At 43.2% G+C, this 144,179-nt stretch overlaps 5 protein-coding genes across 11 annotated transcripts in view; 3 read left to right on the top strand and 2 right to left on the bottom strand.

Annotated features, from left to right (window-relative positions):
• LOC119458168 (uncharacterized) overlaps positions 1-38,376 on the bottom strand; it is a 134,249-nt gene extending 95,873 nt beyond the window's left edge. The window contains exons 1-4 of one of the 2 annotated variants that reach the window (XM_037719997.2): positions 38,302-38,376; positions 37,241-37,382; positions 31,048-31,376; positions 29,012-29,105 (exon numbers count right to left, since the gene is read on the bottom strand). In XM_037719997.2, coding sequence (XP_037575925.2) covers positions 29,012-29,105; positions 31,048-31,376; positions 37,241-37,346 — 529 coding nt within the window. In that variant the 5' untranslated portion in view covers positions 37,347-37,382; positions 38,302-38,376. The remainder of the gene's footprint in view (positions 1-29,011; positions 29,106-31,047; positions 31,377-37,240; positions 37,383-38,301) is intronic. The other variant, XM_049670814.1, reaches the window with a different exon arrangement.
• Positions 5,655-9,743, top strand: LOC125946794 (sulfotransferase 2A8-like). The gene is made up of 3 exons (XM_049670811.1): positions 5,655-5,755; positions 7,323-7,799; positions 8,832-9,743. The coding sequence occupies exons 2-3, from the start codon at positions 7,344-7,346 to the stop codon at positions 9,312-9,314; spliced, it is 939 nt and encodes a 312-aa protein (XP_049526768.1). The 5' UTR covers positions 5,655-5,755; positions 7,323-7,343; the 3' UTR covers positions 9,315-9,743.
• Positions 38,377-51,755: 13,379 nt separating the features above from the next.
• Positions 51,756-111,218, bottom strand: LOC119458165 (uncharacterized). The gene is made up of 4 exons (XM_037719992.2): positions 111,147-111,218; positions 61,007-61,102; positions 58,693-58,895; positions 51,756-52,160 (listed from the first exon to the last, which is right to left on the bottom strand). The coding sequence occupies exons 2-4, from the start codon at positions 61,077-61,079 to the stop codon at positions 51,801-51,803; spliced, it is 636 nt and encodes a 211-aa protein (XP_037575920.1). The 5' UTR covers positions 61,080-61,102; positions 111,147-111,218; the 3' UTR covers positions 51,756-51,800.
• On the top strand, positions 79,759-131,105 carry LOC119458164 (uncharacterized). 6 transcript variants are annotated; one of them, XM_049670818.1, is made up of 3 exons: positions 79,759-79,909; positions 81,102-81,182; positions 85,242-85,922. In XM_049670818.1, the coding sequence occupies exons 2-3, from the start codon at positions 81,110-81,112 to the stop codon at positions 85,802-85,804; spliced, it is 636 nt and encodes a 211-aa protein (XP_049526775.1). In that variant the 5' UTR covers positions 79,759-79,909; positions 81,102-81,109; the 3' UTR covers positions 85,805-85,922. The 6 variants fall into 6 exon arrangements, with proteins under 6 accessions (XP_049526775.1, XP_037575922.1, XP_049526774.1 ...); XM_037719994.2 differs by having other exon boundaries at positions 85,245-85,921; XM_049670817.1 differs by lacking the exons at positions 81,102-81,182; positions 85,242-85,922 and adding exons at positions 125,994-126,074; positions 130,441-131,105 and having other exon boundaries at positions 79,843-79,909.
• A 6,194-nt stretch (positions 131,106-137,299) lies between these two features.
• On the top strand, positions 137,300-141,293 carry LOC119459562 (uncharacterized). Its single transcript, XM_037721273.2, has 3 exons — positions 137,300-137,455; positions 139,463-139,548; positions 140,606-141,293. Exons 2-3 carry the CDS (start codon positions 139,476-139,478, stop codon positions 141,148-141,150), a joined length of 618 nt encoding a protein of 205 aa, XP_037577201.1. The 5' UTR covers positions 137,300-137,455; positions 139,463-139,475; the 3' UTR covers positions 141,151-141,293.
• The last annotated feature ends 2,886 nt before the right edge of the window (positions 141,294-144,179 follow it).

Raw genomic sequence — 144,179 nt, 5'->3', positions numbered from 1 at the left:
CAATAAAGAGGCTACCTTTCGGAGTCTCAGCAGCACCATCCATTTTTCAGCGAGATGGAGACTCTCCTGCAGGGCCTACATCAGGTCGCGGTATACTTTGATGATGTCCTGGTGACTGGCACGGATGACAAAGATCACCTCAACAACCTTGGGAAGGTTTTCCAAAGAATGGAAGAAAGAGGACTCAACCCGAAATACAAGTGAAAGTCTATATATATGATGGATAGTGGGGATTACGTGAGTGATGTGACCGAGGTGCCGAGGTACACACGGCACCACATAAGGTTGAAGCAGTCATCAAGGCTCCTGTGCCAAGCAATGTAAAGGAGCTACAGAGTTTCCTAAGGTTGGTAAACTATTACGTTAGGTTTATGCCCAACCTTTCTGCTGTACTTCATCCATTACACCTACTGCTGTCAGCTGGCATCTCGTGATACTGGAAGAGAGAACAAGAGGCCGCATTTGCTGAATCCAACGACTTTTCACTTTAGCCGCAGTCCTAGCACATTGTGATCCCAAGCAAAAACTTGTACTCACATGCGATGCTTCCCCTTTTGCACTGCCTCAGCGTGATGCTCATGGTATAGGCCGTCCCATTGCGTTTGGATCCAGGAGCCTACAGCCAGCCGAAAAAAGCCTATTCTCAAATGGACAGAAAAGCACTGGCACTCATCTTTGGCGTCACATGGTTCCGGCAGTACCATTGTAGAAGACATTTTGAAGCTGTCACTGACCACAATCCCTTACTCGGACTGTTCGGCCATTACAAGGCCATTCCAGATCGCAGCTCCTCGAGAACTATACGGTGGGCTCTCATATTGTCTGCCTATGACAACACTCTGGTCTATCTCCCAGGACAGACCATAGGTCGTGCGGACGGACTGAGCTGCATGGTTGCATTTAGAAACTAAGAACTTTCCCGCGGAAGCTCTTGCGGATGTATTTATGTTGGAAGGCAAATAGCCACACATTTTGTCGTCCAGAGTCGTTGCCCAGGCATCAAGCAAAGATCCCGTTTTTCCAGGGATCCGTGAAAGTTTGTGGTATGGTGACCAGCTGCCGCATGAGCCGGAATTGAGACTTTACAAGACTCGTGAAAATGAGCTCAGCCTGTCGGATTGTTTCCTTCTTTGGGGAATGAGAGTGGTCATTCCCGCTTCACATAGACGAGATGTACTAGAACCACTTCATGAGGGTCTTCCTGGAATCAAAGAAGTGAAAGCTACTGCCCAGTGTCTTGTGTGGTGGCGTGGTGTCGACGATGACATCACACACAAAGTGAAATCCTGTGTGGTGCGCCAGGAAAATCAGCATGTGCGCCGACCAGTGCAGTTGACACCCTGGCCATTTCCTGCAAGCCCATGGTCACGTCCACATGTCTATTTCAGAGGCCCATTCAAGGGACTTCTTAGTCATTGTAAAAGCCTACTCAAAATGGCTTGAGGTAATTCCAGAGACATCACCATCTTCTGACGCCACAATCAGCTCTCTACGAGCACTTTTCACCACTAATGCATCCCTGACAGACAATGGCATCCCTGTGTCATGACACAGGGATAACATTGACATGACATTCCTCTGTCATACAATGGCACAGCGTTCACTAGTGTAAAATTCCATCAATTTTTCCAGAGAAACCAAATCAGAGGAATCAGAGTGCGATCTTACCATGCTGCATCAAACGGTGCAACCGAACATGTTCAATTGGTCAAGAACAAGCTGATGAAGTTGGAATCTGGCAACTTCGCGACCCAGATTCACCAAATGCTATTTCAGTAACGGCTACCTGATTTATGATGCAGTCAGATAAATTGTGACGACGTAGCCGGTTGGCTGTTACATCGCTTAAGGCTGATTCACACTACGTCGACATGAGAACGATTTTGGTCTGCCAACTGATGACGCGAGCAGTTTACAGGACGGAAAACGCTATGACGAATGGTTCAAACGAAGAAAAGCTCTGTCGCCAGCAGTCGGCAGACCAACGTCAGTGCCGTGTCGGCCTAGTGTGAATCAGTTTTAGCATTGCCATTATTTGGGCGTGTTGGTTAACTAAGTTGAAAGACCGCTCGTGCTAAACCTGCTATCAATGTTATAGCTACTTGCGGATGTTCTAACTTCATTAAAGATTTTTTAGGCAAACTATCTTCTATTTCTAACCCCAGTGCTCAAATTTCAAAGGGGGCTGTTCACTTCTGTGATCGATGTTGTTCACAAGCTTGTCCTAGGAACCACCATCTGGATGCCTGCCGACCTAGAAGACTCAGATGCACTCGATCAATTAAGATGAGTTAGATTACCACCCACAGAAACTGATATACTTTCCATTTTAGAAGATTTTATATGGATATTTGACGCTGCTTAAATGAAGAAAGGTATGAAGGCATGCACCTAGAAAAAAAAAGCACCGCCAACAGCTAAAAATGTAACAAGGTGAAACACTGTATATTGTGCTGCTTATTGTTTATATACTTATACATACTTATACATACATACATATTTATATTGATGCTTCGCCTTTCGGGTGAAACAGCGACATTTTAAGCAGACCTACTTTCCAGATTAGTCACAAACTGATGTGGCTGAGAATTCCCAACGCACTTAAATATGTGGTCGGCTCAGAGAGTAAGAGAATGCAAAAACAATTGAACAAACGTACTTGTGCTTGTCTGAATATAGCTAACAGTCGGCAATTGATTTGAGTAGCTGCATGAGTATATGCCCTCCACTTGCCATTAACCGATTTGTGAAGCCCAATCGCCTTGCATAATAGTCAGTTTCACAGCACGAAATAGCTTCTTGGTGGTCAACAGACCATCGACTGCCACGTCTCAACTCCTGTTTCGACTGCGCGATAGCTTGCCCTAAAGTACGCATAGTCTAGTAGACAGGCTGTGGTGGAGTTCAGTAACGTTGTTTTGACGACTTTCGATGCTTTAGTTGAATAGAAAGCGCTGAAAGCTACTGTTGTGCATTCTCTCCCATCGAAGTGGCACTCGCCGTCGCTTGGAATAGAACGCGTGACTAAGAGGACTGGCACAACGTTATAGCTACTCGTTCACCATGGTGGCTTGGTTTTCAGTGAACATCAACGAGAAGGAAGGCATGACGACCGAAAGAACGACATGTGAACAGTGACTGACTTAGTAGTGGCCATTGACAGGTGCGATAACACTACAGGCTTCACAAAGGTAAACCATGGGTAATTATAATGAACGCTACGATCCATACTGAAGATCTGCTTGTACAGGCAGGTTATGCGCTTGAGTGGACGCAAATATCCCTAGACATTAAAGTAACCAAACACACAAACAACAAAACTTTCGGAAATAACTTCTATGCTATCCCAATTATGTTTTATATTTTTATTTGAAGCATTCGGACAATTGCATTTAACGACAACTTCAGTTTGTTTCATTCTCCTGGAGCGGGTCTGCTCAAAAAATCTCATCCCAAAATTAGGCAGTCAGACAGCGAATTTCACATCAAGGAGTGCAGATCTCGACTAAGCATCATCCCCTTTTCTGACTTTGGTTACTGCCTGTGACCCCATGTTTGCAAGCCGGGCGAGGCTAATAACAGCTGCGCGCTTCCTCTCGGATGACGAAAAGAAGCAACGACTGACTTTTTTGCCTTTTGCTCACGCGCTTTGGAGTAATCGTCAGGATTCAATGTCGAAAAAAAGAGGGCTTTAGATTGAATTGGAATTGACGCTCCTGAATGCAAAATTAGCTGACATGAGTGTTAAATGTGATCATAAATATTACGGAACTGAAGAGCTCCAAGCGAATTCAACAACAATGTAGTTGTCTTCAAATATTATTCTATTAGCCGTCTAATATGTTAACATATACCACACATTGCGAAAGCGAAAGAAAAAAATGAATAGGAAGTTCTCATTATTGAAACGTTAGTGAGCATAAATTTACGCGAAAATTCTGTCCGCAAGTACGCATAACGCACCTGTGTAAGTAGATTTTACGTAGAATACATCGCGCATTCAATAGATTTGGTGTTAGTTTAGCTTTGAATAATATATATATATATATATATATATATATATATATATATATATATATGAGTGAATACACAAGGTTGCAGCGCATGATACCTCAAAGCAAACTGGTGGTAAGAGAAATTAACGCTTGAAGTTTACCTGAGGGTAAATGAGATGCCAAGCCGAGTGCGAATAGTCAAAGTTACAAGGGCTGTATTTTCTAAGCCTTCTTGCTTTCTTCGGGATGATTAAGTCCATAAGCACTTCCTGCAGAAAGTAAGTGTCATCATTTGAACAGACGTAGCATGACCAGGCCTCTGCAAACATGCCATTTGAGAAATGGCTAAGTCTTAAAACAGTGATTGGCAATTTCTGAAGTTTACTCTGAGTGCCGCGTCACCTATGATGAATAATAACCTTACACTGCCGTTTTCCCAACACCGCAACAAAATCAGCAAAAAAAAAAGCATGAAGTATAAATAGGTGTGAGCAATTTGCAGTCAGCATTTTTCTTTTTGCGTTGGGATTTCTTACTTTTAGCTCTTCAGCATGCTATAGATGACGGTTCATGAAAGCAAAGTCTCAATTTGTCACTCTACGTCGGTCAAATACCATTCACGTGACTCACCATACATGCGCTCATCTAAAAGTGCGGTTTCTGAACTGGTATACTAGAACTCTGTGTAAATCAAGAACTATCTCCAAATAAAACTGATCAAAGCGCGCAACATTGCGCTTAGGCTCTCTGCTGATCATAAGCTTAACGCTACAAATGATTAATTACTGTAGATAGCAGATACAAATGCCTTGGCCTAATTTTCACAGAAGCAGCGATGCACAAGTTCTGTGGTACAGCTACCTCACCAGTGGCTGCGTTAAAAGAACCTGCGCGCGTTATATTCTGTCTTTTATTCGGGTCTCAATATTCCATGCGCGGAAAACAAAAAACTGATTTATTACAGAAAGGAAAAAATGCGTCACACCTAAGGGACACGGCATTGATAGAATTTGCAATGTCAATGTTTATGACGTGTTCTTTTTTCAATGATGACGATGTTACTGTAGAAAAAGGCCAGAAAAATTGGTTGACCATGCGAGTATTTCCTGCAAATGGTTTGCTAGTCAATATTGGTGATGACCTTACAGTCAGCAATGCGCAAAATTTTAAATTGAATGATCGCATGGTTACAGCAACATAATTCCAAGATCCGCGTGTTTTCGCACGACGCCAAGCAATACACTAGCGCACAAAATTGGTGTCGCACCTCACCGACACTGGTTATGCTTGCAGTTATGAAGCCAGTTAATATTACGACACTTGTGTAACTGCTTCTTACTTCTATAAATAGTACATATGTAGTACTTCATACTGAATAAGGTTCTGAGTTTTTGAAGACAAAACAGCATTCTGCCACGTAATTGCAGGAAAAAAAAACTGGTCAACCAGACCGCAAGGCCTATTTTTAGAAAGAGGTGAATGAATAGTCTCGGCTTTCAGAAGCAGCACATGTTTTCCGATCCACCAATCCATATATGTGACTTCTCTGTCTCCACTACCATAGAAACAAACAAAATCCGCCGGATGCGAAATTCATGGTAGTGTCCTACACCTGTAAGCGTCGACCACGCCATCTGCGTAGCCATGAACGTACGCGAACGGATGTAGTTCCCCTGTTTTTGTCGACAACATCTACGAGAGCGTACGTTCAGTAAAGTTGGGTTTGCCCGAATTGCTGAGACTAATCTTTGTAGTGCAAGGTAGGTGCAAGCTCGTTATTCTGGAAAGAAAACTACGACCTGTTTTATTCGAATGCTTTCATTTTCGCCTAGATTTCGTAGTCCTCGCAGGCGGGATTTTATTTTTTTTTTCGCCGAGTTGTCTTTGGGTGTTTAGAATTAGGGACGAAATGAAGATTTCTACGTGAATTTTTGAGTAACAAAAACATTTTTGAAGAATTGTCCTAACGTTGCTGCAAAGCTGACTGCTTCTGATACTGCAGAAGTTCCAACAGCAGAATGGCAAATTCCGCATCACAGATAATGTGAACATGACAGGCTGCATAATGCTTTCATTTTAATATGCATGGTTTGGAACCTTGACGAAAGTCAACAAATTTCAAAAATATTTATTGGTAGACGTGCGATTCCTTTCCATTTTAAGTAATAAAGATGTAAAGAAGAATCACTACTAAGCACAGGAAAATATCGTATTCGGTAAAGCTTATTTCCTGAACCTTCCATATCTGTGGGCCACTACGTTTATTTATTTATTTATTTATTTGTCGCCGCCCGCCGGTTATCAAGGCCTAAAGCGAAGGTCGGCAATGCAGAATGCGATAAAATGAATAGGAATAACAAGAAACTGCGACATTAACACCAAATGTAATTCTAGGCAGTACAAACTGTTGAATGCGATTAACATGACAGGAACGGTGTACAATGTGAAGACACGATTGAAGAACTCATAAAAAGAAGTAGAAATAAAAATACGATACACTGAAAAGTGCTGGTAATGTACATGGGCTGTGGTTTGGCATGCCGTCTTTCTTTTGTTATCAGCTGCGATGACATTTCGACGGACATTCACATTTACCCGATTTATTTGAAGCCTTTAATTCGCCAGGTAGAACATAGGCGTATTGGAAAGGCCACGTTTTGCATTCCCGTTTCTGCAGTAGCTTGAGGACTACACTTAAAGTGCCGGCAGAAAGGCAGAACGTCATTGCTAGATGCGGCCTCATTCCTGCCCTTGAGGATTAGCGCTGATGCTTTCAACGAGACGGAGCTCGACTCGCGTTTGCCGAGGAACTTGGCTCTCTTTATTCAGCAATTTGCCTCGTGAGTTTTTGAGCAATTAAGTCACCGAACGATAATGCCAGCTTTGAGTAAGTCCAGAAGTCTCAAAATACATGCTATTTCTACTAAGGAATAAAACAGTTGTATAAATTGTATAAAAATATTCTTTTTTAAGCGGTCATATACGAAATAGAGCCCTTGTGACGAGGTCACTTGTTCGATTCTGGCATCTCGATTGAGGTGTCTGCTTTAGGATGGAGGTAGATAGTAAAGACACTCGAGTACTAAATGTTGGGAACAGGATAATGAACCATATACGATGCCAATTAGACAGCACCTTTGTACCGCTATTATCAATGGAAGAATATGCTCCAGGGCGTACGGCGCCACTTTTTGTATTTTAAAATTTCAGCTATTATACTCAATTAGAACTTTCTGTTTCACGTTGTTTTCGTGCTATCTATGCATCCTAACATTGTCTAGTGTTTACGGTTGCCTACACCTGTGATATTGCCATTTCTTTTATCAGAAACACGAGGGGCAAGCAGCAATGGACCCAGACTATTATATGGAGGTCGATGGCGTACGGATACCTAAGGTATTTGGAGAGGAAAACTTCCGTTCGGCAACAAAGTACGTGCCAAGAGACGGAGACCTGTTCGTCGTCAGCCATCCGAAATGCGGCACGTCGTGGGTGCAGTACATAGTCTGCAGCATTCTGACTAGAGGAAAGCCACCCACCAAGGTTAGCGATCTGAACGCCATGGCACCGTTTATTGACGTGAGTGGCGCAGCTGCAGCAGAAAATCCAAAAAGGACTGGACCCATTGTTACCCACATTCCACCAACACTCCTTCGCCCCAATGACAGGGCAAAGTATATTTACGTAGCACGAAATCCCTATGACACTGCCGTGTCCTGCTACTATTTTCTCAAGGGATTCACCCCCAAGACCGTCACTGATGTCTCTTTCAAGAGATTCCTTCCGATGTTCATCGAGGCAAAGGTAATATTTTTGTATGCAATAGATTTCATTCTGCGTCTTTTCCTTTCGCCTTTTTATAGCACTCCTCCTCTCTCTAAGGCCTCTTCTACACGCGATCATTGCCTTTAATATAGGTATTGTAACATTTACACCGAACCTATTCCATGACCTTGCGGACTATTTTTGAGTTCATGTTTTAAGCCCTAAATTGAAAAAAATAATGGCATGTATTATTCTTACACGGCGGGATGTGCAATGTGGATTATAATTTATATTTTAAATCGTCCTTTAATACACCCTAGACACGCAAAGCCGCAGATTGACACCTTACGTGCACCAAAAAAATTATCTTCAGCCAATTTTACGCCAGGAATGGACATGCTTTCACACGTATTCTATAAAACACATGCAGCTGAACTTGCGTCCTTCGGCAAAGTGATAGTTACTAAGAGCGACCATCTCGCATGAAATGCTCCCGCAATGGTGGAATTATCCTGTAACATCTACAAATTAAATTGGCACCTATTGTTTTGAGCTCTTGTACATTTGACTTTTTTGGGAACATGAGTAGCCTCTCAAAAAATCACTCCCACCAACCTCTCTGAAACCTAAACGTGCGGTCTAAGTAAACACTAAGTTCATTAAGAGCAGCTGGCTTGATGTACCTTTGAATTTTTTGCCATTCTTCAACTTTCCCGCATCTTAAAGAATTTATATTTCTATCAATATAATACAACCGCATTTTGTCATGCTAGACGCGCATGTCAACTGACAATAACTTTGACGTCCAGAATATGGTGATATATCGTCTAGTAAAGAAGGATCACGAAACATAAAGTGAGCTGACCTACACCCCTGTGTCGAAATTATTTAAAAACAACTTCTGAAGCACCACACTATGCCCTTATTCACATTTTGTGAAGCTTTTATATACCTTACCTTCTTCACCGTGGTCACTGTAACTTTTATTTTCCTCATTACAGTGGGTCTCTCGTATCACTGATAACTATTCTAACTTTATCAACAAAATCGTGTTTGTTTGCACAAAACTAGGTGGGCTACTGCGGCTACTTCGACCATCTGCTGCCGTGGTACGACGTTCGAGAGAAAGACAACGTCCTGTTTCTCACCTACGAGCAGCTTAAAGCGGACACAAAGGGGCAGATCCTCAGGATTGCAGACTTCATCGGGAGCGAGCACGGAGCCATTTTGAGAGATGACTCTGATACACTTAGAAAAATCCTAGATTCGTGCAGCGTGCAGAGTATGAGAATCCTTCACAATGATGATCCAGAGGAGAGAATGAAAATGTTCTCTGGTCAGTCTAAGAGCGCACCGACGACACGTGATGAACAATCCGAGGCCACTCCGTTGGACTCAAGGCATGCCGGATCGGGATACGTCCGAAAGGGAGCCGTGGGAGACTGGAGGAGCCACTTCACTGCCGCGCAGCTGGCCAGAACAAAGGCATGGATTGCAGATAAATGTAAAAACTCAACTGTCATGGAACTGTGGGCTGACCTAGATCTTCCATGACTAAACAATGACTGGTGTTGCAATAAGGAACAAAAAAAGAGCGTGTGATTTCAAATTTGAGGTTTATTCGCTCTTGATATATTGATACCAATAAATTATCATACGTAACCAATGTGCATTCCATTATGGGAAAGAAATAGTATTTATACGAATATTTCCAATATCTGTGCTTTAAGCATCTTCCAACTGCTTGAACTTTGAAGAAAAAAAAGTTAGGAAACTGTTCGGACAAAGCGTTTTTACACATTTTATGTCGCCATTTACCTCGAACGCTGCAAACATCTCTTCAATTTTCGTAGTGCATTGATGGCAGGGTTCTTACTTTCAACTGAATTCGTTTGTGCTATGCCTGCTTAAGTTTACCGGATGATAACGATAGCAGAACAAGCGGGCTGTTCTCGAGATGTTTGAGTTGGTATGTATTTTTTAAATAAAAAAGCTTTGGGACGACACATAAAGCACCAGAATCAAATGTTTATTTTAAATCAAAATGTAAAAAATGCCAACAAGAATAGCCATCATCATCACCTGCAGCCGCAGCAGCAGCAGCACATTTTTATGTACACTGCAGGACGAAGGGTCTCCCACCCATCTTCAATTACCCCTGCATAGCCCTAGCTATATCAATTGGCATCTGCAACTTAGGTAATTTCATCAATTTTCTGCCGTCCTCGATAGCGTTTCCCTTTTCTTGGTGCGCATTCTGTAAGCTTCTAGGTCCACCGGTTACCTATGCCTCACATGGCCTACCCAGCTCCATTTTTCTCCTAATGTCTACTAGAATGTCAGCTATCCCCGTTTGCTGTTTGATCCATATGGCTCTCTTACTGTATCGTCCGGCTACACCTAACATTTTTCGTTCCCTCACATTTTGCAGGGTCTTTAACTTGTTCTCGAGCTTGTTAGTTAACCTACAAATTTCTGCCCCATATGTTAGCACCGGCAGAAGGCAATGATTTGCGCCTTTTTCTTTCCAACGACAGTGGTACGCTCACAGTCAGGACTTTGGTAATGCCTACCGTGTGCACATTAACCGATTATTTTTTCTGTAAGTTTCCGCCGCTTGTTCAGTGTCCGCTGGGAATCATTGACCTAGACAAGTGTGTACTCCTGCACAAAGCCACAGTCTCTAGAGGCTGACTGGCGATGATTAAATCTTGTTTACTTTCTTGGTTAACGCCCTCAACCGATTGTTTCAATTGATCCCAGTGTTGCCGATGAAGACAATGTCATCTGCAAACTGAAGGTTGTTGAGATATTAGCTGTTGATCTTTACTCTCAAGCCTTTCCAGTCTAATAGCTTGAGTACTTAATCTAAGCATACGAGTATATTGAGCAAAATTAGAGAGATTGTGTCTCCTGGCGTGACCCTTGTCTTGATAGATAATATGCTACTTTTATTGTGTAGAAATAAGGCAGCTGTGGAATCTTTGCAGATATTTCCCAAGATTTTCAAGTATGTCTCATGTACTCCTTCATTACAAATGCCTCCATGATGGCTTGCCTCTCCACGAAATCATATGCATTTTCACAATCTAAAGCCTCATAGATTTATTGCACTCCGCGGATTTCTCAATTACTTGATCTATGATATCATCGTGATGCCTTGTGGAATATCGCTCCCTGGGGCGATCCTGTTCTCTTGTTTTTTTTAATCAAATGTTGCCTTAATTCAATGGACATTATCTTGCTGAACTCTACTGAAAGCAAGCTAATGTTTCTGTTCTTTAATCTCTACCATTTCATGAATTAGTAAAATGTTGACATTATTTCAGCTCGCTAGCACACTTGAATCGTAAGGAATTGCGTATAAAGAAATAGAAACTTTTTAAGCGTAACATCACCTCCATGTTTGAATTAGTCGACTGTTATTCAATCTTTTCCTGCTGCTTTTCCCCGGTACATATCTTTCAAGGTCCTTCTAACTTTATCGCTGCTTTATCGTGGCTGCTCTGAGTACTGGAAACAGAACCTGGCAACGCTAACACTCGAAACCTCTCGAGTCATGCTAGCTTATAGGAACTTTTTGAGGAACTTTAATCCATTGTCTGGGATATTATGGGCTTTGGTGTGGTCGGAAAAACTGATGCAGCTTATACGATGCTGACAAACAGTACACGTTCTCAGATAAAGAGGTCATCCAGATAAGAGAGAAGACGGGTTGGATTTCTGATCCATAACAATATAATGAGAGCATTGATGAATTATAAAGCATTACTGAGAGGGTAGAAGATATCGTAATATAGCTAAACATGAAATGTAGATTCAACGTTCAGTCATAATGATGAAGAAATTTATATCTAAATTATTATAACGACGTTGAATTAGAAGTAAGAAAGGTGCAAACTCAGTGTACAGTAGTCATGGGAGACTTCAATGCGAAATTTGGGAATAGGCATGCTCCAGAACAAACTATTGGTAATCGCGGTATCTATTAGGAGTACGAGAAGAAAGGTGTTGGTAGAAATCGCTGCTAGCGACAGACTTCGAGTGGTGATTACCTTCTTGAGGAAGCGCAATAACAGGAAGTGGCCGAGAAAGTCCTAATGAGGAAAAAAGAAATGAAACAGATGTCATACTTTTTGCCTATTATAGCATATTGAAGAATGCAGAAATGTTAGGTAAGAATAAAGCGCAGTGACCATAGGTTGGTGATGTGTAGAATTTCTGTGAAATTGAAAAGAGAAAGAGCAAAATTATTGAAGAAACCGGTCAACCTAGACGCAGTAAGGGTAAAAGCAGATGAAGTTAGGCTGGTGCTCGCAAATAAATGTACAGCTCTAGAACTTAATGATGAAAAGAACATACAAGTAATGAATAAAACCCTGAGTAGGCTGATTTGAGAAGCAGCCATTTAAGTAGGACGTAAGGCGCCTTGGCCATAAGTAGGTGCGCTCTCCCAAGTAACAAAGAACCTAATAAAGAAACGACAAAGCATGCAAAGTGCCCAATTCAAGCACTCAGACATAATAGTATGAACTGTCCAAACTGATAAACAAGAAGAAAGTAAGCGATATTCAAAATTATAACCTTGGGAGAATAGAGAAAACCGCAAATAATGGACGCAGCATGAAATGAGTCAGAAAGAAACTTTACTTAGGACAGGGCAAAATGTGTGCAGTGAAAGATAAGCAGGGTAATGTCATCAGCAATTTTTATGATATAGTAAAAGCAGCAGAAAATGTCTGCGCTGACCTCTACAGAATACGCGTAATGAATGAAAAAAAACTTCTCCTGCGGAAACTTTTTCGCACAAGACAGAAAACACCAGAACGAAAACTGGATAATGATATTTACCCCAAACCACCTATGACTCTCTTCTTATCACACGTCTTATCAAATTTAGATCATAGACGTACATTAGATATCCTTTACTTTTCGTGTTAGATACCGGTGCAACAGGAGATCTTGCATTGGTCTTTCGCCTGTGACCACGCTTAAAGCGAGTCGAGTGCCAAACTTAATTGTTGTCCTGTCTTGATGCTCTATTCCAAAAACAGTGGCCGCTACCTACAGGTAACGCTGGCCGACTGTCTTCTGCAAACACTGACACATTGTCCACAGAAGACAGTTGGCCAGAAATTCCTTACTCAATTCCAAAATTCAGCAAAAATAAAATTACTGTTGTGAACATGTAGGCAGCACTCTAGCTTGGATGGTTAAGAAAATTGCATTTTCTTTGGAATGTCTTGAACATAAGCCCAATCATATATTTCGACTCCATATCAGCAAACATTTGACCATCCTTCCTCCAACATCCCCTGACAAAATCACGTACAGAACCAGCAGGGCTCTTACTAAGCAGCCGCTATTTGCACATTTTTATTTATACCATACGTTATTTTTATTTATTTCACAACAGCGAAGAATTGTAGAAGTGTGTCGAGGGTGTTCGTAAACTTGGTATCTGTTTTTCTACCGAATAAGTGTGGTACTTATTTACTGTCAAAGTTGATCAATAGGAAAAGCATGAGAAAGTTTTGCACAATAGCAGGTGTAACCATTCGGAGAACTGTTTACGGGAGACTTTTAGCCTTGATTTTAACGAATTTCCCCTTTGAGAGTTGTCTTCTGCCAGAAGGCAAACCGCGCGAGATAATATGTTGGCAAGATGAATTAGCACATCCCCGCAATGTGCAAGACACGTGCTTATGACTCACATGTGAAAATGCGGAGAGGAAAATTATGGTCTGAATGCATTAACACGGTTTACACGAAACAGAAACTCTGTTATATTTCAGAGGCGACAATTAGTCTATTTGTGTTTTATAATCTGAATAATATTTTGGAAGGATGATGGGCCATGAAAAGGATTGCTTTGATTCATATATAGCTGTAATAAAATTAACAGCTGAATTCACAATCCTATGGTCTGGCGATCGACACACGATACCTCCGCGGCTGAACTGCCTCACTTCCGTGATGGCCTGGTATGAAGAGGTAGCAGCATACAGAGCTGTCTGGATCGCCTGGGGTTTGGTCAGACGTATAGAGCCTCCATTTGAAGAAACCAGAGCCACCGAGATGCTGCTCACACCACTGCGGATGAACAAATCTAGAGGTAATTCATCCGTATGAATAGAGGCCGTCCAAGGCGAAAAGCCCCTGCCGGGGGAGTTTTACAGCGTAAGCTATCTTGGGCTCATTCCAACAGCCGTTTCGGGTCACGATGATGCCGCCGTCGGCGCTGCCGCGTAACCGCTATCGCCAGAAATGCAAAAAAAAAAAAATACCCGCTCTCCGCCGGGATCGAGCTCAGACCCACTGCGTGGGAGTCGGATACTGTACCACTGAGCCACGCAAGCGCTTGCTATCAGGCAGCAGAAAAATGTCCTTTAAACGCGCCCTATATGCAAGGGCGCAGGCGCAGACGACGCGAGCCTCCACCAGTTTGGTGGCGCCATATAGCTAAGGTGCCTGCAACCGCTGCGTGCGACGAGATGAGACTCAGACGAGGCGCGCAATAAACCCTAACCCGATGTTAGATGTGCACCACGTATTCTGGGTACCTCTTCGGTACACGCTATTGCGTCTCCTCGCTAGGTACGAACCGCTGCTGAAGAAGCGAATCGTAGAGCTACGTGCGCGGCTACACCCAGGCTTCATCGGGCTCTGCAGACTGCTGTGCAGAGAGAATTACAAGCCGCAGCTCGCCGTCGACGCCGGGCGGACAGTTCAGATTGTTCTCGTCAAAATCGAGGCGAAGAGACTGCCGCGAAGACCTCGTTGTGGGTGGTGCGAAATTGGAGCTACTCTTGCGCCGCTCAACCAGCTTATGCTGTGACTGTGCTGCGTGTGCCGCGCAGGCCTGTGATTTTTTTGAACGTAAGCGTAGGAGGAAGCTGATGTTAGAGTAAGTGAGAGCTCAATAAATAAGATTAGTAAAGCCTAATATCAACTAAAACCGGGCCAAGCCACAAGAGCCGCAGCGAACGCTTCTCCTATTACAAGCTTCTTTCTCGCATACGAAACAAGGCGAGTCACATGCAAACTTCTTCTTCCTCCTGTGTTCGTGCTCTAAACCAACAATTGGTGCTTGCTGCCTCTCACTAAGTGTTGGCCCGCTGTATCTAGCCAGAAATTCTGCACTCAGTACCAAAACACAGCAAGAGAAGTTTTTGTATGTTGCCAGTATGTTGCTTGTCAGCAACACTCGTCAATAAAGGGTTAAAAGCAAAATTATATGGACAAAGTATTCTTAAAGTAAAAATAAGACTGCTATACCATCGCCACGTGGATGGAATCTCTTAGCCTGCTGCGGTATTTCGTCGCTGAACATGATAATTAAAAAAATAGGCTGTGAAAGGCTCCAAAAGAATATGGGTTTGGAGAGCAAACAAATAAATTGTTCAGCTATGTATGCATGGAGACCACAGGATACCAGAAACACAGCCATGTTCTTGTACAGCCTTCTGCAGAATTTATTGGAAAGGAAATTGGAGTTCCAAGAAAAGCATTCTATGCTACAAGTCATGAAAAAAGTAGGCTCGAAAAAAAAGCAGCTATAGTCTCCACAACTCCTCCTCCAGTGGTTAGAGTTTTTTAATGACGTCAGGATAAACAATATTCAGTTCGTAAAGCATATTTATCACGCACAGGAGCAATTCCACACCTACAAACTCGAAAAAGTTGTAATTGAATCAAAGACGTCTAACTTTTATTGCCTAGGCATTGTCCATAGAATTTCTGTTATTTTCACCGAATACAAACAAAGTGCCTTGTTTAGTTCCCTGAATAGACTGAGCGAACCTACTGCGTGCCTCTTAAAACGCATTGAAATAGTCAGAACATGAAGGCTCAGTAATACTTTGCAAAGCTCAAAATTAGGCCAGATATGCTAACGTAACGCCAGACACTACACTGACCTTTCACTATATTTTCAGCAAATGTCAGCTCGGCGTGACGTAGAACTCTCTCGTTACACTAGAAATATAGCTAATATTATAAGAAGCCAACATACAATGACACCAAGGACAACATAGGGGATATTACTTGTACTTACTAATTGATTTAAAGAAGTGAAAAATAATGGAAATGCGCACGGATGAAAAAACAACTGTCTGCAGGTGGGGAACGAACCCACGTCTTCGCATTACGCGTGCGATGCTCTCACCATTGAGCTACCGCCGAGCCGTTTTCCCATGCGCCACCATGTTTTACAACTAGAACTAACCCTGGGAGTGTTAGCCAGCGCCACCACTTCCAAACCTTGGGGCGGATATGGAACATCCTTTCTACCGCAGGCGTCAGGAGCACGTGATCTTTTTGGGTGATGGCAACAGTTCAATAAACCCACATATGCTACCTGAAGGCATCAGTGTTGCCGGATTCGAGCCCTCGTTATGTAATGAACGAGAAGAAAGGGAACCGAGGGGCCCGATTTTTATTAATAATATCATAAGAAGCCAACAAACAATGACACCAAAGACAACATAGGGGAGATTACTTGTACTTACTAACTGAAAAAAAGATATTATAAATTAATGGAAATGAAAACGGATGAAAAAACAACTGTCAGCAGGTGGGGAACGAACCCACGTCTTCGCATTACTTGTGCGATGTTCTCACCATTGAGCTACCGCGGAGCTGTATTCCCATCCACAAATATAGCTGATACATATGAAACTCTAATTAGGTTGCGCTTTTAAAGTAGCCCACGCATCAGGCATATTATGTAACCTTTTTGCTCAACATCTGACTTTTGTGTTATGTAGAATTCTTTCCTATTTCTGTGCAAACTTTCTATACAGTTTCTATATTATGCTTGGTAGGCTTGGGAGCACAAGGAAAAGTAATTTTTACAAATACTGTTATTACTTCACATAATAAAAACGTTTGCATGCATTACTCTTACTATGACCCTCACTAGATCTCCACAATTATTCAATTGCTTGATTGTTTTGTTTTCTACAAAAACAAACTAACTTTGTAAGCACTTCCTCTTCCACCTCTAAACACGCAAAAAATGAGGAATTAGAAGCTTCGATTGAGCCCTTGTTGACCACATCCCAATGCTTTTTTTCTGCACACCCAAACTAACGGGCCACACATTGCCTCTAAACGAAACTTTTATAAATATTATAGATCCTTCAGGAAGCACCAAAAAAAACGCATATAATGCTCTTCAAGATCCACGCTAATAGTTTCGCCATAAAAGGAATTTACTAGATGTCGCACTGATATTGTCTGTAAAATTTGTTCTTGTGGTTTTCGTATACACAAGGTTCCTCTGCTCAATATCTAACCACTGCTGCAACAAAATTCAAGCTTTTCACATCCTAATCGCTTAATTTGTCTCGTGCGGCTTCTCTTCTAGAACCTCTCTCTCACTGCCTTTTGTAATATTCGCGCTGCGTTTTTTTCTTTCAAAAACTCGCTCCATTCAACTACGCCAGATCGCACTTGCTCCTCAACAATGTCACCCATGCAATATACATCCTCACCCAAGCTAATTAACGTCTCATTGCTCCTTTGAGCAAAGAGATCATTCAGGCACGCGGCAAGGACAGAGTAGACTTGGTGGATTTTCGTCTTAAATCGGGAAGACCAGCGCTGAGACAAAATACTCAGAAAGGAACTAGCAACTGGTTTTGATTATGTTTTTGTATGGCCAGCCAAGTTTGTTGCGCTTTGGCGCGTGGCATTTACTGAACAATGTAAACGCTGCCTAGATGTGCGGCATCGGAGCCAGCAGTCGAAAAAGACAACGATGAATGCGCAAGCAGTAACACGTAGAGTTTCTCACTATAACACCTAGAGGGTAATCTGGCGCCACCATCTATGCGTGTTTCCTAAAGGGCGCCGTGTCCTCAGGGGAATGACGGAATATGTGTCTGCGAGGCTTGTGTTGGCTGGTGTTGAACGAGGCTTCGTCTAAAACGTGGATATGGCTGCACAAATAACCCGTTCTTAAAATAAAATCTACATAAAAGGCTTTCATTCACCTATATTACATCTCTCAATAAAGTTTACTCACCTACAATGCAGGATCAAGCGAAGAAAAGCAAGAAGAGACGACAAGTTGTTCCAATGCGAACGATAATCTCGTCTTCTGCCCTCCAACTTTAGCGGCCAGCTGTTACTTATTACGTTTCATATAATTGCGCTTCCAATAGTAAGTCATGAAAATTAAACAAAACATGTTTTTGTGTATTAATAAAGCGAAAGCAGTTTTGTACGTGCTTTTTTAGCAGGAAATCATTGTGACAGACGGAACGGTGCCAGCCAGGCGCGTCTTCAAGGCTTTCTTGGCCCTCCGAGAACGATGCCAATCCGAAGTCACAATGTACCGGCATTCTCATGGATGCCACAGCGCAGCAGCACCAGTCTTCCCTCTAGGTAATATAGTGAGAAACTATATGCAGTAACACGAGCGCATTCGCGTGGTTGCGCCGAGGGACGCCAACGCTAAACTCTGGAATAGGCGCCTAAGAGCTGCGCTCTAAAATATTGGCAGACTAAAAATGTAGCTGCAATCCTAGTAGTGCCAAGCATTGCGCGTCTCGTGAAATCGTGGCCACGCAGAGGCGCCTATAAGCATCGAGCTGGTGCACCCTGGTGGCCCAAGACGCACTCTGTCGTTTTCCAGCGGGGGGCGGCACCGAACCAGCTTAAACCAGCGTGACGCTTACTGGCGTCGTATCGGCCAAAAGAGGCGACGCGAGAGAGAAGGTCCCTAGAGACACTTGTATTGAGCGGTGAGAGACTCAGGCCCCTGGAGACACTTCGATTGATTATTTATCCCCGTCCCTTCAGTTGTTTTTATCCATGACTGCAGATTGCAGTAGTCGTCGGCGTGTTGACCCACAAAAACACCGGGACACACAACCACAAGAAACTCGCATGACTCCTAAAAAACGCTTCGCAATACAGTGATACTTCTTCCTTAGGGTTTCTAGAAATAATGCCGGAATTTGACCTGTAGCAGAGTATTCCTATTTAATCAAACTATATAACCGAAGAGATGGCCACTATTGCCTATGACGACGTTGGAGCTGTGTACGTGGCACGTAGAATAAAACAGGTCATGTTGTGAAAACAGGGAACTTAAAACAGTAATGTGCTTTGGCGAAGGGTCTTCCAGTTACCCTTTGGTACTTGCGCATGAATCTATAATGTGTTACCAAAATATTTATGACTAAAAATATAGTCCTTATGCAGCTGTAGCAATTCAAAGGTATACCAACAGGTTACTTGCAAGCCAAGTCATATTGACGCATCTTTGCCCGCAACGACACTAACAGCTGGAACGCCTTGAGGAAAAAGCAGACTGCAAAGGGTGTACAATAGGCAATCGTACACCTGTTTATTTCTACAAAAAAGAGAAAACGTTCACAACATAATGTATTATAAAACAATGTTAAAAGCATTTTTTACAAGCATCATTGATATTTCCAACTAGCACTTAATTTTATGCTTACCTCCAAGAAAATACTAATAAGTTCTTTTCAAAAGCTTTTCTGATATCGTATTTACGTCATACGGGTACAAATGTCTGCTTACCTAAGCCAAGCTGTCGTCTAATGCAAACAAGACGAAGATAACATTCTTACTTTCAAAGCACAATTTAGGTAACGGCAGTATTTATTTAGTTATCGTACAAGAAGATTTAAAATACACATATACATTATATATGTCATGCAAGGAACCGAAAAGAAACTGACTTTGCAGAGCAAGCCAATAAAAGGTTCAGCTACGCATAGTAACGGTGTTTATCCACAAAGGCAGCCACGTTCTCATTTACCCTTCTCCAGAATTTCAGTGAAGAGGACTTCAAGTTCCGAGAAAAGCATGCCATGCCACAAGTCCTGAAGAAAGCGTGGTTGAAGGGAAGCAGCGATCTTCTCCACTACTTCGTCGCTCTTCTCATCCAACCCTTTGATCCTGAAAGACAGCCCCGCCATTGACACCGGCATGTTGACTCTCGAATGCAGCTTGACGTCCTTTCCGGTTCCTTCGACTTCAAACTGCGCCGTGAATCTTACAAGAAATGCTTTGCTCTCGACTTCGTGCCGCTTGCCTTCTTCTCCAGGGAATGATCCAATCAGCACCAGGGGTTTATCGTTGACGAGATCGAACTGCACCACTCTGCTCCCGTTCGGGCAGAAAGTAAAAAACGGTCCGAAAGGTCGAAGGGAGTCCAGACCAACGAATTTAAACTGGCTCGAATTTAATTGAGCAGCAGGTTCCTCGTCCTTGTCCACAGTTTCAAGGCGCTCTGTGGGCAGCTTGGCGACAAAGTCGCGTATCGAGCTTTCCAGGTGCTTGTCATGGAAAGAGCAGTCCACTGGAAGTAGAACATGAATAATCAACATTAAGCATACAGTTGTTGCCAATGTTTGACTTGCTGAATTTTTTTACGGACAACAAAACGCGCATTGTCATAATTTAGGAAAAATTGCGATAATATTACACAATGTTCTTTGGGATATAAAACAAACTTATCGGGCGATAATTTATTTGCCGATTACACAGTTGAAGAGGGCATTATTGAAAGTTACGTGAGCTATTTCTGTGCGAATAATTTTATATTTGGGGTAAACCTTCAGAAAACAGAAAACTATAACCACTTCAGAAAACTATGACGTAAAATGGTTTGCAAACAACATTCCTAATATTCCTGACATAATTTTTTTCATTTTGGGACGTGAAGTATCCAACGCCCGAGATTATGCGTATAATATGTATTGTCTTGTGTTACCGGGTCGAAGCGTCTAGTATTCGATTGAGGACGAGTCACTTGGGCGGATATTTACTACACAAATCGCGCACCTCGTTATCATCGAATTGATAGCACGAATAAATTATTTGTCCTTCATGCCTATCCTTTTTGCTTCTTACATTTAGAAATTAGTGTGGTCTCTCGGGGCGGTTGTGAGTTTGTGCCGAAAACGCTACTATTGTTCATGACAAATGAAAACCAAAATGTCATTGAGATTTTCTTTATGTGTGTGCCATCACGGTAATAAATTTCAGCATCGGTACATTCATTACTGAATTTAGGCATACTGCACAATGTAAAGCGTTACCTGCTTTCCTTGATTCCGTGTCACTCTTACGCAAATAATTTGCTTCATGAGATTGTTGTTGAGAGGCTACAGACGCATTTGTTGTCTTAAAAGTCTTACTACCTTAGGCAATATCAAGCTGTTAAATAAGATATCAGCACGGAAGTCCAACGGATGGCGTTTGAGAGTCTATTTGTTCGTCTACATCACTGCAGAATGGTCAGTTCAGCACTTCCTGTAAACGTTCACTCCAACTTTCGGAGCTCCAACGTGAATCTAGTCTGCACATATTGGCCTGCACTGATTTCAGCCATTATAGAAATGTCTTTTTACTCAGTTTTCTCTACAGGAAGCGGATGCGATATTCTCTTAGTAGTTGTCAAAAAGAGTTAGAAATGATGTACAGGCTCGCAGTCATGCGTGGGGACAGAAGCTCGAAACTGTTCTTGCTCTATGCATGCCCACACCTACGTGCATAATTTGAAGAGGATTGCGCTGCGAGCAAAACGTCCATGTTGCCTTTTCAGTATTGATAATTTGTCTAAGCTCTGTAAATTCACTGATCGATGCCACAAAGTTACAGTATGCACTAGTAGGCAAAAAACCCTCGGCTTGCCTAAGCTCTCTAATTTCACAGACCTGAGCCGCAAGCAGTGTGCACAGTTAGCTACAAAAATACGCCTATTTTGTTTACCGTGAATGCTGCGCGCCACGTGCTGTCATCATGTATAAAACTGCATGTTGGTAAATGCCACAGGTGTTTGAATTCTACATAACCTGAGCACACATTCCGTGCAGAAAAGTATGAACAAGGCAGTTTGACTAACGTGCATGGTGGGGGTGAACTCCGGTGTTTTAAAGAGCCCGGTAGTTAAAAAATAGCTCTAGGACAGACGAAAAAAGAAATTACAGGAGAAAGTTTGATTGACATGCTTGGTTATCAATGTTCGAGCACCACTTTCTCCTTGACAAGGATGACATCTTTGCTCAGGGCATAAATTGTGCTTCATGTGTTGTTTCAACATTAAAGGTGCGCTAGTTACAGCACTGTTTATCTCTCTTCTAGGTTCATCTTTGCCTTACACGCTCGTTTTCGATCATAACGAATGACCAATGAGCGTGAATTTTTGCCTTAGTAGAGTTCTCATACTTCTTTGTTTTTGCAGTGACAAAAGATGCCTCGCGTGCATTTTATAATTGTTCTTTGCCACGCACTGAGTTTCTCACATAGCAAAGAGACGGTATTTTTTGAGTAAACATATTGCAAGTATAACTTGTGATTAAGAGAAAGGTAAAAGTACGAAAATTTCTGAAGAAGTATATACATTTTATAGTTTCCTGCCTAATGAATCATTTTATAACTCTCTTGCCTTCCTCCGACGAGACAGCACTTGACACCAACGTGTAAATGACGATAGAAAGTATGGCCGTCCTTAAATCCATTTTGTGATCTGTGAACGAAAGGAAAAGAAGTCCCAAAGTGAACATTTGTTTTGGGCAATCCTCTAGTCCAAATATGACACGTTGTTTAAGAACCTTTTTAGTATATACATAGAAGGCCTCAACAACTCAGGGTAATTTTATAACTTTGTTTCCTATCTATAAGCATAAAAAAACCTCTTCCGTACATTTTCTGGCTGAAATAGGCTTACAAGTGAGAATGGTAGCACGCAGCAAAAATTTGCATTTCTTTTGTCAGATTAAACGTTTTTTTTTCGAATATCACATAATTATCATGCCACTTTAACTTATATCCCAGAACACATCTTATGAGGACCTAAACAAGGTTGTTATTCCCGAATGGCTCACCGAGTGCGAAAGCTCACGTCAGGCGTACAACTTGCATATATAATCAAAATTTCGATGGACCACTGTGTGGTCAGGTAAAATCGTCATTAGAAAACAGATCCCCGAGCGATGCCAAAATCCAAATGTTACGTTTACAGGTTGAAAGATCAAGTTTTTATTTGTGGCATCAGACAGTGACCTGCTGTAATTATTGATTTTTTTTTGCCATGGGGATCAATTTTAATAAGTTGGAGCCTTCGCGGTATGCTATCGGGGAAGCAGGTTACCTGTTATCTCATATAGGTGCGGTGTTGAGCACTTGGCGCTTCATAAACTCTCATTGCTGTTTCTTTTAGGCGATATTTAGAAGAAATTAACCATATATGAGAAAGAAGCTGTCGGTGGAATCATATTTATATCCGTTCAGAGTGAAGCCTGCTAGCAGTGCTATAATAGAGGCCACAAATACGGAGAGAAAGGTATTCCCAAAAAGTCTGCTATGAACGGATTAGCGTCAGCCCTACTCACACTCCCCCTCGCAGGAGAACCGCCGCAAATACGCTCGTATATATATCTTGAACCCTCTACTCGCCGATACTTGCGGGAAATCTAGGTTAAGAACATTCGAAATATTTAGGTGAGCGTGAGAATGAATGTTGGAGTGTTACTTGAGCTGCAGCTGTAATACAAAATAGTGACTAAAGAAAGCAAAAATAAAAAAAGCTTTGGTTTGGGCTAGTTTATTCATTATTCTACTACGCGCTTGCGTCACTTCTTTGTCCGTGTTTTTTTTTTTTGTGATTCCTATCCTACGCCTATAGACGGCTGCGCGCATGACATTTACATATTCCTATTTATTTTTTTGCGGAGGGCGCGAGGAAAAGGGAAATGTATGATAGATTCACCACTATTTAATCAATAATTTTCTAAACTAAAGATGATTCTGAAAAGTATGGTGCTGTTTTTTTTATCACGGCTAAAGCCGATTTCCCGGCGGCTATCGGTACCGAACGTTTATAAAGAAGATAGGAATCAATTTTGCAAGCCTTAAAATTAGTAAAGATACACCGCGATTTCAGCACAGTCTATCCTACGGCATAAAGGTGGCGCTGAGCGTCACTGCTAATCAATACTGCATGCAAACTTTGAGGAACTGATCACATTTTCTCACCTTTCTTTATGAAGGGTTGCTCTCTTCGGCAGGCACAAGTCTCCAATAAAAAAGGGCGCTTACATTCAGTCCAACTGAGTAAGCCTGGAATGCGCAGCTTTTCTAGACTCAAAGATGCCCATAGCTGACTTCGGTTTTTATACGTGTTACCACGGTTTCCAATTATGTATGCCATCGTGACGCACAGTCACGACATGCTGGGTCGCAAAGGGCACCAAGACAAACACCATTATCCAAACGCCGCGATGCGTTTTCCTTTGATGATATTGAATTTGCTTTTGACACGGTATAGCAACTTTCCGTCTTTACACCTGCGGTTGCGTCAAGATTTGTTGGAGGTAGGTCTATCGTATTGCCTGTAATACAGTCCGCAGGTGTTGTACTTGACTGAAAATGAGGTATTTTCTTTAAGCTCTCTTTATTTGTTGTGTGGCGAAAATATTTCATTATGCCATGAAATAAAATTTAAACTCGTCAATTTATTCAGCCACAGATTTGAAATATTGATATATATCCAACCAATTCAGGTTGAGGTTTTAAAGCAGCATTTGTCCTCAGTGTTGTACAAGAAGAAGGCTGCAAAACATAAGAATGAGCACTACTCCTTCGTTTTAACATGCGGCTTAGATATTTACGCTTGTGTTGCAAATTTAATGCGCCACTAAAAGGAAGTCAATGCTCTTGAGGTGTTATTCCCGCGCTAGCGTGCTATTTCTTTTTTTTTTTGTTGCAAACGGCCAGATGGCCCAAGTAATTTTTGAACATCGCGCACGAATGCGCATAGAATTTAAAAGGCGTTGCATATGGTCATCTTTATTTATAAACCTTGCTTAATGTGTAACATTTTCTTTCACCTTCGATCGTTTGAATGCACTGAACAAAATATTGAGCTTTATGGTCACTAACCATTATGTATGACAATGATTTTTAATGTTTATCATGCACGTGTACTGGTATCGCTTCACGTTTGACAAAACTGCGTAGACAAGAATTTGTTTAAGCACATCTCACTGTGTATGACTAGTAAGGCTGCCTAAACAAGATGACCATTCACCGTTCAATAAGGTGACCGCCTTCATTTTGTGTATCGCCCATGCCGACAAGTACAGTTAGAGTTCAAAACGTGTGCAGCGTCTTGCAGTGCTTATATTCTTGTGATGAATTTAGAGATTTACCTGTGTTTCCAGGCAAAATATTTTTCATCTCTTAGCGTTTCTTTTTTCAATATTTGCACTTGCCTGCAACGGTATTTACTTCTTGCTTGTCTAGACTACCGCCTTCCTCCGCTACCCATCGATATGAACATATCAATCCTTCAGTTATTTGGTCCTTGTCATCACGTTGATGCTTTTTTAAAGCTACGTACAATTATTAATAAAATTTCCTTGGATGCTTTTTTCTTTCTGCGAGATTGTTTACGAGAGCGCATGTTTGCTTCAAACGTTCAGCGTATTCCAAACCACTTATCTCAGATGAACGAACAAAAAAGACCAGCAATCTTTCTTTTTCAAAATAACTTTGTTTAAGCGAAAGGCTGCGTACTATAAGACGCTCAGATACAGAGACATAGAACTATATGCCGCAGAACATGGGTGTTTCATTTAATGAAACCTTTCAATTTCTTGGCGCTCGGGCAGAAGAGTTCAGACAAGCTGATCTTGCGAGAGATAGACGGCCGAGACCTTCGACTCGGTCATTATTAGCCGACCTGAATTGGCACCTGGCCTTGGCCGAACGAAAGGCAAACAGTTGCGCGCCGCAGCCCAACCATGTAAGGATCTTGCTTCTTCGCAAGCCTTCTGTGGGTTCGATGGATGATGCCTGAAATGCAAATACTGAAAGCGAAGTCATAGCGAGTATAGTCTGTCAAGTGCTTCGAGTCTTCTTTTGCGCTTTTATATCGCAGCATGCGTTGACGGTTGTAGTATTTATATTCTCATGTTTAATTACGTCAGATCTTCTTTCTTCTGTAAAAGTGGTTTTGGTTGCTCTTGTCGCGGCGCCAATTTATTCGTTTCGTGTTGGTCGTGACCTTGACCTGCCTGAAGGTTTGTGTTTATCTGTGAAGGTTTGGTTTTGGGAGCAGGCCGAATGGTGGAAGCAAGAGATGCCTCCGAGAGCAAAACGAAAGAAACAGGGTTAAAAGCGGCACACAAACCTATATGCAAACATTAAAAAATGAAGCAGATCCAACGAGTTGGTTACTGTATACAGCAAAGCATTGTGTGAGTGCATAAAGGGATGAAGCCCGTACACACGAACGCGCGCACGCAAACACACACACACACACACACACACACACACACACACACACACTTTTTATTTTTTCTCCCGCATCGCCGGCCCCGCCGCTGTCGCGCATGGGTGGATGCGGTAAGCGTCCCCTTTAGAACGGAAGGAGGTGGTGGGTTGCGCCGTGAAGCTCTTGTTATTATATTGCATAATGTCTTACGTATATAAAACAAAACACCAAGAATTCTCACCACTTAACTTTCTGAACACCTATGGCACAATTGTTTTTGTACACCTCCGTTGTTTGTCATTTCCGTACTTTACTTCCACCAGTCTTCCAACCACCTCTTAGTAATCTCTATTGCGGACATGTTTACTTTCCCCCTGCTCTCACTGATTCCAAAGGCTTCACATTCTAATGAAACGTGCTTTATTGTTTTCCCCGCTTTACCGCAGGAAGCACATGCTTCTTCTTCCGTGTTGTATCGCTTTATTTGTGCTTGTTCAAGGCATCCTGATCTCGCTTCGTAAAGTAAAAAGCTTCCCTTTAAGTTACCATAAATTGTTTCTTTCCTGATTTCGTTTTTTTTCCCTCTTCAGTAGTTGCTGATAGCAGGTTTCTTTTCCATTGCCGCCACCGATGAGAATATCTCGGCCTCTTTGACTTTCCGTTTTACGTTCTTTGTTGCCATGTTGCTCACGATACCGGTCGCATACTTGGTGGTAAGCTTCCTTGTTCTGTTCCTCCACTGTGAATCGATGTTTTTCGGTACAAATATCATAACACTCTCCACGCCCATTTACATTGTTCCAGATTTCTGAGTCGTCCTTCATAATCAATCAGCTTCTCTGCGCAGATTCATTTGTAATATTGGCGTGACCGCCCTATGCGAGGCGTTCCATTGACCTTTGATTGCCATCGAGTCCTGATTGTACCCCTGATTCAAGCAAACAACCGCATTTACAAATGTAAGTCGTGGAACCATTACGCCTCTCCACATAACTCGGAGCACCTCGTATCTATTGTATCCCCATAACGCTCCGTGTTTAATTATGGCGGTGTTTTTCTTCCCCTTTGCTGTTATTAAGGCGAAAGCCTCATATGTGTCATCGTTCTGTCGACGTTCGACGTTCTTGGGCGAAATCCGCGTCGTCGAAGCCAAATCGTATACGACGACGAATAAGCATCGTCCCCGACCAGGCATCGTGTCTTACCTATATGCAAACGCTCACGGAACAATTCCGGTGGTACGCGGATCAAGCAAGCAACGCTCCCGCAATATGTAATGGTGCGCGGGTCACCGTCGTCATCGTGTTAAGATACAGTTCATTCAGGCAGTTGAACCCACGACTTTCGGGGGGAGTCGAACCGTCAAGCTTATGTTGGAGCCGAACCCACCATGCATGCTCAGTTGGTCAAAAGCCCACACGCCAGCGCTTTGTTTTCATATATGGTAGCGGTGGACGCCACGTGCCTTAGTGATGACGTCATCGGCGACCGGGTGACGGCGAATGCTACTGTGGCGCCACCTCATTGCGGGTTACCACCGTGAAGCAGTCTTATGCGGCAGTCTGCTTTCATTCTCACCCTTTCATCATACTTCCGTCCACCACTTTCCTCCTCGAGCTGTCATCGCTATAGCCGTCTTTCATCCTTTGGTTCGTTCGTTCGTTGTGCCAGTTACGCTGACGCCGAGGGTGACGCGCAACGCAGGAACTCGCACCTAAGAACTGCACTCTAAAATGGCATCGCATCCGTCATAGAGAGATGATTTACGAAGCAAATGCTCTCTTGTTACGAAGGAATCTCTCTTTTTACGGATGTGCAATTTGTGTGGATATGTTTTGTGCTATGATGAGTACTATGAACAGCGGCGCATGTTCAGTGACCAAAGTAGGTCTTCTTGAGGTTGATGATAGACCCTTATACACCTAATGACCCAAGTTTGCGTGAAGAGAAAACTGGTTAGATCTGGACTACCTAAAAGTGTGTGAACTATCCTAAGAATGCTAATCGCATTAGGAGAAACGCGAAAAAAAATGTAAGCTGAGGGAAGTCTTTAAACTAACTTTTTTCATACATTCACAGATATATGCATCCATGGCCTTAACACATATGTACATAATTCATGACCCGCACTGAAAGCTTTTCATGAAATAACAAGTCCAAATAAAACCCGCTACCATGTTGAATTTTTGGACAGTTGAGAGAGACATTTGCTACATCTGGTGCATTTTTGTGCAATGAATTGAGAGTGGCTGGGCACTTGGTGCATTTTTAAATTCAATATTACGCTTTTTTTAAACAAGAAGTGTAATTCAGTCTCGTGTCACAAGTGACAATACAAAACTATATCGCGACGCCTACCTTGGACCATTGCTTCGATTGGCCCCATGCCTTAGCTACACGGTATAGGTATTCATAAAACCCAAACTGTTGTTTCCGTAAGGCTGTATTATGTGCTTGTTTTATTGAGTCAGTTGTTGCCCTTATCTGATTGTGAATGTTGTTCTCGTGATTTATCAGACTCGCATTAAGGCGCAGAAACACTGCGACATTCATCTCTTCTATAGCATAGAGTAACGCAGGTTTGTTATACAACAACAAGTGATGCCCCATATCTGAAAACAAAAACAACTTTATTATAGTGTGCGAAGTAATTTGTGTTTACTGCCGCACGAGCAACAATAAAAGTTTTTCATTACGAGCGCTGGTTTACATTTAGAGTTGGGTAGATTCATAGTTTCTCAAACTCATGCTGTTGTCGAGAAATTGTTTCCTATCATGAACAATTTAAACGGCCGCGCGCCCATGTTGACAGCCCCACTGTCGAAGCCGGCAATTTTTTTTCCTTTCCAGGGTTGTTTTTACAAAGTAGTGGCGTTCTTGAAGACCTCTTGAAGCACCGGGGTGAGGTAGTGGAGCCAAGTTTCCTTAACCATGCCCGAAAACATTATTCCCAGTACTTTGAACGCAGTGTCCACAGAAGGTCCGGCACCCTCCAAGAATGCGTACACGCTGTCCACGTAGAGCGGTGAGGGTCCGCTGTGGAGAACCAAATTGAATCCATCGGATCCCGTTCCGTTCACCACCTGCGGGCCAATGTGAGGATACAAATGAGAGCACTGACGCGTCCTCATACATTGGTCAACGTTTTTGCTGAACGAAAGCAGCGGTTCTTTTTTCGCCTGTTGTCGAGGAAACCTCACAAAACAAAAAAACTGTGTTTATTTAAAATTTGTTGTTGAATCTCTTGCCCAAATATTCCGCGTTTTGTTTTCTTATAATGGCGCAAGTGAATTGCACACCGAAACATTTTAAAAGAGCATCGCCGGCAGAAACGTTTCACTATTCGTCGCAATATACTGGGAAGAAAGTGGTGACCTTGTTGACAATTGAAATCAATTTACCTATATTACTCAGGTTGCGGATTTGCTCCGAAACAAAAACTGAAAAAAAAAAACAATGCAAACTAAACAAATCGTGGGCCACCACAAATAGCAGACGCGCATTGCTAAAATATGTGGGCCCTGAACATAAATGTTTTCCGAAGAGCTGTGTAAGCTCTGAGGGGATAAAAATTTCCCTTTAAATATTTTATGTACTAAATTGCTCGCCGGCTGCACCAGGGGAACCGTTTCTCCAGCCTCACTCTGCCTACAAAAACTATTACATCATAAAGTTGCAACAGACAGTGGCTACAGCTAACGAAAATAAATGAACGTAATTTGGGAATGATTACAGAGTAATTGCGTTTTGTAATTGCTCAAATGGAGATACATGCCATGAAGGGATATAAAATAATAAGGAAAAGCCTGACAAAACTACTTTGCTAGTTAGTTGGCTAGAGACGTACGATCAACATTTACACGGCCGACATCGCACCAAGAGAAATATTTATTCCCAACTCCCTACGCTTTATCGGAAACCCACGCACCACCGGAATCGTTGTAAAGTGAAGGATGTTGTAGAGGCCTGGCTATCTAGCATCATTTGGGGTTCCGCAAAGCGATACCAGGGGAGCCGACGTGTTTGTGTAAATTGAGTAGTTGTGTGCGGGTCGCGAGCGTACGTATCTGTGGCTGACAGCAGCAAGAGGGCGGCCGCGTTGAAGACGAATCGTATGGCTGCAACGGCAGGATTTTTACGTCGGTTGTACGACGCGAGCTTACAATTTGGCCATTCTACGTAGCTAATGGATGAGCGAACACGAGAAAAACAGGTATTGTGACGTCATCAGCGACTAAACGTTAAGCAGTCGTACGTGTCTATGGCTACGTCATGTGGTGTAGGCAAAACTGACAATGGCATTTGCCGAAGCAACGATGAAGCATGATTACTGTGCGACAACCGTGAAGTCGGCACAACGTTACATAATTCCTGCGTAACTTGCTTCGAGGCAAGTACTGAGGAAAGTCGGCTGGGCCCAGACGTAGTGCAGTCTAGCGAACTCCGTCAGAGCGCGAGCTGGCACAGCTAAAGAAGACGAGGAAGATGTTTGGGGCTCACGCGCTGATCCTTGTTTATTGAAATAAAATAAAAAGAAAGAGATGTTAGTCACCCTATATTGGTCACGGCTACTGCTTTTCGCATAGAAGAACGCCGAGCTTTTCAATGAACTGGCTGGCATTAGAATGAAAGACATGCGTGACACAAAAAAGTGCGATAAATACATGAGCGATCGTTGCCTAATGTTGAATAAATTGGAATCAAACAAACAATAACGGTTAGAGAACGAGGGTTAAATGCTCGACGGCAGATGTTGAATTCCAGCATTGGTCACAGGTTATTTTATTTTTCTTAAAACGAGGCATGACTGGAACCTACCTAGCTGCCAACCTACCTACCGGCCGCAATGTTCCTAGAATAAAAGAGTAAGGCAAATAGTGCATCGCATAGAAAATACGCTAAACAACTCACCAACGACGATCTGCTTCGAAGTGTTGCTGTACGAAGGCATCGATTTCACTTGTGCAAATCACCAAAGAGACTTTTGTCTAACTGAACTAGACTTATAGACACCGCAGCAATCACCTGAAAAGTGACGGCGAACTTCCCCCGGGCAAAGGCGCCGACGGCGCCACGCGCATCCTCGCACGTGTGCCACGGCAGTGTAACCCTGATGTTGCCCCGGGTCACATCCAGGACAACATGGAGAAACCTCGAGTCACCCCGGCAGTACGCCAGCACTGGTCCAAAGGGCCGCAGATTACTCAGGCCGGAGTACACGGCGAACTTTCCAACCGTTACACCGGGAATAATTTCATGGGATTCTTCGTCGGGCACAGTGTGCTCTACGGGCAGTCGGTTCAAGACGACGTTTACCATGCTTTCCGCATCCACACCGTAGAAGTCACAAGTACCTTTGTGAGAAAGAAGAAAAAGAAAACGCACAGCGTATTGTCACCACCACAGCAAAGAAACATAGCCAATTTATGGTTTTTATATACGCGCCGTAACACACAGTACATCGGTAAAGTCCGACGTGCCCGCAAGCAATACTTTTTCAAACATCCTCCCCCCCTAGCCCACTAGCCTTTCTCTATGGAGCACGAGGTTGCCGGTGCGATGCGCGCCGCGGCGGCCGAATGTGAATAAGGAATGAATGCAAAAGCGCTCGTGCACTGTAGACGTCATAGAAACCTAGTTCCACTCTATGACCCAGTGTTCAGTTTTACGGCGTTAAAAAGGAAATTTGCCGTTTCTTGCACAGTACAATGTTCGGTTACTTGGTGCGTAGCTGTGAATATTTGCGGCTCAATGCGTTGAGCTGAATTGAATCGTGCCAAAACCACGATTTGATTATGTGGCACGATGTAGTAGGGACTACGGAATAATTTTGACCACCGGGGGATATTTAACAGGCCTCCAGTGCAGAGGACACGGGCGTTCTTGCATTTTGCCCTCATACAGATGCGGCTTCCACGACCGGGTTTTGATCCCGCGATCTGGAAGTTAGCAGCGCAGCACCACGGCCACTTAGCCACCACAGCGGGCGGAGCTCAACACGTTATTCCAACAAAAAAAGAAGACATGAAGTATCCTGCCCTGCCGCGGTAGCGCGGTACGAAATGCTCGCAAAGAATGCGCAAGTCTCACATCAAATATTATCAGCCAAAAACACAAATTTTCCCTTTTTCCAACATAATTTCGCCATGATCGCTAGCGTAAACAAAATCTCGTCGCCAGAAAAAAGTGGCTAAAGATTTAGCAGAATGTGCATGGTGTCCGATATGACGCTTTGTATGAGCTGTAACACCACTACGAAGAGTGCACTGCCCACTGTGCCCCCAGGGAACTTTAAAGAAAGACTAATTTTCAAGAAAATGTCACAGAGCAGTTAGAACAGCGGTCGACCGAGTCAGAATCCGGCTTTATTCAGATAGAGGCCTTCAACAACAGGGAAACACATTCTATGATGCTGTTATTAGACGGGAATCACCATCGAGAGAATGAAGCAAATGTAACGCCCTTTCGAGTGACGCCAGTCACACGTACCCATATGAATTCCTCATATACTTGTTTCACAAAGCACTGAAAACTGCGTCAGTGTTCCCTTCACAAGAAAGGCTGATACGACCAACCATAATATTCAGCTCAAATAACATAATTTGGCTCGTACTGATAAAAAGCCCTTCAGCAAAGCATCCTATAAATTAAAAACATAAAAAGACAAGCATTGGCATTGCACAGATGCCTTGTCATCCCTATTGAATAAGGCACATTGTTGTAGTAATGTTTCTTATATTTGGTGATCGGGGCTCGAAGAATCAGCTGTATTTACCAGCCGCCCAAGAACTACATAATCTTCGGGTTTTGTATTTTCCTATGACTTTCCCTCTGTCTTCCCTGTCTCCCCAGCGTAGGGTAGTAAACCGGACCTACCCTTTGGTTAGCCTCCCTGCCTTTTCCCTTTTTCTGTCTCTCTCTCTCTCTAGGGTTTTGTGATTACTGTATGCTTCAGTTAAGTGGATGTCGCTGGAAGCACATTTTCAACCTAATTTGTGCTCCCCGTCTACACGTACAGTGCATTTATTAGGCCCCTGAATTATTTGCAGGCTGTTATCACGGGCTACTAGCTTAGAAATGGAACTGGGATTACTGGTAACAATACTTTGCAGTCATTACTCGGCGAAAATTATCTCGAAAAGGGCGGCTGACTACACCAAATGTAATGTGCAAGTACATGTGTACTCGCGTAAGAAAAAAGGAAAAAAATGCAGATGCAAAACGACGATGGAAACATGTCTCAACCTAAATTCCAACTAACACAATCTCTGCCTTACTGCTGGAAGATGCTTCCCGATGCAAATCCCCACTGGGAGTAGAAACGATATGAGTTCCTGCATTTGTTGAAAACGGCATTGCAGCAGTAAAATACTTGTGTCTGAATATGGTGCCAGTGCCGTAATCCGCACGTCCTAAATGGTTAGTGCAGGAGACTTCACTACACTAAGCAAACAATATATATATATATATATATATATATATATATTGACTATGGCTGGATATGGCATTGTATGTAGTCATAAACAACGATAGTTTCAGCATATCTGTGCATCAGGTTTTAGATCACTATCTTGAGCACTTTTTCGATAAAACCAACTGGTGTTTAACAGATTCTACGCGGCAAGCCAGCTCTATACGAATTTTCAAAAGTGACCATTGGAAAATTTCTCTTCCGGCGCAAAAACACCTACTCTATTCACTACTCCGTCTGTACTTCAGATGTTTCGCATGAGAATAAACATCCCATTTTGCTCCCGAAAAGCACAGCAGATAGTTGCTGCGGAGTTGTTATTGTTTAAATTTGTTTAGCGATATGACCGGCCTCATTTTGCTACGAAGGGGATGAACAGAAAAATAGGTAAATTTTAAAGAAATCTATCGAACCCAAACAAGTGAACCTCATGAGCGCTATGGTCATCATCATCAGCCTATATTTATGTCCACTGCAGGATGAAGGCCTCTCCTTGTGATCTCCAATTGCCCCTGTCTTGCGCTAGTTAATTCCAAATTGCGCCTGCAAATTTCCTAACTTCATCACCCCACCTACTTTTGTGCCATCTCGACTGCGCTTGCCTTCTCTTGGTATCCATTCTGTAACTCTAATGGTCCACTGGTTATCCATCCTACGCATTACATAGCCTGCCCAGCTCCATTTCTTCCGCCTAATGTCAACTAGAATATCGGCTATCCCCGTTTGTTCTCTGATACACACTGCTCTCTTCCTGTCTCCTAATGTTAGGCCTAAAGGTTTTCGTAGGATCGCTCTTTGTGCGGTCCTTAATTTTTTGCGGTCCTTAACTTAACGGGCGCTATAGCGTAAATCTATTGCAAACTTTTATATTCCAATTCTGCAGTCAGCCATCCAAAATTGGTCCAAAATTATCGAGCCACACGCTATTTCGCCTGTCTGTCACGCGACGTCACGAAATTGGCGAAAACGCCCATCTGATATGTGCACACTGATTATGTGTGATTGGACAGAACGAAATAAAAATAGTTATTGCTGATTCGACGCCTTCTCAATGCAGAGCATTTCTTTAACTCACATGTAGCGTGCGCCGTCCGTCCGCAACAGCTCGAGCACAGCTGCGCCCTCTCCCCCACTCCTCCTCTCCCGCATCACGCTTGCAGCACATGTGCAGCGCGCGAAGCGTCGTAGTTGAGTCGCGCTCCGGCGCTGCAAGCACCGTAGCAACAGCAGGTGCTGGCGTGATAGCGCGCCCTCTCTCCACCCCCTCTCCCTCTAACGCGCGCGCTAGGAATATAAAGCGGGTTGGCGCGGGCTTCACTCGTCAACTTCTGCGCTCTCTTCTCTTGCGTTCGTCGGCGGTCGCAGTTGATAAGCGATGGAAGCAAGACCTTCAACTAGTACCTAGACACAATCCAACATCAGCGCCGAAGCACCAGTTCAAGACATCGTACCATCGTCTTCGTCGACGGCGGCAGTAGACAAGACGCCGAGGCGGCGCGCTGCCGACGCCGAACGCAAGCGTCGTAAGCGTGCTGCCGACGCCGAACTTCGTGAACGAGAAACCGCGGCCAGGCGTCAACGTCGACAAGCGGATCAATAAGAATCGCAGTGATGCCAATAAAATAATAACAACTTTATGTTACCTACATACGATTCTCTCATCTCTCTCAACCCAGACCACCCCCACCACACCATCACCACCACCACCACACCAACAACACCAACACCACGGAACCCCACTATGCTCTGCATTTACAGGTGTCCCTCTCGCGGGGGCATGCGACGGAGCTTTTTTCGCCATTAGCTGTGTGCTATTGGCCAATTGTTTTCGGGCTGTGTTTGCTTCGTCTGTCTGTCACGTAACATCACAAAACAACGAAATCTCACCACGTCAAAATGACGTGTACACGTTCTAGACGCATTAATATGCCGAACAAAACGCTTTTTTTTTCTGAATTGCCGGAGGCTGCACCGTTCCGAAAGGAATAGAAGATGGCTGCACGCTGATTGTTCTGACACCGGCGGCTCGGAGCTGCAGGGGAACGTGTATTTCTTACCGTATAATGTGCGTGGCATTATAACGTTATCGACCTTTCCGCACGCATGCGATCGCTTTGCAAACTCTTCGTTGCTGAGGCTCTGTTCTGGCAGAATTTATAACCTTGCGTTGCACGCCACTGTGATTTTCGACTAGCCACCGAAAGCTAAGTAAGAGAAAGTGGACCAATGGCACACGCCGGCACCACACTCCTCATCCGGTTATCTACTTTCACTTTGTTTTGACTCGGCCCCATCGAAACCCTATCCACTTGAGCGTGCTCCTCACCTCTTCTCAGCCAATTAGATAAGAACAACTCCTCAAATTAGGCAATGGTACTCGTTTTGAAAGCAACACAAGTGAGCTCGTACAAACGAGGAGCACGTTTGATTATGTTTTTTAGACAACGTTGCCGGTTACTACCATATGCTTGCGCCAGTGGTTACCTGAATTTGACGTCAGGAGTATGGAATAAAAACAGACTGGTATAGTTTTATTCTATAGGACCCCAGTCTAGAATAGCATGATGTGCAATGCAATCATCATCATCGTCATCATCATCATCATCACCCTATATTTGTGTCCACTTCAGGACGTAGGCCTCTCCCAATGATCTCCAATTACCCCTGCCTTGCGCTAGATGATTCCAACTTGCGCCTGCAAATTTCTTAACTTCTTCACCCCACCTAGTCTTCTGCCGTCTTCGACTGCGCTTCCCTTCTCTTGGTATTCATTCTGTAACTATAATATTCCTACGCATTGCATGGCCTACCCAGCTCCATTCTTTTCTCTTAATGTCAATTAGAATATTGGCTATCCCCGTTTGCTCTCTGATCCACACCGCTCTCTTCCTGTCCCGTAATGTCAGGCCTAACATTTTTCATTCCATCGCGCTTTTTGCGGTCCTTAACTTGTTCTCGAGTTTCTTTGTTAACCTCCAAGTTTTTCCCCATATGTTAGCACCGGTAGAACACCGGTAGAACACCTATCTTAACAATATAGAGAAAAAATTCCTTCATTAGAATGTTGCCCGAGGAAGGAAAGAATATTTAAACATGTTAGTTGATGCAGCACAATATTCATTATGGTGGGATGATGGGATAACTTTATTGTAGGGTCCTGCGTTATATCACAATACGGATATGATCTTAGCTTCGAATGATGACTCTCTTAACCACAAAAACGCCTTTTTATCAAGAAAAAGAGCCCTTTGTGTATGAATCTTACTCAGCGGACACATTATTGCTGGCTACATATTTAGACGTCTCGACTGAAAAAATAGTAGAAACAGATCTTCTGATAATTCTTGCGCGAGAAATTCAGGCACTTTTCTTACCGCGAGCACATGGACGACAAACAATAATGTAAATAAACATTAGAATGTGACAGACTGTGAGTCGTATTTGGCGTCTAGACAATCCCGTGAGAATACTGCACTGACAGCTATAATTCAATCAGTGCAACTATCTTACGCAAAAAATATCCACATTAACCAAATTTATAACTGTGTGATAGAAGACATAAAAATGAAAAAGATTAGCTGAATGTACTGCAGTTACTAACGTTAAATAGCGCAGCTATATTTTGTAGAAGTGGAACTCGTACAGATGGAAGTTTTTTTTCAGCCTTACTTCAGCTAATTATGAATACGCTCTAGGACATCTGCGCGATTTAACGTTAAAAATAGGCCCTTTCAGCCGGCGCAATACCATTTCCCGATGACACCTTGACAGGATGTGACATGTCCGATGGTGATGAACCGGACACATATCCGAGGCTCAGGAGAAACACAGCTGGGATCCAATCGACATTCATATCTGATTTTTATGTGCAAGGAACGCGATTTCGTGCCTGAAAAGAAAAGAAGATGCAAACAATTTGAAAATAAGTCAGCAAGTATCCAACAAAACGAAGTTATGCCTTTTCTACCTGACTGTTTTGTTTCGTTTTGAAGCCCATATAATGCTGCTTCCACAATTGCACGTAACAAATTGCATGCAATTATTTACTTGTAATTAAATGCGCTTTGTTCTTAATTACCACTCCTGGTAATTCAATTACATATGTCGCGAAACAATTACATGTTCTCAGTTACATTTCTCACGAAACTTCACTTCACATTTATTTCCTTAAAGACCACTCACTGCAAACAATGTATAACAGGGGACGCAGCTTAGAGCACTTAAATTTGGCAGATATTACAGTGATAAAAGTGATGAACACACGCACATGCCTACATCGGTTATGTCCTTCCTACACTCTTCGTCCTGCATCTACTCTTCCATTACCTGAACATGGCAGGCTTGCAGATTTGCAAACCTCTCCAGAAAGCCTGTTCTATTAAATTTATATATCTCTCTCTACAGGAAGTGATTTTAAGCGGCCTTCACAGGCGGTAAGAGCTGCTGCTATATTCTTTGCTGATTGCAGTCTACGTTTTCCCTGATATAGACCGAAGATTTGGTCTTTACACGTATGTTTATTTCTCTTGGTGTACCTGACTCACATACACCTCTTTTTGCGATTCTAATACCCGAACCGTATTTTTAGGGGTGAATAATATGTAGCTTTATAATAAAAACCTGTATATCAGAACTTTGGCCGTCTTCTCGTGGAACCTAAACGTCTGCGGGCGTCCATTACAATTACTCTTTAAAGTATAAATGGCCGTGGAGTCAGCCTGTTGAAGTCAGCTGCACTCAGCCTCTTCCGTCGACTCTGCTAAGAACCATGCTAAAACAGTAATTGACGTTCAACCGCGAGAATTTACCTTTCTCGTCACACGATAACACGTTCCACTTGCAAGAAACAGCGCCTTCGTTGCAGCTTTGGAAACAATAATGCCAGTGTGCGTACAGTTCTCTCTATTTATACATGAATCCAGGTGGGTGGGACGGCAATACACACCCTCCGTGTGGGCCTTCCACTTAGCAATCGCCGCAGGAAGTGAGACAACGACCCAGAAGCAGACGAGCATCTGTCGCAAGGGAAGCGCTTTTGACGACACATGTCGTGGGAACAGAACTGCTTTGGCGTTGCTAAATATTGCGCAACGACTCGTGCGGGCGCCTTCCGACTCGCCCACGCGTTGCGCTAGGTCTTTCCGAGGTACACTTTGTTTTTGCTTTCACTACGGCTGGCCGAAGAAATATAGAAGCAGCCGAATATGGCTTGCGGTGTTTATGCCATCTCGCGCGCTGATACAGTGAAAAAGGTTTAGGTTTTGTATTTGCACCGTAGTCAAGAAAGTAGCTTCAGCGACTCGAGTAACCTGTACATAATGCATGCAACGCAACTACAAATGAATATGTTTCCCTGTGGCAACGCCTCTTCATTGCGCGTGAGCCGATACGATACCTAAAGATGTTTGTGTTACCTCTGTGTTGTATGACGGCAGCCGCATATCGGAAGATATATTTCATCGACCGACACAATCCGAAACGCAGATGTTGTCAGCGAGAGAAAAACACGTGTTCTTTACGTGCCCGATTGCAGAAGCTGATCCCGCGGCAGCTAACTTTCCGCCTGAGAGAGCACTACATAACTCTAGCACCTATCGTAAACGATAGCTACTCGAAAATATAGCATGCTGTCAATAATTGCTACTCGCGTGTTACATGTAAACATCTACGGATACAAATGAACCAACAGCTAGTCCATCTTGTCAAAGATTTCGTTCACCCACAAGGAGTTTGCCGGTACGAAAAATGGGACATAGTTTACTGGGAAAAGCGGAAAACATTGGCCAACCAAATTGATCACACAGGCGTGCTTAAACTGTGCCTATTGAGCGCCTTATAACTTATTTTTAGCTTGATGCTATTATTTTAGAAAATTTTTAAACCAGAGTATTGTGGCCACTTTCCCATATTAAATAGCATTGATTCGCAATATGAACAACAACGTAAATGAGCCCAGCACACGTAGTTTCTCTTATCGCTACTATCACACCCTAACATGTGATCATATACTTTTGGTCTTCATTTGCTATAGTTATACAACTTTGCGCATTACGATTACGTGCTAGACGCTATTATTTATGAATAGTGAATGACGAAGGTAGCTGCTTCCATACAACGAGAAGGAAAATAAATATAGTATAGGTCATCAGGAACCATCACTAGCGTATCGCTTCCAGGCAGATTTCTCCTCGCAGCTAAACAAATGCCTGTTTGATTGCGGCTATTCAAACGTCAAGAATCTTAGCTTAGTGAAAAGGTTAAACTAGATCTTCAGCTTTCCAGTAAAACGTAGCTAGGGCAATGACAACAATATGAATGACGTGTACAGAATGAGATGCTCGCGGATTTGTAGCGAAAATCTCATGAGAACGAAGCAAAACAACCAAAACATTGTCCTACTGCTATGAGCTCCAACTTATAATCATGACAGTGGCATGGTGCTACGTTTTTACCGCCGGTAACTTCTGGGCACCAAACATGAAGCTAAGGCATCATTCCCATAAACATTATGTAGGCTTCCGGTATTTTGACTCAGGTGAATGCTATTATTAGATGCGTAATGGCACCGGTAACTTGCAGCGATGTGCTTTCATTGCTACAACTAATACAGAATATAAGTATTCACCACCACCGCGATTGTGTACTTAACCTTCGTTTGCAGTTCTGTTAATTTGCTCAAAAAGATCTCTTGCTGTTGTGGCTGAAAGTGAAATTACGTGATGTGTTAATTCATCTTTATTTTATAAGTATTCGGAGACTAATCAAATTCTTTTTCTCGTCCTTGAATTCGTTTCTTGGTCTAATGCAGTCATTGTTGTTATTACTGCTATCTGTGGTTTCTTGGCGTAGGATCCACTGATGCCTCATCGTGTCAGCGGTCTGCATTATTTCTGAAATAAATTATCCGAATGCGCTGCGGCTACCATACCTTTCAAGACCTTATTCTTATGTCTTGTGGTGAAGCTTATGATTATTTTACTATTCTTGGCCTCTATAATGAAATGGGCAGAGACTATAAGGTTAAATGGGACCACGTTTACTCTGCAGACGATATGGCCCTGCAACCAGTATGGCGGAACGTTAAGTTAGCTCCACTACGTCGTCTCTTTCGTCTTGTTGGTGATCGTCGTCTTTGTTCCTCTCGTGGCACTGTGACATAATGCCCGGCGGCGAAAGCGCCGACCCGGCGCTTTCTAGATGGCAGCCGCATGGTATGGTTTGAGACGACCGACGTGGACAATATCAGATGACGTGAACGACGGGCAAGCGTCCGCTGGAGCTACTTCATAAGTCACATCACTGAGCTGTCGGACGACGCGGTAAGGGCCAGCGTACCGGAAGAGCAGTTTTTCCGATAGGCCCCCACACCGTGAAGGAGACCAAAGGAGGACGTGGTCACCGGCAGAGAACTGGACATCGCGATGGCGGTTGTCATAAAGAGACTTCTGTCTTGCCTGCGACTCAGAAAGGCGACGGTGGACAATCTGGCGTGACTGGGCGGCTGTAGCTATAGGTCGCGGGCGTACTCAGACGGCGACTCAAGAGCAGTTGGCAGGAGCGTGTCGAAAGACAATGTCGGGTCATCACGACCAAAGAGGAGATAGAAGGGGGAGTAGAGAGCGGTGTCGTCACGTGACGAGTTTTACGCGGTACTCGTGGCACCGTGACAATATATTTCTATAAAAGTGGTAAATGCTAAATTCTATTTGTAGTTTTGAAGGGTTCTAGTATTCCATGATAAATCTCGGATGATAAAAGAGAGTTGTTTTCCTAAACCCATGCCGTTAAAATAAGCGTGGAAAAATTGCATGGGAACCGACTGATTTCCTTGGATCTACGCATTGCTGAAAAGAAAGTGAAGACGGCTGAGCCGGATGGGAACATTTCTTCTTCATAATCGACCTACACCTTGTTTTCCACTGGAGGACCAAGACCTCTCCTAGTGATCTCCAATCACGTCTGTCTTGTGCTAGCTGATTGCAAATGAAGCCTGCAAATTTGTTATTTCTTCATGTAGCCTAATTCTCGGCCGTCCTCAACTACGCTTCTATTGGCATCCGTTCTGTAACTCTAATGTGCCACCGGTTATCCGCCCAATGCATTACATGGCCTGGCCAGCTCCCGTTTCTATTAATATTGTCCACTAAGATATCAGCTACCCTGGTCTGCCTTATAAACCACGTCATTGTCTTTCTATTTCTGTTCCCATCAGGATGGGAGGAGACATTACGAATAGAACTGAACTGAGCTTAGGCAGAGCAGCAGTGACACTTCTTACTCTTTTTTGACTTTTGTTGCTGTGCATGATAATTGGAAATTGCTTAATTGCACCAAAACGTTTTTTCCACCTTGTCATTTTTCCATAGCTGTGACAGATCGAGATATAGGCTTTAACAAATTATGTATGCTGTTTGTCTAACAAAACTGGTACACTTCTCCTTAAACATAATGTGTATGATTCCCCGAGTCCTTCGGTGCATGAGCCATTGAGAGAAGTGGCTGTTGTTACTCACTTGTTTCTCAGTGAACTTTATTTGATAGGTCGGATTTTGCACGAGAAAACAGGTTCTGAAGAAACCGTTATTGCTGACAGGCAGTTGAAGACCAAAACTTGCTGCGGTTGAAGACCAAGTTTTAGTTACGATTTGTTTTCAGGCTGTACTAGTTCTGAGTCATTGATACTATGGTGCTGTCTACCAAATGCGATAAATTCAAAATTAGTCACTTTGCTAACTTTGTACAAAAGAAATTAGGCATGCTTAGTGCTTCATAAAATCGTTTAAATGCTTATAGGTTGATGTCATGCTTTGACGCCACCATAACCTCATAAAATATCTTCATGCATGCAAAAAGTTTATATTGCACAAGTCGTGTGCTGGCCTGTCGTGGAGAATAAACCTGGCCAAAGGTAGAGCACATGCTGTAACTGGTTGTAAACAAGACTCACATGATTGTACTTGCTTTGAAATTATCCCAGTATTTTCTTATATTTCCTTGCAGGAACATTTAAACACCTCAGCTGCAAAGGATGACTGCACATCAGTGGACACTGCCAAAAGAAAAAAAAATCACAAATTGTGTAGTACTTTATTACTGAAGGCATGCAACATTGTCTTCCACCAAATTACCAGGGGTGCTAGCTCTTATGAAAAAGGCTGATTTCAAGAAAATTGTGGGCTCCTAAATGTAGAAATGAAATGACTGTGCTTATAAGCAACAACAGATTTCCAGGATTACCTGGCTAGCTACACCAGCTGAATCAATAAGGCTCACTGAAGCATGTTTTTGTTTCTATATTCACTTTGTGTCTCTACAGAATGTAGTTACATTTCTACACAGCCAGAGGCGAAACCATAACATTTAAAAATACCGTAACAACGCTGAAAAGTTCACTAGGGGTTTTCTGCATTGCACAGATTGGAGATGTTGGTCATTAGAATTTTTGACCTAAACATAACTTGAAATCATGTAACCCGCAAGTTCAGGTGAAAACACACATGGCAAACTTATCTGAACTTCATACATCAAAGGCTTTTACAGCGCCTGGGTTAAAATAGGTAAACTTCTGGTAAGCATGATATATTCACTGTTTTCCAGTTAAAAGCATCAAAATAATCAGACGATCAACATTTTTGTTTGTAAGATATGTAGTGAAATCATCAGTAAGAAAATTACCACCTAGATTACGTGCTTGCTTGGTGTAGATGTAAAAATATTATGTCAGAACGTGTTGGCAGGACGGCTTTGCAGTATAGATGCCAAATAGTTATGACAAAGGGGTTGTTACCAGTCACTGTGTAGGTTAGAGACCAAGAACAAACTACAAGTAGTTTAATGATTCTCGGCATAAAGAGGACGACAGGGGAACCGACATAACAAACTAATGCTTTCAGCTAACATTTTTTATTATGTAACATTTTAAGGGAACCATGCTTGATAAGCATTTGCGGACTAACCTGCATGACCACCAATTGATCAAGAGCACATAAGTGAAATGAATTTAAAAACCTGCGATCACTACTACAGAAAGCAGCGAAAGCCCTATCTTCTCATACAGTTTGTGGTGCTTTTTGGACAGTAGTGCATCGGCTTCTTTTCGCTACGTTAGTTTCCCAGAAAACTGCACTTTACATACCCTTTCAAGCTGTGTTGAAGAAGTTTGGAGGCAGTTCTGTTCGACAATGAACCCAGATGGTCTTTTAGGCACTCAAATATGCATTGGCTAATCTGGGTGACATAAACCTTACCATATTAGCAACATTAGTGGAAAATGCTTCGGATAACATCAATTCCCACCGTGTGTGAAATTTGCACAATATCTAAAAAATATGAGCTTAGAACGTGGCAGTGTTATGTACTTTGCTTTGTGAAATAGTGAAATTTGGTTTGTGGATTCAGTTCCCTGAAATGCTCACTTTTATTGACAAAATGGTTGCTATGTGCATACTTTTCATGCATGGATTCTTATTGTGCATATGGGCTACTACCTAAAATTGTCATTTGAGTGTCGCATGTTCATTCTATTGCGTCAAACTGAGTGCAATACATTTTGTTCTAATGTTGGTGTTTAAGCAACTGTGCCTATCTTGTTCATCGTCCTGTTTGCCAATACGAGCGTATCACTAAACATTTCTTGAAAATTGAAAAACTTTATGCTGGATGAAGAAAGCTGCAGCCTACAAGTCAGGCTGTTTGTGAGTGGCACTATGGCACATTTCATTCATATTTCTCAAGTGCTCACAAAAACGTCACTGTAGACAGGACACACGCGTATAGCATCTACTTCAAAAAATCTTTTTTTTTTCAGCAACCGAGTGCATCGTGTGCTTTTATATATCACGTGGTAACAGTGATAGGGGCTGTCGTGGCTGTTACAGAAACAAAAAGACTATTTATTTTACCTACTTCCGGAAGACAATTTAGCGCATGAACAAGGGAACTTGTGCATGTACTTGTGCACAAGGGAACTTGAACATGCACAAGAGAGCTTTCAGAGAGTGTGGTCCATTTTTTGCTAACACATTGTTAGTTTATTCCCACTTTGCAGTCAGCCTCCTTTATAATGTGTCTTTGTTTTTTTTTCTGATAATGCTAAAGCTACTTAAATTACAGAAGCATATTTAGCGCCAGCGGACAAGTACAGGAGGGAGACTACAACGTATTGCGCTAAGTTCAACAACTTTATTTACAAGAAACAGCCGATTATCTGCAGCAGAGTTTCCGGAGTCTGTGCTGGTCTCGGTCGTAGAGAGGCTGCTAAAAGATGCCATTTAGACAGTAACGGTCGGAATGCGGAAAAACAACGGACGGAAAACAAGAGGAAGGTAGCGATAGTTCCCTATCTGCATAGAACGGCGCATAGCTATAAGAAAATGGCTAGCCGTATCGACACAAAATATGTCGCAGTTTCACCCGAAAGGTGAAGCATCAATTACGATAGCAAATTGGTAGAGAGCTATTCAGAGTAGGGATAGTAGTTTTATTGGCTGCATAAGCTTGGACACATTCGCTTTCTAACTGAATTGGCAAGCGTGGTGTCATCGCGCACAAGCAAACATGAATAGATCACACTGAATGACCGGAGACAACGACTGTCAAAACGCTGGCAGCAAGCGCAGGTACTGCAGCGGGCGAAGAATCGTGTGGTCTATCGCTACAACGGAAACTGAGCGGCGAATACACAGCGCATACAAAGGTCAGAGCCGTGTGGAGATAAGAGACGGTGCGGGCGACCGCCACCACAGCCAGTGCAAGCGTATTTGTTGGCACAGTAAAAGCTGCTCCCCCCTCCCTCCCTCCCGCGCTGCCTTCCTGCATTTTTGCTTTCGCGTGGGAGATTGCGTTGCCAGTTCCCCTTGCGCTTGGTTGCAAGATACGCATTTGGTGCCATAGCACAGCGTCGCCCCGCTTCCCTCCCCCCATACCCCCACGGCCTTTCGCGCGACGGTCGCGTTTGCTTTCCGCCGTGCGTAAGCTCCCCGTGATAGCGCGTTCTCCGTGCGCTTTCACTCGCGCATACGACGCGCGGCGACGATTTTATCGCCCTTGCAATCTATACGGAACCTCACGGCGATGGCGACGGCGACGGCCTGAAATGGTAATTTCAGCGCCAGAAAAACTCGGGAAAATACGCCGGTTCATGGACCCGTACCATAGGCCAGCGGTCGGATATTCTAAGAACCTTAATGAGGCTCCTGTGGGTTGCGTAGAAGTTGTGGTGCATGAGCTTCCGCTGTCACGTGGGAAAAAATACATCGGACAGACAAGCAGGTGTCTTAATGATCTGCTACGAGAACATAGTTTAAATCGAAGGAATAAGCACTATGGTATGTTGTCTTCTCATTACAGGAATGCGGCTGTGCACCGGTGCATGATTCCTGTTTTGTTCTTGCAAAGCAAAAAGATAAAGATGTGCGAGAGATTACTGAGGCTCAGGCTATCTGTCGGTATCGTGAAACGTGTGTTAGGTTCCCTTCGGGACGCTAACACACGGCCAAGTTATTGTCCCTTCGGGACACTATAACACACGTTACGATGTGGCGCCACTGTGCCTGGATTAAATAGGCGGCTATATTGTGGAAATAAAGTTGTAGAAGTTAGCGCACTGTGTTGTTGTTTCCCTCCAGTCCTTGTCCGCTAGCGCTAAATATGCTTTAATTTTACCAACACGCCCAACATACGGAAATCCTTAAATTATGCGTTTGCAGTCGCATTCCTTGCAATCATGTAAAGTACCCATCACCAGATATTTCCTATATCTTGTCTCCATTAGGACAGCATTTTACACAGTGTCCTATCTATTGCTTGTAGTATTTTCGAGAAAACAACAGCATACGACTGAGAATAGTACCAAACTGAGCGAGTTCACATGGGTTCATTTTAGATAATGCGCAAAGAACAAGCAACAAGGCGAAGCGCAGTATGACCTGTCATCCTGCTTCACTTTTGTCTCCTGTTATACACGCCTTTTCTATAATGAATAGCAGCACACAGTGACCTCCGGTTTTATCCTAACTCGAAAGCTTGCAGCTTACGACTTCTTTCACTGAAATTTTTAGCAAGACAAATATTTTCTTGGTCCCACACTCATCAGTACAACATTCGATTTCTTTGCTTGCATTGTTTGCCTGGCAAAAGTGAAGATCACCGTCATTGTGCACCTTGTTGTTAGACAAGCAAGCTCCTGCAAAATATAAATTAATTTCGATTCCTGTTGTAACCGAAAAAAATTCAGAGGAGGCAGACAAACAACAATGTCATGTGTTTTATTCATCGTTGTATAAAAGGTTGTTGTCCTGTCACGTACAATTCTAGAATTTGTTTTAGCTTCATGGACAGCACTTCTTGTGACATATTTGGCATTTAACGATTGCTTTTTTGGACAAGGCACTTATGTCAAGTACTTCTTGATGGATACCTCTCAATGCCTAGCGAAGCATATGGCTGCACATTATTTTAAATAAAACTTACTTGTAGGAAAAAGTTGCAATGAGGTGATGTGGCTTCTCGTTGTAACCTTATCGCTTAAGAAAGCATACTTTTATTTTGCTAAATTGTACTTTTGTGTCATAGGTTATACTAAGGGACACTGCTCCACGTCATTGCTGTAATATAATCATGTGGCGTGTCTCACCTATATTAGTGATGTGGCAGTATTAAATAGTTTATGGTTTCCGAATAACTTCTTGGATGTATAAGCACTATCTGTGCTTGTGTCTTCTCTACCCTTGTCTTCGTGGGAACTTGATATAATAAAGTGAATGATTCAGGGAAGCCCTACTTCTCATGTTTCAACTTTTTCTGGCATCAAACTGCAACACATCCTTTTGCTGGTGGAAAAGAAGCAAAGGGGTAGAGTGATCAGTGAAGAAATGGTTGCATCTATGATGGTTCGTCCTTAGACATTGAAATCAAGACAAATGCATCACCAGCCTCACCTGTGCCCTAAAACATAGTTTAGGAGACGACTGTTCTTCAACGTGCCATGGCGAGAAGATTCGTCACCACATACAAGGCTGAGTTCAAGATCTAATTATTCTACAGGAGGCTAGAATAAATGACCCTCGATTCAGTCAATCTTTCTGTATCTGCGATATATGTGACAATTTCAGCCAAAACGAACACATCGGATTACATGTTATTTCCCAAAGTTCTTATGCCCTGTATTTGGAAACACATGCCCTATTGAATACGCACCATACCTACCATTACTGTGCAGTATTCTGGCGGTAGACTTACGAAACATACAATGAAGTGCATATGAACCTGCTACAGCACATTTACTTGAACACCTTCCTGGCAAGGGTTATTATATGACTTGTCACACACTTGCTCCCAATAGGTTAAAGGGATCACACCCTTACACCCCAGGGGTCAAATCGTATTATATTATTCAAAACATCCTTGAGGGATAGGTTATTTCAAATTAGAACACCCGTCGTAAAGGTGTAATTCTTTACAATAACCAGCTTTTTGTAGGGTGCTATGGGGTTATAGACTAAAAAAAACTCTTAAGGGTGTAAATTATTTTATAGTGCCTGCATTTCTATTGGTCCCCACTGTCTTCATTTGGATGGTAAAATTGGCGAAGAGTGGAAAATAAACTTGACTTGTCAGCACGCATGCACCTGACCGCAATAAAGACCCAAATAAACACCCTGATAAAGACCCGTTTAGCGGCAGATATCTGCCTAGGTGAATACGCCAAAACACGTTATCTCATTCTGAAAACGCCTATTTTGGCCGCCTGTGGAAAGATCTTAGGAAACGGTAACCCACAATACATACAGCATTAAGCGCACCGTTTTTGTCTCAGAAAATTGGTTTGAAATGGCCGGCCCACTGAAATCGAATGCGAAATGAAAACCACGTTCTATGCGTTCACAACAGCCTACCGTTCGAGGTACCATAACGTCATCGCCATTTCAATTAAAGATCGCGACAGGGATGTCGACTCACCCATTCCAGGCATGTAATTACCAAAGCTCATTCAAAAGATAAGTTACATGCTAACCTATTGGCGGCATGTCGCGTCAAGTGTTTTTGGCATTCCGGCGGATTGCATGCGCCGCAGAGGGACCTGGACAAGTGCTTAGGCATGTGTCACCGCTCTCTTTGCTAACGTTGAGGAGTCGTTTGACAAATGCAGAATATCAAACGCATAATGGACCTTAGGGAGGACAGGATGTGACTCACAGACATCGATAGTTATGACGATGGACATTAGGCGCAAATAAATTTCTATTCTGTGAACATTAAGTTGACTGGTTTCATTTTTTCCTTATGGCCGGAATCACAGGCATGCTGCACATTCCTGCGTCTTAGATTTCTGGCGAGTTTAGGAGCTTTGATGAAATTTCTATGCTACTTTTCTACCTAAAACAAATAGAAAGTGGGTGCACTTTTAGTTCGGGGGCATGCATAGAACCGAGCACATGCTGAAAAATGAACCAGCAGTGTGTTTCGGCGTCTTTTACCGCCTCTTGTTTATTGCGGCCTCTTTCCCCAGTGTCATTATAACAATATATTAGGTGACAGGCAACCAAGAAGCAAATTGCACTCCGGGTGCCTCGAATTGTACTCCGTGCCGTATCCAGTAGATGGATATGACTCATGGAAACAGTGAATGATATTTTGTTTGTTATTTAAGCGTGGTGATGATGGTCAGACAAAGTTATTGCAAAATAATTGCTTTTGGGTAATATGTCTTGATGCCTCTACTCATGAAATATTAGGCTAATTGATGTGTTCATTTTTTAATAACAGAACTAATTCGTGCAATCTATCTCACAAAAATTGCTGACGCCTATTTTTCATTTAACCAGTCAAGCCACTGGCTGCTACAATGCCTTTTACTACCACAAATACGTTGCAAGAAAGCATTATTACTGAGTGCCGTGGGTGCTGTGTTCAAGTCACAACGGCTTGCTCCTTGGAGCTCTGTATACGGATGCCGGTTGACTAGTGTTTGCAACAATGTTTGTCTAATGGATTCTATATTAGTTAACACAAGTGTACCTATCATCCTATGTAAACAACTAAGACATTTTGTTGCACATATGTTTAACTATGAGCGCATCTTGCTTTTATATACTTAAGCAGGAGAGTCATTGTTGAAGCAGACATGGAGCACGCAAAATGTATCTTCTAGTCACCACATTGCAGAAACCTAGAAATGCCGACACCCTGTTTTCGATGGTTGGCAGAACTGAAAATGTAGTCAGTTGTGATTAATTAGCCATTAAATTCTGGTTAATAGGAACGAGGTGTAATGCTTAGCAACTGATATGTTATGGGTCATCATGGAACATATAACACAAGTTGGCAGCTCAATACTGCCTTGTATACTGCTCGCGACGGCTAATTACCACAATTACCGTTTGCTCCCACTTTTGTGTAGATGCTGTGGTAAATATATTTATTTGGTTCAGTAATTCCTCCTCTTTCTGAGAAGGGGTAATCTACGTATTGGTTTGGTGATTTTTGTTTTTTATTTGTCAACAATAGATAACCAATGACGAGCCCACAAAAATGACACATGGTCGAGTAGAATACATTCATGGAGAAACGGCGCTAGAAAAACACGGACGAGAGAAGAACACAAGGATGATCGCTCGTCCTTGTGTTCTTCTCTCGTCAGATTTTTCTAGCATTGTTTCATCATCAAGGTATCGTACAAACTAGCTCGGGCCCAGACTCTATCAAGTTATAAAGTGTAATGTTTCGTTTTTTTGTTTGTTTCGGATCTAGTTGCGCTTTTTTCTTTTTTTGCTATGATTGGTCAACAACTTGTCGAGCTGTTTCTTGTTCTTCGTAAATGCTTATCTCCTCTCCCTTAATTTCCACACCATCTCAAGCTATAGTTGGTCACCACAGTTCAGTGTACTGCATGACAGTGCTACAATGACATCTTATTTAACGTATCGCTTAGTTTACGTTAAAGGGGGGTTTGAAAACTTTTGTGAGTTGTCATAGAATGGCCTCGCTAATAAAGTACGTCGCCTCGCAAATCTCCTGCCTCAAAAATTTTTCTGAATGTTCAAGTACAAGCGATACGAGATGAACGTATCGCACCGATGCGCGGCTCTCTGTCTGCCTTCGTGTCCACTAGTGCGCTGGAAGCTACCGAGAGGGGATGGCAAGGGGGGCAAGGCCCCGCCCAAGAGTTCCTTTTATGTTCGTTGTTTTTTTTTTCTTTTTTTTCCAAAATCACTTCCGATTATTACGTGTGCGGTGCTCTGTCGAGGTGAGTTGGAAGCTCGCCCGCCTTGAGCTACGTCAGTTAGAGACCAATCACTGCTCGCGCTTGTCTGATTGTCTCGCCGACGAGATAGGCATCGACCTACCCTACGACGAGAGGGATTGTCGTAGAGCTACTGCAGCACACCGGTGCAATCTCGGAGGCAACGCTCACGCTCACTAGACGCTACTACATGCAACTGAGCTGTGTAGACCGCAAGTGCAAAGAGGTTATACATTTGTCGTCGTTTTGAGATCGGAGAAGGTGTATTATTAATTTATTTACATCAAAAGTAACAATTGTAGCACTACTAAACATTTTCTCACGATCACGAAGTTGGCTGCGAAGGAAGGAGCAAGCGATCTTTCACTGTTTTTCACACGAGATTACAAATTCTTTCCTGCATGCAGTACAAATATATTTGGCTTACATTTTCAAAAGAACCTCGTGTACAGAGCGACAACATTTTCTTATCGTGTTCAAAACATGGTTCAGAAACCCAGTATTGCGGCATTTCTCGTGTCATTGATGACACATTTCATTGCCGCTATCTTAAGCGTTCTTACAAATGGTCTTATGTCTCCAAGTGTTCTTCGCTCAACATGCCACTTTAATTAATTAACACTTTAATTCATCCAGGGCGTATAGCAGTGGTGACAATAATTGTTATATCACTCAAGATTAGGAATGCTTCAGGCTACTGAAATACTAGAATTCGTAAGTAGTGCGATATACGTATATCTCTGTAGAGAGAGCGAGAGAGAGAGAAGCTCTGTAACGGATAGCAAAAATTTGTTATCTGCGTGCACATAACCGCTTACGTTGTGTTCAGCGTAGGGGAGAGGTGGGAATGAATATTACGTAGCAAAGTAAGAAAATTTTTAAAAAGAGTGTTATATGCTTGAGTCAGACGATGGGGGTAGATTCAGGATTTTCTGTTCCTTGAAGTGTACCTTCGTTGAGCTTTACAAGAAGGCAAATTTCTGAGAGTTAAATCTAAGCAACGGCTATATAAAATCTGAGTTTCTACCTCAAAAGCTTTATTCTGCTAAAGGCGTCCGCGCTGTCTTAAGCTTCCTTGAGGGCATGCACAAGCCTCGGCACAAAGACGTCTTCCCAGGAATCTTTGATAGAAGCGAGTGCAAGATGTCGCAGAAAACCCGCCAACGTTTTCGTCCTATCTCCGCTTGGGTCATCAATGTGCAGAGTGATTCGGGCAGCACGCAGCGAAGTAGTCACCGGTTCTTCTTGCTCATCGATAATTCTCCTGGCAGTGACGCTGCCCTCAGGGGCAATTCCCTGGACAAACTTCAGGTGCGTCTTCACCCGCACGCCATAAGCTGCGAGGTGGAGGGAGCCGTTGCCACTCGCCGTCCAGTGGAACGAGCACAAAATGGGCTCTTCGGAAGCCAGGTCAAAGTTGACTACCTGCGTGAGATCAGGAGGAGCGTGTCCAAAAAAGTGCATTTTAGCGAAGCTCTAAGTCATGTGAGAAAAAATGGTTTCGTAAATTTTTAGAACAATCAATCAAAACCAAACCACAAGACGTTTTAAATTTCGTATGCTTTGGTGAACACGAAACGTCATCCGGCGTATACATAAAAACGCAGAGGAAAGGCACCTGTTTGGTTAATTCTCAGGTTCCCTCACACGAAGCCCTGAATGATAAATGCACAGTACAGGAATTTGAAAGAAGAAGCGTGGGTGAGTGCACTTTATTGAAACAAAGAATACAGCATAGTATGCATTCATAAAGCTTGATAAATGAGGAAATGGAAGCAAAAGGAAATGTTCCGCATTGAAAAGCACTTCATGAACTTTTTCTCTTGATAGTATATTGCTGAGGATTTCGTTATTTTGCTTTATACTTTGTTACCAGGTTATTCCTTGTACCTGTTCAAAAATCACAGAATAGTTTTTGTTTTATATTTCAGCCATTCATAGTTCTTCTTTTCAGTGCAATAGTTATTCCTTGATCTTGCTTGGGTCATTACTTGGACAACTAGTTTCAGAATTCCTCTAAGTTCTGCACTATATCATGTGTTTCGCACCTCAACACCATAGTTGCAGCACCTGCAAAATATGGAGTTTTATTGAACAGATGCAGTAATAATACAGCACGTTAAGTCAATATGGCTGCCCAGAAAGCAAGAGCTAGTGGTTTGTACATTTTAACAGAAATATAGTGACAATTTATTTGTAACGTCACACAGATGTACGCCTCCAACTAATCAATGCATAAAAAATGACTAAGTATGTGCGACTAGGTCAGGACCTAGTCGCTATACTTAGTCATTTACTTAGTGAAAGCTGGGCTCTCTTTCTGTGCTTTGGGGTAAACTACCAAGTACACTAAAAACAAACGCAGTTTTGAAATCCCAAGAAGTCAACGTGAACGAGACCTTGAAATCTTTTTAACACTTCAATAAATTAGGTGTTCGCGTATTTTCTGCAAACCATAGGTATTACTATATATAAATGTCAACGGGTAAGTTTGTGTTACCAGTGCACTCACTTCCATTTTTTACAGGTCCGACATTTAGGAGTGTATGTACTCGATATACACACTTTCAACTGTAAAGCAGGAGCGGTAAACTCAAGTGCCAAAACAGAAAAAATAATGTTCACCACGAGTGTATAAGTGAGCACACAAGAACGCAATTAGTGACACTTTGCGAAGCATTGTGCACACAAAAGCTGACTTCGGCAAAGTGTTCACTTGTCTTGACCGCAAGTGTGAACCTTTATGCACACAAAAAGGCGCCAGGAGACATTCCGTGCTTTACTTTCGTGCCTACGCTGCACACGTAACCAACGTGTCTTAGATAACCTAGCTCTGTGAGATGTCATCTTTATTTCGACATAAATCAAATTTACAAAATTATGTCACGTAGTGGTGACGGTGAAGAAAACAGTCGCAAAACTGTGAATGACAAAACAGACTTTATTGGGTAAAACCTTTGCCCACAAAAGCAAGTTGCACTCGAAGGTAAACGATAGCGGCTTAGGTCCCTGCAAGGTCGATCTAAATGGTCGCGAAGCTTCGGGCGAAAAGCGGTTCAGAACGAATTGTCACCGACATCAGCAAGGGTGGTTATGGGAGCAGCGATTGAAGCGCGACTATGTTTGGAGGGAACAAACACTGGGGAAAAAAAGCGTTTTATAAATAAAGCGAGACACAGTTAGACTCATTCAACGAAAATGCAATTCCTAATAATTTTATATACGCATGGCGAGAACAGAACCACTCTATTTTACTTGATCATTATCAATAAATACCTTTTTTCAGCGCCCACCATAAGAGCGCCCACCGATAGCGGCGGGCGTTGACGCCGCTATCAATTGCAATACAATGCAGCTCTTGAAGTAGACAGAAAGGGGCGCTCGTAAAGTTCACGCCCCCCTCACATGTTGTGTTGCTTTGCTTGTCGACGTTTGTCTAAATTTGGTGGCGCGGGTAGTTTCATTGTTTCTTAAACTGTTCAGTCAAAAGTAGTGAGTTGCGACCGCGAGATAGTTGTTCACTTTAGTTGTTTTCGTGGGGCAGCGGTGGCTGACGGGCTTGGCGTCCGACGGAAGGACGAGCACTCTACGCCCAAAGCGTTCGTCGGCCTCCAAAGAAAGTATGTTACGTGCAGCGATGCGATTTCGACACCCGTACGGCTGAACTTTTCCTGCATCGCTTTCCGCGCTGAAAGCTCGAAACGCCCATCAAGTCGAATGGCGGGGCATTTGAATATACAGCTCTGATGGCCCGCCTTCGCAAACAAATTTCGCGCATTTGAGAACAAAATGACGTCACTTCTGTTTTTAACTGATATAACGTCAAATTATTTTTCCTTCCGCTGGAAGTGTTCCCTCCTCACACAGATGGCGCTAAGCCCCATGACCCGCAGATAAACCGCCATGTTATGAACGTATGGGCTTCTATGGAAGCTTCGCTACCAGGTATATTTACCTTGGTCCCTGTATGTTCCAAAGGTAGCGCAAATCATTGTTCAAATAGGAAAGGAGAATTTCCACCCCGCTCTCTACCCCTCTCCTGACTTCTTCGCCGTTTTTCGCTCTCCGATTGGACGAGGCTTGACACGTGACGAATAACCCGTGCGGCTTTCGTTATCGCGGGAAAACGGCGCCATTAGTGAGCGTAGAAACACTGGGAAACATGTGCGCTGTGCGTGAACCTAGGCTTTTTACATTTTTGAAGACGCCCTCGGCTGCAGCACGATGCCGACTTGCTGTGCTGTTGGATGTTCGAATGGCATTGCCAAGGGGGCAAGCTTTTTGCGGTTCTTCGTGGCAAACGAAACTTCAAACGGCGAGCGATATGGCTCCACCATACCGGAAGAAAGAAATTTGACTGCCACCGAGGGAGGTCATTACTGAGGGGGTTTCTGATCGCTGTTTTCACCCAGTTAGCGATGAACGCGGTAAGGTGCGTGCGTTCGCGAGTTCACCATCAGCCAACAACTTAGTAAAAAAAAAAAGTCCCGGTTTATGCTCTGCGGCGAACAAAAGGGCGCATTTTGGCAATATGAATACCAGCATGACTTCTAATAAAATGAGCCTAATGAAAGAGTCGACAATTAAAGAGCAAACCGCAGAAAGCGCACGCACACACGGGAACCGAGGCATATAACTGACGGGGAAAGAAAAGCGCGCGGATGCATTTTGGAAAAAAAAAAAACACGTTGAGGGTATTTAGCACATAAATTTCTCCGCCATGTTGTGTGTGTATAGTTTCATGTATCTCTTAGTTTTCGTAAATGCGTCAAGTAAACAGAACACCATTAGATTCCGAGAAACAATCAGCAGTGGTAAAGACTGCTTAGGAATTCGTTTAACTTGTTCTACCTTTACTTTTCCTCTTCTGAGCGATGCAGATTCTACTAATAATTGAAGGTACTGCATATCTTACGTAGAAATGTCACGTACGGACAGCCTTGTGAAAATGCGCCCGGTACAGTCGCGTTTCAAGCAAGCGGTTCAATGCGGCGCATGCGATAGAAAATGAAGCACGAGGCAGCGGCCACGCGCTTCGCTCACAGGGCGAGGATGAAACGGCGCGGAGAGGAGGAGTTTTGCGCTACCTTTGAAAAATACAGGGACCTTAATAGCGGCGAACACAGTCGGCGATCGTCGTAAATCTGATCAGCGGCGAAATGCGTCGGCTTTTAAACATGAGTCATCGAATGTTCCAGATTATTCCCTGGTGCCCGCGTGTCTTCCAGAAAGTTCTAGACAATTCGCGTTGGTCATACAGTCAGATAACATAAGCGTCGGTGAAAACAGGCAACGGAAAGAAGCATCGATGACTTTCGATAAACTTCCGATACATGCAGGCGCGTCCTGCGCCGAGCGATAAGGGTTGACATCTGTGAGCCGGTGAAGAGTGGTCACCGGTGAAAGATAAACAAGTACACGTGCAATAACGTTATGCGTGCTGCTTCGAGCATCTCTCCATTTAAACCGACACGCTGAAGCCGAATAACACCTTATAGCACCTTAGTATGTGTTATATAGACACCTTAGTGCGTATAATAGTATAATAACACCTTAGTACGCATCCTACTCAATTACTTTTGTTGTCAGCATTTGTTTAAACAAATCTAGCAACTGCGCGCCAGCAATCAGTACCCCTACCATGGTTGTGTCACTTATGCTTTTTTTGTTATTCGCCTGCCACTTAGTATTTGCAATGCTTGCCCTAATCTCACAACTCATTTTCTGCTTCATTATTCCTACTCGTCTCATTGCATTATTCTCGTGGATTACGTGTAACCACCTATAATTGAGAATATAGTTTATCTACCACCACGGTACTTCACCAAATTTAATTTCTTGCTGCGAATTACCAAAAAATTGCGCAACACCGTGCTGCACCCTCAATACTGTGGAGACAGCGTGTGACTAAAAACATACGCACTGACACTTGCATTCCAAATGAACTGCGGCATTGAAAAGACGCCTGCTGTTTTCATCGCTACATTTGCTGCGGGTAACTACACTCACAAAAGACAATGTACTATCCTTAAGGGAACCACAACAAACTGCAGTGTTCCGGTATTTCTCTTGGTCTAAATTCAGTTGCTGCAACAGCAGCAGGCTGTCCCAGCGGACACCGCCAACTTTTTGGTAACATTTGTGTAATTTAAATTGCACTATCCTCTTACGGACATTAAAGTATTGCCTAATGCGGCTTCTGAAGTACATCAATCAGCGCCACCAGTCTCCGGGTTTTTCGTGGAGAGCGAAGTCCTCCATAAATCAGGAAGCACCGAAGATAGCATGCACACTATGCACAACGCAAGCATACTATACGCTATGCGGTGCGTGAGCAGCCGCAAGAGTTGATGTTTTTTATTGCCATAGCGATTATATGGACGACTAAAAACGCATTTCTGCCGCCGGCATCCCCTTCGTCATCGTCGTCGCCGTGAGGTTCCGTATAAAGTCCAACGACGATAAAATCATCGCCGCGTGCAGTACGCGGTGTGTGCGAGTGAAAGCGTGCGACAGTCAGCCGGCAATCCAGGCTCAACATAGCGAACGCGAAGGAGGAAGGCAGGTCGGAAACGCTTGGTCTTCTTTCGCGCGCGAGGCACGGGGTCGAGGCAACGGAGAGAGAGAAGGAGGGGGGGAGGGGGGGTGCTTTCTGCTCTGTCGGCTGCTACTCACAGCGCGGCCGCGCAGGTGTCGCATCTTGAAAGCGATCTGCGATGTGGACGAAGTGGGCGCCCGCACGGCCCTCATCTTTAAAGCGATGCGGGATGAGGACAAAGTGCATGCGTCGAGTGCCGGTAGCTTCTTATGAGCTTTGTTTTCGACGTTTAGTTCACGTTGAAGCGAGACGAGAGAGAGCGCGAAGGTCAATTTGCCCGCTGCTCGTAGCGTGCTTTTCACTCCGGAGTTTTCACAACGAGTTTTCTGCGGTCATTGAGCGAGATGTGTTCACGATTGCCTGCGCGCGCGTGACGCCGTGCTTGTCTATTTAGTTAGTAAGCGAATGTATACAACTTTATGCTGCCCATTAAACTACTATCCTTGGTTCGTATTGCAGTCCACTAATTTGCTATAGCAATCGATGCATCGCCTTTCGGGCGAAACTACGACTTTTAGGGGCGAAGCTCCTTAGTGTGTGGGTCGTTCCCTCCTCTGTAGTAGTAGTAGTAGTAGTAGTAGTAGTAGTAGTGTATGTAGCCACCTCTAGTTTATGAATTGCTCAATAGATGGCGTTGTGTGTCCGTAGCCACCTGTAGTTTTATGAAGTCTTCACTAGATGGCGTTCCGGTTCCGCTCCCACTTCCGGTTCCACTTCCGGTTCCCCTTCCGGTTCCACTTCCGGTTCCGGCTCCACATTGCGCGCGTTCGGTGCGAACGCGGGCAAAACGCCGACGGCGTCGACACCAGTTCTGCGCGTTGCTGGTGCTGCTGCATGTTCAAGTTTATACAGCTGATAAAACTACCTTGAGTCGACCCCATGGCTGCTTCGGATACTACTCAGGGTTCCCCTACGGGAAGATGGTCTAATTTTCTCTCTCGTTCCCGACGCGCGCTTTCTTTATCTCTCGTCCGTAGCTGTGGTTTACCCGAATGATCCCCCGGTGCTTCGCCCACTCATCATCATTCACTTCGTGGATATGCTGTTATTTTTTTTTTAGTGGAAGCATGCGTTTGTCTGTCTGAATAATTATGGGCCATCTGCCATATGAGGCGCTAGTATCCAATGTTCGTAGCTGACTTAGCATGAGAATACAGCCTATTCGAAACGGGTTACACACCAGCCTAAATTAAAACAGTGATTTGTTGTTAAGACACTGAACGACCTTGTTTTTGGTGAGCCTGATTTTGCCAAGAGTAGAATATGGCCCATTTAAAGAACACACTTAATGTATACCAACTGACTGATAGTGCAGAGAAAGGTGAACTGGCAATAACTACACACAGCAAGTTTCTTTACCTGACTTCCATTCCCGCAGTAGTTGTGAAGAGGTCCCCGACGACGGAGCTGATTCAAACCGGTCACTTTGTATTCTTCGAATCCCAGGGGAGATTGCTGCGAGGTCTCTGCCTGTATTTCAGATGTATGCTCTCGCGGGATATCGACCAGCGCTGTTTCGATGAGCTGCTCCAGGCGACGATCGTTATCGGCACCGCACCATTCTGGGTGTGATGTAAGAGACCACTGATGGTATATCAATTTTCTAGCATGCTGTTCGGAGCACGTGGGCGCGCAAAAATAGTGTTTGCCTAGGCTTGATGACCTTTCCCTGGCTGAAAATCGTGCTACAGCTTTGGTATTGCGGCATAAAAGGACCGCAAGAATGCAAAGGGGATTCGCCCACCCAATATTACCTGCCAAACATATGCCTTATATTCCTATTTGCAACCAAATTTTGCCAGAATATCTATCATGAATGCATGCTGGTTTCCAGAACAAGCGGTTAAGGAGCCAACAAAGTGCGCCCAAAGAAATATTCTAAAGAAAAGTGACAGTGAGCAGTTAAAGCGAAGGTCAAGCGAGGAAGGTGCTTGCTTCTTGGAATAAAGGGCGAGAAAAATAGGGCAATACCACGTATTGTGCAGCCATAACATCTGTAGCATATTCTACGAGAGAATGTGGACGTTTGAAAAATATACATATATCGCGCTTTCCAGTGACCAAGTTCCAGTGACCATGTGAAGCTTTAAAGGTTTTCGAACAAAACACTTAATATGCATAAGTTTTCCTTAATCCCAACAAAGCTAATAGATTAGATTAAGCATCAAGAACCTAATTATAGAGGTACTCGTGTAATAATTACAGGAAATATTGCAAGAAAACTCAAAGCAGAAAGGCAACCGTTGACATTACAGCAATACATTTGCATCCCTATTCCTTAGGATATATTTATAGGCTCTTTTTCTAAATTCAGCAAGCGAAGCCCCAAAGAATTAGACCAACTTGCTAGCTGCCAATGACCTCAGTTTTGTTCTTATGTTGCTGTTATTATTATACGCTTCTGTGAAGTCGTAACTGCTTCGAAAGTATTAGGAATTCAGGCATACTTCAATATTAGCGTCCAGTCCTCTTACTACAGCCCTGTGAAATCTTCGTCAGCGGTGTATCAGGAGCTAATGGCGTTCATTTGGAAGCAATGCCTAATTGGATTTCGTATAGGATTACGATGAGTAATCACTCAGCAAAAATCACCCCGCCAAGAACGGCTGACTATACACTTAGCGTATGTAGTACTTATACTTCCTGCAAATGACGCTCATCACAGTTCTTGAACTACTTGCCTTTCTTAAAAAATACAGTGTTAAAGGGTATGTGGTAAATCTGGCAAGTGCTTCTGATGCGTATCTCCACGGTAAGGATAAATTACTTGTATCACTGAATGCAATGAATACTGCAGTCCAGGAGCAACCACCGTCTCGTCTTTAATGGGGCAAGAGTGCCTCGACAAGATTTGTTTTTGAGTATGCTACCAGTAATGCATACTTTGGGGTTGAAAAGGCATTGGTAAACGCAGCACATCCAAAAAACTTCAGCTTATCCACACGAAGAATGTTACTACACTTGCAGTTTTTTTATTAGCCATAGTGGAAGCATCCGCAAAAAATTGTTCATGATGTGATTAGGTTTGTAGGTTCATTTTCGCGCAAGTTCACTTTATTAGGGCTCAAATACTGTGCACGAAGCATTTAAGGTGCACTCTGCCCCAAACAAATGTACCCACTTCCGTATGTTGGGAACCTTACATGCGGGCGTAGTGGCATTCGAGCTGAAATTCATTTTTGAAATGTGCCTCTGATGAGAAAATTAAGAACGGCTCAGACCTTTATCTGAGAGGTTCCCTAACTTAGACCGGTGTATCTGTAAAATCTGCTCACATGGCGTGCCGCACTGCCAATTTCCGAGTTCTTCTCAGAAATAATCCCACTTGTAACATAGTGTCATTTCTATCAAGAAGCTAATAGAGTCATTTTTATATATTCGGGTACAAAATCGAGTATAACGTCAGTTATACTCGATTTTTCCAGTTATAACGTCAGTTATACTGGATATACTCGATCGAGTATATCCACACGTCTAAAAAAATCCACTGGGTAGATATCCGCATTTCATGACAGCGCTTCAAAAAATTTCAACCTGACAGGGAATAAAAAGATACTGTGGCAGACGAATCATAACAAATTCTGATAGTGCAAGCCACGTGCTCTGTACAGCAACAAGGTAGAATACAAATTGCATATTTTCATTTCAGTAATAGGTAAGCAGGAAAAAATACCTGAAAAACTGCCGACGATTCCAACGAGCAAGAAAAGGAGTGCCAACGTCCGTATAGCAGTAGTGGGAGTCATTTTGGTTGTATTATCGTCTCGATCTATTAGGGTAAAATCACAAATGTACACGAGAAAAGCTATTCATTACGTAAACTAAAAAAAAACTTTTTTCAAGCAGAAATGTCCTTAAAATAAGATTACACAATTTAATGAGGGCTAATATAATAGCTTAACATTGCTCGATGATTTGTCGCAAAGGTGTGCTACCAGGAAGGCAGACATATTTCACTATAGCGCTGAAAAGCGTAGCAACAGAGTGAAAAGTACACAAAGCAGTACGCTGTGGGCTTCTGATTCTGGTGCTACTTTATTCTATTGTTAGTTGTATCTCTGAATTATACGAACCAACTAGCCAAACTTCCGTGTCCTATTTTGAGCCATATTGTGTGTGCGCTATTTCACCTGTGCTATTTGTTATTGCTTAAAATGGTGTGATCTAACCAACTTACCGCTAGCAATACGTTACCACCAATTGAATGGTGAAAAGGTGACAGATTTATTGTTCACTAAATTAAATTGCTGGTAGCTTTAGAATATTCTCCTACGTGCTTGTTCCACAATTTGATTATGCAATTCTCATCTCAGTGATCATTGATCAATATGAAAATTCTCGACAATTATTGGGATTCAGCTTTAGAAACTTCTCATTTGACTCTAAAAATTTCGTTGATCTCACTTCTGCGGTCGGCATAAGCCCAGCGAATTTCTAGTTGACTACACTATTTATAATTTAGTTATGTTTGTGTATAAAAAACAGTAACGGAAATTCTCAAAGTAAGTAGTGGAAATAAGAGCAAATGAAATTTTTGCTTGTAGCGGTTCACTGCCTAAAGTGGTGTCAAGGTATGGCTATTTTGAAGACAAGGCCTTCATAGTCGATTTCAGAAGGATTTTACCTGTGTAAAATCTGGATATCTTGTAACAACTTCAAGAAAGAAACGGTTGGTTAGGTTACTCGCAGATGTCGTATGAACATAATAATAATAAATGATACCTTGTGGTGTTGAGAATACTTATCAATAGTCAGAAACTAAGGCTATAATAAAGAACTGGTGCAAGTAGCTGTAAAAGGGATGGGGTGTGAGTGTCCGAGACGCTGTCACCATCTGTCATGCCGCCGCCAAGTGCGATATAACTTAACTTCCGCGCTCTCCGCCAGAAGGTGCGGAATGCCCGAGATTGTGTGGAGTGTCCGAAATTTTAAAAAAATGGGTAGGACATTAGGCAAAATAAGAACAAGAGCTTCGCAGCCACGTTTCAAAGGGCACGCTCATTGCATCCATCCATCCATCCATCCATCCATCCATCCATCCATCCATCCATCCATCCATCCATCCATCCATCTATCCATCAATAGGGCGCCTTCCTGCACGCTCACCGCCGCACACAGTGGGAGGAAAGTTGCGCGTATCGAGGCTAAAGTTCAGGGAGAAAAGCGCTTCTGCGTGCGCGTGGGCGGCTACCATGCTTGAGTGCGCATAGACGAAAGAGGCGCGGTGGCCTCCCTGATATTTACACTGTGGCTGACCATGATGAAGCCGTAACGCGGCTCGGTATCTAAGCACCAGCCTACTAACGTTTGTACTTAGTATCTAACGCCTGCAAAAATGGGCCTTGATACCGTCTAGCATGTGGCACAGTCAGCATAACCGGCCACGTTCGGAGTGCCTGGGGGTGGCTGGCAAGGAAATAGAACACGTCCTATTTCGGCGTCTGGTCACGCCGAAGCCGTTAGACCAGAGTACATCGTGCACTAGCTTGGCGAGCTGGCAGCATGATGTACAGTTCGGGTGCAATAAAAACATCGTGCTGAGTTTGCGTCTTCGCCAAACAACAAAGCCATCGCTTGCCGTGCACTAGTGCGCACGCGCTGCAGCAACAGCTGATTTCCATGCTGCAACAAATAGCATTCAACTGCCCGAAGGGTACAGGGCGCAAATATTTGGCGAATCTGGGGTTGCCGGCGTGACGTATCTTACTCGACCATCTCAAGTGTATCGGACTCAACGTCTCGGTCAAATGGGGGCACAACATACGCATGGCTGTTGAGACGTGTGAAGGATACAATGAGTGTCTCATGCAGATTCTATGAGCATTATCGTAATTTCCTGTGAAATACGATACGTAAACGTATGATTTAAGTGAATACTATATACCAAAAAGAGACAGCATAGAGATATATAATAGACATATAATCTGTGAAACACTTGAACAACAGATACCTCCACCTTGTGTTCTTTATCATCAATATTGGCGGACAGTGTCTTTTTTTATTAGACAATAGTGAGGCCTCCTGGCAGTTTTTGTGACATATATATAGAAATTACTCAACGAATCAGCATATCTTTCTTATGTGAAAAGGAAAAGCAGATTCGAAAATTACAATCGGAAGACACTTTTTACCTCCAGATAAATTACAGGCTAACTTCTCCAGCATATCACCAAAACTTGTATCTCTCTGTTTCTCGGGATAAATCACGTGAGCCGGAAATTTATCTATGTACAGAGGACGTATCGAATTTACTTATTCTCCATGTCACCTCGCTAAACTTTCTGTTCAATGTCTCTTTTTTAGAGCTGCACCATAGTGTCCCTGTACTGCACATCCCTTTATACAAGTGGCTGCAACGCTGTTCTTCTGATCTCCTCAAAACATTTTACAACGGTTTTGCATACTCATATATCTTCATTTAAGCAAAAATAAGATGTGCGCATTTTCTAACCCCGGTATTGTATATAGAATAAATACAAAAGTATGCAACACGGCCTTACCTTCGTCCTTTCACTTAGTACCACTGCTTCAAATTCGCGACTGCGCGTCGGTGTATGTGAGATATAAGTGAGGTGTTGCCGGGAGTGGGAATTTCTCGAAAGCGACAAGGTCTTGGTTTCATATATCGGCGTCAGTGCACAAGCCTAGGCCTTGGCAGCCCAATCAGCTTTTGAAATGCGATACTATGCGATATCTTGTCAAGACGGCTGCAGAAAAAATACGCTTCTGACCTTCGTGACTGGGTTAGGAGGCATATAGGCGGACCTTGGCGACCAGCTATACTTCATTGAGGAGCATAAATATGCCTATTTATTTTACATATCCACAGATGGCAGTAACTCTTCAAATGTGTAGCCGTCTACTTTGGCGTTGTGTGGTGTCCAGAATAACATATTAAACTGATTTTGAGGTTGCAGAATATCGGTTGGTTTTCGTTGCTGTTCAAGTGTTTTGTGGGAAAACAATAATGTACCACCAGCACGGCTGTTTTCAGCAGTTTAGTGGTTTTAGAGTAAGAAATTGCTTTCTATCACACTGCTTGTCACAACGAGTATAAGTTACTTTAATTGCTTCCCTGAGCTTAGCAGTTGGAAATACACCTTTTGATTTCTTTTTTTTTTTGCAGCGTTCGCGAGTCTTTGTTTGTGAAGTTCAAATACTTCATGTAGCATCGCATCTATTTACACTAAGGCTTTAAATATGAATGCCTAAAGCACTAAATAAAACAAAAAGGTGTCTCAAGAGTCCTATATCAGAAACTGAGTTGAAGGAAACAGCGAACAACGACCAAACGAATTGCAGTTTAAGCAAACGGTTTCAACAGCCACGTAAGTACAGGCAGGCAGCCATTAAGTGCGCCAACCGATTGGTCCTAAGATGCTGCTGTCCATGCGAGTCATGCAACTCAGAGCATGGCTAGAAACACTGATAGGTTCTCAGATGTGTCGCGTAGTGCTGGGTGTCATGTCACGTCTCATATGTTCTATGTTGTGAGCTTATCTGTATTTGTATTATCTGCCTGTAACCGCATCCTAGCATTTGACCCGCATTTCATGAGAGCTGCTGTCATGAGGGGAGTAAAAGTCACTCTCCTATAGAGATTACCCATGTAATACTATTTTTCTGTATAAAAAAGAAAAAGGCATCGAACAGATAATGTTGGTGGAAATAGAGAACTGAGAGACAGTAAAAAGAAGGAAACAGAAAAGGTACGGTATGAAATGTTTATCCTATTTCTGTTTTATTTTTCCCGAATATATTTTTTTTTGCTATGAAAGCTTGCCTACACTGTTCGTAAGCTTAGGTTTCCCAACTCAAAGTGGCCTTTCAAGCATCACAAAAATATTCGAAATATGATCCTGCAACACTCCTGTGGCCGCAAAGGTTGGGGAAGTCTATCCATAATTATTGGCGCAGGGGCCTACAGATCGTTATCCACTTTTCTGCGCCGTAAAGATAAAACATGAACGCCTGACGATTTGTACAAAAACTACTACTAGCTTGAGAGACGCGAAAGGCACTGAGAAAAATTCACGGAGATAGCAATGGTGAAATCCAGCAATTTTGAGACGAAGAATCGGCACACCGCTTTAATCCAAGATTACAACGTGCGGCCAGGAACGCTAGGCCTTCTTCGTTCAATGCAGTACACTATTACTGGTAGACGTAATACCCTAAATGTTGTTCAAATAAAATAAAACAGTACCTGTGTTTCGAGTTTTTTTCTCGCTCTTGTTTTAGATATGTCTCGCACGTCTTCATTTAGAAATGAAGGCAGTGAATCTACGAGCCACACATGCACAACATACGCAAGTGAATCGGACTTCCTCAACAGCACAATGTAATTTGGAAATAAAGGCTTCCGATATTACTTTCATGTGGTTATTGCTAGATATTATCCTTTTAACGGGACAACATCCTTTATGTACTTAACGCACTTTTCGGTGGCCAGCGATTAATGTTTGTATTTGTGTTTTTGTACATCTATGTATGTTTGTACCTAACCGTTTTCCCGCCAACCAGGATCACCGGGTAGGGTGCGGTCGAATGGGTAGCTCACCGTACTGCTGTTCTGAGGTAACAGTGTTCGAAACCAACCATTGGACCAAGTTGGGTCACTCAGTATGCGGCAATGTGTACACACGTACCTCTTTTCAACGAACATCTTTCACGCCGACATGGGTCGCTGCAGATGCGGGACTGGGTAGGTACCACTTTTGGAAGAAACTCTTTTATGTCGACTTGGAGCACTGGTTATCAGCCACTCGGTCTGTGCTGGTCATCAATGAACCTGCTCGATGCTAACTTGGGCTACTGGATACGAGCCGGCAATTGTGTGCTGCCCTTTACTAAACGTCTTTCACTGCCAACGTGTGTAACAAGGCAGGCGCCACTCAGAATGGGCCGCTCTACAATGACGCAAAAGATCCCTTAAATTTACCAGTTTCTGAACGGAATTGAGCTCACGTCAATATATATATATATATATATATATATATATAAACTTTGGTTATTTACGTCTTTTATCAATGTAATATTTTTGTAACTTGTGTACCCATTCCTTTAGTTGGTTTGGCTAATTCGATATTTCTCTGCTAATTCGTAAATTGTATCCAATAAAGATGTACAAAGGGTCACGGTACGCTTTGTGACCTTGGGACCCTCTTATGCGTGTCCTTCTTGTTGCAATCGTACCTTGAAAGAATAAACAAATGTTTGATTGATTGTATGTTTCATAATGAATAGTATTAGATGTTGGAGACGCACAAACGAAAGAGATAATACTCGAGCCAAGCATGTACCTCGGGTGTAACTTGGCTGCAGCAGAAATGTACATTCTTATTTTCGTCAGTGATTATTATCGCTGCAGTTGATTGATTGTATGTTTCATAATGAATAGTATTAGATGTTGGAGACGCACAAACGAAAGAGATAATACTCGAGCCAAGCATGTACCTCGGGTGTAACTTGGCTGCAGCAGAAATGTACATCCTTATTTTCGTCAGTGATTATTATCGCTGCAAGAAACCCGCTCTGCACCTCTCCAATAAAATCCACTTATACCAAGTGCCTTGACAGCCGTCGCATGTTCGTATCGATTCAAGAAGTATAACAGAGTTCGTGTTGGGAAAACACCCACATCTGTATACTAGCCCTGTTTTTATGGCTGTCTTTGTGTAGGGTGCGGGGAAGGAGGTTGTTTTTTACTATGCGTACTGGGACGCAGGATTTCAGACATCGCGTTCAGCATGTGCAAAATCTGCCGTCACATTTAGTCGTGCTTCGCAGAATTGAGATCATGGCCAGCGACTGCTCCTGAAGCTGTAGGCGTCTGCAACTTTTTAAAAATTGACTAGATCTGCATTGAGATTCTTCATCATTCTTCTCTTCATGTGGATAACACGGGCAGTAAATTATTTGGTCGCCCCTAGCTGAAACAAAGATCACACGGCTCAACTTTCTTTGTTGTGAGCTAGTCCATACTGAGCTCCCTAGAATGCGCTTCTGCGAGAATGTCTAGAATGACCACAAGAGTTATGTTGCGCATGCTCAGTCAGGCGCACAAAAAGTAGATTTCAAAACCTTTCTACTGACCACTTTGAAGCAAACGTGAAGTGAGATTACAATTTCTGGCAACGTAGGAAGAGGCATGCAATTCAGTTCTTTGAAAGGTGTGTTGCCGCTGTGATATCAAGCCGGAAATGTCAGCAAAGGAAGAGGCGCGCTAAATCGCGACGACACGTGTTTTGACGACAAGCGCGACCTGAGGGACAAACCTAAATGGTGTACCACTGTGAAAGCGAACGGAGAACAGGCTGACAGGGCAAGGAGGCACGGCGCAGACAATGCATGGCATTGGGTCATAGTGTTTTTGATAATATACTAAAAGTAAATCTCGCTCTTAATTGTGTCTACAGAAGCTGTAATTATGGCGGTTTAGTCAGCATATAAATGATGGGCAATAAATTTAGTTGCCTAAATTTCTTAGTTCTGGCTTAAGTAGGACTTCGTAACTTTACAAATGGCTCATATTGAACACAATGCACCGCTGTAAACATCATTCCCAATAGTCACGCATGTAAGCAGGGACTTCCTGTGTTGAGGACGCTATGTCGTTGGTTATGTGGGGCCGTAAAGCGGAATAAATAACGTCACAAGAGTGTTGCAAGCCACAAGAACAAAGATTACATAAATTTATGTATTAACCATGTATGTATTCCACGCCAGATTTTCTTCAAGGAACCTTTTAAGGCACTCCTTAGTATGGTGGACTTTTCTGTGGTCCCAACGATGGAGCTTGCCTATAAGGAGTTCAAGTCTGCACTATCGCTACCCACGTGCAACTCTCGTGAGACACAGGGAATAACGTGGATAGAGATCCCCCTTCACTTGCTGCAGGCATGTTATAGGAGGCCCTGCGAAGTTTATTCCTTCCAATTGTGTGTATCACTCGCGCCAAATCATGGGTGGCGAAGATGCGCACATTCGTGGTTTTCAACTTGATCTGCACCTGTGCTGCTGTTGCAGTTTTTGGTGAAGTTTCAATTGGACTCGTAACTCCAGCCAAGCTCTGGAAGGCGTATGACACTTCTGATTGACTTTTTGGGACTTCGTCATAACCAGGAGAATGCTCCACTTGCCTTCATCGTTGTACATCCATATTCTATATAATCGTAACCTCTCATCCACGTCCGCAGTCCTCCTTGCCCCTGTGCAGAGTAGCAGGCTAGAGCACGCTAGCTCTGGCCGACCTCTCTGCCTTCCTTCAAATAAATCCCCCCTCTCTCTCTCAACTCAATCCGCTCTTTGAATTTTGATTTTGATGAAAATGTGGACCATGTATTACCTGCCACTGGCTTCCGCGCGATAGTGATTCGTCTAAAGAAGGCTGGGGGGGTTGTGAACAAGGTTCTAGAACAAGCTGGTAATGGTGAGATATGTGGCGCAGCTGTCAATCCAGGTGATATAATATATTGCTGGAGATTTCGAAGATCCAATCCCGGCCGTGATGGCTACATGCAGATGGGCTGAAATGCAAAACCGCCCGTGTACCGTGCTCTGGGTGCAAAGTAATGAGTGCCAGGTGGTAACATTTATTTAGGAGTCCCTCACTATACGGCGTGCCTCATACTTATATGGTCGTTCTCGCATGTAATATCACATAATTTTTATTAAATATTTTGAGCACGATACTGATGCTCATGAAGTGAGCAAAACCGAAATGCAATCAGAAGTATGTGTCTCCCAGCCCCAGCGAGCGTTCTCGTTTTAGCTAATAAAATACGTGAACAGGCGCATTTTGTTTTCTCAGTGCAGCAGGCCAGATTGTGTAGTTATAACCTGGAAAAGCGTGGCGCTGAATAAGCGACGTGCAGGTAAAAATTTCGTATACTAACAAAGACTTTGCTGACGCACCATAAGGTTTTAAATTCCAATACTACGTAACTCATTTTAGCAACCCACTTTCATTATGTCTGGTGAGATACTCTTGAAATAGTTCACCGACATTCGGTAATCTATGGTGATTCGCCATTTTAGGAATGAACATATATTTCATCATCATCATCATCCTATATTTATGCCCCTGCAGGACGAAGGCCTCTCCCTGTGATCTCCAATTACCTCTGTCTTGCGCTAGCTTATTCCAACTTGAGCCTGCAAATTTCTTAACTTCATCACCATTACCTAGTTTTCTGCCGTCCTCGACTGCGCTTCCCTTCTCTTGGTATCCATTCTGTAACTCTAATGGCCCACCAGTTATCCATCCAACGCATTACATGGCCTACCCAGCTCCATTTTTGTGCTTAATATCACCTAGAATATCGGCTATCCCCATTTGTTCTCTGATCTACACCGCTCTCTTCCTGTCTCTTAACGTTAGGCCTAACATTTTTCGTTCCATCGCTCTTTGTGCGGTACTTGTTCTGGAGCTTTCGTGTTAACCTCCAGGTTTCTGCCCCATATGTTAGCACCGGGAGAATGCAATGATTGTACACTTTTCTTTTCAACGACAGTGGTAAGCGCCCAGTCAGGATTTGGCAGTGCCTGCCGTATGCACTCCAACCCAATTTTATTCTTCTGTAAATTTCTTTCTCATGACCAGGGTCCCTTTTGAGTGATTGACCTCGACAAACGTACTCTTTTACAGACTCTAGAGGCTGACTGGCTATCCTGAATTCTTATTCCCTTGCCAGGCTATTTAACATTATCTTTGTCTTGCGCATATTAATCTTCAACCCCACTCTTACACTTTCTCGGTTACGGTCCTCTATCATTTGCTGTAATTAATCCCCATTGTTGCTGAATAGGACAAAGTCATCTGCAAACCGAAAGCTGCTGAGATAGTCGCCGTTTATCCTCATTCCTAAGCCTTTCCAGTCTAAGGGCTTGAATACTTCTAAACATGCAGTGAATAGCATTGTAGAGATTGCGTCTCCTTGCCTGACCCCTTTTTTGATCGCAATCCGTGTAGATATATGCCAAGGTAGTTACGTATGCCTCCTATACTCCTTGATTACGCAATGCCTCTATGACTGCTGGTATCTCTACTGAATCAAATGCTTTTTCATAATCTATGAAAGCCATATTGAGAGGTTCATTATACTCCCCAGATTTCTCTATTACCGTGATTGATGACATGGATATGATCCATCATAGAATATGCCTTCCTGAAGCCAGCCTGTTCACTTGATTGGCTGAAGTCAAGTGTTGATCTGATTCTATTTCAAATTATCTTGGTGTATATTTTATACAAAACTGAAAGCAAGTTAATGATATATAATTCTTTAATTCTTTAACGTCTCTCTTCTTAAGGATTAGTGTAATCTTGGCGTTATTCCAGCTTTGTGGTACACTTGAAGTCGTGAGGCATTGCGTATAAAGGGCCGCAAGCTTTTCAAGCATGATATCTCCTCCATCGTTGAATAAATCGACTGTTATTCCATCTTGTACTAGCAGCTTTTCTCCTGGTCATGTCTTTCAAGGCCCTTCTAACTTTATAACTAGTTATACAAGGAGCCTCTTTATCCTTTTCACCACTACTTCGAATGAAAATGGCTTGGCTGCTCTAGGGCTTTACATGTCAGTATAGAATCCTTCCACTGCTTTTACTATGTCATCAAAATTGCTGATGATATTACCCTGCTTATCTTTCAGTGCGTACATTTTGCCTTGTCCTATGCCAAGTTTTCTTCTCACTGATTTCATACTGCGTCCATATTTTACTGCTTCCTCAATCTTTTCCATGTTATAATTTCGGATATCCCTTACTTGGTATTTTTTGATAAGTTTTGACAGTTCATCGAATTCTATCTGATCTCTGGAGCTTGACACTTTCTTGTTTTGCCGTTTCTTTATTAGGTCCTTTGTTACTTAGGAGAGCTTACCTACTGGTTGCCTTGGTGCCTTACCTCCTACTTAAATTGCTGCTTCTGAGATCAGCCTAAATACGGTTTCATTCATTACCTCTATGTTGTCTTCATTTTGCTGTTCTAAAGCTAGATATTTGTTTACGAGCACCAGCCTGAATTGATCTGCTTTTACCCTTACTGCGTCTAGGTTGGCCTGTTCCTTTTTGATAACTATATTTTTATCATGTAGTCTGACCGCCGCCTTGGTTAAGTGCTCTGCAGCCACTGGGGACTAAGGGCCATGGGTTTTTTGTAGGAGTCATGAGGGTGGTAGTGTCCGAATACTGCACCAGGGAGGCCAATTCCTGTTCTGGTGAAGAATGACTTGCTTGAAGCTTAGTGGGCCTTCCTAATTTGATTGAACCTGGACTAGTATAGCCCCACTAGCTCTCTGCGATTTTTTTTTGTGCCGGTGCCAAGCCCACTTCATGCCTGAAAAAGTAGTGGACTGGAGGATGATTCGAACTTACGACCGTAAGAGGCCGGGTGTTCTTCCTCTTATCCACGCCACCAAACATATATTTATCACACTACTAAATTGTGGTCAGGCGCATGCGAGTATATAAAAAGTTAGCTATAAGATAAATAGGTTACGAGTGAAGTAAAAACCGTACATTATTAATATCGTCTACGGTAAAGTGGACGCATCGAATCCACTCAACCACATCCTATAAATATAATGTGAAAGAGCACTTCCATTTGCAGTTTTATGAGTAACTCGTATTGCTTAGACGTTTTTTTTTTGCTTACGCTTGAGCTCTATTAAAATACTTGTTAGACTAATTTAATACTAACTTAATAAGAGTAACTTAATAAAGATGGAGGTTTAAGTTTCTAGCTTTCTTTTTGTCTTGCTTTTCTGACTTCGGTGGCATAAAAGAGAATCGATACTCTTAAAGGGTCCCTGAAACGGTTCGGACAAATTTTGTAGACGCGTAGGGTGCAGCTACAGGGAAACATTCGCGTCACAATTTAAGTGAAGCGTCTCATATTAGAGAGCTACGGACGATTACAAGTTACCCTCCTCCCAAGCCATGCATTTCCTCCTCAACTCGCTCGCCGAGTGATCGGGGCTAAGCTCCGCCTGCGCTGGCTGTACGTCATCTTGTGACGTACGTTGTCGTCTATTTCCCGTTGTCTTGAAGCCAGCCCGCGAAGGCTCGCCAACCTCTCCGCTAGCCGCCGGCCGTCGATCCCATGGTCGATCCCCAGCGACAGCGATCAAGCAGCGTGCGTTGCGAGCGTTCTGTCACAGCGCCGAGTGTTTCCAGTATTCCGGTAACCACAGGAGAGCTGGGTGTTTTGATGGATAGCCAGAGGCGTAAACTAAAGCCCCTCCATACCGCTGTGATGAAGGAGCTTCGTAGACGTACGTGAGCGGCCTGATCGGCATGCGCGGTCCAGCCATCTGGTGGTGCAGAGCTTAACCAGCCAAAAACAGAGCTAATATTCCTCTAAACAAGTTTAAAATATTTTAAACGTGACAACGTGTTCAAGATTATGCTCCTGCCAAAAATTTGAGGCAGCAACAATGTAGAAAGAGCACTTGGTTACTGCTATATTAGCTGTGTGTTTGGTTGAGCTTAGCGCGCCAGGTGGCAGCACCGTGCAAGCAGTTCATGTTTGAACCTCCGTTCATCACGTAAAACGTGGTAAAGCGGCCAGTACACTCGCGCTTGCGTTTACTTGAATACCGGACACGCTAAACTGTATTGTGGCAAACCTTTGACGTGAAGCGACGGCCGCAAACGCGTAGATGCTGCGCCGTTTGGATTGGTTTGGATACCGTAAGTCCGTTGCGCTGCAGCTACTCCGCTCGTCTGCTGCCTTGCAGCGGGGCACGATGTCGCAGCTTGACATGTCACCGGTCGCTACGTTTGTAGCCCACAACGCAACAAGGGCGAACCGTGGTGTTCGCGAAAAGAAAGAACAAGACCAACACTGACCGCGCAGCTCTCGTCAACACGGAGCATGTTGTAACACAAGCAGACGACACTTGCTGTAGGCCGGAAGTGCTTTTGGTGTAGTGATACATGTCCTTGTGCATTCTCTTTCTGTTACTTTCTTTTTATAGAAACAAATTAACTAACATCTAAACTATTACGAACAACATTTATTCACCATGATGTTGGAAAAATTATCGATGACGCGCCCTGGGCAGCCAATCGGATAGCTGGCCCAGTGACGTTTTCTGGGCAAATCGCGTCATCTGGGCACAAAAATCAGCCGCTTGGCGTGCTGCAATCGGTAGCGATGTACATTTTTAAAACCTTATAATAAATTACACGTTTTACGTGGAGCGCTTAGATGCGTCAATTATTGATCAGAAGGACCTACTCTAACTGACTCAGTACGTTTGTACAAAATCGGCAAAATCGTTTCAGGGTCCCTGTAACTGCATAGCAGGCTATAGCCTAGCACACGCAGATTTGCTAAGCTTTGGCATGATATTATAACCATCCAGCTGCTGACTTAGTAGCAGAAACATGGTCTGTGAGAAAAAACAATGAACAAAGGTACTTGAGAAATTGAGGAATTTTTGTTGTTTTTATTTTTGAAGACGAAAATGTTCCCTGCGGCCTCATGTGTTCCTTCCTGTGGCAATAATTGACTCTAGGCCGGATATATTTGCTTTTTCAAAAGGAGGCGTTGCACCATGCAGATGCAGAGTGCGATATTTTAGCTACCGTTTCCTGTAGGCGTGCAACCCATAAGCAGTATCCATGTTTTATCGGTCACGACCAGCATCGCACCGCCTCTGAGCGCCGAGATGACGTGGCATGTTAGCCCTGCTATGAGATCAATTACCGAAGACCAGTTTGAAGACACAATTTAGCAGCCCTTCTGAAGGTGACTTCAATATTATTTATTACCGGTTAAACAGCCCTTTGAGGTGTGAAGATTTTTGTTCACTAAAAGTCTAGTTTCATCAAATTCTTATCCCATGTAGAAAATCATCAAAAGACGTACTGCTGCAAAATGAAGTAAGACGTTTCAATTGTCCAGCAAGCTTTGTCCAATTTGTTCTATGCGACCTCTATATTAAAAAAAACTCTTTGAAGGAGCTTATGATAGCAGAATGTCCACTAATTAACTTCAAGCATAGTCGGAGAGCACCCATGCACTCGCCTAAATTATATGCGGCATCTAAAAGACTTTAAAAACCGATGATAATTCTAAATAAAGGCACTAATGAGAGCGATATCGAGAGCGAACCCCGAGATGTCTTTCTTCCTGCTTGTTTTACTAACACCCTACAAATAATGTTCAAAATTCTCCCCAAAAATTTGAAGCAGAAATATTTGACGATGTCTTAGACATAGTCTAAAACTATGTTGATCGGTGTTTTACACTATAGCACTTTCTAGACGCTATCGTGTGAGGTTTGGGGGTATTTGCTTAGAGCCACTCAATCCGTACCTCAGTGCTTATATGGTGGCAAATCACAAAGTCATTGCCCCTATTTTTTGCCAAATTACGGCTGTAATTGCGAAGTCATCATATCCATTCCTATCAGTGGACCTTTCTTGGACCGGCCCGACCTTATCTGCCGGTAGCTCCGCGGCACGGCGCTGCTGTCAGTTGTTTCTTCTGCTTTCTTCTTTCTGGAGTTTTACGTGCCAAAACCAGTTCTGATTATGAGACACGCCGTAGTGGAGGGCTCCGGATTAATTTTGACCACCTGGAGTTCTTTAACGTGCACTACAACGCAAGCACACGGGCGTTTTTGCATTTCGCCTCCATCGAAATGCGGCCGCCGGGGCCGGGATTCGATCCCGCGACCTCGTGCTCAGTAGCGCAACGCCTTAGCTGACTGAGCCACCCCGGCGGGTCTGTCAGTTGTTTAAGATGATGGTTCTGCCCCACACTTTCATGGCGTACGAGCAACGAAGTGTGATTTGTTTTCTATGGAGCAAGGTAGGAACGACCATAGAAATCCACAAGAAAATGTAGCAAACGTATGGGGAAAGATGACTTGCTTCGAGAAGCCCGAGGTGGTCGTGCTTTGATTTCGCAAAAGGCCGTGAAGCCCAGACAGCAGTGCGATGGTGGTTCTACCGTCAGCAGGACGAATCTACCACAGGGGCATCTCAAATTTAACGCGGCGATAGGACAAATGTCTGAACAGGTGTGGGGACCATGTGGAAAAATAATGTAATGTAGTACAATAGTACGTGTATTTGTAAGTATCCTTAGGTACTTCATTATGGCTAATAAAAATAGGGGCAAGGACTTTCTGATTCGCCCTCGTATATTGGTTGCAGGAGCAAAGCTTGTTAGTTGAAACAAAGAATAAACAAGAATCGGGAGGCGTCTGTGAACGAGTTGCTGTTTACAGTGAGGACACCGCTCTGCTGCAGACAAACTAACAGTGCACCCAGTCAAACTTTAGTTGACGCGTAACGTGTGGCCCGTAGCAGGCGTGATCGGTGAAAAATGTCGGCGTCCGGTGCGATCAGACTCCGTGTGCAATAAATTACCGGGGTGGATACACAGCACCACAACTGCCGCTGTGGGCGTTGGGAACCGTATGAAGTGATCTATGATGCCTGCAGAGGTGTTGATGAACATTTTTGATTTCTCTGAACTAGACGATAAAAAGGCATTGCTAATTATGCTGTCACTGCAGCTGCAATCACTATACGTATAAGGCATTCGGGGCGTCGGTACAATGTGGCTGACTCAGTGCTTGGTGAGACATATACGCCGACTAAAAATACAAAAATAATGCAGTGTTTGTTGCTGAGAAATAATATCATGTAAGACTTTTTATGCACAACGTGAGTAAAGGTGTTTCGAAGTAACTGGAACTGTATCTTACGACTGAGAGGTGAGGGGGTGGTGACGGAGACGCGGAACAGTCAAGGGAAATTATGCTGATGAGCAAAGATTCAGTTGCTTCCGCATGTCGTATGCTTTAAATGCGTATTTTTCTTGGAAATTATTAACCAGGCATTTGTTTCGCTCAGCTGCATTTTCTTCCTTGAGAAATAAAAAGAACACTAAGTTGGGTGACTCTTAACCGACGTATTTTATTACGCATATTTCCGTCCGGACGTCTTCGTCGAGCCTGTTGGTATCAATAGGTGCTCTTCTCGTGAAAAGCTTAACTGGCGACTAGATAATATCTCAGTTGTCAACACGCATGCGATGCTTTTAAATAAATATAAGAATACCTCAAGGCAGTTTAACCAGCATTAAAATATAATGTGACTCACGGGCGTTTTCTGCACGACGCTTCCACACAATCGAAATATAAGGAAAAGTTCTCACGTTTAGTCAACGGCGTGAACCCTTCGGTCACATTTATATTCTCGGAAATTTGCAGGAATACACCAATGATATGTGGGAACCAAGCTGTCATGTCAGGATAAAGTAAAATGGCGATTTTCAGAGGACCCATTTGTCAATTCATTTTTTAAAGCGGAACCCACTCACTGCCGATCACCTTGGCAGGCTTATGAATTAGAGTTATCTATGCGTCTGATTGTAGCGCAATGACAACTCATCATTACACTTACAGATTTTATGGGTTTCTGCATCATAATTTCACCATCGTTTTGTATTCTGAAATATACATAAACGTGAAGCATTGCCACGCGTGGCCACTCTTCAAAAAAGGTAAGAACAGTAATGGGTCACATCTGAAAGAACATTTGTAGTCACACAATAGTAGTCTCTCGTAGTTTTAACACCGTATCTGTACAGAAAAGTATGTGCTCTTTGCTAGAAGGCAGCTCTAAATATTTATCATAGTTTTGCATTTAAACATAGTTTGATTCAATTGTCATTTACTAGCAATTACATTTCCTGTACTTTGGATGTGGGACACTTACCCTGCATATGTTAGCAATGTCGAGAAAGCATATTGAAAAAATAAAAACTTCATAAACCAAATAGTTGCTGCGAACCACATTGCTATTCCCAGTTGTGAAACCAGAAACTACATCAATTTTGTAGTAAACACAATGCTAGCAGGCAAAAGCACTGGCTTACGTAATATATGTCTGGTAAAGGCGCGTTTTTCAGGGATATAAACTAGAATGGCCAGCTGAAACGCTTACCTGTCTTAGGTTTCTTTAGCTTTCTTTATGATCTTTATAAAAATGTTGAGTTGTCGACCGTAGTTATTTAACTCTGCCCAGTCCTGTCACCACTGCAGGAATAACCTTTATAGGCGCTTGTGCGTGCGGTAGCTTTCTTCTACAGTGCTGAGTTTCGTCTTACCATCAATTCAAAGAAGTTTTACGCTTATAGCTTCTCAAATCCTGCTCCCCATGTGCGATAAGAAACAATTTCATACTGGCATTGGTTCACTGCACTACTAGGCTCAATCTTGTTAGGTTTTTCATGAAAGCAATGCGAAGGACGCATTTAGACCTGGACCGCCCTTGTTCTTTGCATGAAACTCTAAGCTACTAATGTCAACAATTCTCGAAGGTCGTGCTTTGTCGCAACCGTAGGTGCAGGAAGCGAACAGGTTACGTCCTAGGCCAGCATGTTTAAGACATAAAAATTATCGAGTGTCGCAGACGAAGGCATATTGGTATTTTATTATTAGAAAAAAAAAAACCTATGAAAGCATTTTTGAATATTGAGCATAGAAAATGCGTTGTATAAAATTAGAGCAAGAACAGAGCAGGGTTAAGCTCAAATTTTTTTTTGAAGCGAAGCATCCGTGGCGATTTAACACTCGTTTTCTGCAATGACAATCTTGCGACTATATCAATATTTCTTGGGGTCGATCTTAATGATAGGGCAGTAAGAAATTGTGCGGCAATCTCGAAGTCAGTGCAATTAAAAATGTGGGCCATTACCGTAGATATGTGCCAATGAATATTGTTGCAGTTCACCGAGCGCAGGAGCTTTATTGACAGAGGCACGAGAAGTACTGCGTCGTACTCGAATAAAGGGATCTGAGAGATAGATTCTCAGGCGAGTCTTCCTCGTCGTCTCTAGGAAGTGCTGGTACTCTCGAGCGTGTCGGTCGTCGTCTTCGTTACCGCGAGCGTGTAGATGGGCACCGATATGTACCGGTATTGCTGAAAACCAATATTGAAAATTCTGGAGGTCATCTGATGACGCTGACAGGCAAATGTAAAGCCCGACGCACAAGGGCATATAGGTTTTGTAGCCACTTTCGTAATTCTAGCAGAGTGCTGCAAAGCGCTCATATTGAGAATAGACTTTTATCGAGAGTATGGCGCCGTGGTTAACATACAAGACAGTGTGGTGAAATTCACCACAGATAAAGATCCGACCCATAGAGCGGTAGAAAAACGCACACCTTTACGTGTTGTCGATGATGACGGTTGCATAATGCCGCTATCATGCAGCTTGGTTTCCCCCAGCTTGCAACGGTCTTTGTAACGTAGACGGAGTAGCCAAACAAATCACTTCCCTTCTCCACCGTCCAGGTGTTGCCGTCGCTCGTGGCATCGTGAGCTTAACAGATGGACGAGCCGAGGTACTGCTGACAAACTTCACCAACGAGCGCTGGGACATCAATAAAGGCCTTGCTCTATAGCATACCTTGATGAAATCGCCCACGCTCAAGACTGCTTTACTCTGCAAGGGTGAGCAATGGCTGATTGAGAAGCGCGTGCACTTGTTGTTATGTTGCTCCCAAGTATAACGCCACAGGAGAAACATCTTCTGGCATTGCTGGACCATGTCTATGAACTGCTACTATTGAACGTCACGAGTGGACCAAACGCCGCTGACTAAACATCGCATCATCACCGAGGAGGCAGGACGCCCTATTCCGCAGAATCCATACCGTGTAGCTCAGAAAGAACGTGGGGCGATACAACAGCAAGTCAAGAAGATGCTAGAGGATGAAGTAATCCATCCTTCGAATATGTACCGCTCTTCACTGAACTTCTTTGACGTCCACATGGGTCACTAGTTCTTACAACAAGGACAGACACCCTGCGCTGCACTACGCATGAATTGGAAACATTTCGCTAAAGCATTAACCATTAGCCAAAGAGTTAAATGCTTAATAAGAACCGTTCTCTACCAAACCGTCATCGCTTTGCATTACTCAGGTGTCAACTGGAGTTCAGCCTGCTCTATTTTTAATGATGTCAACGTCGAGAAAAAAAGAAGGTCTCTATGTTTCAAGGCTTTCACGACGAACGCACGTCTCGTCGTGTAGATTCACGTATGTATGTCTGTGATTCTTGGTCGCCATTGGCGTCGACGTTCAGACTGGGGCGTGTGCAACCACAGATACCGAGCAAGAGCGGAAGTAGCTTTTTTAAGAGCACCGAGCTTTCGCAGCGTGTACGATATGGATGGTTGATTTGTAGCGCGTAAAAGAGGAAGCAGCCTCGTTAAGAACGTCAAGCTTTCTCCTCGCGCACGATATAATGGTTGTTTTTATAATGGCCATCCAACAATTATAGCTACGGACGTGCGTATCCGGCACGGGCAACATGAAGCACATACAATGCTCAGTGAGGCGATTTTCTTATGGCTGAAGTCAGATAGGTCCTTGACCACATGGCTTATCTGGAGCAAGTAGCAGCCGACGCTCGACATCTTATAAATATGCACTGCAGAGAATGATTTTCAAGCACAACACAGTGACTCCGACGCACTTTCCATCAGCGGCTTGTACGTTTGAGAGTAAACTTGGAGCTTCGTGAGACAACCGAAAAGTGAGTGTGCCACACTTTTGTACCCTAGTCAGCCTCTTTAGCTACCGGAAAATTGTAGACTTCAATCAACGCCTACAGTCGGCGTGTCTTCAACTTGAAAAAGCTATTTTTTACGCTTAGTAGTATTTATGATCATGAAAGTATGAGTGAATATTAGCATCAGTGAATGCTACAGTAGTTGTAAACGCAGGTTTCCATGGGCAATGGAAAAAAAGGTTTAACTAATTACCCATCGCAAAATTTTGAAGACTACTGCTACAACTTTCTTTACTCTAGCTCATCAGGTGCTCTCTGTAAGAGCGACAAACATAAAGTTTGCAAAATATTTCCCGTGTCTCATATCTTTGCTTCTAGTGAAATTGCCACTATGTTCATTATTGTTAATTTTACAGAGGCTCCTTCCGTCTAAGGTTGCCCAGGACTTAACATGGTCATTAGTCTTTTTTACTGCCGCATTGTGCTCAAGTACCATATTATTTGCTCTATAAGTATTATGTATCCGTAATGGTGTTTCAACATACTGTAGAAAAAATCACGAGGTAATAATTGAAAGCAACCTCGTTTTTTTATCTACTTGTAGCATTATCATAGGGATAGTAGTCATATAAAAATATTGTTATTACTATGTGCACCAAATGTAGCTAACATGGTGTCAACCTTTGCTAACTTTGGAATCAAATGTGCTAAAGTGCGTGCACCTATTCTCGCAAGCTTACGATAAACTCTCCTAGGAATGCAATAAAACCTGAATCATGGGTAATTTCCCGTGTTCTAACGATAGTGATGCAATTGGTGCTTTTTTCGAGGTCGCGCAGTACACATATGGGGTGTAAAGAATGTATTTGAATTTCATATACTGAGATTGTACCATTTATGATCCGTAGCTATTAGCACGCCTTTTAGCGCTACAAGCCCGACTAGGTCTCAGTAGAGATTTGCAGTGAATCTCTTATTTGTGAAAGGCGGCCTCCACCTGAGCTTTTATTATATATTCATGGCAAGGATACCCGAGCTTTGACACAAACTTTGCTTTAGTTGAGAAAAAAGGTGGTGCCACTTGAGGAAGAACATAATTTGCCCAATATGAGCGTTCACATGTGTTCCTTTTGAATAGGCAAAATAATTTCCGCCACTTATATACTTCCCTGGGCTCCTGCAGGAGATTTTCACGATCTTCCTCTTCTGTTTGTAGAGGCAAGCATGATGGTCGTGAAACCTTTGGTAGCCGCCATTTTGATGGCATCATATGCTGTAGCGATTCCATACGATACAGGTGAGTAAACACTACTCCCTGTGCAAATGCACACTGTGACTTTCTTTTGTGTCGCAACGGCAAAAAACTACTGTGATACTTGAGACATATCACCGAAGTTAAAATTCCAGTGGTATTCAGAAAGTCTCCTTGTACCACCTGAAATCTTTTGGACTGGGCCGAGACTGAAACAGACATCGTCGGTAAAAGTCTAATCTTTTCTCCGTCTGACAACACCAACTTTACCTGGCATGGTGACAAAACTGTACCTCATAGAGTCGATTCTGAGATAATTAATTTTTTTCGCAGCAGTTAGGGACATGCTTGGTGGGCACCTTAGCTCAGTTCAAATGAGACATAAATAAAACCGCCTCATCCAGTAGTTTAGATCAAGGATTATAATTGTGCTATCTGCCACAGGCAATTTTTAAAAATTTGCTGCAGCTAAAATGAAACACCCTGTATAGTAAAGGATAACCAAGGGGTAATAAACTTGAGATCGCTCCCTCTTATTTGTTCATTTTGGCGTCCTTTTTGCAAAACTAGGCTAAACAAACGAGACACCTAAATCATTGCTATTAGGGGACAGTGTTGGGAAGCAAGCTGAAAGTCGCCTGACAAAGCCAAGTTCTGGTTCCTATATTCTGGTCTCTACGCGGAATGTGGCTACTTGCAACTAATATATATATATATATATATATATATATATATATATATATATATATATATGTCTGTGTGTGTGTGTGTGTGTGTGTGTGTGTGCGTGGTGGTGGTGTGTGTGTGTGTGTGTGTGTGTGTGTATGTGTGTGTGTGTGTGTGTGTGTGTGTGTGTGTGTGTGTGTGTGTGTGTGTGTGTGTGTGTGTGTGTGTGTGTGTGTGTGTGTGTGTGTGTGTGTGTGTATAAGTGTTGAGATCGGTCACTTTCGTGCCCTAGCCCCCCAGCACATGCACAGGATGATCGAACCACTAGCCCTTTTCTGTCCACACACAAGTCTAGTCCTTGAGCAGAATTATTTATAGAGGCGGACATTCGTTGCACGCAAAACTAAAACACACATTCAAAGAATTATCAGAAAGACACTAATTAACTTTGTCACTAATTACTTTGCGGCCCATATTGCTATTTGCGAATTGGAGCCAGTGATCTAGAGAGGCGTATCAACTGCAGAATGACACCAGTTTGGTGATATACGCCATCAAAGTATCCGTAAAAGTGCGGTGTTGTTCCGCTTACTTTTTTACCAAAACGCTCGTTTATGCATTGACACACAAAAGTAATTTGAACGCTGATGTATTTCATGCCACAGTTTGGGAAATAATATATCGAAACTGGTGTCTTCCTGAAAATTAATTTCCAGTGGAAACGTCTTGCAAACTCACCGGCTACAATTCGTAAACTGCAACATGTGCTGTTAAGTAAATAATTAAGAAATTTAGTCAATTTCTGTTACTTAGACCAAGGTGTGCTTTAATTTCTCCTGCTAGTTATGTCCCCCTATTCGAATAATCCAGCTCAGCGACAAGAATAATGCTATCTCCTACAGGTAAATAAATATTAAAGCTAAATATGATCATCCCTTGTGCTTATAAGGGTGTAAGACACTTTTATAAGTGTAATCGATTTACCGTTTTCTTAACCGTTAGTAAAACGGTTAGGGGGTTTGTTGGTCCTGGATCCACGATAAAATTTGCTGGCGGAATATTTCATGGCAGTCATAATAATGATGCAGACATAACGAGTGTAGAAGTACAACTGAAATTAATGCTCGGCTTAACAAGGCAAGAACCATAACACAAAGCATCATTGCTACACATACCTGTCACACATCCTCTAATATGCTCGATTTATTTTTGTGATGCCAACAGAAACAAAGCAGGGCCAGTTAATGCAGCTGATCACTGTCGAAAACGTATCTGCAGGCGACGTTATGATAAATCACGTGTCCTAGGTTTGTTTGCGTGAAAACTTTGTTGATTGATCTTCGAGGCATTTCACATAATAAAGGAAGGTGATAACTGTATTGGCCCAACCTCTGTTGGCATCTGAAAGAAATAAACTTGGTATAATAGTCAGAGGATGTGTGGGTTGCTATATTGGGGTGTTTTGTTTTTCGTTTCGTGTGTAGCCAAGCAAAAAGTAAATATTAGTTGTACGACATTTGTGCTGTCTCCGACTGTTCTCTGCGTCCAGGTCCAATTTTGCGATCGTAACGTCAGTGAGAAAAGAAACCTCGAAGAAATACTGACGTTCTCGGCGTTCTACCGCAAGTGCAGATCCTTCGACGCTGTAGCTTTGCCTGCATAGAGGCAACAATTTGTACAATACTGTAGAAATCTAACTACGCGTGCTTGCGATCTAGCATAATAATAAAAAATTATAAGCAATCTAGAAATTAGAAGCCTAGTGAGTTTGGAATTGAGTTTCTCTTTAACCAGAACTTCCCGTTGACCCATCATCTTAACTTCCACCCGAAATACTCGCAGCCAGAAAACACCATTCCTTTTACTCAATATCCCCTTACTCTGATAGGACTGACATCTATAAATGCCATTCTAGACTCTCAGTGCCAGAAGGGCACAAAATGTTCCAGTCAACTAAGTGCTAGTGTTGAAGCATTGTCACAGATTCGTTATTACGAATTCGTTATTACAGATTCGCTTTATTTTTTTTCTAAATACGAGAGAACTGAATCTTTTACTACATTGATTGATAAGTCAAACCTTCCATATCTAGCTTCACGCAGGAAAATAGCCAGGCTAAACTTTTTTATCAATCATACACTGGCATGTTAAACATAAATCCCGGACTCTACTTGCGGCCTCCTGGCAGAGTGTCACCTCGGTCCTGTCACCCATACGTTGTTAGACCTTATGTGCGTAGAGTTGATGTTTACAAACATTCGTTTCTGGTCAAAACTATAGAAGAGTGGAACAAACCTAAGTCAGAAATATTTGACGGTATGAATTCGCTTGCGAGTTTTGAAAGATATATAAATCATTTTATATTTAAATGCAATGTTTTTTTTTTGCGTTGTACTGCGCTGTATCTGCTGCTGTTTTGTTATGCTGTTGTATGTGAAGTAGTGTTGTGAATTTTCCACCTTGTAACAGCCCGAAAGGGCTCATAGCGCTGAAAATAAATAAATAAACAAAAATAAATTACACAAACCAAAATTCATGTTTTAATGTTGTTCTTTAAAATACACCATGTCTTACCTTTGCGTTGCCTTATCGAGGAGCTTAACATTCAGCAGTATGCAATAAATGAATAACTATATAAATAGATACCAGGAAATGCCGGAGGCACTTGAATTCTTTTGCACGTGCTTCCAGAAAAACGTTCCTTAGCACATTTGCTAATTACGAGCCACAGTTATCACAAATCACAGTTATCACTTGCGTTCACTGTAGGCATGTTGCTTACAGTTTGCTACTGAGCAGCAGTTGCGTATTATTGAATTTGCATTTGATTGGCGGCTGCAGTCATTTTCTAACACTAAAACTACGGAGAAGGTTCAGAAAATGTAGACCCTGAGAATAGATTCAAGCTTGTCAGGCCTGTTAAGAATACAATAAAAATTACAGCCCAGGTGTAACATTGATAAGTATTACACTGGTAAGACGTCAAACAGCACGAGTTCTGTTCGAAAAAAAAATATATTCAATGTAGATATCACTGTCAAATTACTCAAAAGTGAAATCGTGCCCTATGAGCATCAGTGCGATTTACGCCATGCGATACACACCAAAGAAAAAAGTGTTTAACATTGGGGTAAAGTACAGGATATAGGGAACTTGGAGCAAATGTTCCCGTAATAATCTTTCCACTAGATGCAAATTTATAAGGAAATTGTGTCACGCACCTTATATTGAATATTATCAAAAGGTTATGTTGGTTATCTATTACCTAAACTAAAGTCTTCCTCGTTAAAAGCAACTCCTTATTGTTTTTAAGAGACCTTTGCTGTGTTCTTTCTTTAAATAAATCATGAACCCCGCTTGTTACGTTATAAGAGTGAAAACTCCCAGATGTTTTGAAATGTTTAAACGAACATTCCCTTGTTCCCATTTTCTTTTAAGCAGGCTGCGACTTCATTGGAGTCGACCTGGATGGTGCCCTGGACAAAGTTCTTGGTAATCTTCCTCCGTACCACACGCCAGATCCTCGGGGATATCGGAAGGCTTTCCCGGGTCTCGAAACTGGCCCACTAAGCGTAGCTGGTCTTGACAAGGTCCGCCGATTTGGAGCGATCCACCCCTACTGTGTCAACGGCACTCTGCTAATGAGTGTGGATGTCGTCGCCAACAAAGGCGATGCTTCCCTGTCGCTGCCGTGGAGGGCCTGCTCGGGACAAGAAGGCACGCTGATGGTGCGGGCCGGATTATCGCGATTTACGCTCGTGTTCCGTGTCGTAACTGGAGGATCGAACAACAATGTCAGTCTGGCTTACGAAGGGCCACTTATCCCCGTGACTACCATTGACCCACACATAGATATCTTTGGCGTTGGTCGTGAAATAAGCATAGCTACCACGACGCTCAGCAAGCTCTTGCCGGCGATGACTGAAGGAGTGTGGAATGACTACTTCTTCACTTATTTCCGCGGGGCCCTTCGTCAAGCCCTGCGCGAAGCCTTTGAGTAACGGGAACTTGCGTTCCGTACGTTCTTTACAATTAGTGAATTCTCTGTCCTCAAAATATTCTCGAGCTTTGGTTGAGAAATAAACTTTTGTGCACCACATCCCATTTTGTTCTTTTTTCTTTCCATAGAGTATGATCAAGTAGACATTTATAAAGCAGGTTATTCACAAAGGTATTTTTGTCGCACCTTCAAATTTTGATCGAAATTATTTTGTCGTAAAAGTAAATAGGCATAAAAATCTCGACAGAACCCACCTTACGATGACTGTCCACGGCAACGCGTTTAGCACTGAATCAGTACAGCGACACAACGCATTGCCAGCGTTAAAACGACTTATGTATATATATACTGCACCAGGACTCATTCACGTTCCCCTAAAGACACGCTGCGCCATCTAGAACCGCCGGCATGAAGTCGGTGCACGGCGTCGGAAATACTTTGCGCACCAGTGCGTGTGAACTCTGAGAAACGCGTCATGCAGCAGCCGGGATCCAGTCTCGCGCTTCTTTCTCGACACGCTGGGCATTTATTGGCGTGGCTGAGAAGTCGAGACAAGAAGCGCGGCACGCCGGAGCGTGCTAACGCTGAGAATTTCTCCCTCGCTTGCCGCAAACGCAGCGGCGCATACACAGTCACATATCAAGTTTCAATAAAGAGTGCTATATACCCAGTGCATTCGTGGCGCTGCTCTCTGAAGCGCTGGCGTGAAAAGTGTTCACTTAAAAGCGGCCCGTATATATTCCCAAGGGGCTTGTGGCGTAGCCTGCTATACTCAGGGGCTGTTCATGTTGGCAGTGCAGCGAAGGCTGCGGAATCAGGGCTTCTGCACATTCGTGTTACTCCGCCAGTAGTCCGGCAGTATGCTGCTGCTTTCAGTACCAGTTTCGGTTTTTGCTTGTTCGCAGCGTTAACGCGTCAACAATTCAGGCTGACGGTGTCTTACACCAGCATGCACGTTGCAAACCACCTCTTTGGTTTGTTTTGACATCCACTCTTTGTCACACTTCGAGTATATTTTTCTTGGAGAACTAAATGGCGAGTTTTCGGCAGCACACCAACCAGCACACATCCGGTATGCCATGTTTACTGCGGAGAACAGGCGAACAGGCGTTCGGAGAACAAACAGGGTGCTGTCTAAGAAAGAGAAAAAAAAACCTTCTTATAAAGGGAACAATTATTTTATTTTAACTACGACTTCCCATACCTGTTTTAGTTTCATAATAAATAAAGCAATATTTATTTGAGCTAGGTAAAGAAGAAAACTATTATTCAAATTAAGCCCTATTTCACCCGCCGTGGTTGCTCAGCGGCTATGGTGTTGGGCTGCTGAGCACGAGGTCGCGGGATCGTATCCCGGCCACGGCGGCCGCATTTAGGTGGGGGCGAACTGCGAAAACACCCGTGTACTTAGATTTAGGTGCACGTTAAAGAACCCCAGGTGGTCCAAATTTCCGGAGTCCCCCACTACGGCCTGCCTCATTATGAGAATAATTTAATTAAGCACTATTTCCTGGTGCCCGGACAGGCATGCGTTTCGGTTCTGTAACTTCCACAGCACTGCCAAGAAAAGTTGTGCCCGAGTATAAAGCGTCGGGTTGTTGTCCTTGAGGAACCCGTGTGGTGTGGGTTAGGGAATCGAACCTTTTCGAACATCATAGAAGAAAAAAACTTTTTTGTATTGTACAATAGCACAGACCTACTGGTACATACAGACTGACCCATGTTGGCCTGATAGAGGTTCATTGAAGACCAGCGCATACCGATTGGCACGCGCCCAGTCGGCATCAAAGAGTTTCAACCGGTACATACCCAGTGCCGCATCTGCAGTGACCCACGTCGCTGGGAAGGAGTTTCGCTGAAGAGCGGCATATGTGTACATATTGACAGATACTCAGCGACTCAGGTTGGCCCAGTAGTCGGTTTCGGACTCCCGCTGCCCGTTGCTCGATCGGACCAGCCCGATGCTCTAACCATTCGACCAAGAACTATAGAGTGACGAAGGTTGGCTTGAAAACGGGTATAGATACAAACATGCGTAGATAGTGTCATAGCAGACAATTATACAGGCCGTAGAACCACATTTTCAAATGCAGACATCCCCATTTCTTCTCCTGGGCTTTGATTCTTCTTCCTCTTCCCCAATTCGCATACCGGTACACTCTGGTTTTCTTCCTCAGCCCCAAGTAGTATGTAAGATCTTTCGAACGGGGGTGGGGTGTTGGGGAGGTGGAAAAGAATGATGAGACGAGAAAAAAGAACGAGAAAGAACCAGTATGAAAAATAAAAGGTGTCAGTACCGCTTTTTGATGGTGTCTTGATGAACAGTCAGCCGAGCGCACACTGTCCAAGCTACAACGCACCGCAGTGTTTCGACAGGCTTAAGTGTAGCACAGCGTGACGCCAGGGTGTTTGTGCAGGGAAATAGTTCAGTGTCCGTCTCGCTGGATGTGCGACATGTGCTCGAGGAAGGTATGGTGTGAGCCTTGTTGGCGCTCCTCGGGAAAATCCTCCAGACAGTACGTGGCACGGACTAGACGGGAAACGACATGGTACGGACCTCGAAATTACGGTTGTAGATCACTTGGGTAGGCGAGCCAAGTGTCGAACAAGGTGAACGTCACCTGGATGGTACGAAAGAACGTGGTGGAAGGCGGTCCCATCCGCTGCTTGAATGCGAGCATGGACATGCAGTTGCCTGGCGTCACAACGGTGCTGTTCTATGACATGCGGGGAATCGACGGGGTGAGTCATCATTTAAGATGAATGATGAAATAAACGACTAGACCGGAATAGAATAGAAAGGAAGGTATGTCACGTTACGCTCCCAATCCAGAGCAATTGAAAGTTTGCGCCCATATAAATAGGAGAGTGGCGTCGCTTGCGTCGTTTCGTGTTTGAAGATTTCTACAATGAATAGGGCACCCGGTAGAAAACTTCCCAGTTGCTGTGGGAACAAACAGTTCCCGTACAAAGCGAGGATGTCATTAAGGGTGGGATTGACCCTCTTCACATGGCCGTTAGATAATCGGTTGTTCACGGAAGTGGTTACGTGTGGTATTACTTAGGAGCTAAGTGCAGCTTTGAACTCTTTATACATAAAGCAGCTTCAGCGGTTCATAATCAGCCAACGAGCAATTTCACAGATTGTCGGCTTCTCAGCTTTAGCAATCAGCTGCAACGTTGCAATGAGTACTGAAGAAGTAAGAGTAGTGTTGTTTCCTGCAAACAAACGTAGCCTTGCAAACAGTGCCGGTAATTGCTTTGCCCAAGAGCCACCTATCAAAAGTGGTAGCGCCTGAAGCCTTGATCTGGTAAGAGAAACCGCTACCACGGGAAGAACATGGAGCGCAGCATGTTGCGAATTGTGGACGTCGACCCACACAGCTCACCATTCATTCTCCGACTGAGAGAGCAAGCAGTACTTAAAATTTTCTCACGTGTCCGAGTATTGTTATTCCTCGGTCATTTGGTAAAGAAAATACATGTTCTGTAACGTATCGCTTAGTTCATGTTAGAGATGGCTTGAAAACTATTCTAACTAATCGTAAAATGTCTGACTAATAAAGGACGTCACCTCAGGAATCTCCTCCCTCAAAAATGTTTTCGATTGTTCAAGTACGATCGAAATTAGTGGTACGTATCACACCAATGCGTGGCTTTCTGCTTGCCTTCGTATCCACTAGCGTACTGAAAGCTACACAGAGGTGATGGCAAAGGGGCAATGAGTTCGTTTCTTTTTTTTATAGGCTACTTCTGATTCAGAAGTGTCCTACTGACGCTCCATGTGGCATGGAAGCACGGGCACCTGGACCATTGACAGGTACCGAGACCAATCAGTGCACGCGCTTGTCTGATCGTCCCGCCGAAGATATAGGCATAGATCCGCCCTACGACTAGAGGGCTGGTCGTATAGCTACTGCAGCACGACGGTGTGGTCTCGGAGACAACGTTCAGTAGACGCTGCTACATGCAAAAGGTCTGTGCAGACCGGCAGTGCAAAGAGGTTATACATGTGTCGTCGTTTTGAGGTGCCAGAAAGGTCTATTTTTCATTTATTTAAATCAAAAGTAGCAATTGTAACATTACTAAATATTTTCTTGCGTTCGCGAAGTTTGAGACATAGCTGCATGACGACATGGCGAAGGAAAACACAAGCGATTTTTCACTGTATTGGGCACAAGATTAAAATGCCTTCCTGAATGCAGTACATATTTGGCTCACATTTACAAAAGAACCTCGTGTACAGGTCGGCAAAGTTTTCTTATTGTATTGAAAAAGTGTTTCAGAGTCCCTGTATTGCGGCAATTCACGCGTCATGGATGACATCCTTTATTGCCACTATTTTAAGAGCTCTTAAAAATGATATTCTCTCCACCACGTTCTCTTCCGTTCAACATGCCACTTTAATTATTTAACGCTATAATTCCTCCAGGTAGGGCATCAGTGGTGACAGTAATTGTTATATCAATCAAGAGTAGAATGCCTCAGGTTACTGAAATACTAGAATACGTAAGTAGTGCGATATACAGGGTGTTTCAGCGAAGACTTTCGAAAATTCTTACAGGTTGCCTTTCTAGTTCATAAGGTTGAATTCTAGTTGAATAAAGGTTGAATTCTAGTTCATAAGCTGGTATACACGAAGAGGCGGACAATACTTGCACAAGAAATTGAAATGCATAAATGAATAATTAGCAGAAATTCACTAATTATGTTTTCAACTAATTACCTGATGGCCCATATTGCAATTTACAAATTGTAGCCGTGGAGTTCGCAAGGCGGATCCACTTGGAACGAATTCTCGGGATGACATCAGTTTCGAGATATTAATTCCTGAACATTGCGGAGAAATGCATTGGCGTTCCAGTTAGGTTCTTAACAAAACGACGCTTTATGCATTGAAGCACAAAATTAACTGGAACGCCAATGCATTTCTCCGCAACGTTCAGGAATTAATATCTCGAAACTGGTGTCATCCTAAGAAATAATTCTAAGTGGATCTGCCTTGAGAACTTCATCGCTACAAATTGTAAATTGCAATATGGGCCATCAGGTAATTAGTTAAAAAGTTAATTAATGAATTTTTGTAAATAATCGATTATGCATTTCAATTTTTTGTGGAAGTAATGTCAGCCTCTTCGAGTAGACCAGCTCATTAACTACAATTGGGCTATCTGCCACAGGCAACCTTAAATAAATTTTGAAAGTGTTCGCTGAAACACCCTGTATATTTCTGTAGAGAGCGCAAGAGAGATAGAGAGAAGTCTATTTGCCGAATGCAGAGATTTTTGAAATGCCTGCATATCACCACTGACATTAACTTCTGCATAGGGTAGTGGTGGGAGTAACATGTTACGTAGAAAAGTAAAATATTTTTAAAAGAGATCGCGATATCCCGGATGACAATATTTATTAGTCAGGCGATGGGCATAAGATTCAGGATATTTTGTTCTTTGAAGTGTATCTTCGTTAAAGTTTCACAAGAAGGCGAACTTCAAGGAGATAAATCTAAAAATCTGCTTTGTAACATCTTAACTTCTATCTCAATAGCTTTATTCTGCTAAGGTGTCCGCATTTTCTTACCGTTGCTTGAGGGCCTGCCAGCAGAAACATCTTAATGAATTATTAGGACAACCATCAAAGGAAACACACAAGATGGTGTAAATTACGTATGATTTGGTGTATACGAAACGTCATCCGAAATACATATAGATGATGACAAAGGGCACTTGTTTGGTTGCCTCACGGGTATGTACATGAAGCCCTGAATGATGAATGCGCAGTAATGGAACTGCAAGAAAACGCATGGGCGATTACATTGAAACAAAAAATACGCACAGCACGCAATCGTACAGCTCTATAAATGAGGAAATAGCAAGCAAAAGGGAATGTTCCGCATTGAAAAGAACTTTGTGAAGTGTTTCTCTTGGCAGAATTTCGCTAGTCTTTTCATTATTTGGCACCATACTTCGTAACTAGGTTATGCCAAACTTACTGTACCGGACATTAGTGACACCAAAAGCTTTTCAAAAAGTAGAGAAACTTTTTTTTCTTGTTTTCAGTGCTTTAGGTATTTGTTGATCTTGTTTCGATTATTACCTAGACAACTTCTTTTGGAATTCTAAGTTATGCATGATATTGAGTGTTTGGCGCCTCAACACTATAGTTGCGTGATCTGCAATGTATAACATTTTAATGAATAAATGCAGCAATGGAACAGCAGATTCTAGCTACAGCAAGTGGTTTGTATATTTAAATACATATAGTCACAATTCATTCCTAACATCGCACAAATATAAACCTCCAACTAATCAGTTTATAAAGATTGACTAAGTATCCGTGAATAGGTCAGCACTTGGACGCGTATACTTATTTGTATACTTCGTAAAAGCTGGGAGCCTTCTTTACTGCGATTTGCAGTAAACTACACAGCGCACGAAATACAAACCCAGTCTTTAAATCTGAAGAACCCGACGTGAACCAGACCTTGAAATCTTCTTGACACTTCAACAAATTAGTTATATTTTCTGAAAAAAAAACAATCAACGCATAGGTTTGTGTTACCGAAGCACTGACCGTTTTTGTTTTTCTACTTCGACATCTAGGAGTACCTGTACTCAATTTGGCACTTTAAGATAAAATGAGGAGGTAAACTGAAGTTGCAAGATAGCAAAACTAATCTTCGCCACCAGTTAATAAGTGAGCACATAAAAAGCAATACGTGACACTTTGCGAATCAATTCTGCACAGGAAAAGCTAACTTCAGCAAAGGAAATTTTCACTTGTCTTGACCGTAAGTGTCAACCTTTACGCACACGGAAACACGTCAGGAGATATTTCGGACTTTATTTTTGTGGCAACGCTGCACACGTAAAAACATGTGCTACTTTAACTAGTTAACTGACGTGTCCTTCTTCTTCCAGCATAAATCAAATTTACAAAATCATGATAGACGTGCTGCTTCGAGCATTTATCGGTTTATGCCGACATGCTGAAGCCGAATAACAGCTTATCTTGTACGAGTCCTATTGAATTAGTTTTGTTGTTAGCATTTATTTAAAGGCATTTGGCAACTGTTGCCCAGGAATGTTTCCTTACCATGGATCAGTCCCTCTACACCTAAGCTTTTTACTTATCCACGTGCCATTGAATATTTGCAATGTTTTCCCTAATCTTTGGACTGTTCTTCTCCTTCGATAACACTATGCCTCTTTTTGCATTATTCTAATGAGTTGGTTGTAATAATTTATATTTGAAAGTAACGTTTATCTAACCCAAGCACTATCTCAGCAAACTTTATTTCTTCCTGCGAATTGTCAATCACTTGTGCAACACCATGCTACACCCTCAATACTGTTGAGTCAGCATGTCCACCGAGACAATATACCCACTGACACTTGCATTTTAATCTAACTGGGATCTCTGCTGTTTTCATCGCTACGTTTCATGCGGCTAAGTTCAGTCGCGAAACACAATATACGATTGTGAAGGACACGACAAAAATCTGCTGTGTTGACAGGAATTCTTCTTCGTCTAAATTCAGTTACTGCAACAACAGCAGGCTGTCACAATATACACTCCCATCTTCTCAATAATTTATGTGTGATTTAGGTAGCACGTTCCATTCTCTTACGCGCATTACAGTATTGCCTAATCAGGCTTCCAAAGAAGTTCAATGAGCGTCACCAGTCCCCGGATTTTCGTTGGGAGAGAAGTCCTCCAGAAATCAGGAAGCGCCAAAGATGCACGACAGGCATGCACACTACTTACTACGCTAGCACACGACACGCTATGCGGTGCAAGAGAAGCCGCAAGTGTGGCAGTGTTGCTGGGCGCATGCGTTCGTCTGTCCGAATAAATTATAGCATAAATAGCATCCTGTGTTTGTAGCTACCTTAGCATTACCGCAAATACCATTTGAGACGAGTGTTGCAGTGGCAGTAGAAGAGTGATTTTCTCTTGAGACACTGAACGACCTTGTCTTTGGTGAGGCTCATTGTGCCAGCACAACAATCTGGCCCATTTAAAGACCACTTCGTAGTGTATGGCAACGGACTCAAACAAATGATGGGGTTTTACGTACCATAGCCACGATCTCATCATGAGGCACGCCGTAGAGGGGGACTCCGAATAATTTGTAGCAGCTGGAGTTCTTTAACGTGCACCTAAATCAAAGTACACGGGTGTTCTCGCATTTCACCCCCACCGAAATGCGGCCCCAGTGGCCGGGATTCTATCCCGTGACCTCGTGCTTAGCAGTCCAACACTATAGCCACTAAGCAACCACGGCAGGTGGCAACAGACTCATAGTGCAGAGAAAGGTGAACTATAAAGAAGGGCACTCTTCCAAAAATATATTTGGAGGGTCAATAGAGAACTCTGTAAGATTTATATGTAGACCTACACTGAACAATATTCATAAAAATGTAAGCTAATGCTACAAAGAGTCTAAGAGACTCTAAATAGCTTTGTGTAGACACATTCAACACAATAATCGTTAAAAAAGTGCAGGACCACAAATCTTTCGACTGTTCGTAGACCAGTCCATAGAATTTACCTACCGACAACATGACAGAAAGTGAAAGGCCATAAGGAATTAGATTGTCTATAATTAGTTTTTAATGTTTCTCTATACACAGTATATATATGTGTGTTTATAGGCACTGTATTAACTTTATAGACAAATGTGAAAGGAATTTCTTTAGACTGTCTAACAAACTTTTTACAAGGGTGCAAACACCAAGTTTCTATACCTGACTGCCATTCCCGCAGTAGTTCTGGAGAGGTCCCCGGCGACGAAGCTGATTCAAACCGGTCACTTTGTATTCTTCGAATCCCAGTGGAGATTGCTGCGATGTCCCTGCCAGTATTTCAAATGTATGCTCTCGCGGGATATCGACCAGCGCTGTTTCGATGATCTGCTCCAGGCGACGATCGCTGTCGGCACCGCACCATTCTGGGTATGATGTCAGAGAACCCTCGTGGCATATCGATTTGCTAGTTTGCTGTTCGGAAGCACGTGGGCGCACAAAAGTAGCGTTTGCCTAGGGTTGATGACCCTTCCCTGGCCCAAAATCGTGCTGCAGTTTTGGTAGTGTGGTATAAATGGATCGCAAAGAATGTGAACGCGATTCAGCCATCGAATATTACCTCCTAGAAGCATGCCTAATTCTTTTTCGCAACCAAACTTTGCCAGAATTTCTAGGATGAGCGCATGCTGGTTTTCAGAAATAGCGACTAAGGAGACAACAAAGTGCCCCGAAAGAATTTATTCTAAAGAAAAGTTACAGTGAACAGTCAAATTAATCATCAAGAGAGTAAGATGCATGCTTCTTAAATAAAGGGAACGAAAAATAGACCGAAACGATGTATTGTGCTGGCCATCACAACGATAGCCCGCTCTACTAGAAAATGCGGACATTTGCAAAAAATATATCGCGCTATTCAGTGATCAAGTTACGTATATCCCAAACGAAGCTTTAAAGGTTTTCCAACAAAACTTAAAAAAGCATATTTCTTCCTTTCTCTAAAAAAAGCTAATCAGATTAAATTACGCATCACTAACCTAATTATACGGATACTAATACTAATAATTATAGGAAAAACGGCAAGAAGATATAAAGCAGAAAGGATAACCGTTGGCATTGCAGCGACGCATTTCTACCCTTTTTCAATAGCGTATTCTTGCTAGACTTAAACACAGAATGCGAAGCCACAACGAATCAGGCCTCTTTCTTTGCCGCCCATGATCTAACTTTTGTTGCTTAAGTTGCTAGTATCATTTTACGCTCCTGTGCAGTCGTAACGGCTTCGAACGTATGTAGAATTCAGACATACTTCAATATTCACGTGCCGTCTAATAATTACGGCTTCATAAAATATTTGTGAGCGTGTTATCACGGGCTTATGGCGTTCATGTTTAAGCACGGCCTAATTGAAATTTCAGATCGGATTAAGGTGTAGCAATCGCTCATTAAAAATCACCCCGCCAAGAACGGCTGACTATACACTTAGCCTAAGCGGCCCTTATAATTCCTGTAAACGACGCGTATCGCAGTTCATGAAGTGTTTCCTTGTCTCAACAATTACAGTGTTAAAGGGTATGTGCTGAATCTGGCAAATGCTTCTCAAGCGAATATCTACTGGAAGGATAAATTAGATGTGTCACTGAATTCCATGAATACTGCAGTCCAGGAGCAACCACTGTTTCATCCTTAATAGGACGCGAGTGCCTCAACAAGATTTGTTTTTGAGTGTGCTACAAGTAATGTACCTTGGGGTTCAAAAAGGCACTGGTAAACGCAGCACATAAAAAACTACAAATTAGTCACAAGAAGTTTACTACACTTGCACTTCTTTTTTTGCTTTATTAGCCACAGTGGAAGCAACCGCAAGGGATTTTTCATGATATCATTCAATTTGCACAATATTTTTTTTGAAAGTTCACCTTATGAGGCTTCAAACACTGTCCACGAACCATTTCAAGTGCACTGTACCCCAAACAATAATCCTGTTTCCGCATGTTGAAAAGCTTGCATGCAGGAGTAGCGGCATTCGAGCCGAACTTTATTTTTGAAATGTGCCGCTAATGAGAAAAATAAAACCGGCTCAGACGAAGGTCTGAGCTGTTTTCATTACCTCAGACCACTGTATCTGTAAAATCAGCTTACACACAGTACCATACTGCCAATTTCCGAGTCCTTACCAGAAATAATTGCACTTGTAACAAAGTTCCATGTGCATCAACAATCTAGTAAAGTGATTTTTAAATATTCGGGTACAAAATCGAGTATAACGTCAGTTATGAAATCTCCACACATCCAAAAATTTCATGCCGCATTGACATCCGCATTTGACATCCGCATTTCATGACAACACTTGAAAATGTTTCAACCTCACAAGGTATAAAAAAAACGCTATTACACGCGAATCATCACAAATTCGGATAGTGCAAGGCACGTTCTCTATAAAGCCACAAGGACGGAATACAAAGGATGCATTTTCATTTCAATGGTAGGAAGCAGGAAAAAAATACCTGAAAAACTGCTGACGACATCAACGAGCAAGAAAAGGAGCGCCAACGTCCGTAGAGCTGTATTCGGGGTCATGTTGGTTGTATGTTCGTCTCAGTCTATTTGGGGAAAATCAGGACTGTACACAACTGAAGTTGTTCATTACCTAAACTGAACAAAAAAAGACGTTTTACAAGCAGAAATGTCCCTAATAAGATTACACGATTTAATGCGGGCTAATATAATAGCTTAACGTATCGATTATTTGTTGCAAAGGGGTGCGACCAGGAATGTAGAAATTGTAAACTGTAACGCTAAAAAGCGTAGTACCAGGGTAAAAAGTACACAAAGCACTATGCTGCTGGCTTCTTATTCTGGTGACACTTTGTTCTATTGTTGGTTCTGAAATACGCACCAACTGCCCAAACCTTTTTGTCTTATTTTGAGCCAGAAGAGAAAAGACGCAAGGCTAATGAATCTATTTGGACAATATTGTGTGTGGGCAATTTAACATGTGCAATTTGTGATTGCCTAATATAATATGATCTAATGAACTTACTATTAGGAATATGTTGCCCCCCTCCCATTGAATGTTGAAAAGGATTCATTGTTCACTAACGTAACTTCCTGGCTGCTTTAGAATATCCTCCTACGTTGTTTTTATTTCACAATTCGATAACGCACTTCTCAGCTGAGTGAAAATGGATCAATATGAAAATTCCCGATATTCACTTGAGATTAAACTTTAGAAATTTCTCAATTGACTTTAAAAACTTCTTTGATCTCACTTCTGAGCTAGACATAGACCCAGCTCATTTCTAGTTGGCTACACTATTTATATTTGATATGTTTACGTATAAAGGACATGACAGCACAATTCTCAATGTAGTGGAAATAAGAGCAAGTAAAACTTTTACTTGTAGAGGTTCCTGCCAAGCGTGGTGTTAACATCGGCCTATTTTGAAGACACGGCATTCTTATCCAATTTCCAATGAATTTTACCCACATGGATGATGATGATCATATATGTTGTTTTGTGGCGGAAGGGCCAGGTATGGCCAAAGAGCGCCAAGACGTGGTGTAGTGAGTGAGCAATGGTACGATCAATGACAGTGGGTAGGTGTAGGGTGGCTGTAAAGGGGCCTAAAATTCTGCGCACTAAAGGTGCGTAAAACAGACAAAATTAATAAAATCATGACAATGACGTGATAGGGGCACAATGAATATAGCATAAAAAGTTGTAAGCGATACAAGGCACTACTGCCTCATAGAGACCCTTAGGAGCAAGGGCCTGGAGGAGAGTGCATTTCAAATATGCGGTCGCAGCAGCGTCCTCTGAAAGAGGATGCCGCTACGAATCTCCCGGGCGAAGAACTTGCAAAATGTCGATGTCGTTTAGAAAGGCTAAAACTGAATCATTCTGAAATATCGGGTCGTTATGTAAAAACATCGCTGGATGAAGGGGTATATTCTCTTTATAGGCTTGAACAAAGTGCTTTTTTCTTTCAGGTTCTATTATTGGACACTGTAGTAGGATGTGAAGTACAGTAAGTGCTTCCCCACATCTAGTACAGGTCGGGGGTTCGCCTCCAGAAAACAGGTAATTATGTGTGCCGTAAGTGTGTCCTATTCTGAGCCTACAGTATAGGACATCATTTCTTCTAGATTTCGTGGTCGATGGCCAGTTCCCTAAACGGGGCTTAATTAAATGAAGCTTGTTATGAGTCTGGCCGTCCCACAAACGTTGCCAGTGGACTCGAAGTCTCTTGCGTAGATATGGCTTCATATCGAGAACAGGGACGAGCATAGATGTGTTGCCAGCTTTTGCCTTGATGGATGTGGCAAGCTGGTCTGCCAGTACATTTCCCTCGATGTCTCGGTGTCCTGGCACCCAGCACACCACAACCTGCTGCCCAGATGCATAAATACTACATATGAATGAATAAAGCGATACTATTACAGGATTTTTGTGCCTCTTTAGAGATTTTAAAGCTTTTACTACGCTCAGCGAGTCTGTGTAGATGATTGCTTTTGGTATTTTCGATTCTTTGATGTATTTAAGAGCCGACAGTATTGCATAAGCCTCTGCTGTGAAAATGCTCGTTAGGGGGTGCAGGGCGTCGGCATCTGAAAATGATGGACCAACCGCTGCATAAGAGACGCCAGCATGAGACTTTGATGCATCGGTGTAGAATTCCGGACAAGAGTATTTATGCTGCAGTTCAAGGAAGTGCATTTGAATGTGTGTAACCGGGGCGTGCTTCGTAACATGTAAAAAAGACAAATCACAGTCTACAATCTGCCACTGCCACGGTGAGACCTCTATAGTGGGTGTCATTAGACGATGTTCAAAGAGTGGGACATCCATTTCCTCAGCCACACTTCTCACACGCAACGAGAAGGGCTCTCTCACTGCAGGTCGGTTATGAAAGAGCTGTGAGCTGGACAAATCATTTACGGTGGAATATGAGGGATGTTCAGTGTTTGCATTCACTCTAAGGAAATACATAAAAGCTGTGTAGGTCCTCTGCAAGTGGAGTGACCACTCATTGGATTCCACGTAAAGGCTTTCTACAGGGCTTGTCCTAAAGGCACCTGTAGACAAGCGAATACCTAGATGGTGGACGGGGTCCAGCATCTTCAACGCGGTTGGGGTGGCTGACTGATAAATTATGGCCCCGTAGTCTAGGCGTGTTCGTATGAGGCTTTTATACAAGTTTAACAGACACTTTTTGTCACTACCCCATGTAGTGCGTGACAACACTTTTAAAATATTCATTGTTTTCATGCATTTGTTTTTTAGATGTTTTAGGTGTGGTATGAATGTTAGCTTTGTGTCAAGAATTATGCCTAAGAATTTGTGTTCTGTTTTTACAGGTAGACTCTGTCCTTGCAGGTCAATGTCGGGGTCAGGGTACAGTCCTCTCTTTCGAGAAAAAAGGACGCAGGTGCTCTTTTGTGGATTTAGGCAGAACCCATTCTCGTCTGCCCATTTAGCCACCCTGTTCAGACCAAGCTGAACCTGCCGCTCACAGATTGCAAGGTTGCATGATTTAAATCCAATCTGTACATCATCGACATACGTTGAATAAAACATGTTGCGTGGGATGTATAGACGCAAGGAATTCATTTTTATAATGAAGAGAGTGCAACTGAGCACCCCACCCTGTGGGACTCCAGTTTCCTGCACAAAAGGTCGTGATAAAGCGCGGCCAACCCGAACACGGAATGTGCGATTCAGCAGGTAACTTTCAATGACATTTAACATATTACCACGTATACCAAAGTGGGAAAGGTCTCTCAATATACCAAACCGCCATGTGGTGTCGTAGGCCTTTTCCATGTCTAGGAACACAGATAAAAAGAATTGTTTGTGAACAAAAGCTTCACGTATCTGTGCCTCAATACGTATCAAATGGTCAATGGTGGATCGACCCTCGCGAAAACCGCACTGGTATGGGTCAAGCAGCTTGTTTGATTCTAGGAAATGTATCAGACGACGGTTTATCATTTTCTCGAAAGCTTTGCAGAGGCAGCTTGTTAGAGCTATGGGCCGGTAACTCGATACGGACGATGGATCCTTGCCCTGCTTCAGGATAGGGATCACTATGGCCTCTTTCCAGGCAGAGGGGATCTCGCCGGAGGTCCATATAGAGTTATAGAGACAGAGAAGGGTTTTCTTCGTTTCAGAGGGTAAGTTTTTCAACATGTCATATAGTATACGGTCAGGGCCTGGGGCAGATTGGTTGCAACAGGTGAGTGATGCATGCAGCTCTGCTAGGGAGAAAGGTAGGTTATATGGCTCGTTTCCGGTGCTCTTTCGGTCCAGTTTTTGTTTTTCTGTTACTGATTTGTATTGTTTAAACGCTGGAGAATAGTGTGATGAACTGGACACATGTTCAAAATGTGCACCCAGATGGTTCGCTTGGTCCTCCAGGCTGTCTCCCTGCGTGTGTACCAGGGGAGGTGGATGTGTTTGTCGTCCTCTTACTCTATTGACCCTGCTCCAAACCTTGGCCTCATCCGTGTACGAGTTGATACTTGATAAAAATGTTTTCCAGCTGTCTCTCCTGGCTTGTCTGCGTGTTCTCCTACCTTGGGACTTGATTTTCTTGAAATTTACAAGGTTTTCAGCAGTAGAATAATCGCGAAGCTGCCTCCATGCTTTGTTCTGCTGCCTACGTGCATTCCGGCATTGTTCATTCCACCACGGAACACGACGTTTGCTAGAAAGTCCACTTGTTTGGGGAACACACTCAGAGGCTGCATCAATTATGAATTTAGTAAAATACTCGACGGCACCATCAATTCCGAGCGATGAAATGTCAGCCCACGAGAGTTTACTGGTAAGAGTTTGGAATTTATCCCAGACCGCTGCATCGACCTTCCACCGGGGGGCATGTGGTGGCGACTCGTATTGTCTTGTTGCTCTCAGCAGTACTGGGAAATGGTCGCTCCCGTAAGGGTTTTTTATAACTTCCCATTCAAGTTCTGAAAATAGAGACGGGGAAGCTATGCTAAGATCAATAGAAGAAAAGGTTCTATTTGCGATACAGTAAAATGTAGGTTCCTTCTTATTCAGGAGACACGCACCAGAGGAAAAAAGAAATTGTTCAACAAGACGGCCTCACGCATCGATACGAGAGTCGCCCCACAGACTGCTGTGTGCATTGAAATCGCCAAGAACAAGATAAGGTTCTGGCAATTCGTCTATAAAGGACTGAAATTCATGTTTGTGTAAGTGGTAATGTGGGGGTATGTAAAGCGAGCAAATGGTGATGAGTTTGTTCAGAAGGACAAGTCGAACTGCCACTGCTTCAAGGGGCGTTTGTAGCTGCAAACGTCGACATGCTATGCTTTTGTGAATTACAATGGCAACACCGCCTGATGATGCGAGAGCATCATCGCGATCTTTACGAAACGTAACATACTGTCGGAGGAAATTTGTATGTTTCGATTTTAAGTGCGTTTCCTGTACACACAGCACTTTTGGATTGTGTTGGTAAAGAAGTTCTTGGACATCGTCGAGGTTCCTAATAAGGCCTCTGACGTTCCATTGAATGATTTGTGTATCCACAATGAAAGTAAATTGGTGCTGTGTGGACAAAAAGGAAGTGTTGCCTTAGATTACAGAGCCGTATGCGGCCCTGTAATTTTGGTTTTGTCTTTTCTAGAGCGGTCCAAAGAATTTGGCCGCTCTTTAGGTGCTGGTTGCACCACCTTGCTTGGGGTAGTGTCCATAGCCTCTTGTGAAGCGCTGGACACTCGCTCTAACGAGCGATGTGTACGTCGTGTAGCCTTCGCCTCGAGGGACGAAGGCTGTGGCCTCACCAGCCCGGAGGCCGATGGAACCTCCTTAGCCTCTGAGCTGCGATGGCTGCTGCCAGCGCTAGTAGAGGCCTCTGGTGTGGCCGATTTCGAGGGAGGCAGGGCAGCCTCAGCTGCTCCCACCATGGGGGCTGGTGGAAGTCGCCTCAATACGCTGCGCGTGCCTTTGGCGACCGCCGGGGTCCGTCGTGGTGCTGCCCCCTGTTGCACCACTTCGGCAAAAGAAGTTTTCATCGAAAATGCAGGTGAAAGACGCTGTCGTGCTTCCCGGAAACTGATATTTTCTTTGACTTTGATAGTAATGATCTCCTTTTCTTTCTTCCAGGCTACGCAAGATCTGGAATAAGCAGGGTGGCTGCCATCGCAGTTCGCGCAATGGGCCTCAGCAGTACAGTCATCAGCAGAGTGATCTTTTGTAGCACATTTCGCACAAGTTAGTCGTCCTCGGCAGCTTTGAGAGGCATGACCAAACCTCTGACACTTGTAGCAGCGTCGTGGATTTGGAATGTAGGGTCTAACACGCAGTTTGAGGTAGCCTGTTTCTATTGCATCCGGGAGTGTGCTAGAGCCAAAAGTAAGTACTATGTGTTTGGTTGGTAGTTCTTTGTTATCGCGCCTGATTTTTATGCGTTGTACATTTATAACATTTTCTTCTTTCCATCCATTCAGGAGTTCTTCATCAGTCAAATCCATGAGGTCGTCGTCTGAAACCACACCCTTGACAGTGTTAATTGTTCGGTGTGGACTAACAGATATGGTTTTATCGCCAAATGCCACCAGGTTTGTTAGTTTCTCGCACTGCATCTTGTCTTTTACTTCAATGAGAAGGTCCCCAGTTGCCATCTTGGTGGCTTTGTAGCCACTTCCAATTACCTCCGTGAGACATTTTGACACCAAGAAGGGTGAAATGTTTGTTGCTTTTTTATCAGTGCTTTCACAGTGAACCACATGATACTTTGGGAATGTGTCTCGTTTCTTCAAAAAGAATTCAAAGGTTTCGTCGGTGCGCCCCCTTTTTGGGGGACGATCAGGTGAGAAGGGTTTCGAGGGTCCCATGGAATGAGTTGTTTGTTCGGTATCAATGCCAGTCACCCACCACCGAGCCCAACGAGGGGACACGGCAGAGATTGTTATGAAGCAAGCACTGCCATGCCAACTGTACATTGTTACTATAACCGCATATGTTATAATCAAGGTAGATCATAACACACAAGGTTGACCCTTGCTGCCAGGAATGTTGGAAGTAAATGGAAGAGAGAAGAAGACAGGAAAGATTGAAGGTGAGAGGGATAGGCGAAGATTGGAGAGAGAGAGACAGGAAAAGGCAACTACCGTTTTCCCCCGGGTGGGTCAGTCCGGGGGTGCCGTCTACGTGAAGCGGAGGCCAAAGAGGTGTGTTGCCTCCACCGAGGGGCCATAAAGGTCCAAGCACTCAGCATTGGCTCAACCCCCAGGATCCCCTTTTCCCCGGACACGGCTAAGCCACGCACGGTTAAGCGTGGGAGGGTCCGACCCCCATGTGCTCGGGTCCGTGGTGTCGCAACCCACCAAACGCCTGCTTACGCAGGCGCCCCTGCGGGGTACCCACATGGATTCTGGGTATCTTGCAACCACTTCTACAATGAAATGGTTGGGTAGGCTACTTGTAGATGTCGCATGAATAGAATAATATTTAATGATCCCTTGTTATACCGAGAGCACTTATGAATAGTCTCTAACTGAGCCTATAATAAAGAACTGGTTTAAGCAGCCGTAAACGGGATGGAACGTGAGTCTCCGAGTCGCTGTCACCCTCTGCCATGCCACCGCCAAGTGAAACATTACTTCCGCCCCCTCCGCCAGAACGCGTGGAGTGCCGGAGATTGTGTGGAGGCACCCAATTTTTTTAGAGATGGGTAGGACATTAAGAAAAACAAGAACAAGAGCTTCGTGGCGCACACCACCGCCCCGTTTCAAAGGGCACGCTCATAGCATCCATCCATCCATCGATAGGGGTCCTTCCTGCGCGCTCACCGCCACGCACGGTGGGAGGAAAGGTGCGCGTATCGAGGCTGGAATTCGAGACAGAAGTGCTCATGTGTGAGCATGCGTGGTGTCATGGTTGAGCGCGCATAGACGAAAAAGGCGCGGTGGCCTCACTGATATTTACACTGTGACCGGCGATGATGAAGTCCTAACGCTGTGCGGTAGCTGAGTACCAACGCACTAAAGTTTGTGCTCATTCTTTAACCCTGGCAAAATGTGCGCTCATACAGTCTAGTGTTTGGCGATATCAGCATAACCGGCCGCGTTCGGAGCACTATGGAGCGGCCGGCGCGGCAATAAAACATGGCATATCTCACGCCGAAGCAGGTAGACCAGAGTGCATCGCCCACTAGCTTTGCGAGCCAGAAGCATGCTGGAGTACAGTACGGGTGCAATGAAGACAGCCCCCGCAGGGGCGTCTGCGTAAGCAGGCGTTTGGTGTGTTCCGACACCACGTACCCGAGCACATGAGGGTTGGCCCCTCCCGCGTGTAGCCGTGCGCGGCTTAGCCGTGTCCGGGGAAAAGAGGATCCTGGAGGTTGAGCCGATGCCGGGTGTTTGGACCTTTACGGCCCCTCGGTGGAGGCAACACACCTCTTTGGCCTCCGCTTCGCGTAGACGGCACCCCCGGACTGACCCACCCGGGGGAAATCGGTAGTCGCCCTTTCCTGTCTCTCTCTCCCCAATCTTCGTCTCTCTCTCATACTTTTTCGCCTTTCCTGTCTTCTACTCTCTTCCATTTACTTCCATTCTCCCTGGCGGCAAGGGTTAACCGTGTGTGGCTATCCTACCTTGGGTACACCATATTTGGTTATAGAAGCGGCGTACGACTGGCGTCGTGCAGACTTGTGTACAAGCTCTGCCGCGTCTCCTCGTTGGGCTCCGTGGTGGGTGGTCGGCGCTGTAGCCGAATATAGACACCTTCTTATGGCAGCGCAAACCTCTGTTGTCTATGATCGGCCTCTGAAAAGAGGCCGCACCGAAGCAACGTTTCAGTTCTCCTTTCGGATCAATACCCCAGTATTCCCCAAATACCATGTAATGCATAGTGAAAACAACATACCCATAAGAAAGCTTTCACCATTTCTGGTGGCCAAGTGCCTGCAAGACAAAATTGGATCAACATACAAAGCCTCAAAAATGTCTAGCGGGGACCTCCTCCTAGAACTAAATGACAAAGATCAAGTGCAAAAGCTCTCAGAACTTACCAGCATTGGCGACGCGGCAGTCACTATTTCAGCCCACAGAACACTAAATACAAGCAGGGGCGTGATATCCGAGGAGGACTTCCTTGGCTTGAGTGATGAGGAACTGCTGGAGGGTTTCCAAGAACAAAACGTGACTAAAGTACAAAGAATCGTCATCCGCAGAAATGATCAAGAAATTCCGACAAAACATGTTATACTTACCTTTGGGACAAGCGAAATGCCTACCTCTCTGAATGCAGGATACGTAAAAGTAAATGTCAGACCATATATCCCCAACCCCAGACGATGTTTCAAATGTCAATGGTTTGGACATGCTTCACACGCATGTCGAGGACAAACAACCTGTGCTAAATGCAGCTCCAATGACCACCAATCTGACAATTGCACTTCTTCTCCACACTGTGTTAACTGCAAAGGGGACCATCCAGCTTACTCGCGGTCTTGCCCTTGCTGGAAAAAAGAAAAGGAAGTAATTGCACTAACTGTTAAAGAAAAAATCTCGTTCTTTGAAGCACGAAAGCGATTGTCTTACCTCTCCAGAAGAAGTTATGCCGATGTGACGCAGGTGGGGGCAGCGTCACAGAGGCCTCGGGAGTCCTCCGAGCCCACGCACAGTGGTCCCGCAGTGACCCCTCCCGCCCCCGTGGTGGCAGCAGCCAGAGCTGCTCCATCGTCTTCGAAGGGCCCGCAGACACCAGTCTCGCAAGGCCCTAAACTCAATCGAACTCCACGGCCCGAGACACGTGTCCCGGCGCCCAACTCTCGATCCTCCAGCGCCTCTGAGAGAGCAATGGAGGTCGACGCAAAAACCCCGGTGTCGTCGACACCGAAGGACAAGCGCTCTCTCGAGTGCGCCAAGAGGGACAAAGTCCCAATAACCACGTTAATTCAGAAAGTGATAACCTAAAGGTTATCCCTCCTTTCTAATAACCCTCTCCAAACAATGTCACCTAACATCTTATACCTTATAGAATCATAATGGCATTTCTTACCTTTATGTTTTAAAATGGCTTTTATTATCCACTGGAACTGCAGAGGACTTTTACACAACTTAGGTGACATAAGAGATATACTAAATAACCTCTCCCCTGTGGCTTTGTGCCTACAGGAAACAAACTTATGTGACAAAAACATTAATATCTTAAAAGGCTTCACTGTTGTACGGCGCGACCGTACCCAAGCTAACCGGCTTTCGGGCGGTGTGGCTGTGGTTGTGAAACGCGGAATTCCAGCTAGAGCAGTAACCATTAATAGCCACATAGAAGCCGCTGCTGTCACCATTTTAGCACATAAAACCATTACCATCTGTTCCCTCTATATTCCTCCACACACACAGTTCACTGTAAGAGATTTAGACCTGATTTTAGACCAGCTACCGGAACCATTTCTTATAGCGGGAGATTTTAATGGGCATAATACACTATGGGGGAGCAAAAAAACTGACCATAGGGGACTAACAATCGAAGATTTTATCCTAAGTAATGAACTATGCCTTTTAAATACTGGTGCGGCCACGTACTGTTCCCCTAGCACAGGAGCTATGAGTTGCCTGGATTTGGCAATGTGTTCCCCATCTCTGTTCACCGATCTTCATTGGACTGTAATAGATAATCCCTACGGTAGTGATCATATGCCTGCAGTCATAAAACTTACATCCGTACTGCCTATAACACTTTCTAGGCCACGCCGTTGGAAACTGCACCTAGCAAACTGGCCTCTCTTCACTGAAAAAGCCAGTTTAGAAAAAGTTATCTTAGATGGCCTAAGCATAGATGAAGCGAATGAGAGGATTACTGCTTGCATAGTTGCTGCGGCGGAAGAGGCTATTCCCCAATCTTCTGGATTTGTGAGTAAAAAACTAAAACCCTGGTGGACGAATGAATGTACAGAAGCTAAAAAACTTCAAAACAAAGCGTGGGGTATCTTCCGAAGGTACCCAACCCAAGATAATCTCTTATTATTCAAAAAAGCGAAAGCAAAGGCGAGGTATATCCGTAGACAAGCAGAACGAAATTCATGGAAAAACTATATCTCCTCGATTAACAGTTCAATAACATCCAAGAGAATGTGGGACCAGGTTCGCAAGTTTAGGGGCAACTATGCTCCCTACACGATCCCCATACTGTCAACTCCAGGCACACAAACAAGTCTCCAGGAACAAGCAGACATATTAGGCGAGCACTTCTACACCATATCTAGCTCAGCAAACTATTCAGCAACATTCCTAAAACACAAACAGTCCGCCGAAAAACAAAAGCTTCCGACAACGGGAAGTTCAGATAGACCGTTCAATGCCCCGTTAACACTCCACGAAATAAACAGAATAATCTCTTCGGGTAAGAAAACAGCACCGGGTCCTGACAAAATACATTACGCTATGCTGGCCCATTTGTCCCAGAAAGCGGTAGAGGCCTTGTTGCGGTTTTTTAACATGATCTGGGAAACGGGTAAAATGCCTGCAGAGTGGAAAAAGGCTATTATTGTTCCCTTTCTGAAGGCGGGAAAGTCACCAAATACACCTAACAGCTACAGACCTATAGCACTAACAAGTTGCCTCGCTAAATCCTACGAAAGCATAATAAATATAAGACTAACATACGTTCTCGAAACAGATAACTTACTAGACACTCATCAGTGTGGTTACAAGAAAGGCTGCTCAACAACTGACCATCTCGTTCGTCTTGAACACACCATACGTGAGGCATTCCTTTATAAACAGCACTGCCTAGCGGTGTTTTTCGACCTAGAAAAAGCATACGACACCACATGGAGGTATGGCATTTTACAAGATCTAGCAACACTAGGAATACGCGGCAGAATGCTCAACTGTCTGGCCGATTTTCTGTCAAACCGAACATTTCAAGTCCGTCTGGGAGCAACACTGTCCCGAGTCTTTGTCCAAGAAAATGGCGTCCCACAGGGTTGCGTATTAAGCACTACTCTCTTCGTGGTGAAGATGAACTCCATAAATTCAGTTATACCGCCCAACATTATGTACTCTTTATACGTCGACGACCTTCAAATTGCATACCGTGCCGCGGGTATGTCTACATGCGAAAGGCAAATCCAGATAACAATTAACAAGTTGACGCAATGGGCCGATAAAAATGGATTTCGGTTTTCTACACAAAAAACTGTGGCAGTGGTATTTTCACAAAAAAGGGGGTTACACCCTGACCCAGCTCTCAAATTAAATCAAAGCCCGTTACCGGTTAAGCAAGAGCAAAAGTTCTTAGGAATCATTTTTGATAGTAAACTAAACTTTATCGCCCACATTAACAGCGTAAAAACTAAGGCATACAAAGCACTTAACATCCTGAAGGTCCTATCACGTAAGCATTGGGGCGCCGACCGAACATGCCTGTTACGTATTTACCGCTCTGTCGTGCGCAGCATTCTTGACTACGGTTGCATAGTTTACGGGTCAGCAAGGCAGTCGTACATCAAACGTCTTGACCCCACGCACAACCACGGACTACGCTTAGCAACTGGTGCGTACAGAACCTCACCAGTAGAAAGCCTATATGCCGACAGTAACGAACCCTGTTTGGAGCACCGAAGAGCTTTGCTTACAATTTCATACGTGCTCAGAATCACAGCTTTACCTAATCATATATGCCACACTCTTGTTACTTACACCACACACAGAACACACTATGCCAACAAACCACATAGCGTGAGACCACTTATCCTTCGATTCGAAGATATGATCCAAAGCTACAATGTTCCGAGCGAGGCTCTCAAGGTCGCCGAAAGACCGAACAGACTCCCCCCATGGCATGGTTTCGCACATTTTTGCGATTTTACCCTAACATGCCACAAGAAAAAAGAAACACCGCTTGAACACATAATGCAAGATTTCTTAGAACTACAAAATAAATACAATGACTACACCGAGTTTTACACTGACGGTTCCAAGACAAATGAACATGTTGGAAGCGCAGTTGTATCGGAACACTGGGAAAATTGTCTTAGGTTGCCACAGTCTGCTTCGGTTTTTACAGCCGAAGTATATGCCCTGCTTATGGCCTTGGAAAAAATAGTAACAGAAGATTATAAAAAAGCAGTTGTCTACACAGATTCCCTTAGTTCACTTAATTCTCTCCATAGAAAATCAGAGTGCGAACCTTTTCTCGGCTACATCCTGAGAATGCTCGGCAAATGTGAAAAGCGTGGTAAAATAATTCGTCTCTGTTGGGTTCCAAGTCACGTGGGAATCCCGGGAAATGAAAAGGCGGACAAATGTGCAGCACTCACAGCCTGTAACAAAATTAGACAAATAAATCTTCCATTCAAGGACTGTGTCCGGGTGGTCCGTGCTGCGATCACCTCAAAGTGGCAACACGAGTGGGGCTGCCAAGTAAATAACAAACTACAAATAGTAAAACCCATACTACAGGAGTGGAAGACATCTTATCACCAGGAACGTTTCATGGAAGTCATTCTATGTCGCATTCGCATCGGACACACACATCTCACACATAACTTTTTATTGAAAAATGAACAACAAACGGTTTGTGACCACTGCCAAGAATCCCTAACTGTGAATCACATTTTAATAACATGTCCGGCGTTGGAGGAAAAAAGACAGAAATATTTTATGAACTTTACAAAACACTAACACCACTTCATCCATCCCTGATCCTAGCTGAAAATGCACTTGTATCTCTAGACGATGTTTTTAATTTTTTAGATGAAACAGGGTTCTTAAACAAATTTTAATGTAAATGATCTTTGTTGCTTGAAGCACTTTTATCAAGTTACATATTTTCAACCTGTGCATGGCGCCTCATAGCCTTAGTTGCTTTTGCGCCACAAAACCTTACATAACTACATAACTAACTAATGAAGACAGCGTGCTGAGCTTGCGCCTTCGCCACAGGAAAAGGCGAGCGCTTGCCGCGCACTAGTGTGCATGCGCTGCGGCGACAGTTGATTGCAGTGCTTCAGCAAACTATATTGGAGACTCCGAACCATACACCATATACCACGTATCCGACTCGACGTCTCGCTTAAATGCTGGCCCGACAGACGCATGGCTGTCCAGACTTCTGAAGGATACAACGAGTGCCTATGCAGAGTTGATGGGCGTCATCCTAATTGCGTGGGAAATACGATACGTAATGATACGGTTTAAGTGAATAATAAATATGAATATGAGACATAATAGAGATGTATAGTCAACCTTTAATTGTCGAAACACTTGAAGAGCATGCACGTCGGCCTTGCGTCTTTTATCATTAACACTGGTCGACAGTGCCCCTTTTTATGGACAATGCTGAGGCTTCCTAAACTTATTTAGATTTAGAAATTTCTCAAAGAATCTGCATATGTTTCTGATGTGAAAAGGAAATGCATATTCGAAAGTAATAATCGGAACACACTTCATCTCGAGATAAGTTACAAGAAAACATCTCCAGCATATCACTAAAGCTTGTATCGCTTTCTCTCTTTCCCCAGATAAATCGTGTCAGCCGGAAATTTACCTGTTTACAGTGACCGTATCGAATTTATTTATCCTCCATGTCAACTGATAAACATTTGCCTGTTTAGGGTGTTTTTTTTTTATTTAAAACTGCACCGCACTTATGGCGTCCCCGCACTACGAACGACATTTAAAAGTGGCTGCAACGGTGCTATTCAGATTTTGTCAGAACAATTTACAACGAGTTTGCATATCCATATACCAAAGGTTAAGTAAACATAAGTGTGCGCATTTCTCACGACGTTATTGTACGTAGAATAAATACAAAAATATGAAACACGCCCTTACCTTTGTCCTTTTCACTTGGTACCACTGCTTCAAGTTCACGACTGGGCGCCTGTGTATGTGAGTATAAGTGAGGTGTTGCCGGGAATGGGAATTTCTCGAAAGCGACAAGGTCTTGGTTTCATATATCGGTTTCGGTGCACAATGCTAGTCCTTGGCTCCCCAATCAGCTTTCGAAATACGGTACTATGCGATATCTTGTCAAGACGGCTGCAGCAAAATACGCTTCTGGCCTTCGCGACTGGGTTAGGAGGGATATAGGCGGACCTTTGCGACCAGCTATCTTCATTCAGAAGCAGAAAAAGCCCATTCATTTTACATATCCAAACATGGCGGTAACTCTCAAAATGCGTAACCGTCTTTTTTGGAGTTGTGCGATGTCCAATATAACAAATTTAACTGATTTTGATGTTGCAGATAATCGGTTGTGTTTTGTTGCTTTTCAAGTGGTTCGTGGAAAAACAATAATGTACCATCAGCATAGCTGTTTACAGCAGTTGAGTGGCTTTACCGTTAGGAAATACTTTTATATCCCACTGCTTTGCACAAATAGTAGATCTACTTCTCATTCGTTCCCTGCCCTTCGTAGTTACAAATAAGCATTTTCGTGTTTTTCGCACTCTGCGAGTGCTTTCTGCTTGTGAACTTCAAATACTTTATGTAGCATCGCATCTACTTACACTATGACTTTGACTATGAATGCCGAAAACACTTAAAAGATAGTTAGGTGTCTTATGGCTCCAACTGCGAAAAGAATTTGCAAGAGCCTTATATCACAAACTGCATTTAAGGAAACAGCGAATAACGTTGAAGTTTCAACAAATGGTTTCAACAGCCACATAAGTATAGGCCGGCAGACATCATATGGGCCAACCGATTGGTCCTAAGATGTGAAAAAGATGCAGTAGCTGTCCATGCAAATCAAGCAACTCAGAGCAAGGCTAGAACTACCAATATTCAGATGGGTCGCGTAGTACCTGTTACCCTGTTCTTTATTGTTTGCCTCATACAGTGACAAATTTGAATGGTAAATATGGGGCATGATGCTTCTAAAAATTGTGAACTTCATCCTACTATAATAAAGGAGCTTTATTTATTTACAGCGCTCCTCCATCGCGTGTACAGACGTGAGCCGCCTTGTACAGAACACGGGAACCGCGGCTTCTGGGGCTCTCCGGAGCCAGCCAGTGACGCCTAACAGTAGTTTCTGGGCCCAAACGTGTCCAGCACCTACCGTTGGACGTTGCACCCAGCAGCTAGCGTTAGACGTCGCTGGTTGGCTCGGGAGAGCCCCGTAAACCGCCGTTACCGCGTTCTAGACAAGGCTGATCAAGTCTGTACAACGCCGTTTCACAATATGCAATAAAGGAACACTTCTTTCGACTAATTATATTTCTTATTCTCGAACCTCTTTCGACCTTTTTTTTTGCACAACGTTACAGCATTCACCCCATAGAAAAATGCACAGTGAGAATTTGAACTTTTTTATGCCTGTGAAAGATATTCCGCAATGGAGCGGTATGGTAACAGACTTTATTTAAGAATCTTTTCGAAAACGTCATACAAGGTAGTAAAAAACAATCGGTTCCACTCTTCTCTTTGGTGCGTTTGCGCGAGCTTGCCTATCATAGCAAAGGCTTCCTCCAACTGACTTCCTGCGCCGGTGAGCCTGAGGTGAATCGATTCAATCGCCACAGGAGTTGCGGGGCCTTCGAACGAGAGCTTGGCATCGGTCCCCGAACCATCAACCCGAAGAGGCACTGTGATTCTCGTAAAACCTACTGCCAGTCCAACAATACCACCACTACCCGAGCAAAATAGTTGCCACGGAAATGAGATCTGAATGCCTCCTCCTCTGTTAACGAGGTCAAACTGAACCATTCGGGTCCCGTTGTCACAGTATGGTAGCAGTGGTCCGTAGCGCCGGAGAAGGTGTAATCCAGTGACGTTGGCGCCGCCAATCTCGACGCCCGGAATGAGTGTCTTAGCAAAACCTAGTTGCGTCGCCCACTCCTCGGGCATCTTGTCCAGCATATCGGAAACGAGAGCCTCCAGGTCCACGTCGTAGAAGTGGCAACGGGCTCCTGTTCAGCGTCACACGAACACAGTTCATCACAATGGCTTTAAAGAGTCCGCACTACAAACAGATGCATCATACTATTCAAACATGGGAAGTTCCACTAACGCGTCTTATTTACTGAAGACTAAGTAATAAATTTGTACACGCATGCACACCAGCGCCAGTTGTCGGTGGCCAAACTTAACATGGTGACATCTTACAAATATATGATAGATATTGCTTTTCAACAGCACCTATTGTTACCGTTGCGCTGTTGACGCTTTTGTTTTGATATACACGTTGTAGGTAAGCGAGATGATGCAGTAATAGCGGCGTAAACATTGAATGCTTGCACTCTACACTTGCTCACTAGAGCGTTAAAATTTTGAGTGTCATCAGAAAATAATGACGGTTAAATTCCCCTCCCCATTTTACCTTTTTGAAGGCCGTATTTGTTGTGGCCAAGCTTTGAAGTACGTACGTGGCAACTAGAACATTATATGTTTTCTTTTACTGCTGTCCAATTTGGTAAGAGAACAGAGTTCTGGTTTGACCAGACTGATGTGCCTCCCAAATTTGAGGCAGATAAGCTCCGGAAGAGAGTCTCTCCTTTAAACTAAATTCTTCGCTTAGCAGAAAACAATGCTTACGAAGCTCCTCTTATGGACGTCAGCTGATTGTGCGTAAAATAGGATGTACATGTGATAAACTCTGGTGCTATGCAAAAATTCTCTTGAAAACAACTGCAATAGATTGGTGTTTTTGTCGCTAAGGAAATAGTTTGGAGGTCGGTAAAGGACGCACACGACCCGAGAAAAGCAATAAAAACGTAACACCGACAGGTTAGATAAATCTGAAATTGTTTCGTCCATATAGAGGCTAAGAGGAAGACGAAGACTCGCCGGACAAGCGCACTACCACAAAGCTCTTCATTGAGCGACAAAGCAAGTCTTCGATTACAATGAGAATTAAAAAAGAAATCTCGTCTTTCGATGATCCTGATATACATTTGAAAGAAGATGTAGTAATTACAGAACTGTGTTCCAAAAGTGCTTATGCTTCGCTGTTGCCGTACTAAAATATTGCCCTTGTTTTGTAGTGCATGTTTTCTTCCAACGTGTTATGAAAGAGAGCGCTCGTCCCGCCAACCTTATCTCTTTGTCCGATGTTTCCTTGTTCACTGAACAACATGACAGAACAGATAAATAAAGAAGAAATTACAGATATAACAATTTCGTATCAATGTGATGCAAGATTTTGTTTTGCGTATTCGATGTAGTTTTCTGTAATAGGGTATGCATTTTTCGGACGCTACTTCATGTTTTTGAGCATATCTTGGCCGCTGGGAGAAATGTGGTATGGCATATGCTGCTTGTTTTACATCACTGTACGCAGGAGCACATAGAGAATATAATAAGGCTAAACAATCGGTTCGTGAATTTTTTAGATAAGTGCTCACAGAGAAGAAACAAAATCGTTGATCTTTTGTCTATTACAAAATTTAGGTGCACTTGAAAAAAACCCGTAAAAATAATATTTGTGCATATATTGATCGCAATCCAACCATCGCTTCTTTCATAGGTAGGGCAATTAAAAGCAGAATTTTAGTAAGCCAGTGTTGGCTATATCTTAGTGTACTGAGCATTCTTATGAAATGAACAATCTTGCTCATTTAAAAACAAATTGCCTAACTTCCCGAGTTGCATAAGGCTTATTATTTACCCAAGGAATAATAAAGTTGACATTTATTGACTTACCAGCCACAGCGTTTGTTCCTCCTGCTGTCGCGAGGAGGACCGCAGAAATAAAAGATACTGTAAGCTCCATGTCCATTTGTATTTTCTTGGCTGAAAAAGCGAAGAATAGACGTTTTGTCCAAAAAACGCGTACTAGCAGTGATGCCCTTTGCAATTTTTCATGCTTTATGCATAATTTTGAAGTACTAGTGAATGTTCTGAGGTTTCGCAGACGCAGAAACGAGAGAGATAATACTCTAGCGCCAAGTGGGTGCCCCTGGTGAAATTTGGCTGCAGGAGAAATGTACATTCCAAGTTTCCTCAATGAGTATTATTACCACAAGAGAACAGTTATGCACCTTTCCAATAAAATCCATGTATACCAAGTGTCTTATAGCACTGGCATGTTTTTATCGATTGAAGAAGTCTAACATAGTTCGTCTTGTAAATACACCCTTACCAATATACTAGCCCTGGATTTATGGGTGTATCTGGGTAGGCACGGGGAAAGAGGCGGTTTGCTATCATGCGTTCTGGTACGCCGGATTGCAGACATCGCGTTCCGAATGTGCAAAATCCGCTGTTGCCTTGAGTGTTGCTTCCCAAGTTTGCGATTATGGCCGGCGAGTTCTCCTGAAGCTGTAGGCGTCTGAAATTTTTTTAAAGCATGCTCCATTTGCATTGAAATACACTACCAAACAGTTGAAAGTATGCGATTTCATGTGGACCACGCGGGTAATAAATTACTTGGTCAGCCCTAGCTGAAACAAAAATCACGCTGCTTGATTTCCTCTGCTGTGAGCTGGTCTATAATGAGCTTCCTGGAATGCGCTTCTGGGACAGTGTCTTGAATGACGACAAGAGTGATGTTATGCATGCTCAGTCAGGCGCAGAAAAAGCACATTCCAAAAACTTTCTACTCACCACTTTGACGCCAACGAGAAGTGAGATTGCAGTTTCGGCCACGTAGGAAGGCGCATGCAATGCAGTTTGAAGGGTGTGTTGCCACTGTGATATCAAGCCGGAAATATCACCAAAGGAAGAGGCGTGCTAAATCGCGACGACACGTGTTTTGACGACACGTGCGACGAAAGAGACAAACCCAACGTAGCACCCGCTTCATCGGGTGCACCACTGCGGAAGCGAACGGAATCCGGGATGAAAGGGGAAGGAGTAACGGGGCAAACATTGCATGGTATTTTGTCATAGAGTTTTCTATAAAAAGTACTAAAAGGAAATGTGGTTCTTGTGTCTAAACAAGCGGTAATTATGGTGGGATAGTCTGCATATAAATGATGGCTAATAAATATACTTGTCTAAAGGTTTGAATTTTGCCATGAGAAGAACTTTTTAGCTTCCTTAATGGATGATATTGGATAAAATACGTAGCGGTAAAAACCATTCCCATTATTCACGCATGCAAGCAGGGACTTACTGTGTGGAGAAGGCTGTGCCATTGGTTGCGCGGTACCGCGGCTAGGACTTAATGATTCGCCCTCGTAAATTGGTTGCACGAGCAAACTTGTTAGTCGAAACAAATAATAAAACAACGATTGGGAGGCCTTTGTGAACAACTTGGTGTTTACAGTGAGGACGCCGCTCTGCTGCAAACAAACAGTGCACCTAGTCGAACTTTAGTTGACGCGTAACGTGTGGCCGTAGCAGGCGGGACATTCGTTTCGCTCAGCTACAGACTCTTTCTCGAGAAAAAAAAAACACTGAGCCGGTTGATTCTTACCTGACGTGTTTCACTACGCACGTTTCTGTCCAGACGTCTTCGTCAAACCTGGCAGCATCGATAGGTTCTCTTCTTGTGAAAAGCTTAACCAACAACTAGATATTGTTACGTGTGGAAGCACACACGAAAGAGGCTATTTGCACTATATTTACACTGGCACCAAAAAGCCAGGCCGACACTTGCTCACGCCAAAAACCAAGACACACTTGATTGTCTTTGTCACGGCGGCTTGTCTATTGATCGTCTCTCGCTGATATCATAATACTACCCCCCCCCCCTCACCCCCCGGCGGCAGAAGCGCCGTCACGGTGGTGTTAATTATCGAAGGCGCGTGGAGATTTGTAGGGTGTGAGTGGGGCGACGTGGAGAATATCTCTCGTTGCCACAGCAGAGGACGTAGTGGATGTGGCTAGAACGATTTCATAGGGTGACATCGGTCACTTATGCAATGAAATGAAATGTGGTAGGAGGTGGTAATATTATGCTGTATTGAGCAGGCACGCATGATGTCGTCAATGACTTTTTGACAAAAACGTACGGCCACGGTCGGTGACCATTTGACGCATAGCACCATGCATCAAAATGATATCGTGCTGCAGGTAACCAGCGGGGAGCTGGGAAGGCTTCTAGCGTCATTGACAAAATTCACAAGCGGCGACGTAACGCCGTACAGAATGGGCAAGGCCCGGCAAGAAAAAACGGCGACGTACTCGGTCATAGGTTCGAGATACGCCGAGGTGCCCTGCCGTTATGCGTCGTGAAGCTCTTCTAGAACGATTGATCGGAAGTGTTTAGGTACTACAAGTAGGAACTCAGAGCCGTCCGGATGAAGGTTACGACGGTATAGAGTACCGTCGCGGAGGACGAAGAGGCGTAGAGTAGCATCGGCCGGAGAGTGTTCGAAACGGTCGATGAGTGCTCTGATGTAGGCATCACGATGTTGCTCGTCGGTGAAATGAAGGAGCTGTGATGCTGAGAAAATGCAGGCAGCACTGTTAGTATTGCAGGAGTCACAGTCGTCAACGGGGTAACGCGACAAGCTGCCAGCGTCTCGGTGCAGGTTGCCAGACTTGCACAACACGAAATATCAAAATTCTTGTAGCCTCGAAGCCCATCGACCAAGCCGGCCTGTAGGATCCTTTAGCGATGAGAGCCAGCAGAGGGCATGATGGTCACTGACTACGGAGAAAGGATGGCCGTCCTTTCTTCGTAGTCATAATAGTTTTGTATTCTGAATTATATATAAACGTAAATCATTGTCACGCGTGGCCACACATCCCTGCATGTAAGCAGGGACTTCCTGTATAGAGAAGGCTATGACATTGGTTGCGCGGTACCGTCAAGCAGAATAAATACCGTCACAAGAGTCCGTGAAGCCGCCAGAAATATTACACAAATTTATGTATTAACCATCATTTCCAGTGTAGAGGAAGAATTTCTGCGCCAGAGTTTTTTCTAGAAGTTTTTAGGGCACTCCATTTTATGGGTGACTTTTTTGTGTTCCGTTCACAGTGTGTACGAAGGAGCATACCTATAGAACGTTGGTCTGCTCTACCGGCAGCCTCGTGCAACTCTCGAGGGTCACAAGAAATAACTTGAATAGAGCTGCCCCTTTACATGTCGTGGCGTGTTGCAGGAACTCTGCGAAGTTTATTCCTTCCAATTATGCGTATCACTCGCGCCAACTCGTGGATGGTGAAGACCGGCATTACATGAGGTTTACAACTTGGCCTACACCTGCGCTGCACACGCAGGAGAAGCCCGCACGCACGCTTCTCGTTGCGGTTTTTGGTGAAGTTTCAATTGGGTTCGTGAATACAGCCAAGCTCTGGAAGGCGTATGACAATTCTCGATGACTTTATTGGACTTCGTTGATAACCACGAGAAAGCTGAACTTGCCCTCATCGTTGTACATCCCTCTTCTATGTCATCGTCATCTCTCGTCCAGCATTTACATCCCCGGTCCTGTTTCGCCTTGTGCAGAGTAGCATGTTGCAGCACGCTAGCTCCGGTTGACCTCTCTTTGCCTCCTACGAATAAATATCTCTCTCTCAACTGAATCAAATATTTGAACTTAGATCTTAACTTAGATCCGTGGCGCAGCTGTCCGTCTAGGCGATCGATCCATAATATTGATCTAGGCGCCATTCAGCACAACATTCATACCCGCCGTGAGATGGCGTTGCTGGCTTTGGCATGGCGCTGCTAAGCCTAACGTCGCGGAATTGAATTCCGGCCGCGGCTGGCTGCATTGCGGTGGGGGTGAAATGCAAAAACGCCGGTGTACCATGCACTGGGTGCAAGGTAATGAACGCTAGATGGTCAAATTTATTTCGGGGTCTCTCCCTACTGCCGCGCCTCATAATTGTATCGTCGTTTTTGCGCAGTAGTATCACATAATTAATAATAAATATTTTGAACACTACACTGATGCTCATAGAGTGACCAAAACCGAAATGCAACCGGAGGTATGTGTGTCCCAGCCCCAGGCAGCGTTCACCTACCCATCGGTTACTTTTAGCTGATAAAGTACACAAACAGGCGTATTTTGTCTTATCGCTGGATCAGGCCAAATTGTGTACAGAGAAGCTACAAAAGCGTGCGCTGAATAAAAATTTTCCTCATACCAACACGGCCTCCCGCTGTGCTGACACACTATAATGTTTTCCTTCCAAATAATGATGCGGAAATAATCTTCAGCAACCCATTTGCGTTACGTCCCGTGACATGCTCTTGAACTAGTTCACCCACATTTTATAATGGGTGGCTATTTGTTATTTTAAGCATTGCCATATATTTACTAGTATACTAAACTTTGGTCAGGTGCATGCGGGTATATAAAAATTACTATAATATAAATAGGTACCTATTGAAGGGGAAACCGTGTAGTATTCATATCTCCCATAGTCAAGTGTACGCACCGAAGCCACTCAACCACATCCTATAAACATGCTGAGCATTTGCATTACCAGCTTTAGTGGTAACTTGTGCGGCTGAGGCATTTTCTTGCTTACGCTTGAGCTCTAAAAAAATACTTGTTGGTGGTGACTACCATAATAAAGATGGAGGTTTATTTTTCTGGCTTTCTTTCTGTCCTGCTTCTCTAACTTCGGTGTCATTAGAGAGAATCGACACTCTTAACTGCGTAGCAGGCTATAACCTAGCGCACACAGATTCGTTCAGCTTTGGCACGACATTCTGGCCGCCCGGCTGCTGACTTAGTCGCACAAACATGGTCTGTGAGAGAAAATAATAAACGAAGGTGTTTTAGAAATTGAGGCACTTTTTTGTTTTCTTGAAGACGAAAACGTTGACTGCGGCTTCATGTGTTCTTTCCTGTGGCAATAATTGGCTCTAGGCCGGATATATACTTTCTCTATCAAAAGAAGGCATTGCACCGTGGAGATGCGGAGTGCAATATTTTAGCTACCATTTCCTGTAGGCGTGCAACTCATATGCAGTATTCATGTTTTATCGGTCATGACCAGCATCGCACGACCTCTGACCGCCCAGATGACGTGGCATGTTAGCCCTGCTATGATATCTATTACCGAAGACCAGTTTGAAGACAGAACATAGCAGCCCTCTTGAAGGTGACTGCAGTATGATTTATTACTGGTTGAACAGCCTTTTAAGGTGGTGCTGCAGGTAACCAGCGGGGAGCTGGGAAGGCTTCTAGCCTCATTGACAAAATTCACAAGCGGCGACGTAACGCCATGCAGAATGGGCAAGGCCCGGCAAGAAAAAACGGCGACGCACTCGGTCATAGGTTGGAGATACGCCGAGGTGTCCTGCCATTGGTGCGTCCTGAAGCTCTTCTAGAACGGTTGATCGGAGGTGTTTAGGTACTACAAGTATTAACTCAGAGCCGTCCGGATGAAGGTTGCTACGGTATAGAGTACCGTCGCGGAGGACGAAGAGGCGTAGAGTAGCATCGGCCGGAGGGTGTTCAAAACGTAGGATGAGTGCTCTGATGTAGGCACCACGACGTTGATCGTCGGCGAAACGAAGGAGCAGTGATACTGAGAAAACGCAAGCAGCACTGTCAATATTGGAGGAGTCAGAGTCGTCAACAGGGTAACGCGACAAGCTGTCAGTGTCTTGGTGCAGGCGGCCAGACTTGTACACCACGGAATATAAAAATTCTTGTAGCCTCATAGCCCATCGACCAAGCCGGCATGTAAGATCTTTTAGCGATGAGAGCCAGCAGAGAGCATGATTGTCATTGACTACGGAGAAAGGACGACCGTCCTTCCTCCGTAGTCAGAATAGTTTTGTATTCTGAATTTTATATAAACGTAAATCATTGTCACGGGCGACCACATATCAAAAAAAGGAAAGAAACAGGAATGGGCCACCTCTGAAAGAACCATTTGTAGTCACAGACTAGTAGCCTCTCGTAATTCTAACCCCTTATCTGTACAGAAGAGTATGCGCTTTTTGCTAGAAGTTTTGCATTTAAACATAGAAAAGTTTGATTTATTTGTCATTTACTAGCAACTACATTTCATGTCACCTCGTTAAAGAATATAGCTGAGTTGGACACCTTAGCACTTCGCCGTAAAATTTCTCGCCTATAACTTTTCCATAAGCTTTATCATCATCCATCACTTCATGATGATTTCTTTCAGTCACCACAAGTTATCTTTCCACGTCGCGACCATCAATACAAAGTCAAACGCATTAACTGCCAGTCATTCCATTATGCATATTCATTCTTACCGCGCACAATAACTGAGTGGAACGCCTTACCATCAGACATTGCCACGGAACCTGACTTGACTAAGTTTCAAGATTTAATTCGCTCACGACTTGTCAACTAATCATATTATTATTATCTTGGGACTTTTACAGTGTTTTCGATGTTTGTTGCTGTTTTGCTTTTCGTTTCAGTTGCCTTATGTTCTCCAAATATGTACTAATGTTTTCTCTGAAATAATTGTGACTCATTGTGTATATTACGTTTGTATCACTCTATTATTATTTTTGTTATATTGTCTTGTTCGTTAATATGATGTATAATCTATGACCAGTGCCTGTGACCCCCCCATGTAATACCCTCATAATGAGGGCCTTTGGGGGTATATTGAATAAATAAATTGAATAAATGTACTTTCGACGTGGGACTCTTACCCTGCATATGTTGGCAATGTCGAGAAAGCATAATGTGAAAATAGAAACTTTATAAACCAATAGTTGCACAATGCTGTGCAGCGCGCTGCTATTACCAGTTATGAAACCATAAACTACATCAATTTTGTAGTAAACACAATGCTAGCAGGCAAAAGCGCTAGGTTACGTAATATATGTCTGCTATAGGCGCATTTTCCAGGTTGCGAAACTAGAACTGCCAGGTGTAGGCTTACCGCTGGTACGTTTCTTTACTTTCTTGATGTTCTTAGTAAAAAATGTTGAGTTGTCGACCGGTAGGTATTTAACTCTGACCATTCCTCTCCCCACTGCAGGAATAGCCTTTATGGGTGCCTGTGCGTGCGCCAGCTTTCTTCTGCCGTGCTGAGTTTTGTCTTCCCATCAAATAAAAGCAGTTTTACGTTGATGGCTTCTGAGCTGCTGCTACAAATGTATGATAAGATACAATTTCATACTGGCAACGGTTCACTATACTACTAGGCTCTGTTGTTTGGTTTTTCATTAAAGGAATGCGAAGACGCATTTATCTGGACCGCCCATGTTCTTTAGATCACACTACAAGCTACTAATGTAAACAATTCTCGAGGTCGTGCTTTGGCGCAAGCGTAGGTGGCGCAAGCGATGAGGTTACGTCCTAGCCTGCATGTTTAAGACGTAAAAATTATCTAATGTGGCAGACGAAAGCCTATTAGCATTTTATTTTTAAAAAACCGAAAAAAAACCTTACGAAAGAATTTTTGAAAAATGAGCATAAAAAATGCGTTCTACGAAATTAGAGCAAGAAGAGAGCAGCAGTAAGCACAACTTTCTTTTTTTAAGCGAAGCATGAGTGGCGATTTAAACCTGGTTTTCTGCAATGACAATCTTGCGACTATCACACCGTTTTTTTTCTTCTGAAGGTAGTGTAGTAGGAAATCTTGAAAAGGGCCGATCTTGAAGGTAGTGCAGTAAGAAATTGTGCGCCAATCTCGAAGTCAGTACAATCTAACATGTGGACCATTGCCGTAGAGATGGGCCAATGAATATTGTCGCAGTTCACCGAGCACATGAGCTTTATTGACCGAGGTACGAGAAGTACTCCATCGTACTCGAGTAGAGGGATCCGAGAGGTTCTCAGGAGCGTCTTCCTCGTCGTCCCTAGCAAGTGTTCGTACTCTCGAGCGTGTAGGTCGTCGTCTTCGTTACCGCCAGCATGTAGGTGGACACCGATATTCGAAATGTTGGAGGCCAGCTGATGACAGCAATAGGCAAACGTACATAAGGACCCACTAGGACATATAGGTTTTGTAGCAATTCTCGTAATTCTACCAGAGTGCTGCAAAGCGCTCATATTGCGAATGTACTTTTATCGAGAGTACAGCGCCATGGTTAACATGCGAGACGATGTGTTGACATTGTTGACATTCACAACAGGTAAAGATCTGACCCACAGCGCGGTAGAAAAATGCCAACCTTTACGTGTTGTCAACGATGACGTTTGCATACCACCGCTATCATGCAGCTTGGTTTCAGCCAGTTACAACGGACTGTGTAACGAAGACGGAGTAGCCGCACAAATAACTGCCCTTCTCCAACGTCAAGATGTTGCCATTGCTCTAAGCATCGTGAGCTTAACAGATGGACGAGCCGAGGTGCTGCTGACAAATTTCACCAACGAGCGCCGGCACACCAGTAAAGGCACTGCTCTAGCATACCTTGATGAAATCGCCCACGATCAAGACTTCGTTAGTGTGTAAGGGTGAGCAATAGATGATGCAGAAGCGCGTGCACATGTTGTCGATGTTGGCCCAAGGAGATACAACATGTTCTGGCATTGCTGGACCAGTTTCTGAACTGCTTCTCCTCAACGTCACGAGAGGGCCAAATGCCGCTGACAAAACACCGCATCATCACCGAGGAGACAGCACGACCTATTCGGCAGAGTACGTGCCGTGTATTACAGAAAGAACGCAAGCCGATACAACAACAGGTCAAGAGTATGGTAGAGGATGAAGCAATGCAGCCTTAGAATATGTACCGCTCTTCAATGAACCACTTCGACTGGGTCACTAGTTATTGCAACAAGGAGAGGCACGCTGCGCTGCTCTATACGGCTGAATTGGAAACACTTCGCAAAAGCATTAACCATTCGCCAAAGAGTTAAATGTTTAATAAGAACCGTTCTCTACCGAGCCGTGATTGCTTTCCATTACTGAGGTGTCAACTAGGGTTCAGCCAGCTCTATTTTTTAGTGATGTCAACGTCGAAGAAAGAGAAGGTTCCTATGTGGCAAGGCTTTTACGACGAACGCATGTCGCGTCGTGTAGATGCACGTATATCTGTGATTCTTGGACGCCATAGGCTTGAACGTTCGGACTGGCGCGTGTGCGACCACAGATACCGAGCAAGAGCGGAAGTAGCTTTGTCAACAGCACCTAGCTTTCGCAGCGTGCACGATAATGATGGTTGTTTTTGTAGCGCGAGAAAGAGGAAGCAGCTTCATTAAGAACATCAAGCTTTCTGAGCACGTTTGAAATAATGGTTGCTTTTATAATGGGCATCCAACAAGTATAGCTACGGACGTGCGTATCCGGCACGGGCAACATCAAGCACAAACAATACTCCGTGAGGCAATTTTGTAATAGAAGTCAGATAATTCCTTCGCCACATGGCTTATCTGGAGCAAGTAGCAGCCGATGCTCGACACCCTTTAAAGCTGCTCTGCAAAGAATTATTTCCAAACACTACACAGTGGCTTCGACGTCCCTTCTATCAGCGGCTGCTTTAGGCTTGCACTTGTTAGAGTAAGCTTGGAGCTTCGTGAGACAACGGAAAAGTGAGTGTGCCACAATTTTGTTCTCTGGTCAACCTCTTTAGCCACCGGGAAACTCTAGACTTCAATGAGCATCAACAGGCGGCGTGTCTATTCAACTTGAAAAAGATATTCTTTTACGCTCAAGAGCATTGACGGCCATGAAAATATGAGGGAATATTAGCATCAGTGAATACTCCAGTAATCGTCATCGCAGGTTCCCATGGGAAATGGCATAAAAAATGTTTACAAAATTAGCCGTCAAAGCATTTTCAAGGCTACTGCTACAAAATTCCTTACTGCAGCAGCTCATCAGGTGCTCTCAGTAAGAGCAACAAACATAAAGTTTGCAAAATATTTCGTGTGCCTCATCGATTTTCTTCTAATGAAATTGCCGCTATATCCTGTAATATAAATTGTGACAGAGGCTCATTCGGCTTCAGGTAGTCCCGGGCTTATCACTGCTAATTAACTGTCTTAAAGCCGCATTGTGCTCCAGTGCAATATTATTTCCTCTAATAAGTATGATATATCTGTAATGGCCGTTTCAGCATACTGTAAAAATACCAAGGTAATAATTGCAAGCGAACTCATTTTTTTTATTTACTCGCTGCTGCTGTATTATTTTGATAGTGATAGTAGTCATGTAAAAATAATGTTATTGCTATGTGGACCAAATGTGGTAAAAGTGTGTGCGCCTATTCCCGCAAGCTTACATAAACTCTTCTCGGAATTGAATAAAACTTCAGCCATAGGTAATTTTTCATGTTCTAACGACAATAATGCAATAAATAATTTTTTCAGGTCACGCAGTACACATGGGGTGTACAGAATGTACTAGAATTTTATATACTGAGATTGTACCACTGATAATCCGTAGTTAATGGCACGCATTTTAGCTCTACAAGCCCCTACTAGCTCTCAATAGAGATTGGCGGTGAATGTCCAATTTTTTTAACGTGGCCTTCACCTGAGCTTTTTTTATATTGATACATGCATATTGCATGTTTCTTGTGGGCGATGCCCGTGGGCATCGCCCACAACGAAGATGACGAACTGCTTCTTGCTCTCGAGCTGTCGGCTGAACTGGCCAGCACTGCAGTTGTCTTGTGTAAATATACTTTGTAAATAGTCTCGACTGCCTAATACTTCACGTACCATTTTGGTGGAGGTGCTGCGTAAGGGGACCCGAGCTTGAACACATACTTTGCTGCGTTTGGGAAAAACATGGTGCCACTTGAGGTACAACATTATTTCCCAATATGAGCGTTATACATGTCTGCCTTTTGAATAGGCAAAATAATTTCCTCCATTTATATACTTCCCTGGGCTACTACTATATATATTCATGAAAGTCTTCCTCTTTTGTTTGCAGAGGCAAGCATGATGGTCGTCAAACCTTTGGCAGCCGTTATTTTGATGGCATCATATGCTGTAGCGATTCCATACTATAAAAGTGAGTAAACACTACTCCCTGTGAATAGTCACAACGTGAATTTCTTTTCTGTCGCAACGGCACAAAACTGAAGCGATAATTGAGACAAATCACCGAACCGAAGTGAAAAATTCCAGTGGTATTCAGAAAGTTGCCTTATACCACCAGAAATATTTTGGCCGAGATTGAAGAGACATCGTTGCTAAAAGTGTAACCTCTTGTCCGCCTAACAATACCAACTTTAGCAGGCATGGTGACAAAAGTCTTCTTAATAGAGTCGACTCTGAGACAATAATTTTTTTTCGCAACAGTTAGGGACCTGCTTGGTGGGCTTCTTAGCTCAGTTCAAATGAGAGATCAATAAATCCTATGACCAAAGCATTCACGGAGGCAAAGAACCAATGCACTTGTTCATCATACCAAAGTTATGGCAAATAATGTGCAAGCGAATATATATATATATATATATATATATATATATATATATAATAAAATTCACTGACTAGTCAGTTTTTTACCCACCCAAAATTATTTTCAGAAAATTTTTGTACCGCGCATACATTTTTTTGCCTGTATGACTTTGCTAACAATCGCGACAGTGTCCGCAAGTGAATGGCATTGACTGTCTGATGGACGCGAACACTCCAAAAAAGCCGAGAATGTTTATGATTAAAAAAATTACTTGATCCTGCAAGGCGTGCGTCATCACGGGCGCTTTGTCTCCGAAAAACAGAAATATTTGTATGTACACAATGTAAAATTCTATTCATTGATTGGTGCTGAATCACTGATGTGATGTTAAGGCTGCATAATAATATATAACACTCGATCATTCTATTTTTACTACAAGTATGCTAGTACTAATCATAAGTGAAAGGCAATCCTTCGATACATAGGGTTACTTTGCCTAAACGAGTTTCATTCGGTGCACAATTCAAGAACCTATACTCACTTCCTTTTATCTACAGAGCCAGGTATACAGAACAAAAAAACTCGCTTTAAGGCATTTGTCTTATAAAGTGTGCGTTTTGATTGCGGCAATAAAGATATTAGGCACAACAATATGACATTACATGAAACCTTTCTTTTAGTACGCGAGGAAAAACCATGCGCAACGGCTTCACATTTACTTTTGGTCAAATCAAGAAGATGCCGAAATACTACGTGCAAAAAAACACTACTCTCTCAGGGCTGATGGCGAAGCCCATTCACTAAGAAGAAATGGAAGAAATTACTGCTCTCCCCAGCATTCGATGTATTCCATTTCGTTTTAAAGGTACTGATAAATTCTTTTGATATTTTCCATCAGCCCGTGGTTTGCAGTCTCGCTAAAGGTAGTAGAAGGCTTGATCGTAAAATAATTGCAGCCAGAGTATCTTATATGAGTAATAAAAAAATCTATTCGCCTTAAATATAAGGATTGGAGCGGCCACAACAATTTTAACCACGGTAAGCTTGTCAATGCAGCCACCTCATATCCAAGAGGTAATATACTTGAGATCGCTCCCTCTTATTTGTTGATTTTGGCATCCTTTTTTGCAAAACTAGGCTAAACAAATGAGACACCTAAATCATTGCTATTGGGGGACAGTGTAGTCTAGGCAGGGAATCAAGCTGAGAGTCGCCAGGCGAATTCAGGTTCAGGGATCTACCATATTATGCTGTATATGCTAAATGTGGCTACTCAATTGCCACTAAAGATGAATCACAAAAGAAACCAAATATATATATATGCAATGAGAATACTCGCTTTCGTGCCCTAGCCCCCCAGCACATGAACTGGGTGATCTAACCATTACGCATCTTCTGCCTAACAAAGTTCTATTCTTTCAGCAGGATTATTTATAGAGGCGGACATTCGTTGCACGATAAATATACGCACCCATTCAACGAATTCTCAGAAAGACACAGATTAACTTTGTAACTAATTACTTTGAGACACTTGTTGCAATTTGCGAATTGAAGCCAGTCAGCTTGAGAGGCGTATCAACTGCAGAATGACACCAGTTGCGTGATATGCGCCATCAAAGTACCAGTAAAAACGCACTGTTGTTCCGCTTACGTTTTTACCAAAACGCTTTTTTATGCATTGAAACACAAAAGTAACCGGAACGCTCATGTATTCAATGCCACAGTTTGGGAAATAATATCTTGATACTGATATCATCTGGCAAATTATTTCAAGTGGATGCGTCTTGCAAACTCACCGGCTACAATATATAAACTGCAATCTGTGCCATAAAGTAATTAATTAGGAAATTATTTATTTAATTTGTGTTAATTAGTGAATTGTGTGCTTTATTCGACCTGCTAGTTATGTCTGCTTCTTCGAACAATCCAGCTCAGCAACAAGAATAATTCAATCTCTCACAGGCTATTTAAAAAATTATAAAACCTAAATATGATCATTCCTTTCGTTTAGAAGGGTGTAGACGTCCTTATAGGTGTATTAGATTTACCGCTTTCTTAACCATTAGTAACCATTAGCAAAATTATTAACAGGTTTAGTTGGTCCCTGGATTCTCAATAAAATTTACCAGCGCAATATAGACATTTGTAGACATACAAATGAGCCAGAGTACACGAATGCAGGTGAACAACTGAAGTTAATGCTCGGCTCAGCAAGGCAGGAAGCATAACACAAAGCATCATCACTCCCCATATCTGTCACTCATCCTCTAATATGCTCAATTTATTTTTGTGACGCCAACAGAAACAAACCACGGCCAGTAAATGAAGCTGATGACTGTCGAAATCGTCTCTGTAGGCGACGTTTCCATAAATCACAGTGTCCTAGATTTGTTTAGGTGAGAACCTGGTTGATTGATCTTCGAGGCATTTCAAACGATAAAAGAAACTGAAAACTGCATTATCCCAATTTCTGTTGGCCTCAGAAAGAAATAAACGCAGTATTTTATTCAGAGGATGCGTAGGCCGTCATGTTGCTGTGTTTTGTTTTTCTTTTCGTGTGTTTCAAGCATTAGGCAAATATTAGTTGTACGATATTTGTGCGTCCCTGTCTACTTTTGCGATCGTAACATCAGTGAGAAACCCCGAAAGAATACTGACTTCCTTGTTGGCATTCTATTACAACCTCCGGCCCCGTATAGCTTTGCCTGCATAGAGCCAAAACTTTATACAATACTGTATAATACAGTATAAGTTATACAATACAACGAGGTGTGGTAGCGATCTAGAATAATAATAAAAAATAAGCAATAAATAAATTAGAAGCCTAGCACGGAATTGTCTCTTTCAGATTCGCTTCCCATGAACCAATCACCTATATCTTCAACCCAAAATACTCGCAGCCAGAAAACACCATTATTTTTACTCAATATGTCCTTACTCTGATAGGACTGACATCATATATTGTTATTCTTTTGTACTTTCAGTGCCAAATGGAGATAAATATTCCAGTTACCTAAGTGGTAGTGTTGAACCATTGTCGCATATTTGTTATCACACAAACCAAGATTCATGTTTTATTGTTCTTTAAAATGCGTCATGTGTTTATATGAAGTGAACTTATTGAGGAGCGTGGCAGCCAGCAGGATGCAATAAAAGAATATTTCTGTATATATAAATAACAGGAAATGCCTGAGGCTCTTAAATTCTTTTCAACGTGCTTCCAAAAAACCTTTCTTAGCACATTTACTAAATAGCCAGCCACAGTTATCACAAATGACAGTTATCACTTGCGTTCAGTGTAGCCATGTTGCTATGACACTTTGCTACTGAGTAGCAGTTGCGTACTCTGCAATTAGCATTTGATTGGCGGCTGTAGTCATTTCCTAATACTAAAGCTATGGGCAAGATTGAAGAAAGGTAGACCCTGAGAATATATTCAAGTATGTCAGGCCTGTTACAATACAGTAAAAATTACAGCCCAGGTGTAACCGCGATAAGTATTACTACAGTAAGACGTCAAGAAGCACGATGTCTGTTAAGAAAAATGTATTCATTATAGAGATCACTGTCAATTGGCTCAAAAGTAAAATCATGCACTATCAGCATCAACGCGATTTACGACCAAAAGTTGAGACAACCCAAACAAAGAAGGGTTTGCCATTGCGGTAAAGTAGAGGATATAGGGAACTTGAAACGTCGGTTCCCGTAAAAACCTTGCCACTAGATGTAACTTGATAAGGAAATTGTGCCACGCGTCTATTAGGTAATATTATTTTTAAAATATGTACGTTATCTATTATCTAAACTAAAGTCTTCCTCGTTCGAAGCAACTCCCTATTGTTTATAAGAGAGTTTTGCTTCGTTCTTTCCTTCAATAAATCATGAACCCCGCTTGTAACATTATAAGAGCGAAAGCTTCCAGAAATTCTAAAATGCTAAATGGATGATTACCCTGTTCCCAATTTCCTTTGAGCAGACTGCGACTTCAGTGGAATCGACCTGGATGGTGCCCTGGACAAAGTTCTTGGTAATCTTCCCCGGTACCACGCGCCAGATCGTCGGGGTTTTCGGAGGGCTTTCGCGGGCCTAGAAACTGGCTCACTGAACGTAACTGGTCTTGACAAGATCCGACGATTCGGAGCAATCCACCCCTACTGTGACAACGGCACCCTGCTAATGAGTGTGGATGTCATCGACGAAGGCGACGTTGTCCTGTCGCTACCGTGGAGGGCCTGCTCTGGACATGAAGGCACTCTGAACGTGCGGACCGGATTATCACGCTTCACGCTCGTGTTCCGTGTCGTAACTGAAGAATCGAGCAACAATGTCGACAACACCGTTCTCACTTACGAAGGGCCACTTATCCCCGTGATTACGGTTGACCCACACATTTATATCAATGGCGCCGGTCGTGAAATAAGAACAGCTAGCATGATCCTCAGCAAGCTCTTGCCGGCGTTCACTGAAGGAGTGTGGAATGACTACTTCTTCATTTATTTCCGCGGGGCCCTTCGCGAGGCCCTGCGCGATGCCTTTGAGTAACAGAAAATTGCGTTCGATACGCTCTTTACAATCAGTCAATTTTCTTTCCTCAAAATCTTATCCAGTTTCGGTTCAGAAATAAACTTTGTGCAGCGCATCTTATTTTCGTCTTCTTTTTCTTTCTAGTATGGTCAAGTAGAAATTTCTAACGCCGGCGCGAAGTGTTCACACAGGTCTTTTTGTTGCATCTTCGAATTTTGCTGGAAATTATTTTCTCATAAAAGTAAATAGGCATAAAAATCTCGGCCGAAGCAACCTTGTGATGACTGTCAACGGTAACGCGTTTAGCACTGAATCAATACAGCGACACAACTTATTGCCACCGTTCAAACGACTTATTTAGGTGGCTTTTTATACTGCACCAGGACTCATCTTTCGCATTTCCCTGAAGACATGCTGTGCCATGTAGCACCGCTGCCGTGACGTCAAAATGCATTCAGCACCAGTGCGTGCGAACTCTGAGAAACGCGTCATGCAGCAGCCGGGATCCAGTCTCGCGCTTCTTTCTCGACACGCTGTGGTATCTATTGACGTGGCTTAGAAGTCGAGACAAGAAGCGCGGCACGCTGGAGCGTGCTAACGCTGAGAAGTTTTCCCTCGCTTGCCGCAGACCCTGCGGCACATACACCGTGACGTAAGTTTCCATAAAGAGTGGCACGAAAAGCGGTGGCGCGAAAAGCGTTCATTTAAAAGCGGCCCTTACGCAGGGCGCTTGTGGCGCAGCCTGCTATACTCGGGGACAGTTCATGTTGGCAGTGCCGCGAAGGCTACGTAGGGGGGGTGGGGGGGGGCTTGTGCACATTGGTGTTACTCCGCTAGTAGTCCGGCAGTATGCAGCCGAGTTCAATTCCAGTTCCGGTTTTGCTTGTTCGCCGCATTAAGGCGTCGACAATTCAGGCTGACGGTGTCTTATCCAGCATACACGTTGCAAACCGCCTCCTCGGTCTATTTTGACAGTCACACTTTTGTCACACTTCGATTATATTTTTCTCGGAGAACTAAACGGCGAGTTTTTGGCCGCACCCTAACCAGCACACATCGGGTACGCCATGTTTACTGCGGAGAACAGGCGAACAGGCGTTCGAAGAACAAACGTGGTTCTGTCTAAGAAACAAAAAAAAAGTAACTTCATGTAAAGGGAACAATAATTTTATTTTACCCACTACTTCCCATACCTGTTTCAGTTTCATAATAACATTAGTATTTATTCGAGCTAGATAAAGAAAAAAGCTATCATTCAAATTAAGCGCTATTTCCTGGCGCACGGGCAGGCATGCGTTTCCGTTCTGTAACTTTTACAGCACTGCCAAGAAAAGTTGTCCCCGAGTATAAAGCGTCGGGTTCTTGTCCTTGAGGAACCCGTGTGGTGTGGGTTAGGGAATCGAACAGTTTCGAACATCGTAGAAATTAAAAAAAGTTTTTTTTTGTATTGTACAATAGCACAGACCTACTGGTACATACAGAGTCGCCCATGTTGGCCTGACAGAGGTTCATTGAAGACCAGCACATACCAATTGACACATGCCCAGTCCCAAGTCGGAATCAAAGAGCTTCAAACGGTACATACCCAGTGCAACATCTGCAGTGACCCACGTCGCTGGGAAGGAGGTTCGCTGAAGAGCGGCATATCTGTACATATTGGCAGATACTCAGCGACTCAGGTTGGGCCAGTAGTCGGTTTCGGACTCCCGCTGGCCGATGCTCGATCGGACCAGCCCGATGCTCTAACTATTCGACCGAGAACTATAGAGTGACGAAGGTTGGCTCGAAAACGGGTAGATACAAACATGCGTAGATAGTGTCATCGCAGACAATTATACAGGCCGTAGCACCGCATTTTTATATGCAGACATCACCATTTCTTCTCCTGAGCTTTGATTCTTCTTCCTCTTCCTCAATTCGCATACCGGTACACTCTGGTTTTTCTTCCTCTGCCCCAAGTAATATGTAACATCTTTCCAACGGGGGTGGGGTGGGGGGGAGGTGGAAAAGAATAGATGAGACGACAAAAAAGAACGACAAACAACCAGTATGAAAAATAAAAGATGCCAGTACCTTTTTTCGATGGTCTCCTGATGAATAGTCAGCCTTGTGCACACTGTCCAAGCCAGAAAGCACAGCGGTGTTTCGACAGGCGTGACGCCAGGGTGTTTGTGCACTGAAATAATTCAGTGTACCGTCTCACTGAATGTGCGACATTTGCTCGAGGAAGGTATGGTGTGAGCCTTGTTGGCGCTCCTCGGGAAAATCTTCCAGACAGTACGTGGCACGGACTGGACGGGAAACGACACGGTAAGGAACCCAAAATTACGGTTGTAGATCGCCTGGGTAGGCGAACCAAGTGTCGAACAAGGTCAACGTCACCTGGATTGTACAGAAGAACGTGGTGGAAGGCGGTCCCGTGAGCTGCGTGAATGCGAGCATGAACATGCAGTTGCCTGATGTCACGGCTGTGCTGTTGTATGATGTGCGGGGAATCGATGGGGTGATAAAGATAAATGCTGAAATAAAGGAATGGAAGGCATGAAACGTTACTCTCCTAATCCAGAGCAATTGAAGGTTTGCGCCCAAATACAAGAGAGAGCAGCGTCGCTTGCATTGTTTTGTGTTTGAGTGTTTCGACAATGAATAGGGCATCCGGTAGAAAACTTTCTCAGTTGCTGTGGGAACAAACAGTTCACGAACACAGCGATGATGCCATTCAGGGTGCGATTTGCCTGCTTCACATGATCGTCGGTGGTTCACGGCAGTGGTTGCGGGCGCTAAGAGCAGCTTTGAACTCTTTAGACATAAAGCAGCTTCTGCAGTCCATAATCAGCAACCGAAAAATTTTACATAGATCGTCAGCTTCTCAGCTTTTGCAATCAGCTGCAATGAGTAGTCAGTAAGGAGGAGTAGTGTTGTTTGCTGCAAGCGAACGTAGCCTTGCAAACGGCGCCGGTAATTCCTTCGCCCAAGTGCCACCTATCAGACGTGGTAGTGCCTGAAGCCGGTCGCACTTGATCTGGTAACAGAAATCGCAACCACGAGAAGAACACGAAGCGTGGCAGGTTGCGAATTGTAAACGTCGGCCCACACAGCTCGCCATTCATTCTCCAACCGAGAGAGCAAGCAGTATTTAAAGATGTTTGACGTGTACGAGTATAATGTTATTCCTCGGTCATTTGGTAAACAAAATACGTCTATTGCACTTGATCGAATGAAATCACACAATGTAGCTAAAGGTATATCTTTGTCGGTAATTACAAGGATAGGATTTTGCACATTTACCGTAAATAACTTTGTTTAAGAGCTACAACAGTGCTATTTTTCTCAGGGTGAATTACAGCAGCAACGCATCCTAGTCTTAGTCCTGCTGGTGCGCAACACCGCGTACTCCTCTCCTGTTTTCATGATTCGCGTCTCAGTGAACCTGTGGTTGCAATAGACCTCCACAAGTTACGAAAATTGTCGGTCACTTTCAATGTTTTTTCAGTTGGGTCTGCCATGCATACAGTATATATATATATATATATATATATATATATATATATCAAAGAAGTAAAGAGTAACCGGAGCCAGCACAGAAGTAGTTCAAAAAATAGAAGCACCTAGGAAAAACATAACAAGGCTTTACTGGTAAAGTCTTGTTATGTTTTTCCTACGTGCTTCTATTTTTTTGAACTATATATATATATATATATATATATATATATATATATTCTAAGCAGCGTTTTACGATGCGTTTATGTGTATGGCACACAGGGGTATTGGGCAGTGGTCCAGACGGTTAAGGCTCCACGCTTCTAACGCTTTGAAAGTAGGCGAATTTCGAATAAAAATATGTGCAGCGAAAATTAGTTTCACATCGAAATGAGCACTCGTCTCATCACCGCACTTTTCATATACCTTAAGCAATCACCGATATATTTATAGGAGTCATTCTGCGTAATTTGCCGAACGCCAGCAGCAGGTTGATACCGCTATCTGATATCCCCGCCCCATTCCCGAAAAATGACGACGCCACGTTCTTTCAGTTTAACAAGATCAGATAGGGAACTATTCACCTTTTGAGCATTGCGTAGCAACACGTCTCCATTATCGTCGAGTTTCCGCATCTGTGTGGTCTGCGTATGCACGGTGGATAGGTCGCACAGAGTAGGCTTAATTTGGACCCAAACATTCACAAATGTTTATTCTTATTATACATTTGTGTGGCTTTTAGCGCCAACAAGACAAATGAGGATCCATCACCAGAATTGCATGTTCCACACAGTAAGCAAATAGAGCATATCCACTTTGTAGCCTTGACACATTTTCATGCCCTGTTCAAATGCACATGCGACAGATATTGCGATAAGCATCACCTCCGCGCACCTTTTGTAAATCTGCCATTATAGTGATCGCCAATATCTTTCAAGCACACAGTGTACGTAATTCTCAGAACCTCTACAGCAGGATGATGCGGATTTCTCCAAGCCCGGCCCAGACGCCCGCAAAAGCATAAGAAGCGAGGTTCTTTATGTCTAACATGATCACATGGACTACGAAGTATGTCTGAAGACAGGTGTCACAGCATGCTTTCGTCGCCGCCGAATGCTAACGTCTGAGTGGGCTGCACACGCAAGTTCCAGTGCTCGCGCGCAGGACGCTGAAATTAAGCTTACCGATAAGCGCTCGTGTGATACTATTATAGACGTGTTAGTCTTTTAGTGACAGCAAGGCGGATGATGCGTAGTCGCAAGAATTATCTGTTGCACGCAATAGTCAAATGCCACACGTCCACTTTTTAGCCTTTACAATTCCTCCTGGGCAGTAGAAAATGTATGGGCGATGCAAAGCTTTTCGACATGATAGAACCATCGTAATCTTATGCCCACACTCGCAATTTCTTTCTTATGTTTGTCGAGCCTCATTAAATATGCAATAATTGTGGTCCCGCTCTTGGGGTTGCACTATAAAAATAATGCATAGTCATGTGACCTAATATTCACCATCAAGTACAGTTCTTCTGATGTTTCGAACTGAACTATAAAGAGAACACGTTAGACACTATCCTGTGCTAGACGCTACCGTATGCAATCAGACACGCATTATGCACACCTTTAGTAAGCTGCAACCGTGGAGCAGCCGTGCCTTCAGGGAATCGTGCTCGTCTCGCACCGTGGGTTCCCGGGTTCGATTCCCGCCTGAGCCGAAATGTACCGAATTTTCTTTTCAAAGCCAGTAAGTTACTTCGTTTACAGGAACCTCCCTAAGAAATCTGAGGGCAATCCGAGCATTTTTACACGTGGTTTTGCTCCTTGCGGCGTCGGCCATTTTTTGTCACGGCGCCGTTTCGAAGCCATTTCCCTGCTACGCACGAAAGATGCAGCGGGTTCAGCTCCCGGCAACGGCGGCCTCATTTTGAGGGGCGCGCAAAGCAAAATGTCCATGTACCGTGCATTGATTGAATGTTAAAGAAGCCAAAGTGGTCAAATACATTTCGGAGTTCCTAACTACAGGCGTGCCTCATAATCACAACTTGGCTTTGGTAGGCAAAAAATACATTTTCAAACACAACCGCGAAGACCACGAAAGAAACGAAAAAGCTGTTCATAAACTACAATACAGGAAGCAGTATACAAGTGTTAAATATATGCGTCCGTTTGGATCCCCAGGGTGTCTGTGATAACATGGTGTGGCGTATTTACGGCGATGCCTTGCTGGCTGTAGTTGGTGTAGCAAACACGTGGATTAAGAGCGAAATAATAAAGCTGTGAACTTGTTCGAACAACTTTGAGTTTGTTTGGATATGCCACGAAACTGCAGCAAAACAGTAGAAACTTATTTTATACAAAAATTGGACAGTGATCCTGAGCTGGTAACTAAAAAAAAAAACCTTAGGTCTGCTGTTTCTAACGCCCCGCAAGCAGTTAAAAAACTAACATTGCAGAAACACACATCTGCAGCAATACGCCAGAAACCTCTGTTCACGTGGTGTTTAAGCATGTTATTAGGTGTACAGAAAACATTCTTTGCCCGTCCCAATAGGATACGTCCAGTCAAAAATAGATGCAGGCGAGGAATCACTTTTAATTCACGTCATTAAGGAGTAATTTTCTTAAATAGCTTCTTTACTTGTTTTGTTTACGCTTTGGTATCATCTGAGCTCGTTACATTTCTTCCGCCTGCAATCAGGAGCTGCAAGTTTCTCCTCATTAGTGTTCGTAAAGAAAGCGCGGATGTGCTACTTCCGGCGCGTTATTTTGATATTGTGGCAACACGCCATATCCGTTACTGGGGGCTCAGCGTTCCTTGCACTTTCACGCTTATCGGTGGCAATCAAGGCCATGGCACCCGAAGTATTCAAAAGGGGCACTCCAAGTTGACGCTCAGGCACCTTCCAGTTCTATTAGGGACAACCTCACGATACTGCAATTGTTACGAAGACATTCTGAGAACTTACATAGTGGAAACCACCGAAAATTGTAAGTTCTGCTTACATTGATTTACGTAAACATTATGACGTTTTCGAATGGTGCGTTATTGAGATAGCATTACGTCTTAGAAGGTGATACGAAGCTCGATATATTTAGGTGCTCAGAGACCCTACAGAAGATTGTACGTGTAATTCATTCATAAAAGAAAGGGACGAATGAGTGTTGCGTGAACCGCTACATTTTCGGCAATGTGAAATGTGGCAAAGCCACATTCACTTTTTGCTAAAGGGTCTTTTGCAGGCGATGTGAGAACTTTTTTTAGGTTTGAAATACACCCTAATTTATGGGCTCCTGTCTTCATTACGTTCACACATTCTTATTTGCTTAGATGTAAAATTTTTTGGCTAAAATGCAAGCAATCTGTCTCATAGTCCACTATAAGCGCTACAGTAAGCTTACGTTGGTACTCTTAAAGAGAAAAAAAAACTCCAAGCAATAGAACTCACCACATATGCTAAAAATATATGCTGCAAAACCTGTCCTGCAGTCTTTTAGTATAAGCTAGATCGCCTACAGCATAGGCCATTGAACGAGTGCTGTGATGCTGTTATCATTGGCACGTAATTAGAAATACTGTTGGCGACTAAGGCTGTGGTACTACCTTGACAAACCAAAGTTGAATTCGCGTAGAATGCGCTGATAATATGAAATTGTTTTATTTTGTGAAATATATAGCCAAGAATCAACTACGCCCAAATAAAGTTAGCATTTTGTGCAAATTCGTGACAACAATTGCCTTACACAACAAAATTCACTTACTTATTCTGTTGGCGTTTGCGATTGCATTGTCGAATACTATTTTGGTATGGGGTATTCTTTCCTTAAAAGCAATTGTGTGGTTCCTATTACTAACCAGTTCACCAGAAATTTCTGGTGACTAGCCATTTCATGGTGGGGTCCTGCGACCACAGATGCATCATTCATGGCATAACATTAATAAAGAGAACATGTCAAAGCTTGTGTTTTGACCGATAAGCAGACTTTAGGCAAAAGAAACAGAATGTCTGTTTTGCTTATTATTGTACAGATAGTCTAAGAGATTTTTATTAGAAGAAACAATGACGGGACAAAGCAAAATAAACAAATAAAATAATATTTATGTAAGATAACTACGGGTATCACGAACCGCATTCAGGTAAAAATGACGACTAATATACAGATCAATAAGTTTATGATGCTGAAATATTCAATATACGCTTCCTTTGACGTTCTTGGAACCGAAATATCAAAATCATTCGCAGATACGGCCGTGCCTATATGCTACGTCATGAATGTAATGAATATATGAACCTATTCAAGACATAAAGATGTGTATATGCATGGTTTGCCATAGACGTGAATAAAGATTCAATGTTATATTCAGAAATAGTGATTAGGCAACAATAGGTACAATGCATGGTTTCTCTCGCTGCAACTACGCATTCATCGTCGAAATTGCGAAACTGCTGATAATCTGTTGATTCGCAATTTTATGATGGCTCCAATAGCTTAAATATTGTTGGCGCCTACTATGGCGAATATGCATTGGAGTTACATGACGCTTCATTTGCAAAATTTTGAACCATGTTCTTTCTTTCACATGAGTCTAGATGGTCACATTGCTCAAACACCGCCATACGCGGCCATGACTGTATGCCCTGCTAAGATTGTGTGTGGCATTGCATAATTTGCCAAGGACTAATCTTGCACATATGCACAAATATCGAAGAAAATGGACAGGAGGACGGCCTCCGCGTGGGTTAATTTGCAAAGCACTGCACGTCTAATATTAAAAAAAAAAAAACTTCCGCAGGTGAAGCTACGGCTGCACCTGCGGCAAGTTATATTATTGCCGCCTTCATTTTCCTTTTTCCTGTGATTTCTTTATTTCAATGAAACACGCTAAAGATTACTGATGCGTTCTCCTGTTTTACCTAACAATAAATGAAGCCTTTTGGATTGATATACTCTTTTTTATCATGGTAATGTAGCAAGCAATGGCATGTTTATTTCCAGGTGAAAACGCATCATGGCAATATTGAAATTGATTGCCGCTGTGCTTTTCATGGCGACAACTGCTGCTTCCTACTCCTCAGGTGAAGGTAAGCGCATCGAGTTTTATTCTGAATAAAACTACACATTCCGATATATTTGCTCGCATCAAGCAGTTCAGTCCATTTGAGCGATAATATAGGAAATATTCGGGTTAACCATAAGTCATTTTCCTTGCGTGTTTCTAACTTTACGTTACGTATACTTCACTCTCTCACATAGGGCACGATATATTATGCTTAGAACATGATGAACGTCACACATCACTGTTCGTGAGACCATTATTGCTTCAATTTTCGGATGAGAGTACACAGTTCTTTAAATTATTAAATAGGCTGAAAAAGTAAGCCTCTCAACTATTAGAATAGGAGCGAATACGACTCTTTAGTATACTGGCTAAGATGCATTCAAATTTTCTAAGATTTGACGTGCCTTTGCATTGGTTTGGTAAGTTGCCTAATTGGTTACTTCACAACCCAACCATAATCTTAGTTTTAGTCGTTTGACCTACTGTTTTGTGGCAGCATGCCATTAAACTAAGAAAGTAATTTTTCCTTTGAATCGTTAATTCCAAGTAAACGCTACGAGCTTTCTTAGTCTTTACAGTATCTTCGAGTTACCGCAAAGAAACCTTGAAGCTAAAACGCAATGCCAGCATTCTGTTTCTGGTGAATCTTCTTTTTATGAAACTCATACCGATAATACTATAGTACACCATCTAAATAGTATTCAAAGAAAAGAACGCGCTTTCAAGTTCTCTGAGTTTTCCTAGGGCATGTGAACCGAGATCTATGAACTCAAGTAGCTGTTACCCAATTAGAAACTGATCGTACATTTAAAATCATGTTTAAAAAGCAAGTATATTTTATGCGTATTTTAAAGATATATTTCGTGTGTAACCAGCCGGTAGTATCATGCATGTTATTTTATTAATTAAAATAAGTTCAAGCTACATAAGTATGTTAGCTACATGGGCAATGTGATCCAAGCTACGTCGTTGTTGAAACATTCTCTCGAATTACTTTAAATTCCTTTCATCGAGTATTATGTGGAAATGGGTTAATATAGGAAGGTCTTTTTATACCAACGCTTTTCTTTCCCCCACAGAATGTGACTTCTCTGTCGTTGACCTGGACACCGCGGTGGAGGAGATCCTTGCCAATCTTCCCACTAACTACACCCTCACCAAAGAAAAATTCTTTCCTGTCATTGCTGGCCTTGAAGCGGGACCCCTTAGTGTATCTGGGCTTGACAAAATAAGGCAATACGGTGCTGTACAGCCTTACTGCGTCCGTGGCACACGCTTTCTTCAAGTGGACCTCGTCAACAATGCCGACGTAGCTTTCTACATGCCTTGGCGAACGTGTTCGGGCCACGAGGGCCACGTGACATTGTTCGCTGAATTGTCGCGCTTCACAGTCCTTCTTCGCGTAGACAGGGGAGGCTTTGCCGAGAATTTCGTTCTCCGCTACGAAGGCCCAACCGTTCCCGTAAACACTTACAGCGTCCACTTGTTGGTCAAAGGTGCCGGCGTAGGCGGTAAAATCGCCAGTGGTATTCTGAGCAAGTTCTTCCCGGCATTCGTGAATGAATTGTGGAATGACCACTTCTTTAATTACTTCACACATTTTCTACGTATTACTCTGCAGTAAACGTAACGGGCACATCATGCTAAGTTTTATACAGCAGTCATTATGTGAAGACTTTCAGTAAAACAGTACGTGGAACAGTAGCCGCATCGTAAAAGCCAAAATGCTTACTCGCAACGTCTTCAGATCCTTCTATATAATACGATAAATTATTGGCGTTGAATAAACGGTTTGTCTAATCTTGTTTCGAGACTGCTTATTTTGCCTCGTGCTTACATTTAATTCAGCAGGAAAACGCGAGCGTGGTGAAATTGTTCACCCAAAAAGGATTCTTTGGTGCCTGCACAGAATGCCACTCATGTGGAACCTCTACTCAATTGAAACTGGGAGTATTTCGAACAACCGCCTCACGTAAAATTTTTCAACTTTTCTCGCGGTTTCAGATACCGGGCGAAGAAAATGTTTGCGCTGCACTCAGTTAGCCCAAAAGCCAAACAAAAAGAATGAAAATTATTGGTCAGAAATCATCATCGCTGATTGTCAATGTAATGGAACAGCCGAGCGCTTGAAGAAACGTCATCGCTTTGCTAAGTAATAATGTGCTTGAAGGCGTAAGAATGTTCCAACAAGGATATTCTGGTAGCGCTTGTTTTTTCTTTGCGCAATTCGATTGAGAAGAGAGTCGTTAACTAGCGCATGCTTAGTGGTAGTATGAGCGACTATACATATAATTTAATTCGTCGGATGTGTGTTGTCTTCAACGGCGTGCACACGGGCTTGGAAAGCGACTGCTATATTTCTCTCCCGCGGTGGTCATACAGGAACAAGTTGGCGGCAGAAGAGGAAAGCTCTTCCACCCGAGCACTCTACTACAGCGTGTAGAGCGTAGCGCGCTGCGACACGTCCGTCCTAAAGTGCCACATCAGTTGACACTACGCGACGAACGCACCGCCCAGCTCTGTTGCGGGAGAGAACGTGCCCTTTAGTTCGGCGCCTTTGTATCGGCGTTGAAAGTCCGACCACTATCGACCAACAACCACCAACCGTCAAAACAGGTGAAAGAGTAAGAGACGTTATTCGCTTGAAATTAAAATCAAATAAGACATGCCGGATGTGAGTTCTGATATAGCGGTACCGGCTATTTTCGTATGGGCTGCACATGTCGGTGATAGTGACTGAAAATTGCCTCTGTGAGCACGATGTACGCTTTTCCTTCTCACATCGCTTAGAATTAAAAAAGAATCTAACGCAGAATAATGAATTCAATAGATATTGCGTGGTACCACATATGATGCCTCACTCAAGCATTCTGTGTTATTCTAAAGAGTGCTTTTTCCCAATACGATCTCATGTCAGAAGTGAATATACTAAACTGAACAGATTTGTTTAGGGTGGGGGGCAATATTCGAGCTTTTGAATACGAATACGAATAGTTAGTGTCTAATATTTGCTTCATACTCAAAAAGGAACTTATCGATATTTTCGAATATCCGGAACTAACCAAACATTTCGCAAAAACAAGCAGTTTAAGTATGGCTAATGTTTTCTCTAAACTAAACATAGCGTCGCAAGTTATTAGATATAAAGTTTTTGAAGCGATGCAGAAACAAAATTGGTAGTGCCATCTGTTTTAGGTTTTCCCGTTGAAGCCTACATGACAACCTGTGATGTTTGGTTGTAGTCGGTCGTTTTAGTGTATTTGTCACCCTAGTCAGTAGCTGTTTTATCTTTTGCGCCAAAATCAGTGATATTTTTCCTGCAGCGGACCCCTTTTCATGTCTCTACTTCACACGAGACCGTCAATGCCGTTTTCTTTTTTTTTTACACAACAACTGATATTTTTGCGACGACTGATTATTTGCAGTTTTTGGAAAACAGTCACATAGCAGACATTAAGTTTTGGAAGATTTGTTTGCAACCATGCTCTAAAGTTGTTAGCAGGCTATTCGTGCACTCGTTTACTGACAGTTGGCGACCTTGTTTGCAACTGATCCTTTGTCCATAAAAGTACCTATGTTTTTTGCACTAGTTAGTGCAGACGTGTACCAAACTATATAAAAATCTTTTTTTACGCTTTTGTAAATGTGCACATACGGGCATGACTATTTGGTATTCGATCCAATGTTCAACACTTGCCATTCGTATTTGATTCGTTCTCCTAAAGGTTTATACTCGGCCACCTCTAATTTTAATCAAACAGGAAGGCAAGCAGAAAAGACGTAGATTTCTGTATGTTTTTATCCACTTTGAATTCTCTCAGTTCCTCTTAGAACACAAAAGGGTCAATCATGTTTGCAGGCGAGCCGTCGTGGTGACATCAGTAATAGCAAGTAGATAAAGAACCACGCTCTCCTAAGGAGCAGAAGTGCTGCAACTTTTCACTCTCGTACAAGGCAAACCGTTAACTCTGGTGACAGTCAAACGCACTTGCCTTAAGCGGACAATCGTAGGATAAAGCAAAATGTATATGTGGTTTTTTTAAGTTTTTAGCGCCATGAAATTGCATCCAGTCTGAGGAACGAGCCAGTGTTAGAGCGAGTGCGCTTCACCTCAAGCCATTTAAGATTATTTTAATATTTTTTGGTCGAACTCATATACATTCGAGAGGAAAGGGTATGCGAGAAGGAGGATGGCAATAAATAACACCAAACACCAATAATTCAGCGACTTGACGTGCAAAAGGTATTATTGTCTATCATGTGGTTTGTTTACTGCTGCAACAAAGTTTATGAAAAATGGCATTGCTGTGGTGTTCTACTTGAACATGGTGGTTTCGTGGACGTTAGTGGAATTGTACTTATAATTTCGCTGCGTTGTTGCACCTCAACATGCCATAAAAGCATCCGAAGGGGACAATAACGCAAACCCGGTTAGAACTAATGTATAAGCGAACTTGGCTTCAAGCAAGGTTTATTATATGATCTGCTATCTCGTCCGCCCTAACAAGGAGAGGGTTGACAAAGTACAGCCCTGGAACTACGTGGAGCGCAAATAATATGAAATAATAAAAGAAACGTTTTCTCGACAGCGGCAGGGCTGGTGATTTTTCGTGTTCTGCCTGGAGGGAGTAATTTGCCTGCTAATATATCTGG

The sequence above is a fragment of the Dermacentor silvarum genome, chromosome 7 (assembly GCF_013339745.2).
Source record: "Dermacentor silvarum isolate Dsil-2018 chromosome 7, BIME_Dsil_1.4, whole genome shotgun sequence".
Lineage (NCBI taxonomy): Eukaryota > Metazoa > Arthropoda > Arachnida > Ixodida > Ixodidae > Dermacentor > Dermacentor silvarum.
The sequence above is the reverse complement of the archived record's forward strand: the minus strand, read 5'-3'. Positions and strand labels throughout refer to the sequence as shown.

Coding starts and splice junctions, on each gene's coding strand:
- LOC125946794 (XM_049670811.1), top strand. CDS start 7,344: ATGGACCCAGACTATTATATGGAGGTCGATGGCGTACGGATACCTAAG. Junction 7,800..8,831: donor CGATGTTCATCGAGGCAAAG/GTAATATTTTTG, acceptor GCACAAAACTAG/GTGGGCTACTGCGGCTACTT.
- LOC119458165 (XM_037719992.2), bottom strand. CDS start 61,079: ATGACTCCCACTACTGCTATACGGACGTTGGCACTCCTTTTCTTGCTC. Junction 58,896..61,006: donor AATCGTCGGCAGTTTTTCAG/GTATTTTTTCCT, acceptor CATCACACCCAG/AATGGTGCGGTGCCGATAAC. Junction 52,161..58,692: donor ACTGCGGGAATGGAAGTCAG/GTAAAGAAACTT, acceptor GATCTCACGCAG/GTAGTCAACTTTGACCTGGC.
- LOC119458164 (XM_049670815.1), top strand. CDS start 126,002: ATGATGGTCGTCAAACCTTTGGCAGCCGTTATTTTGATGGCATCATAT. Junction 126,075..130,437: donor AGCGATTCCATACTATAAAA/GTGAGTAAACAC, acceptor ATTTCCTTTGAG/CAGACTGCGACTTCAGTGGA.
- LOC119459562 (XM_037721273.2), top strand. CDS start 139,476: ATGGCAATATTGAAATTGATTGCCGCTGTGCTTTTCATGGCGACAACT. Junction 139,549..140,605: donor TTCCTACTCCTCAGGTGAAG/GTAAGCGCATCG, acceptor TTTCCCCCACAG/AATGTGACTTCTCTGTCGTT.